The following is a 140,915-nucleotide window of genomic DNA, read 5'->3' as shown; positions in this document are numbered from 1 at the left end:
CACGCAACGTGTGAACCACCGAGCGCGGGTGCAGCACACACCTAGGTCTTCGCTGTCGGCCTGAGAACACCCACGGCACAGGGCTTCTTTGGTGCACACACGTGGTAGCGGTCGGTGATGCATTCTGCTCCGTGAAACCTTCTCGGGGACACAGAGCGTGAGCGCACGTAGATTAGCCCTACACCTCATCCCTCTTTCCTGAGTGAGTTGTACTGCTACAAGGCAAAACTCCCTGCTGGAATCTCGGTGTGGCTTAAGTATCCTCCGGGAAGCGATCGCTGCTGGAGACACTGTGCTGCTGCTCTCTAGGATAATGGTCTGTGCCTCCACTGCGCTGCTGTTGTCTCCAAGTCGCTTGCGAAGGCCTTTTCGAAGAGGTTGCTCACAGTGTCGTTTCTTTAGAGTAACCCACAGGCCTACGAGGATGCCGGTTCTGTGAAGGAAAATGCTCCCTGCCTCAGCCACTTGGGCGCCGTTTTGTACAGGGAAGGACACTCCGCCTTGAAGGTTCTTCCTTGCGGATTGCCACTCGCACTGGCGATGTCTCCTGGACCTCGCGGGGTTACAGTGCCGTCACAAGGTCCCTATCTCAGGCCTAGAACGGCAGAGCGTCCGGCAGCTTTGAAAGAGACCTTCGGCATTCCTCTGGCCTTCGGGGACGCTCCATGAGGAGCAAGCTCCTCAGCAGCGTGCGTCTTTAGATCTTTCATGGCAGAACCTCTGTGGGCGACCTCATTCCTCCCCCCACGTGAGAGACACACACAACCTGCCATTAGGGGGTGGAAGGCTTTAGAGTCCAGAAGCGAGGCTGGCGCTCCCACTCAGCATTCCTACACGGAACTGAGCCCGGGTGCGTGAGACCGTGAGAGGGGCCGAAGACAGGCGTGCCAGCGAGCTGTTCACAGTGCACGCTGACGCGTCACCCTTCAAGCTCACGTTCATTTCATGGAGAGAACACGAGGCCCTGATGGCGCTTTCCTGTGGTACGTAAACTTTGGTCGCGTCCCCTGGTGGGCACATCGGCTCAGGACTGCCCTGTCCCAAAGGCTCCAGGTGTGGAGCCCGACTGTTGGAGATCAGCCTCACGTGGCTCTTTCACGGACGAGACCGGCTCGCAATGGGACCGTTCACGAGCTGGGGACCGTGCTGGCTGTTAGGGGTCGGCACACCAAGAGCCCTCCGAGGGAGAGGAGCTGCTGACGTTGGCCAGCACAGTCTCCAATTCCGAACTGCAACCATTCCCTGTAAGAGGCTCCCGAAAGCTTCGACGCCGTTTCTCAGTTAGCTATAAATGGAGGCCAGTCACTTGGCAGACTCCCCCAACGCCCGGCCTCCCAGGCTGCGATACAGACACGCCGACTGCTTCAGCCAACAGGGACAGCTTGGAGTAAAAGTGAGAATCCTACGTGTCAAAGTACTTGCGTGACGCTGGCCAGAAGCTCAAACATTTAGGGCAGGGCATCAAGGCACTTGGCCGCGCGCGGAGCAAGTTTGCTCTCACCTCGCCTCCGAATGCCGAGTTTAACCAGCTAGGAAGCAAACTTCGGGAAAGGTACTCAGGGTGCCGCCGATTCAAAATTCTTTCGCCAGACAGCCCAAATCGTGTAGGCCTCTTTGTATTTTCCATGGGCAGGACAAAATGGTGTCAAGCCGCACGCCTCCAGCTGGGGGTGGGTTGGGGTGGGGAGGGGTGGGGGTGGGGGTTGGGCGACGTACACTTTCTCCATGGGAAACAGGCCCACGCCTTCCGTGTGAAAGGCCTCTACGCCTCTCTGCTTTCGCAGCCCAGGCGTAGCCTCAGCTCTGAAAAGCTTCCAGAGCAGGAAGGTGAGAAAACCTTCGAACCACCCAGCAGGTGCAGCACAGAACAAGGGCTTCTCTCTTGGCCTTGAGAACACCCACTGCCCAGCGCTCCTTTGGGTACACACGTGGTGGAGGAAGGGTGCTGGATTCGGCTCCGTGAGAACTTCTCCGGGCCACGTAGTGTGAACGCAAGTAGATGAGCCCTACGTCTCATGCCAGTCTCCTGTGCGAGTTGGACAAGGCGAACTCCCTGCTTGAATCCCTGGGTGGGTTAAGTACCCTCCGGGGAAGGATCGTTGCTTGGGACCCCGGGGCTGGTATCGAGGTGACTGTTCTGTGCATCCACTTCGCAGCTGTTCTCTCTCCGCGGGTTCTCTCCGCCTGCGGCCGCCGAAAGGGACAGCTTAGGGTAAAGATAAAAACCCAGTGTGTAAACGTTCTTGCCTAGCCCTCGCCCCAAGCACAAGCGTATATGCCTCTGGTCAAAGGCTTTCGCCACAAGCTGAACACGTTTGGTCCCATCTAAGCCTCTGAAGCCCGAGTTTACCCAGCTACGAATCAAACTTCAGGAAAGGTGCTCAGGGTGATGCGGACTGCCAAGCGTTTCACCAGGCAGCCCAGATCGAGTACAAACACTTGTGCTTTAAACGGGCAGAGGAAACGGTGTCAGGAGCGCGCCTCCGTCTCCCGGGCGACGTACACATTTTCTCCATGAGATGCAAGCCCTTCCTCCAGTGTGAAAGGCCTCTACACTCTACACCTCTTGCGCTCGCAGCACGCAGGTGCCACCCGCTCTGAACATCTTCCAAAGGCACAGGGTCACGCAACGTGTGAACCACCGAGCGCGGGTGCAGCACACACCTAGGTCTTCGCTGTCGGCCTGAGAACACCCACGGCACAGGGCTTCTTTGGTGCACACACGTGGTAGCGGTCGGTGATGCATTCTGCTCCGTGAAACCTTCTCGGGGACACAGAGCGTGAGCGCACGTAGATTAGCCCTACACCTCATCCCTCTTTCCTGAGTGAGTTGTACTGCTACAAGGCAAAGCTCCCTGCTGGAATCTCGGTGTGGCTTAAGTATCCTCCGGGAAGCGATCGCTGCTGGAGACACTGTGCTGCTGCTCTCTAGGATAATGGTCTGTGCCTCCACTGCGCTGCTGTTGTCTCCAAGTCGCTTGCGAAGGCCTTTTCGAAGAGGTTGCTCACAGTGTCGTTTCTTTAGAGTAACCCACAGGCCTACGAGGATGCCGGTTCTGTGAAGGAAAATGCTCCCTGCCTCAGCCACTTGGGCGCCGTTTTGTACAGGGAAGGACACTCCGCCTTGAAGGTTCTTCCTTGCGGATTGCCACTCGCACTGGCGATGTCTCCTGGACCTCGCGGGGTTACAGTGCCGTCACAAGGTCCCTATCTCAGGCCTAGAACGGCAGAGCGTCCGGCAGCTTTGAAAGAGACCTTCGGCATTCCTCTGGCCTTCGGGGACGCTCCATGAGGAGCAAGCTCCTCAGCAGCGTGCGTCTTTAGATCTTTCATGGCAGAACCTCTGTGGGCGACCTCATTCCTCCCCCCACGTGAGAGACACACACAACCTGCCATTAGGGGGTGGAAGGCTTTAGAGTCCAGAAGCGAGGCTGGCGCTCCCACTCAGCATTCCTACACGGAACTGAGCCCGGGTGCGTGAGACCGTGAGAGGGGCCGAAGACAGGCGTGCCAGCGAGCTGTTCACAGTGCACGCTGACGCGTCACCCTTCAAGCTCACGTTCATTTCATGGAGAGAACACGAGGCCCTGATGGCGCTTTCCTGTGGTACGTAAACTTTGGTCGCGTCCCCTGGTGGGCACATCGGCTCAGGACTGCCCTGTCCCAAAGGCTCCAGGTGTGGAGCCCGACTGTTGGAGATCAGCCTCACGTGGCTCTTTCACGGACGAGACCGGCTCGCAATGGGACCGTTCACGAGCTGGGGACCGTGCTGGCTGTTAGGGGTCGGCACACCAAGAGCCCTCCGAGGGAGAGGAGCTGCTGACGTTGGCCAGCACAGTCTCCAATTCCGAACTGCAACCATTCCCTGTAAGAGGCTCCCGAAAGCTTCGACGCCGTTTCTCAGTTAGCTATAAATGGAGGCCAGTCACTTGGCAGACTCCCCCAACGCCCGGCCTCCCAGGCTGCGATACAGACACGCCGACTGCTTCAGCCAACAGGGACAGCTTGGAGTAAAAGTGAGAATCCTACGTGTCAAAGTACTTGCGTGACGCTGGCCAGAAGCTCAAACATTTAGGGCAGGGCATCAAGGCACTTGGCCGCGCGCGGAGCAAGTTTGCTCTCACCTCGCCTCCGAATGCCGAGTTTAACCAGCTAGGAAGCAAACTTCGGGAAAGGTACTCAGGGTGCCGCCGATTCAAAATTCTTTCGCCAGACAGCCCAAATCGTGTAGGCCTCTTTGTATTTTCCATGGGCAGGACAAAATGGTGTCAAGCCGCACGCCTCCAGCTGGGGGTGGGTTGGGGTGGGGAGGGGTGGGGGTGGGGGTTGGGCGACGTACACTTTCTCCATGGGAAACAGGCCCACGCCTTCCGTGTGAAAGGCCTCTACGCCTCTCTGCTTTCGCAGCCCAGGCGTAGCCTCAGCTCTGAAAAGCTTCCAGAGCAGGAAGGTGAGAAAACCTTCGAACCACCCAGCAGGTGCAGCACAGAACAAGGGCTTCTCTCTTGGCCTTGAGAACACCCACTGCCCAGCGCTCCTTTGGGTACACACGTGGTGGAGGAAGGGTGCTGGATTCGGCTCCGTGAGAACTTCTCCGGGCCACGTAGTGTGAACGCAAGTAGATGAGCCCTACGTCTCATGCCAGTCTCCTGTGCGAGTTGGACAAGGCGAACTCCCTGCTTGAATCCCTGGGTGGGTTAAGTACCCTCCGGGGAAGGATCGTTGCTTGGGACCCCGGGGCTGGTATCGAGGTGACTGTTCTGTGCATCCACTTCGCAGCTGTTCTCTCTCCGCGGGTTCTCTCCGCCTGCGGCCGCCGAAAGGGACAGCTTAGGGTAAAGATAAAAACCCAGTGTGTAAACGTTCTTGCCTAGCCCTCGCCCCAAGCACAAGCGTATATGCCTCTGGTCAAAGGCTTTCGCCACAAGCTGAACACGTTTGGTCCCATCTAAGCCTCTGAAGCCCGAGTTTACCCAGCTACGAATCAAACTTCAGGAAAGGTGCTCAGGGTGATGCGGACTGCCAAGCGTTTCACCAGGCAGCCCAGATCGAGTACAAACACTTGTGCTTTAAACGGGCAGAGGAAACGGTGTCAGGAGCGCGCCTCCGTCTCCCGGGCGACGTACACATTTTCTCCATGAGATGCAAGCCCTTCCTCCAGTGTGAAAGGCCTCTACACTCTACACCTCTTGCGCTCGCAGCACGCAGGTGCCACCCGCTCTGAACATCTTCCAAAGGCACAGGGTCACGCAACGTGTGAACCACCGAGCGCGGGTGCAGCACACACCTAGGTCTTCGCTGTCGGCCTGAGAACACCCACGGCACAGGGCTTCTTTGGTGCACACACGTGGTAGCGGTCGGTGATGCATTCTGCTCCGTGAAACCTTCTCGGGGACACAGAGCGTGAGCGCACGTAGATTAGCCCTACACCTCATCCCTCTTTCCTGAGTGAGTTGTACTGCTACAAGGCAAAACTCCCTGCTGGAATCTCGGTGTGGCTTAAGTATCCTCCGGGAAGCGATCGCTGCTGGAGACACTGTGCTGCTGCTCTCTAGGATAATGGTCTGTGCCTCCACTGCGCTGCTGTTGTCTCCAAGTCGCTTGCGAAGGCCTTTTCGAAGAGGTTGCTCACAGTGTCGTTTCTTTAGAGTAACCCACAGGCCTACGAGGATGCCGGTTCTGTGAAGGAAAATGCTCCCTGCCTCAGCCACTTGGGCGCCGTTTTGTACAGGGAAGGACACTCCGCCTTGAAGGTTCTTCCTTGCGGATTGCCACTCGCACTGGCGATGTCTCCTGGACCTCGCGGGGTTACAGTGCCGTCACAAGGTCCCTATCTCAGGCCTAGAACGGCAGAGCGTCCGGCAGCTTTGAAAGAGACCTTCGGCATTCCTCTGGCCTTCGGGGACGCTCCATGAGGAGCAAGCTCCTCAGCAGCGTGCGTCTTTAGATCTTTCATGGCAGAACCTCTGTGGGCGACCTCATTCCTCCCCCCACGTGAGAGACACACACAACCTGCCATTAGGGGGTGGAAGGCTTTAGAGTCCAGAAGCGAGGCTGGCGCTCCCACTCAGCATTCCTACACGGAACTGAGCCCGGGTGCGTGAGACCGTGAGAGGGGCCGAAGACAGGCGTGCCAGCGAGCTGTTCACAGTGCACGCTGACGCGTCACCCTTCAAGCTCACGTTCATTTCATGGAGAGAACACGAGGCCCTGATGGCGCTTTCCTGTGGTACGTAAACTTTGGTCGCGTCCCCTGGTGGGCACATCGGCTCAGGACTGCCCTGTCCCAAAGGCTCCAGGTGTGGAGCCCGACTGTTGGAGATCAGCCTCACGTGGCTCTTTCACGGACGAGACCGGCTCGCACTGGGACCGTTCACGAGCTGGGGACCGTGCTGGCTGTTAGGGGTCGGCACACCAAGAGCCCTCCGAGGGAGAGGAGCTGCTGACGTTGGCCAGCACAGTCTCCAATTCCGAACTGCAACCATTCCCTGTAAGAGGCTCCCGAAAGCTTCGACGCCGTTTCTCAGTTAGCTATAAATGGAGGCCAGTCACTTGGCAGACTCCCCCAACGCCCGGCCTCCCAGGCTGCGATACAGACACGCCGACTGCTTCAGCCAACAGGGACAGCTTGGAGTAAAAGTGAGAATCCTACGTGTCAAAGTACTTGCGTGACGCTGGCCAGAAGCTCAAACATTTAGGGCAGGGCATCAAGGCACTTGGCCGCGCGCGGAGCAAGTTTGCTCTCACCTCGCCTCCGAATGCCGAGTTTAACCAGCTAGGAAGCAAACTTCGGGAAAGGTACTCAGGGTGCCGCCGATTCAAAATTCTTTCGCCAGACAGCCCAAATCGTGTAGGCCTCTTTGTATTTTCCATGGGCAGGACAAAATGGTGTCAAGCCGCACGCCTCCAGCTGGGGGTGGGTTGGGGTGGGGAGGGGTGGGGGTGGGGGTTGGGCGACGTACACTTTCTCCATGGGAAACAGGCCCACGCCTTCCGTGTGAAAGGCCTCTACGCCTCTCTGCTTTCGCAGCCCAGGCGTAGCCTCAGCTCTGAAAAGCTTCCAGAGCAGGAAGGTGAGAAAACCTTCGAACCACCCAGCAGGTGCAGCACAGAACAAGGGCTTCTCTCTTGGCCTTGAGAACACCCACTGCCCAGCGCTCCTTTGGGTACACACGTGGTGGAGGAAGGGTGCTGGATTCGGCTCCGTGAGAACTTCTCCGGGCCACGTAGTGTGAACGCAAGTAGATGAGCCCTACGTCTCATGCCAGTCTCCTGTGCGAGTTGGACAAGGCGAACTCCCTGCTTGAATCCCTGGGTGGGTTAAGTACCCTCCGGGGAAGGATCGTTGCTTGGGACCCCGGGGCTGGTATCGAGGTGACTGTTCTGTGCATCCACTTCGCAGCTGTTCTCTCTCCGCGGGTTCTCTCCGCCTGCGGCCGCCGAAAGGGACAGCTTAGGGTAAAGATAAAAACCCAGTGTGTAAACGTTCTTGCCTAGCCCTCGCCCCAAGCACAAGCGTATATGCCTCTGGTCAAAGGCTTTCGCCACAAGCTGAACACGTTTGGTCCCATCTAAGCCTCTGAAGCCCGAGTTTACCCAGCTACGAATCAAACTTCAGGAAAGGTGCTCAGGGTGATGCGGACTGCCAAGCGTTTCACCAGGCAGCCCAGATCGAGTACAAACACTTGTGCTTTAAACGGGCAGAGGAAACGGTGTCAGGAGCGCGCCTCCGTCTCCCGGGCGACGTACACATTTTCTCCATGAGATGCAAGCCCTTCCTCCAGTGTGAAAGGCCTCTACACTCTACACCTCTTGCGCTCGCAGCACGCAGGTGCCACCCGCTCTGAACATCTTCCAAAGGCACAGGGTCACGCAACGTGTGAACCACCGAGCGCGGGTGCAGCACACACCTAGGTCTTCGCTGTCGGCCTGAGAACACCCACGGCACAGGGCTTCTTTGGTGCACACACGTGGTAGCGGTCGGTGATGCATTCTGCTCCGTGAAACCTTCTCGGGGACACAGAGCGTGAGCGCACGTAGATTAGCCCTACACCTCATCCCTCTTTCCTGAGTGAGTTGTACTGCTACAAGGCAAAACTCCCTGCTGGAATCTCGGTGTGGCTTAAGTATCCTCCGGGAAGCGATCGCTGCTGGAGACACTGTGCTGCTGCTCTCTAGGATAATGGTCTGTGCCTCCACTGCGCTGCTGTTGTCTCCAAGTCGCTTGCGAAGGCCTTTTCGAAGAGGTTGCTCACAGTGTCGTTTCTTTAGAGTAACCCACAGGCCTACGAGGATGCCGGTTCTGTGAAGGAAAATGCTCCCTGCCTCAGCCACTTGGGCGCCGTTTTGTACAGGGAAGGACACTCCGCCTTGAAGGTTCTTCCTTGCGGATTGCCACTCGCACTGGCGATGTCTCCTGGACCTCGCGGGGTTACAGTGCCGTCACAAGGTCCCTATCTCAGGCCTAGAACGGCAGAGCGTCCGGCAGCTTTGAAAGAGACCTTCGGCATTCCTCTGGCCTTCGGGGACGCTCCATGAGGAGCAAGCTCCTCAGCAGCGTGCGTCTTTAGATCTTTCATGGCAGAACCTCTGTGGGCGACCTCATTCCTCCCCCCACGTGAGAGACACACACAACCTGCCATTAGGGGGTGGAAGGCTTTAGAGTCCAGAAGCGAGGCTGGCGCTCCCACTCAGCATTCCTACACGGAACTGAGCCCGGGTGCGTGAGACCGTGAGAGGGGCCGAAGACAGGCGTGCCAGCGAGCTGTTCACAGTGCACGCTGACGCGTCACCCTTCAAGCTCACGTTCATTTCATGGAGAGAACACGAGGCCCTGATGGCGCTTTCCTGTGGTACGTAAACTTTGGTCGCGTCCCCTGGTGGGCACATCGGCTCAGGACTGCCCTGTCCCAAAGGCTCCAGGTGTGGAGCCCGACTGTTGGAGATCAGCCTCACGTGGCTCTTTCACGGACGAGACCGGCTCGCACTGGGACCGTTCACGAGCTGGGGACCGTGCTGGCTGTTAGGGGTCGGCACACCAAGAGCCCTCCGAGGGAGAGGAGCTGCTGACGTTGGCCAGCACAGTCTCCAATTCCGAACTGCAACCATTCCCTGTAAGAGGCTCCCGAAAGCTTCGACGCCGTTTCTCAGTTAGCTATAAATGGAGGCCAGTCACTTGGCAGACTCCCCCAACGCCCGGCCTCCCAGGCTGCGATACAGACACGCCGACTGCTTCAGCCAACAGGGACAGCTTGGAGTAAAAGTGAGAATCCTACGTGTCAAAGTACTTGCGTGACGCTGGCCAGAAGCTCAAACATTTAGGGCAGGGCATCAAGGCACTTGGCCGCGCGCGGAGCAAGTTTGCTCTCACCTCGCCTCCGAATGCCGAGTTTAACCAGCTAGGAAGCAAACTTCGGGAAAGGTACTCAGGGTGCCGCCGATTCAAAATTCTTTCGCCAGACAGCCCAAATCGTGTAGGCCTCTTTGTATTTTCCATGGGCAGGACAAAATGGTGTCAAGCCGCACGCCTCCAGCTGGGGGTGGGTTGGGGTGGGGAGGGGTGGGGGTGGGGGTTGGGCGACGTACACTTTCTCCATGGGAAACAGGCCCACGCCTTCCGTGTGAAAGGCCTCTACGCCTCTCTGCTTTCGCAGCCCAGGCGTAGCCTCAGCTCTGAAAAGCTTCCAGAGCAGGAAGGTGAGAAAACCTTCGAACCACCCAGCAGGTGCAGCACAGAACAAGGGCTTCTCTCTTGGCCTTGAGAACACCCACTGCCCAGCGCTCCTTTGGGTACACACGTGGTGGAGGAAGGGTGCTGGATTCGGCTCCGTGAGAACTTCTCCGGGCCACGTAGTGTGAACGCAAGTAGATGAGCCCTACGTCTCATGCCAGTCTCCTGTGCGAGTTGGACAAGGCGAACTCCCTGCTTGAATCCCTGGGTGGGTTAAGTACCCTCCGGGGAAGGATCGTTGCTTGGGACCCCGGGGCTGGTATCGAGGTGACTGTTCTGTGCATCCACTTCGCAGCTGTTCTCTCTCCGCGGGTTCTCTCCGCCTGCGGCCGCCGAAAGGGACAGCTTAGGGTAAAGATAAAAACCCAGTGTGTAAACGTTCTTGCCTAGCCCTCGCCCCAAGCACAAGCGTATATGCCTCTGGTCAAAGGCTTTCGCCACAAGCTGAACACGTTTGGTCCCATCTAAGCCTCTGAAGCCCGAGTTTACCCAGCTACGAATCAAACTTCAGGAAAGGTGCTCAGGGTGATGCGGACTGCCAAGCGTTTCACCAGGCAGCCCAGATCGAGTACAAACACTTGTGCTTTAAACGGGCAGAGGAAACGGTGTCAGGAGCGCGCCTCCGTCTCCCGGGCGACGTACACATTTTCTCCATGAGATGCAAGCCCTTCCTCCAGTGTGAAAGGCCTCTACACTCTACACCTCTTGCGCTCGCAGCACGCAGGTGCCACCCGCTCTGAACATCTTCCAAAGGCACAGGGTCACGCAACGTGTGAACCACCGAGCGCGGGTGCAGCACACACCTAGGTCTTCGCTGTCGGCCTGAGAACACCCACGGCACAGGGCTTCTTTGGTGCACACACGTGGTAGCGGTCGGTGATGCATTCTGCTCCGTGAAACCTTCTCGGGGACACAGAGCGTGAGCGCACGTAGATTAGCCCTACACCTCATCCCTCTTTCCTGAGTGAGTTGTACTGCTACAAGGCAAAACTCCCTGCTGGAATCTCGGTGTGGCTTAAGTATCCTCCGGGAAGCGATCGCTGCTGGAGACACTGTGCTGCTGCTCTCTAGGATAATGGTCTGTGCCTCCACTGCGCTGCTGTTGTCTCCAAGTCGCTTGCGAAGGCCTTTTCGAAGAGGTTGCTCACAGTGTCGTTTCTTTAGAGTAACCCACAGGCCTACGAGGATGCCGGTTCTGTGAAGGAAAATGCTCCCTGCCTCAGCCACTTGGGCGCCGTTTTGTACAGGGAAGGACACTCCGCCTTGAAGGTTCTTCCTTGCGGATTGCCACTCGCACTGGCGATGTCTCCTGGACCTCGCGGGGTTACAGTGCCGTCACAAGGTCCCTATCTCAGGCCTAGAACGGCAGAGCGTCCGGCAGCTTTGAAAGAGACCTTCGGCATTCCTCTGGCCTTCGGGGACGCTCCATGAGGAGCAAGCTCCTCAGCAGCGTGCGTCTTTAGATCTTTCATGGCAGAACCTCTGTGGGCGACCTCATTCCTCCCCCCACGTGAGAGACACACACAACCTGCCATTAGGGGGTGGAAGGCTTTAGAGTCCAGAAGCGAGGCTGGCGCTCCCACTCAGCATTCCTACACGGAACTGAGCCCGGGTGCGTGAGACCGTGAGAGGGGCCGAAGACAGGCGTGCCAGCGAGCTGTTCACAGTGCACGCTGACGCGTCACCCTTCAAGCTCACGTTCATTTCATGGAGAGAACACGAGGCCCTGATGGCGCTTTCCTGTGGTACGTAAACTTTGGTCGCGTCCCCTGGTGGGCACATCGGCTCAGGACTGCCCTGTCCCAAAGGCTCCAGGTGTGGAGCCCGACTGTTGGAGATCAGCCTCACGTGGCTCTTTCACGGACGAGACCGGCTCGCAATGGGACCGTTCACGAGCTGGGGACCGTGCTGGCTGTTAGGGGTCGGCACACCAAGAGCCCTCCGAGGGAGAGGAGCTGCTGACGTTGGCCAGCACAGTCTCCAATTCCGAACTGCAACCATTCCCTGTAAGAGGCTCCCGAAAGCTTCGACGCCGTTTCTCAGTTAGCTATAAATGGAGGCCAGTCACTTGGCAGACTCCCCCAACGCCCGGCCTCCCAGGCTGCGATACAGACACGCCGACTGCTTCAGCCAACAGGGACAGCTTGGAGTAAAAGTGAGAATCCTACGTGTCAAAGTACTTGCGTGACGCTGGCCAGAAGCTCAAACATTTAGGGCAGGGCATCAAGGCACTTGGCCGCGCGCGGAGCAAGTTTGCTCTCACCTCGCCTCCGAATGCCGAGTTTAACCAGCTAGGAAGCAAACTTCGGGAAAGGTACTCAGGGTGCCGCCGATTCAAAATTCTTTCGCCAGACAGCCCAAATCGTGTAGGCCTCTTTGTATTTTCCATGGGCAGGACAAAATGGTGTCAAGCCGCACGCCTCCAGCTGGGGGTGGGTTGGGGTGGGGAGGGGTGGGGGTGGGGGTTGGGCGACGTACACTTTCTCCATGGGAAACAGGCCCACGCCTTCCGTGTGAAAGGCCTCTACGCCTCTCTGCTTTCGCAGCCCAGGCGTAGCCTCAGCTCTGAAAAGCTTCCAGAGCAGGAAGGTGAGAAAACCTTCGAACCACCCAGCAGGTGCAGCACAGAACAAGGGCTTCTCTCTTGGCCTTGAGAACACCCACTGCCCAGCGCTCCTTTGGGTACACACGTGGTGGAGGAAGGGTGCTGGATTCGGCTCCGTGAGAACTTCTCCGGGCCACGTAGTGTGAACGCAAGTAGATGAGCCCTACGTCTCATGCCAGTCTCCTGTGCGAGTTGGACAAGGCGAACTCCCTGCTTGAATCCCTGGGTGGGTTAAGTACCCTCCGGGGAAGGATCGTTGCTTGGGACCCCGGGGCTGGTATCGAGGTGACTGTTCTGTGCATCCACTTCGCAGCTGTTCTCTCTCCGCGGGTTCTCTCCGCCTGCGGCCGCCGAAAGGGACAGCTTAGGGTAAAGATAAAAACCCAGTGTGTAAACGTTCTTGCCTAGCCCTCGCCCCAAGCACAAGCGTATATGCCTCTGGTCAAAGGCTTTCGCCACAAGCTGAACACGTTTGGTCCCATCTAAGCCTCTGAAGCCCGAGTTTACCCAGCTACGAATCAAACTTCAGGAAAGGTGCTCAGGGTGATGCGGACTGCCAAGCGTTTCACCAGGCAGCCCAGATCGAGTACAAACACTTGTGCTTTAAACGGGCAGAGGAAACGGTGTCAGGAGCGCGCCTCCGTCTCCCGGGCGACGTACACATTTTCTCCATGAGATGCAAGCCCTTCCTCCAGTGTGAAAGGCCTCTACACTCTACACCTCTTGCGCTCGCAGCACGCAGGTGCCACCCGCTCTGAACATCTTCCAAAGGCACAGGGTCACGCAACGTGTGAACCACCGAGCGCGGGTGCAGCACACACCTAGGTCTTCGCTGTCGGCCTGAGAACACCCACGGCACAGGGCTTCTTTGGTGCACACACGTGGTAGCGGTCGGTGATGCATTCTGCTCCGTGAAACCTTCTCGGGGACACAGAGCGTGAGCGCACGTAGATTAGCCCTACACCTCATCCCTCTTTCCTGAGTGAGTTGTACTGCTACAAGGCAAAACTCCCTGCTGGAATCTCGGTGTGGCTTAAGTATCCTCCGGGAAGCGATCGCTGCTGGAGACACTGTGCTGCTGCTCTCTAGGATAATGGTCTGTGCCTCCACTGCGCTGCTGTTGTCTCCAAGTCGCTTGCGAAGGCCTTTTCGAAGAGGTTGCTCACAGTGTCGTTTCTTTAGAGTAACCCACAGGCCTACGAGGATGCCGGTTCTGTGAAGGAAAATGCTCCCTGCCTCAGCCACTTGGGCGCCGTTTTGTACAGGGAAGGACACTCCGCCTTGAAGGTTCTTCCTTGCGGATTGCCACTCGCACTGGCGATGTCTCCTGGACCTCGCGGGGTTACAGTGCCGTCACAAGGTCCCTATCTCAGGCCTAGAACGGCAGAGCGTCCGGCAGCTTTGAAAGAGACCTTCGGCATTCCTCTGGCCTTCGGGGACGCTCCATGAGGAGCAAGCTCCTCAGCAGCGTGCGTCTTTAGATCTTTCATGGCAGAACCTCTGTGGGCGACCTCATTCCTCCCCCCACGTGAGAGACACACACAACCTGCCATTAGGGGGTGGAAGGCTTTAGAGTCCAGAAGCGAGGCTGGCGCTCCCACTCAGCATTCCTACACGGAACTGAGCCCGGGTGCGTGAGACCGTGAGAGGGGCCGAAGACAGGCGTGCCAGCGAGCTGTTCACAGTGCACGCTGACGCGTCACCCTTCAAGCTCACGTTCATTTCATGGAGAGAACACGAGGCCCTGATGGCGCTTTCCTGTGGTACGTAAACTTTGGTCGCGTCCCCTGGTGGGCACATCGGCTCAGGACTGCCCTGTCCCAAAGGCTCCAGGTGTGGAGCCCGACTGTTGGAGATCAGCCTCACGTGGCTCTTTCACGGACGAGACCGGCTCGCACTGGGACCGTTCACGAGCTGGGGACCGTGCTGGCTGTTAGGGGTCGGCACACCAAGAGCCCTCCGAGGGAGAGGAGCTGCTGACGTTGGCCAGCACAGTCTCCAATTCCGAACTGCAACCATTCCCTGTAAGAGGCTCCCGAAAGCTTCGACGCCGTTTCTCAGTTAGCTATAAATGGAGGCCAGTCACTTGGCAGACTCCCCCAACGCCCGGCCTCCCAGGCTGCGATACAGACACGCCGACTGCTTCAGCCAACAGGGACAGCTTGGAGTAAAAGTGAGAATCCTACGTGTCAAAGTACTTGCGTGACGCTGGCCAGAAGCTCAAACATTTAGGGCAGGGCATCAAGGCACTTGGCCGCGCGCGGAGCAAGTTTGCTCTCACCTCGCCTCCGAATGCCGAGTTTAACCAGCTAGGAAGCAAACTTCGGGAAAGGTACTCAGGGTGCCGCCGATTCAAAATTCTTTCGCCAGACAGCCCAAATCGTGTAGGCCTCTTTGTATTTTCCATGGGCAGGACAAAATGGTGTCAAGCCGCACGCCTCCAGCTGGGGGTGGGTTGGGGTGGGGAGGGGTGGGGGTGGGGGTTGGGCGACGTACACTTTCTCCATGGGAAACAGGCCCACGCCTTCCGTGTGAAAGGCCTCTACGCCTCTCTGCTTTCGCAGCCCAGGCGTAGCCTCAGCTCTGAAAAGCTTCCAGAGCAGGAAGGTGAGAAAACCTTCGAACCACCCAGCAGGTGCAGCACAGAACAAGGGCTTCTCTCTTGGCCTTGAGAACACCCACTGCCCAGCGCTCCTTTGGGTACACACGTGGTGGAGGAAGGGTGCTGGATTCGGCTCCGTGAGAACTTCTCCGGGCCACGTAGTGTGAACGCAAGTAGATGAGCCCTACGTCTCATGCCAGTCTCCTGTGCGAGTTGGACAAGGCGAACTCCCTGCTTGAATCCCTGGGTGGGTTAAGTACCCTCCGGGGAAGGATCGTTGCTTGGGACCCCGGGGCTGGTATCGAGGTGACTGTTCTGTGCATCCACTTCGCAGCTGTTCTCTCTCCGCGGGTTCTCTCCGCCTGCGGCCGCCGAAAGGGACAGCTTAGGGTAAAGATAAAAACCCAGTGTGTAAACGTTCTTGCCTAGCCCTCGCCCCAAGCACAAGCGTATATGCCTCTGGTCAAAGGCTTTCGCCACAAGCTGAACACGTTTGGTCCCATCTAAGCCTCTGAAGCCCGAGTTTACCCAGCTACGAATCAAACTTCAGGAAAGGTGCTCAGGGTGATGCGGACTGCCAAGCGTTTCACCAGGCAGCCCAGATCGAGTACAAACACTTGTGCTTTAAACGGGCAGAGGAAACGGTGTCAGGAGCGCGCCTCCGTCTCCCGGGCGACGTACACATTTTCTCCATGAGATGCAAGCCCTTCCTCCAGTGTGAAAGGCCTCTACACTCTACACCTCTTGCGCTCGCAGCACGCAGGTGCCACCCGCTCTGAACATCTTCCAAAGGCACAGGGTCACGCAACGTGTGAACCACCGAGCGCGGGTGCAGCACACACCTAGGTCTTCGCTGTCGGCCTGAGAACACCCACGGCACAGGGCTTCTTTGGTGCACACACGTGGTAGCGGTCGGTGATGCATTCTGCTCCGTGAAACCTTCTCGGGGACACAGAGCGTGAGCGCACGTAGATTAGCCCTACACCTCATCCCTCTTTCCTGAGTGAGTTGTACTGCTACAAGGCAAAACTCCCTGCTGGAATCTCGGTGTGGCTTAAGTATCCTCCGGGAAGCGATCGCTGCTGGAGACACTGTGCTGCTGCTCTCTAGGATAATGGTCTGTGCCTCCACTGCGCTGCTGTTGTCTCCAAGTCGCTTGCGAAGGCCTTTTCGAAGAGGTTGCTCACAGTGTCGTTTCTTTAGAGTAACCCACAGGCCTACGAGGATGCCGGTTCTGTGAAGGAAAATGCTCCCTGCCTCAGCCACTTGGGCGCCGTTTTGTACAGGGAAGGACACTCCGCCTTGAAGGTTCTTCCTTGCGGATTGCCACTCGCACTGGCGATGTCTCCTGGACCTCGCGGGGTTACAGTGCCGTCACAAGGTCCCTATCTCAGGCCTAGAACGGCAGAGCGTCCGGCAGCTTTGAAAGAGACCTTCGGCATTCCTCTGGCCTTCGGGGACGCTCCATGAGGAGCAAGCTCCTCAGCAGCGTGCGTCTTTAGATCTTTCATGGCAGAACCTCTGTGGGCGACCTCATTCCTCCCCCCACGTGAGAGACACACACAACCTGCCATTAGGGGGTGGAAGGCTTTAGAGTCCAGAAGCGAGGCTGGCGCTCCCACTCAGCATTCCTACACGGAACTGAGCCCGGGTGCGTGAGACCGTGAGAGGGGCCGAAGACAGGCGTGCCAGCGAGCTGTTCACAGTGCACGCTGACGCGTCACCCTTCAAGCTCACGTTCATTTCATGGAGAGAACACGAGGCCCTGATGGCGCTTTCCTGTGGTACGTAAACTTTGGTCGCGTCCCCTGGTGGGCACATCGGCTCAGGACTGCCCTGTCCCAAAGGCTCCAGGTGTGGAGCCCGACTGTTGGAGATCAGCCTCACGTGGCTCTTTCACGGACGAGACCGGCTCGCACTGGGACCGTTCACGAGCTGGGGACCGTGCTGGCTGTTAGGGGTCGGCACACCAAGAGCCCTCCGAGGGAGAGGAGCTGCTGACGTTGGCCAGCACAGTCTCCAATTCCGAACTGCAACCATTCCCTGTAAGAGGCTCCCGAAAGCTTCGACGCCGTTTCTCAGTTAGCTATAAATGGAGGCCAGTCACTTGGCAGACTCCCCCAATGCCCGGCCTCCCAGGCTGCGATACAGACACGCCGACTGCTTCAGCCAACAGGGACAGCTTGGAGTAAAAGTGAGAATCCTACGTGTCAAAGTACTTGCGTGACGCTGGCCAGAAGCTCAAACATTTAGGGCAGGGCATCAAGGCACTTGGCCGCGCGCGGAGCAAGTTTGCTCTCACCTCGCCTCCGAATGCCGAGTTTAACCAGCTAGGAAGCAAACTTCGGGAAAGGTACTCAGGGTGCCGCCGATTCAAAATTCTTTCGCCAGACAGCCCAAATCGTGTAGGCCTCTTTGTATTTTCCATGGGCAGGACAAAATGGTGTCAAGCCGCACGCCTCCAGCTGGGGGTGGGTTGGGGTGGGGAGGGGTGGGGGTGGGGGTTGGGCGACGTACACTTTCTCCATGGGAAACAGGCCCACGCCTTCCGTGTGAAAGGCCTCTACGCCTCTCTGCTTTCGCAGCCCAGGCGTAGCCTCAGCTCTGAAAAGCTTCCAGAGCAGGAAGGTGAGAAAACCTTCGAACCACCCAGCAGGTGCAGCACAGAACAAGGGCTTCTCTCTTGGCCTTGAGAACACCCACTGCCCAGCGCTCCTTTGGGTACACACGTGGTGGAGGAAGGGTGCTGGATTCGGCTCCGTGAGAACTTCTCCGGGCCACGTAGTGTGAACGCAAGTAGATGAGCCCTACGTCTCATGCCAGTCTCCTGTGCGAGTTGGACAAGGCGAACTCCCTGCTTGAATCCCTGGGTGGGTTAAGTACCCTCCGGGGAAGGATCGTTGCTTGGGACCCCGGGGCTGGTATCGAGGTGACTGTTCTGTGCATCCACTTCGCAGCTGTTCTCTCTCCGCGGGTTCTCTCCGCCTGCGGCCGCCGAAAGGGACAGCTTAGGGTAAAGATAAAAACCCAGTGTGTAAACGTTCTTGCCTAGCCCTCGCCCCAAGCACAAGCGTATATGCCTCTGGTCAAAGGCTTTCGCCACAAGCTGAACACGTTTGGTCCCATCTAAGCCTCTGAAGCCCGAGTTTACCCAGCTACGAATCAAACTTCAGGAAAGGTGCTCAGGGTGATGCGGACTGCCAAGCGTTTCACCAGGCAGCCCAGATCGAGTACAAACACTTGTGCTTTAAACGGGCAGAGGAAACGGTGTCAGGAGCGCGCCTCCGTCTCCCGGGCGACGTACACATTCTCTCCATGAGATGCAAGCCCTTCCTCCAGTGTGAAAGGCCTCTACACTCTACACCTCTTGCGCTCGCAGCACGCAGGTGCCACCCGCTCTGAACATCTTCCAAAGGCACAGGGTCACGCAACGTGTGAACCACCGAGCGCGGGTGCAGCACACACCTAGGTCTTCGCTGTCGGCCTGAGAACACCCACGGCACAGGGCTTCTTTGGTGCACACACGTGGTAGCGGTCGGTGATGCATTCTGCTCCGTGAAACCTTCTCGGGGACACAGAGCGTGAGCGCACGTAGATTAGCCCTACACCTCATCCCTCTTTCCTGAGTGAGTTGTACTGCTACAAGGCAAAACTCCCTGCTGGAATCTCGGTGTGGCTTAAGTATCCTCCGGGAAGCGATCGCTGCTGGAGACACTGTGCTGCTGCTCTCTAGGATAATGGTCTGTGCCTCCACTGCGCTGCTGTTGTCTCCAAGTCGCTTGCGAAGGCCTTTTCGAAGAGGTTGCTCACAGTGTCGTTTCTTTAGAGTAACCCACAGGCCTACGAGGATGCCGGTTCTGTGAAGGAAAATGCTCCCTGCCTCAGCCACTTGGGCGCCGTTTTGTACAGGGAAGGACACTCCGCCTTGAAGGTTCTTCCTTGCGGATTGCCACTCGCACTGGCGATGTCTCCTGGACCTCGCGGGGTTACAGTGCCGTCACAAGGTCCCTATCTCAGGCCTAGAACGGCAGAGCGTCCGGCAGCTTTGAAAGAGACCTTCGGCATTCCTCTGGCCTTCGGGGACGCTCCATGAGGAGCAAGCTCCTCAGCAGCGTGCGTCTTTAGATCTTTCATGGCAGAACCTCTGTGGGCGACCTCATTCCTCCCCCCACGTGAGAGACACACACAACCTGCCATTAGGGGGTGGAAGGCTTTAGAGTCCAGAAGCGAGGCTGGCGCTCCCACTCAGCATTCCTACACGGAACTGAGCCCGGGTGCGTGAGACCGTGAGAGGGGCCGAAGACAGGCGTGCCAGCGAGCTGTTCACAGTGCACGCTGACGCGTCACCCTTCAAGCTCACGTTCATTTCATGGAGAGAACACGAGGCCCTGATGGCGCTTTCCTGTGGTACGTAAACTTTGGTCGCGTCCCCTGGTGGGCACATCGGCTCAGGACTGCCCTGTCCCAAAGGCTCCAGGTGTGGAGCCCGACTGTTGGAGATCAGCCTCACGTGGCTCTTTCACGGACGAGACCGGCTCGCACTGGGACCGTTCACGAGCTGGGGACCGTGCTGGCTGTTAGGGGTCGGCACACCAAGAGCCCTCCGAGGGAGAGGAGCTGCTGACGTTGGCCAGCACAGTCTCCAATTCCGAACTGCAACCATTCCCTGTAAGAGGCTCCCGAAAGCTTCGACGCCGTTTCTCAGTTAGCTATAAATGGAGGCCAGTCACTTGGCAGACTCCCCCAACGCCCGGCCTCCCAGGCTGCGATACAGACACGCCGACTGCTTCAGCCAACAGGGACAGCTTGGAGTAAAAGTGAGAATCCTACGTGTCAAAGTACTTGCGTGACGCTGGCCAGAAGCTCAAACATTTAGGGCAGGGCATCAAGGCACTTGGCCGCGCGCGGAGCAAGTTTGCTCTCACCTCGCCTCCGAATGCCGAGTTTAACCAGCTAGGAAGCAAACTTCGGGAAAGGTACTCAGGGTGCCGCCGATTCAAAATTCTTTCGCCAGACAGCCCAAATCGTGTAGGCCTCTTTGTATTTTCCATGGGCAGGACAAAATGGTGTCAAGCCGCACGCCTCCAGCTGGGGGTGGGTTGGGGTGGGGAGGGGTGGGGGTGGGGGTTGGGCGACGTACACTTTCTCCATGGGAAACAGGCCCACGCCTTCCGTGTGAAAGGCCTCTACGCCTCTCTGCTTTCGCAGCCCAGGCGTAGCCTCAGCTCTGAAAAGCTTCCAGAGCAGGAAGGTGAGAAAACCTTCGAACCACCCAGCAGGTGCAGCACAGAACAAGGGCTTCTCTCTTGGCCTTGAGAACACCCACTGCCCAGCGCTCCTTTGGGTACACACGTGGTGGAGGAAGGGTGCTGGATTCGGCTCCGTGAGAACTTCTCCGGGCCACGTAGTGTGAACGCAAGTAGATGAGCCCTACGTCTCATGCCAGTCTCCTGTGCGAGTTGGACAAGGCGAACTCCCTGCTTGAATCCCTGGGTGGGTTAAGTACCCTCCGGGGAAGGATCGTTGCTTGGGACCCCGGGGCTGGTATCGAGGTGACTGTTCTGTGCATCCACTTCGCAGCTGTTCTCTCTCCGCGGGTTCTCTCCGCCTGCGGCCGCCGAAAGGGACAGCTTAGGGTAAAGATAAAAACCCAGTGTGTAAACGTTCTTGCCTAGCCCTCGCCCCAAGCACAAGCGTATATGCCTCTGGTCAAAGGCTTTCGCCACAAGCTGAACACGTTTGGTCCCATCTAAGCCTCTGAAGCCCGAGTTTACCCAGCTACGAATCAAACTTCAGGAAAGGTGCTCAGGGTGATGCGGACTGCCAAGCGTTTCACCAGGCAGCCCAGATCGAGTACAAACACTTGTGCTTTAAACGGGCAGAGGAAACGGTGTCAGGAGCGCGCCTCCGTCTCCCGGGCGACGTACACATTTTCTCCATGAGATGCAAGCCCTTCCTCCAGTGTGAAAGGCCTCTACACTCTACACCTCTTGCGCTCGCAGCACGCAGGTGCCACCCGCTCTGAACATCTTCCAAAGGCACAGGGTCACGCAACGTGTGAACCACCGAGCGCGGGTGCAGCACACACCTAGGTCTTCGCTGTCGGCCTGAGAACACCCACGGCACAGGGCTTCTTTGGTGCACACACGTGGTAGCGGTCGGTGATGCATTCTGCTCCGTGAAACCTTCTCGGGGACACAGAGCGTGAGCGCACGTAGATTAGCCCTACACCTCATCCCTCTTTCCTGAGTGAGTTGTACTGCTACAAGGCAAAACTCCCTGCTGGAATCTCGGTGTGGCTTAAGTATCCTCCGGGAAGCGATCGCTGCTGGAGACACTGTGCTGCTGCTCTCTAGGATAATGGTCTGTGCCTCCACTGCGCTGCTGTTGTCTCCAAGTCGCTTGCGAAGGCCTTTTCGAAGAGGTTGCTCACAGTGTCGTTTCTTTAGAGTAACCCACAGGCCTACGAGGATGCCGGTTCTGTGAAGGAAAATGCTCCCTGCCTCAGCCACTTGGGCGCCGTTTTGTACAGGGAAGGACACTCCGCCTTGAAGGTTCTTCCTTGCGGATTGCCACTCGCACTGGCGATGTCTCCTGGACCTCGCGGGGTTACAGTGCCGTCACAAGGTCCCTATCTCAGGCCTAGAACGGCAGAGCGTCCGGCAGCTTTGAAAGAGACCTTCGGCATTCCTCTGGCCTTCGGGGACGCTCCATGAGGAGCAAGCTCCTCAGCAGCGTGCGTCTTTAGATCTTTCATGGCAGAACCTCTGTGGGCGACCTCATTCCTCCCCCCACGTGAGAGACACACACAACCTGCCATTAGGGGGTGGAAGGCTTTAGAGTCCAGAAGCGAGGCTGGCGCTCCCACTCAGCATTCCTACACGGAACTGAGCCCGGGTGCGTGAGACCGTGAGAGGGGCCGAAGACAGGCGTGCCAGCGAGCTGTTCACAGTGCACGCTGACGCGTCACCCTTCAAGCTCACGTTCATTTCATGGAGAGAACACGAGGCCCTGATGGCGCTTTCCTGTGGTACGTAAACTTTGGTCGCGTCCCCTGGTGGGCACATCGGCTCAGGACTGCCCTGTCCCAAAGGCTCCAGGTGTGGAGCCCGACTGTTGGAGATCAGCCTCACGTGGCTCTTTCACGGACGAGACCGGCTCGCACTGGGACCGTTCACGAGCTGGGGACCGTGCTGGCTGTTAGGGGTCGGCACACCAAGAGCCCTCCGAGGGAGAGGAGCTGCTGACGTTGGCCAGCACAGTCTCCAATTCCGAACTGCAACCATTCCCTGTAAGAGGCTCCCGAAAGCTTCGACGCCGTTTCTCAGTTAGCTATAAATGGAGGCCAGTCACTTGGCAGACTCCCCCAACGCCCGGCCTCCCAGGCTGCGATACAGACACGCCGACTGCTTCAGCCAACAGGGACAGCTTGGAGTAAAAGTGAGAATCCTACGTGTCAAAGTACTTGCGTGACGCTGGCCAGAAGCTCAAACATTTAGGGCAGGGCATCAAGGCACTTGGCCGCGCGCGGAGCAAGTTTGCTCTCACCTCGCCTCCGAATGCCGAGTTTAACCAGCTAGGAAGCAAACTTCGGGAAAGGTACTCAGGGTGCCGCCGATTCAAAATTCTTTCGCCAGACAGCCCAAATCGTGTAGGCCTCTTTGTATTTTCCATGGGCAGGACAAAATGGTGTCAAGCCGCACGCCTCCAGCTGGGGGTGGGTTGGGGTGGGGAGGGGTGGGGGTGGGGGTTGGGCGACGTACACTTTCTCCATGGGAAACAGGCCCACGCCTTCCGTGTGAAAGGCCTCTACGCCTCTCTGCTTTCGCAGCCCAGGCGTAGCCTCAGCTCTGAAAAGCTTCCAGAGCAGGAAGGTGAGAAAACCTTCGAACCACCCAGCAGGTGCAGCACAGAACAAGGGCTTCTCTCTTGGCCTTGAGAACACCCACTGCCCAGCGCTCCTTTGGGTACACACGTGGTGGAGGAAGGGTGCTGGATTCGGCTCCGTGAGAACTTCTCCGGGCCACGTAGTGTGAACGCAAGTAGATGAGCCCTACGTCTCATGCCAGTCTCCTGTGCGAGTTGGACAAGGCGAACTCCCTGCTTGAATCCCTGGGTGGGTTAAGTACCCTCCGGGGAAGGATCGTTGCTTGGGACCCCGGGGCTGGTATCGAGGTGACTGTTCTGTGCATCCACTTCGCAGCTGTTCTCTCTCCGCGGGTTCTCTCCGCCTGCGGCCGCCGAAAGGGACAGCTTAGGGTAAAGATAAAAACCCAGTGTGTAAACGTTCTTGCCTAGCCCTCGCCCCAAGCACAAGCGTATATGCCTCTGGTCAAAGGCTTTCGCCACAAGCTGAACACGTTTGGTCCCATCTAAGCCTCTGAAGCCCGAGTTTACCCAGCTACGAATCAAACTTCAGGAAAGGTGCTCAGGGTGATGCGGACTGCCAAGCGTTTCACCAGGCAGCCCAGATCGAGTACAAACACTTGTGCTTTAAACGGGCAGAGGAAACGGTGTCAGGAGCGCGCCTCCGTCTCCCGGGCGACGTACACATTTTCTCCATGAGATGCAAGCCCTTCCTCCAGTGTGAAAGGCCTCTACACTCTACACCTCTTGCGCTCGCAGCACGCAGGTGCCACCCGCTCTGAACATCTTCCAAAGGCACAGGGTCACGCAACGTGTGAACCACCGAGCGCGGGTGCAGCACACACCTAGGTCTTCGCTGTCGGCCTGAGAACACCCACGGCACAGGGCTTCTTTGGTGCACACACGTGGTAGCGGTCGGTGATGCATTCTGCTCCGTGAAACCTTCTCGGGGACACAGAGCGTGAGCGCACGTAGATTAGCCCTACACCTCATCCCTCTTTCCTGAGTGAGTTGTACTGCTACAAGGCAAAACTCCCTGCTGGAATCTCGGTGTGGCTTAAGTATCCTCCGGGAAGCGATCGCTGCTGGAGACACTGTGCTGCTGCTCTCTAGGATAATGGTCTGTGCCTCCACTGCGCTGCTGTTGTCTCCAAGTCGCTTGCGAAGGCCTTTTCGAAGAGGTTGCTCACAGTGTCGTTTCTTTAGAGTAACCCACAGGCCTACGAGGATGCCGGTTCTGTGAAGGAAAATGCTCCCTGCCTCAGCCACTTGGGCGCCGTTTTGTACAGGGAAGGACACTCCGCCTTGAAGGTTCTTCCTTGCGGATTGCCACTCGCACTGGCGATGTCTCCTGGACCTCGCGGGGTTACAGTGCCGTCACAAGGTCCCTATCTCAGGCCTAGAACGGCAGAGCGTCCGGCAGCTTTGAAAGAGACCTTCGGCATTCCTCTGGCCTTCGGGGACGCTCCATGAGGAGCAAGCTCCTCAGCAGCGTGCGTCTTTAGATCTTTCATGGCAGAACCTCTGTGGGCGACCTCATTCCTCCCCCCACGTGAGAGACACACACAACCTGCCATTAGGGGGTGGAAGGCTTTAGAGTCCAGAAGCGAGGCTGGCGCTCCCACTCAGCATTCCTACACGGAACTGAGCCCGGGTGCGTGAGACCGTGAGAGGGGCCGAAGACAGGCGTGCCAGCGAGCTGTTCACAGTGCACGCTGACGCGTCACCCTTCAAGCTCACGTTCATTTCATGGAGAGAACACGAGGCCCTGATGGCGCTTTCCTGTGGTACGTAAACTTTGGTCGCGTCCCCTGGTGGGCACATCGGCTCAGGACTGCCCTGTCCCAAAGGCTCCAGGTGTGGAGCCCGACTGTTGGAGATCAGCCTCACGTGGCTCTTTCACGGACGAGACCGGCTCGCACTGGGACCGTTCACGAGCTGGGGACCGTGCTGGCTGTTAGGGGTCGGCACACCAAGAGCCCTCCGAGGGAGAGGAGCTGCTGACGTTGGCCAGCACAGTCTCCAGTTCCGAACTGCAACCATTCCCTGTAAGAGGCTCCCGAAAGCTTCGACGCCGTTTCTCAGTTAGCTATAAATGGAGGCCAGTCACTTGGCAGACTCCCCCAACGCCCGGCCTCCCAGGCTGCGATACAGACACGCCGACTGCTTCAGCCAACAGGGACAGCTTGGAGTAAAAGTGAGAATCCTACGTGTCAAAGTACTTGCGTGACGCTGGCCAGAAGCTCAAACATTTAGGGCAGGGCATCAAGGCACTTGGCCGCGCGCGGAGCAAGTTTGCTCTCACCTCGCCTCCGAATGCCGAGTTTAACCAGCTAGGAAGCAAACTTCGGGAAAGGTACTCAGGGTGCCGCCGATTCAAAATTCTTTCGCCAGACAGCCCAAATCGTGTAGGCCTCTTTGTATTTTCCATGGGCAGGACAAAATGGTGTCAAGCCGCACGCCTCCAGCTGGGGGTGGGTTGGGGTGGGGAGGGGTGGGGGTGGGGGTTGGGCGACGTACACTTTCTCCATGGGAAACAGGCCCACGCCTTCCGTGTGAAAGGCCTCTACGCCTCTCTGCTTTCGCAGCCCAGGCGTAGCCTCAGCTCTGAAAAGCTTCCAGAGCAGGAAGGTGAGAAAACCTTCGAACCACCCAGCAGGTGCAGCACAGAACAAGGGCTTCTCTCTTGGCCTTGAGAACACCCACTGCCCAGCACTCCTTTGGGTACACACGTGGTGGAGGAAGGGTGCTGGATTCGGCTCCGTGAGAACTTCTCCGGGCCACGTAGTGTGAACGCAAGTAGATGAGCCCTACGTCTCATGCCAGTCTCCTGTGCGAGTTGGACAAGGCGAACTCCCTGCTTGAATCCCTGGGTGGGTTAAGTACCCTCCGGGGAAGGATCGTTGCTTGGGACCCCGGGGCTGGTATCGAGGTGACTGTTCTGTGCATCCACTTCGCAGCTGTTCTCTCTCCGCGGGTTCTCTCCGCCTGCGGCCGCCGAAAGGGACAGCTTAGGGTAAAGATAAAAACCCAGTGTGTAAACGTTCTTGCCTAGCCCTCGCCCCAAGCACAAGCGTATATGCCTCTGGTCAAAGGCTTTCGCCACAAGCTGAACACGTTTGGTCCCATCTAAGCCTCTGAAGCCCGAGTTTACCCAGCTACGAATCAAACTTCAGGAAAGGTGCTCAGGGTGATGCGGACTGCCAAGCGTTTCACCAGGCAGCCCAGATCGAGTACAAACACTTGTGCTTTAAACGGGCAGAGGAAACGGTGTCAGGAGCGCGCCTCCGTCTCCCGGGCGACGTACACATTTTCTCCATGAGATGCAAGCCCTTCCTCCAGTGTGAAAGGCCTCTACACTCTACACCTCTTGCGCTCGCAGCACGCAGGTGCCACCCGCTCTGAACATCTTCCAAAGGCACAGGGTCACGCAACGTGTGAACCACCGAGCGCGGGTGCAGCACACACCTAGGTCTTCGCTGTCGGCCTGAGAACACCCACGGCACAGGGCTTCTTTGGTGCACACACGTGGTAGCGGTCGGTGATGCATTCTGCTCCGTGAAACCTTCTCGGGGACACAGAGCGTGAGCGCACGTAGATTAGCCCTACACCTCATCCCTCTTTCCTGAGTGAGTTGTACTGCTACAAGGCAAAACTCCCTGCTGGAATCTCGGTGTGGCTTAAGTATCCTCCGGGAAGCGATCGCTGCTGGAGACACTGTGCTGCTGCTCTCTAGGATAATGGTCTGTGCCTCCACTGCGCTGCTGTTGTCTCCAAGTCGCTTGCGAAGGCCTTTTCGAAGAGGTTGCTCACAGTGTCGTTTCTTTAGAGTAACCCACAGGCCTACGAGGATGCCGGTTCTGTGAAGGAAAATGCTCCCTGCCTCAGCCACTTGGGCGCCGTTTTGTACAGGGAAGGACACTCCGCCTTGAAGGTTCTTCCTTGCGGATTGCCACTCGCACTGGCGATGTCTCCTGGACCTCGCGGGGTTACAGTGCCGTCACAAGGTCCCTATCTCAGGCCTAGAACGGCAGAGCGTCCGGCAGCTTTGAAAGAGACCTTCGGCATTCCTCTGGCCTTCGGGGACGCTCCATGAGGAGCAAGCTCCTCAGCAGCGTGCGTCTTTAGATCTTTCATGGCAGAACCTCTGTGGGCGACCTCATTCCTCCCCCCACGTGAGAGACACACACAACCTGCCATTAGGGGGTGGAAGGCTTTAGAGTCCAGAAGCGAGGCTGGCGCTCCCACTCAGCATTCCTACACGGAACTGAGCCCGGGTGCGTGAGACCGTGAGAGGGGCCGAAGACAGGCGTGCCAGCGAGCTGTTCACAGTGCACGCTGACGCGTCACCCTTCAAGCTCACGTTCATTTCATGGAGAGAACACGAGGCCCTGATGGCGCTTTCCTGTGGTACGTAAACTTTGGTCGCGTCCCCTGGTGGGCACATCGGCTCAGGACTGCCCTGTCCCAAAGGCTCCAGGTGTGGAGCCCGACTGTTGGAGATCAGCCTCACGTGGCTCTTTCACGGACGAGACCGGCTCGCAATGGGACCGTTCACGAGCTGGGGACCGTGCTGGCTGTTAGGGGTCGGCACACCAAGAGCCCTCCGAGGGAGAGGAGCTGCTGACGTTGGCCAGCACAGTCTCCAGTTCCGAACTGCAACCATTCCCTGTAAGAGGCTCCCGAAAGCTTCGACGCCGTTTCTCAGTTAGCTATAAATGGAGGCCAGTCACTTGGCAGACTCCCCCAACGCCCGGCCTCCCAGGCTGCGATACAGACACGCCGACTGCTTCAGCCAACAGGGACAGCTTGGAGTAAAAGTGAGAATCCTACGTGTCAAAGTACTTGCGTGACGCTGGCCAGAAGCTCAAACATTTAGGGCAGGGCATCAAGGCACTTGGCCGCGCGCGGAGCAAGTTTGCTCTCACCTCGCCTCCGAATGCCGAGTTTAACCAGCTAGGAAGCAAACTTCGGGAAAGGTACTCAGGGTGCCGCCGATTCAAAATTCTTTCGCCAGACAGCCCAAATCGTGTAGGCCTCTTTGTATTTTCCATGGGCAGGACAAAATGGTGTCAAGCCGCACGCCTCCAGCTGGGGGTGGGTTGGGGTGGGGAGGGGTGGGGGTGGGGGTTGGGCGACGTACACTTTCTCCATGGGAAACAGGCCCACGCCTTCCGTGTGAAAGGCCTCTACGCCTCTCTGCTTTCGCAGCCCAGGCGTAGCCTCAGCTCTGAAAAGCTTCCAGAGCAGGAAGGTGAGAAAACCTTCGAACCACCCAGCAGGTGCAGCACAGAACAAGGGCTTCTCTCTTGGCCTTGAGAACACCCACTGCCCAGCGCTCCTTTGGGTACACACGTGGTGGAGGAAGGGTGCTGGATTCGGCTCCGTGAGAACTTCTCCGGGCCACGTAGTGTGAACGCAAGTAGATGAGCCCTACGTCTCATGCCAGTCTCCTGTGCGAGTTGGACAAGGCGAACTCCCTGCTTGAATCCCTGGGTGGGTTAAGTACCCTCCGGGGAAGGATCGTTGCTTGGGACCCCGGGGCTGGTATCGAGGTGACTGTTCTGTGCATCCACTTCGCAGCTGTTCTCTCTCCGCGGGTTCTCTCCGCCTGCGGCCGCCGAAAGGGACAGCTTAGGGTAAAGATAAAAACCCAGTGTGTAAACGTTCTTGCCTAGCCCTCGCCCCAAGCACAAGCGTATATGCCTCTGGTCAAAGGCTTTCGCCACAAGCTGAACACGTTTGGTCCCATCTAAGCCTCTGAAGCCCGAGTTTACCCAGCTACGAATCAAACTTCAGGAAAGGTGCTCAGGGTGATGCGGACTGCCAAGCGTTTCACCAGGCAGCCCAGATCGAGTACAAACACTTGTGCTTTAAACGGGCAGAGGAAACGGTGTCAGGAGCGCGCCTCCGTCTCCCGGGCGACGTACACATTTTCTCCATGAGATGCAAGCCCTTCCTCCAGTGTGAAAGGCCTCTACACTCTACACCTCTTGCGCTCGCAGCACGCAGGTGCCACCCGCTCTGAACATCTTCCAAAGGCACAGGGTCACGCAACGTGTGAACCACCGAGCGCGGGTGCAGCACACACCTAGGTCTTCGCTGTCGGCCTGAGAACACCCACGGCACAGGGCTTCTTTGGTGCACACACGTGGTAGCGGTCGGTGATGCATTCTGCTCCGTGAAACCTTCTCGGGGACACAGAGCGTGAGCGCACGTAGATTAGCCCTACACCTCATCCCTCTTTCCTGAGTGAGTTGTACTGCTACAAGGCAAAACTCCCTGCTGGAATCTCGGTGTGGCTTAAGTATCCTCCGGGAAGCGATCGCTGCTGGAGACACTGTGCTGCTGCTCTCTAGGATAATGGTCTGTGCCTCCACTGCGCTGCTGTTGTCTCCAAGTCGCTTGCGAAGGCCTTTTCGAAGAGGTTGCTCACAGTGTCGTTTCTTTAGAGTAACCCACAGGCCTACGAGGATGCCGGTTCTGTGAAGGAAAATGCTCCCTGCCTCAGCCACTTGGGCGCCGTTTTGTACAGGGAAGGACACTCCGCCTTGAAGGTTCTTCCTTGCGGATTGCCACTCGCACTGGCGATGTCTCCTGGACCTCGCGGGGTTACAGTGCCGTCACAAGGTCCCTATCTCAGGCCTAGAACGGCAGAGCGTCCGGCAGCTTTGAAAGAGACCTTCGGCATTCCTCTGGCCTTCGGGGACGCTCCATGAGGAGCAAGCTCCTCAGCAGCGTGCGTCTTTAGATCTTTCATGGCAGAACCTCTGTGGGCGACCTCATTCCTCCCCCCACGTGAGAGACACACACAACCTGCCATTAGGGGGTGGAAGGCTTTAGAGTCCAGAAGCGAGGCTGGCGCTCCCACTCAGCATTCCTACACGGAACTGAGCCCGGGTGCGTGAGACCGTGAGAGGGGCCGAAGACAGGCGTGCCAGCGAGCTGTTCACAGTGCACGCTGACGCGTCACCCTTCAAGCTCACGTTCATTTCATGGAGAGAACACGAGGCCCTGATGGCGCTTTCCTGTGGTACGTAAACTTTGGTCGCGTCCCCTGGTGGGCACATCGGCTCAGGACTGCCCTGTCCCAAAGGCTCCAGGTGTGGAGCCCGACTGTTGGAGATCAGCCTCACGTGGCTCTTTCACGGACGAGACCGGCTCGCAATGGGACCGTTCACGAGCTGGGGACCGTGCTGGCTGTTAGGGGTCGGCACACCAAGAGCCCTCCGAGGGAGAGGAGCTGCTGACGTTGGCCAGCACAGTCTCCAATTCCGAACTGCAACCATTCCCTGTAAGAGGCTCCCGAAAGCTTCGACGCCGTTTCTCAGTTAGCTATAAATGGAGGCCAGTCACTTGGCAGACTCCCCCAACGCCCGGCCTCCCAGGCTGCGATACAGACACGCCGACTGCTTCAGCCAACAGGGACAGCTTGGAGTAAAAGTGAGAATCCTACGTGTCAAAGTACTTGCGTGACGCTGGCCAGAAGCTCAAACATTTAGGGCAGGGCATCAAGGCACTTGGCCGCGCGCGGAGCAAGTTTGCTCTCACCTCGCCTCCGAATGCCGAGTTTAACCAGCTAGGAAGCAAACTTCGGGAAAGGTACTCAGGGTGCCGCCGATTCAAAATTCTTTCGCCAGACAGCCCAAATCGTGTAGGCCTCTTTGTATTTTCCATGGGCAGGACAAAATGGTGTCAAGCCGCACGCCTCCAGCTGGGGGTGGGTTGGGGTGGGGAGGGGTGGGGGTGGGGGTTGGGCGACGTACACTTTCTCCATGGGAAACAGGCCCACGCCTTCCGTGTGAAAGGCCTCTACGCCTCTCTGCTTTCGCAGCCCAGGCGTAGCCTCAGCTCTGAAAAGCTTCCAGAGCAGGAAGGTGAGAAAACCTTCGAACCACCCAGCAGGTGCAGCACAGAACAAGGGCTTCTCTCTTGGCCTTGAGAACACCCACTGCCCAGCGCTCCTTTGGGTACACACGTGGTGGAGGAAGGGTGCTGGATTCGGCTCCGTGAGAACTTCTCCGGGCCACGTAGTGTGAACGCAAGTAGATGAGCCCTACGTCTCATGCCAGTCTCCTGTGCGAGTTGGACAAGGCGAACTCCCTGCTTGAATCCCTGGGTGGGTTAAGTACCCTCCGGGGAAGGATCGTTGCTTGGGACCCCGGGGCTGGTATCGAGGTGACTGTTCTGTGCATCCACTTCGCAGCTGTTCTCTCTCCGCGGGTTCTCTCCGCCTGCGGCCGCCGAAAGGGACAGCTTAGGGTAAAGATAAAAACCCAGTGTGTAAACGTTCTTGCCTAGCCCTCGCCCCAAGCACAAGCGTATATGCCTCTGGTCAAAGGCTTTCGCCACAAGCTGAACACGTTTGGTCCCATCTAAGCCTCTGAAGCCCGAGTTTACCCAGCTACGAATCAAACTTCAGGAAAGGTGCTCAGGGTGATGCGGACTGCCAAGCGTTTCACCAGGCAGCCCAGATCGAGTACAAACACTTGTGCTTTAAACGGGCAGAGGAAACGGTGTCAGGAGCGCGCCTCCGTCTCCCGGGCGACGTACACATTTTCTCCATGAGATGCAAGCCCTTCCTCCAGTGTGAAAGGCCTCTACACTCTACACCTCTTGCGCTCGCAGCACGCAGGTGCCACCCGCTCTGAACATCTTCCAAAGGCACAGGGTCACGCAACGTGTGAACCACCGAGCGCGGGTGCAGCACACACCTAGGTCTTCGCTGTCGGCCTGAGAACACCCACGGCACAGGGCTTCTTTGGTGCACACACGTGGTAGCGGTCGGTGATGCATTCTGCTCCGTGAAACCTTCTCGGGGACACAGAGCGTGAGCGCACGTAGATTAGCCCTACACCTCATCCCTCTTTCCTGAGTGAGTTGTACTGCTACAAGGCAAAACTCCCTGCTGGAATCTCGGTGTGGCTTAAGTATCCTCCGGGAAGCGATCGCTGCTGGAGACACTGTGCTGCTGCTCTCTAGGATAATGGTCTGTGCCTCCACTGCGCTGCTGTTGTCTCCAAGTCGCTTGCGAAGGCCTTTTCGAAGAGGTTGCTCACAGTGTCGTTTCTTTAGAGTAACCCACAGGCCTACGAGGATGCCGGTTCTGTGAAGGAAAATGCTCCCTGCCTCAGCCACTTGGGCGCCGTTTTGTACAGGGAAGGACACTCCGCCTTGAAGGTTCTTCCTTGCGGATTGCCACTCGCACTGGCGATGTCTCCTGGACCTCGCGGGGTTACAGTGCCGTCACAAGGTCCCTATCTCAGGCCTAGAACGGCAGAGCGTCCGGCAGCTTTGAAAGAGACCTTCGGCATTCCTCTGGCCTTCGGGGACGCTCCATGAGGAGCAAGCTCCTCAGCAGCGTGCGTCTTTAGATCTTTCATGGCAGAACCTCTGTGGGCGACCTCATTCCTCCCCCCACGTGAGAGACACACACAACCTGCCATTAGGGGGTGGAAGGCTTTAGAGTCCAGAAGCGAGGCTGGCGCTCCCACTCAGCATTCCTACACGGAACTGAGCCCGGGTGCGTGAGACCGTGAGAGGGGCCGAAGACAGGCGTGCCAGCGAGCTGTTCACAGTGCACGCTGACGCGTCACCCTTCAAGCTCACGTTCATTTCATGGAGAGAACACGAGGCCCTGATGGCGCTTTCCTGTGGTACGTAAACTTTGGTCGCGTCCCCTGGTGGGCACATCGGCTCAGGACTGCCCTGTCCCAAAGGCTCCAGGTGTGGAGCCCGACTGTTGGAGATCAGCCTCACGTGGCTCTTTCACGGACGAGACCGGCTCGCAATGGGACCGTTCACGAGCTGGGGACCGTGCTGGCTGTTAGGGGTCGGCACACCAAGAGCCCTCCGAGGGAGAGGAGCTGCTGACGTTGGCCAGCACAGTCTCCAATTCCGAACTGCAACCATTCCCTGTAAGAGGCTCCCGAAAGCTTCGACGCCGTTTCTCAGTTAGCTATAAATGGAGGCCAGTCACTTGGCAGACTCCCCCAACGCCCGGCCTCCCAGGCTGCGATACAGACACGCCGACTGCTTCAGCCAACAGGGACAGCTTGGAGTAAAAGTGAGAATCCTACGTGTCAAAGTACTTGCGTGACGCTGGCCAGAAGCTCAAACATTTAGGGCAGGGCATCAAGGCACTTGGCCGCGCGCGGAGCAAGTTTGCTCTCACCTCGCCTCCGAATGCCGAGTTTAACCAGCTAGGAAGCAAACTTCGGGAAACGTACTCAGGGTGCCGCCGATTCAAAATTCTTTCGCCAGACAGCCCAAATCGTGTAGGCCTCTTTGTATTTTCCATGGGCAGGACAAAATGGTGTCAAGCCGCACGCCTCCAGCTGGGGGTGGGTTGGGGTGGGGAGGGGTGGGGGTGGGGGTTGGGCGACGTACACTTTCTCCATGGGAAACAGGCCCACGCCTTCCGTGTGAAAGGCCTCTACGCCTCTCTGCTTTCGCAGCCCAGGCGTAGCCTCAGCTCTGAAAAGCTTCCAGAGCAGGAAGGTGAGAAAACCTTCGAACCACCCAGCAGGTGCAGCACAGAACAAGGGCTTCTCTCTTGGCCTTGAGAACACCCACTGCCCAGCGCTCCTTTGGGTACACACGTGGTGGAGGAAGGGTGCTGGATTCGGCTCCGTGAGAACTTCTCCGGGCCACGTAGTGTGAACGCAAGTAGATGAGCCCTACGTCTCATGCCAGTCTCCTGTGCGAGTTGGACAAGGCGAACTCCCTGCTTGAATCCCTGGGTGGGTTAAGTACCCTCCGGGGAAGGATCGTTGCTTGGGACCCCGGGGCTGGTATCGAGGTGACTGTTCTGTGCATCCACTTCGCAGCTGTTCTCTCTCCGCGGGTTCTCTCCGCCTGCGGCCGCCGAAAGGGACAGCTTAGGGTAAAGATAAAAACCCAGTGTGTAAACGTTCTTGCCTAGCCCTCGCCCCAAGCACAAGCGTATATGCCTCTGGTCAAAGGCTTTCGCCACAAGCTGAACACGTTTGGTCCCATCTAAGCCTCTGAAGCCCGAGTTTACCCAGCTACGAATCAAACTTCAGGAAAGGTGCTCAGGGTGATGCGGACTGCCAAGCGTTTCACCAGGCAGCCCAGATCGAGTACAAACACTTGTGCTTTAAACGGGCAGAGGAAACGGTGTCAGGAGCGCGCCTCCGTCTCCCGGGCGACGTACACATTTTCTCCATGAGATGCAAGCCCTTCCTCCAGTGTGAAAGGCCTCTACACTCTACACCTCTTGCGCTCGCAGCACGCAGGTGCCACCCGCTCTGAACATCTTCCAAAGGCACAGGGTCACGCAACGTGTGAACCACCGAGCGCGGGTGCAGCACACACCTAGGTCTTCGCTGTCGGCCTGAGAACACCCACGGCACAGGGCTTCTTTGGTGCACACACGTGGTAGCGGTCGGTGATGCATTCTGCTCCGTGAAACCTTCTCGGGGACACAGAGCGTGAGCGCACGTAGATTAGCCCTACACCTCATCCCTCTTTCCTGAGTGAGTTGTACTGCTACAAGGCAAAACTCCCTGCTGGAATCTCGGTGTGGCTTAAGTATCCTCCGGGAAGCGATCGCTGCTGGAGACACTGTGCTGCTGCTCTCTAGGATAATGGTCTGTGCCTCCACTGCGCTGCTGTTGTCTCCAAGTCGCTTGCGAAGGCCTTTTCGAAGAGGTTGCTCACAGTGTCGTTTCTTTAGAGTAACCCACAGGCCTACGAGGATGCCGGTTCTGTGAAGGAAAATGCTCCCTGCCTCAGCCACTTGGGCGCCGTTTTGTACAGGGAAGGACACTCCGCCTTGAAGGTTCTTCCTTGCGGATTGCCACTCGCACTGGCGATGTCTCCTGGACCTCGCGGGGTTACAGTGCCGTCACAAGGTCCCTATCTCAGGCCTAGAACGGCAGAGCGTCCGGCAGCTTTGAAAGAGACCTTCGGCATTCCTCTGGCCTTCGGGGACGCTCCATGAGGAGCAAGCTCCTCAGCAGCGTGCGTCTTTAGATCTTTCATGGCAGAACCTCTGTGGGCGACCTCATTCCTCCCCCCACGTGAGAGACACACACAACCTGCCATTAGGGGGTGGAAGGCTTTAGAGTCCAGAAGCGAGGCTGGCGCTCCCACTCAGCATTCCTACACGGAACTGAGCCCGGGTGCGTGAGACCGTGAGAGGGGCCGAAGACAGGCGTGCCAGCGAGCTGTTCACAGTGCACGCTGACGCGTCACCCTTCAAGCTCACGTTCATTTCATGGAGAGAACACGAGGCCCTGATGGCGCTTTCCTGTGGTACGTAAACTTTGGTCGCGTCCCCTGGTGGGCACATCGGCTCAGGACTGCCCTGTCCCAAAGGCTCCAGGTGTGGAGCCCGACTGTTGGAGATCAGCCTCACGTGGCTCTTTCACGGACGAGACCGGCTCGCAATGGGACCGTTCACGAGCTGGGGACCGTGCTGGCTGTTAGGGGTCGGCACACCAAGAGCCCTCCGAGGGAGAGGAGCTGCTGACGTTGGCCAGCACAGTCTCCAGTTCCGAACTGCAACCATTCCCTGTAAGAGGCTCCCGAAAGCTTCGACGCCGTTTCTCAGTTAGCTATAAATGGAGGCCAGTCACTTGGCAGACTCCCCCAACGCCCGGCCTCCCAGGCTGCGATACAGACACGCCGACTGCTTCAGCCAACAGGGACAGCTTGGAGTAAAAGTGAGAATCCTACGTGTCAAAGTACTTGCGTGACGCTGGCCAGAAGCTCAAACATTTAGGGCAGGGCATCAAGGCACTTGGCCGCGCGCGGAGCAAGTTTGCTCTCACCTCGCCTCCGAATGCCGAGTTTAACCAGCTAGGAAGCAAACTTCGGGAAAGGTACTCAGGGTGCCGCCGATTCAAAATTCTTTCGCCAGACAGCCCAAATCGTGTAGGCCTCTTTGTATTTTCCATGGGCAGGACAAAATGGTGTCAAGCCGCACGCCTCCAGCTGGGGGTGGGTTGGGGTGGGGAGGGGTGGGGGTGGGGGTTGGGCGACGTACACTTTCTCCATGGGAAACAGGCCCACGCCTTCCGTGTGAAAGGCCTCTACGCCTCTCTGCTTTCGCAGCCCAGGCGTAGCCTCAGCTCTGAAAAGCTTCCAGAGCAGGAAGGTGAGAAAACCTTCGAACCACCCAGCAGGTGCAGCACAGAACAAGGGCTTCTCTCTTGGCCTTGAGAACACCCACTGCCCAGCGCTCCTTTGGGTACACACGTGGTGGAGGAAGGGTGCTGGATTCGGCTCCGTGAGAACTTCTCCGGGCCACGTAGTGTGAACGCAAGTAGATGAGCCCTACGTCTCATGCCAGTCTCCTGTGCGAGTTGGACAAGGCGAACTCCCTGCTTGAATCCCTGGGTGGGTTAAGTACCCTCCGGGGAAGGATCGTTGCTTGGGACCCCGGGGCTGGTATCGAGGTGACTGTTCTGTGCATCCACTTCGCAGCTGTTCTCTCTCCGCGGGTTCTCTCCGCCTGCGGCCGCCGAAAGGGACAGCTTAGGGTAAAGATAAAAACCCAGTGTGTAAACGTTCTTGCCTAGCCCTCGCCCCAAGCACAAGCGTATATGCCTCTGGTCAAAGGCTTTCGCCACAAGCTGAACACGTTTGGTCCCATCTAAGCCTCTGAAGCCCGAGTTTACCCAGCTACGAATCAAACTTCAGGAAAGGTGCTCAGGGTGATGCGGACTGCCAAGCGTTTCACCAGGCAGCCCAGATCGAGTACAAACACTTGTGCTTTAAACGGGCAGAGGAAACGGTGTCAGGAGCGCGCCTCCGTCTCCCGGGCGACGTACACATTTTCTCCATGAGATGCAAGCCCTTCCTCCAGTGTGAAAGGCCTCTACACTCTACACCTCTTGCGCTCGCAGCACGCAGGTGCCACCCGCTCTGAACATCTTCCAAAGGCACAGGGTCACGCAACGTGTGAACCACCGAGCGCGGGTGCAGCACACACCTAGGTCTTCGCTGTCGGCCTGAGAACACCCACGGCACAGGGCTTCTTTGGTGCACACACGTGGTAGCGGTCGGTGATGCATTCTGCTCCGTGAAACCTTCTCGGGGACACAGAGCGTGAGCGCACGTAGATTAGCCCTACACCTCATCCCTCTTTCCTGAGTGAGTTGTACTGCTACAAGGCAAAACTCCCTGCTGGAATCTCGGTGTGGCTTAAGTATCCTCCGGGAAGCGATCGCTGCTGGAGACACTGTGCTGCTGCTCTCTAGGATAATGGTCTGTGCCTCCACTGCGCTGCTGTTGTCTCCAAGTCGCTTGCGAAGGCCTTTTCGAAGAGGTTGCTCACAGTGTCGTTTCTTTAGAGTAACCCACAGGCCTACGAGGATGCCGGTTCTGTGAAGGAAAATGCTCCCTGCCTCAGCCACTTGGGCGCCGTTTTGTACAGGGAAGGACACTCCGCCTTGAAGGTTCTTCCTTGCGGATTGCCACTCGCACTGGCGATGTCTCCTGGACCTCGCGGGGTTACAGTGCCGTCACAAGGTCCCTATCTCAGGCCTAGAACGGCAGAGCGTCCGGCAGCTTTGAAAGAGACCTTCGGCATTCCTCTGGCCTTCGGGGACGCTCCATGAGGAGCAAGCTCCTCAGCAGCGTGCGTCTTTAGATCTTTCATGGCAGAACCTCTGTGGGCGACCTCATTCCTCCCCCCACGTGAGAGACACACACAACCTGCCATTAGGGGGTGGAAGGCTTTAGAGTCCAGAAGCGAGGCTGGCGCTCCCACTCAGCATTCCTACACGGAACTGAGCCCGGGTGCGTGAGACCGTGAGAGGGGCCGAAGACAGGCGTGCCAGCGAGCTGTTCACAGTGCACGCTGACGCGTCACCCTTCAAGCTTACGTTCATTTCATGGAGAGAACACGAGGCCCTGATGGCGCTTTCCTGTGGTACGTAAACTTTGGTCGCGTCCCCTGGTGGGCACATCGGCTCAGGACTGCCCTGTCCCAAAGGCTCCAGGTGTGGAGCCCGACTGTTGGAGATCAGCCTCACGTGGCTCTTTCACGGACGAGACCGGCTCGCAATGGGACCGTTCACGAGCTGGGGACCGTGCTGGCTGTTAGGGGTCGGCACACCAAGAGCCCTCCGAGGGAGAGGAGCTGCTGACGTTGGCCAGCACAGTCTCCAATTCCGAACTGCAACCATTCCCTGTAAGAGGCTCCCGAAAGCTTCGACGCCGTTTCTCAGTTAGCTATAAATGGAGGCCAGTCACTTGGCAGACTCCCCCAACGCCCGGCCTCCCAGGCTGCGATACAGACACGCCGACTGCTTCAGCCAACAGGGACAGCTTGGAGTAAAAGTGAGAATCCTACGTGTCAAAGTACTTGCGTGACGCTGGCCAGAAGCTCAAACATTTAGGGCAGGGCATCAAGGCACTTGGCCGCGCGCGGAGCAAGTTTGCTCTCACCTCGCCTCCGAATGCCGAGTTTAACCAGCTAGGAAGCAAACTTCGGGAAAGGTACTCAGGGTGCCGCCGATTCAAAATTCTTTCGCCAGACAGCCCAAATCGTGTAGGCCTCTTTGTATTTTCCATGGGCAGGACAAAATGGTGTCAAGCCGCACGCCTCCAGCTGGGGGTGGGTTGGGGTGGGGAGGGGTGGGGGTGGGGGTTGGGCGACGTACACTTTCTCCATGGGAAACAGGCCCACGCCTTCCGTGTGAAAGGCCTCTACGCCTCTCTGCTTTCGCAGCCCAGGCGTAGCCTCAGCTCTGAAAAGCTTCCAGAGCAGGAAGGTGAGAAAACCTTCGAACCACCCAGCAGGTGCAGCACAGAACAAGGGCTTCTCTCTTGGCCTTGAGAACACCCACTGCCCAGCGCTCCTTTGGGTACACACGTGGTGGAGGAAGGGTGCTGGATTCGGCTCCGTGAGAACTTCTCCGGGCCACGTAGTGTGAACGCAAGTAGATGAGCCCTACGTCTCATGCCAGTCTCCTGTGCGAGTTGGACAAGGCGAACTCCCTGCTTGAATCCCTGGGTGGGTTAAGTACCCTCCGGGGAAGGATCGTTGCTTGGGACCCCGGGGCTGGTATCGAGGTGACTGTTCTGTGCATCCACTTCGCAGCTGTTCTCTCTCCGCGGGTTCTCTCCGCCTGCGGCCGCCGAAAGGGACAGCTTAGGGTAAAGATAAAAACCCAGTGTGTAAACGTTCTTGCCTAGCCCTCGCCCCAAGCACAAGCGTATATGCCTCTGGTCAAAGGCTTTCGCCACAAGCTGAACACGTTTGGTCCCATCTAAGCCTCTGAAGCCCGAGTTTACCCAGCTACGAATCAAACTTCAGGAAAGGTGCTCAGGGTGATGCGGACTGCCAAGCGTTTCACCAGGCAGCCCAGATCGAGTACAAACACTTGTGCTTTAAACGGGCAGAGGAAACGGTGTCAGGAGCGCGCCTCCGTCTCCCGGGCGACGTACACATTTTCTCCATGAGATGCAAGCCCTTCCTCCAGTGTGAAAGGCCTCTACACTCTACACCTCTTGCGCTCGCAGCACGCAGGTGCCACCCGCTCTGAACATCTTCCAAAGGCACAGGGTCACGCAACGTGTGAACCACCGAGCGCGGGTGCAGCACACACCTAGGTCTTCGCTGTCGGCCTGAGAACACCCACGGCACAGGGCTTCTTTGGTGCACACACGTGGTAGCGGTCGGTGATGCATTCTGCTCCGTGAAACCTTCTCGGGGACACAGAGCGTGAGCGCACGTAGATTAGCCCTACACCTCATCCCTCTTTCCTGAGTGAGTTGTACTGCTACAAGGCAAAACTCCCTGCTGGAATCTCGGTGTGGCTTAAGTATCCTCCGGGAAGCGATCGCTGCTGGAGACACTGTGCTGCTGCTCTCTAGGATAATGGTCTGTGCCTCCACTGCGCTGCTGTTGTCTCCAAGTCGCTTGCGAAGGCCTTTTCGAAGAGGTTGCTCACAGTGTCGTTTCTTTAGAGTAACCCACAGGCCTACGAGGATGCCGGTTCTGTGAAGGAAAATGCTCCCTGCCTCAGCCACTTGGGCGCCGTTTTGTACAGGGAAGGACACTCCGCCTTGAAGGTTCTTCCTTGCGGATTGCCACTCGCACTGGCGATGTCTCCTGGACCTCGCGGGGTTACAGTGCCGTCACAAGGTCCCTATCTCAGGCCTAGAACGGCAGAGCGTCCGGCAGCTTTGAAAGAGACCTTCGGCATTCCTCTGGCCTTCGGGGACGCTCCATGAGGAGCAAGCTCCTCAGCAGCGTGCGTCTTTAGATCTTTCATGGCAGAACCTCTGTGGGCGACCTCATTCCTCCCCCCACGTGAGAGACACACACAACCTGCCATTAGGGGGTGGAAGGCTTTAGAGTCCAGAAGCGAGGCTGGCGCTCCCACTCAGCATTCCTACACGGAACTGAGCCCGGGTGCGTGAGACCGTGAGAGGGGCCGAAGACAGGCGTGCCAGCGAGCTGTTCACAGTGCACGCTGACGCGTCACCCTTCAAGCTCACGTTCATTTCATGGAGAGAACACGAGGCCCTGATGGCGCTTTCCTGTGGTACGTAAACTTTGGTCGCGTCCCCTGGTGGGCACATCGGCTCAGGACTGCCCTGTCCCAAAGGCTCCAGGTGTGGAGCCCGACTGTTGGAGATCAGCCTCACGTGGCTCTTTCACGGACGAGACCGGCTCGCAATGGGACCGTTCACGAGCTGGGGACCGTGCTGGCTGTTAGGGGTCGGCACACCAAGAGCCCTCCGAGGGAGAGGAGCTGCTGACGTTGGCCAGCACAGTCTCCAATTCCGAACTGCAACCATTCCCTGTAAGAGGCTCCCGAAAGCTTCGACGCCGTTTCTCAGTTAGCTATAAATGGAGGCCAGTCACTTGGCAGACTCCCCCAACGCCCGGCCTCCCAGGCTGCGATACAGACACGCCGACTGCTTCAGCCAACAGGGACAGCTTGGAGTAAAAGTGAGAATCCTACGTGTCAAAGTACTTGCGTGACGCTGGCCAGAAGCTCAAACATTTAGGGCAGGGCATCAAGGCACTTGGCCGCGCGCGGAGCAAGTTTGCTCTCACCTCGCCTCCGAATGCCGAGTTTAACCAGCTAGGAAGCAAACTTCGGGAAAGGTACTCAGGGTGCCGCCGATTCAAAATTCTTTCGCCAGACAGCCCAAATCGTGTAGGCCTCTTTGTATTTTCCATGGGCAGGACAAAATGGTGTCAAGCCGCACGCCTCCAGCTGGGGGTGGGTTGGGGTGGGGAGGGGTGGGGGTGGGGGTTGGGCGACGTACACTTTCTCCATGGGAAACAGGCCCACGCCTTCCGTGTGAAAGGCCTCTACGCCTCTCTGCTTTCGCAGCCCAGGCGTAGCCTCAGCTCTGAAAAGCTTCCAGAGCAGGAAGGTGAGAAAACCTTCGAACCACCCAGCAGGTGCAGCACAGAACAAGGGCTTCTCTCTTGGCCTTGAGAACACCCACTGCCCAGCGCTCCTTTGGGTACACACGTGGTGGAGGAAGGGTGCTGGATTCGGCTCCGTGAGAACTTCTCCGGGCCACGTAGTGTGAACGCAAGTAGATGAGCCCTACGTCTCATGCCAGTCTCCTGTGCGAGTTGGACAAGGCGAACTCCCTGCTTGAATCCCTGGGTGGGTTAAGTACCCTCCGGGGAAGGATCGTTGCTTGGGACCCCGGGGCTGGTATCGAGGTGACTGTTCTGTGCATCCACTTCGCAGCTGTTCTCTCTCCGCGGGTTCTCTCCGCCTGCGGCCGCCGAAAGGGACAGCTTAGGGTAAAGATAAAAACCCAGTGTGTAAACGTTCTTGCCTAGCCCTCGCCCCAAGCACAAGCGTATATGCCTCTGGTCAAAGGCTTTCGCCACAAGCTGAACACGTTTGGTCCCATCTAAGCCTCTGAAGCCCGAGTTTACCCAGCTACGAATCAAACTTCAGGAAAGGTGCTCAGGGTGATGCGGACTGCCAAGCGTTTCACCAGGCAGCCCAGATCGAGTACAAACACTTGTGCTTTAAACGGGCAGAGGAAACGGTGTCAGGAGCGCGCCTCCGTCTCCCGGGCGACGTACACATTTTCTCCATGAGATGCAAGCCCTTCCTCCAGTGTGAAAGGCCTCTACACTCTACACCTCTTGCGCTCGCAGCACGCAGGTGCCACCCGCTCTGAACATCTTCCAAAGGCACAGGGTCACGCAACGTGTGAACCACCGAGCGCGGGTGCAGCACACACCTAGGTCTTCGCTGTCGGCCTGAGAACACCCACGGCACAGGGCTTCTTTGGTGCACACACGTGGTAGCGGTCGGTGATGCATTCTGCTCCGTGAAACCTTCTCGGGGACACAGAGCGTGAGCGCACGTAGATTAGCCCTACACCTCATCCCTCTTTCCTGAGTGAGTTGTACTGCTACAAGGCAAAACTCCCTGCTGGAATCTCGGTGTGGCTTAAGTATCCTCCGGGAAGCGATCGCTGCTGGAGACACTGTGCTGCTGCTCTCTAGGATAATGGTCTGTGCCTCCACTGCGCTGCTGTTGTCTCCAAGTCGCTTGCGAAGGCCTTTTCGAAGAGGTTGCTCACAGTGTCGTTTCTTTAGAGTAACCCACAGGCCTACGAGGATGCCGGTTCTGTGAAGGAAAATGCTCCCTGCCTCAGCCACTTGGGCGCCGTTTTGTACAGGGAAGGACACTCCGCCTTGAAGGTTCTTCCTTGCGGATTGCCACTCGCACTGGCGATGTCTCCTGGACCTCGCGGGGTTACAGTGCCGTCACAAGGTCCCTATCTCAGGCCTAGAACGGCAGAGCGTCCGGCAGCTTTGAAAGAGACCTTCGGCATTCCTCTGGCCTTCGGGGACGCTCCATGAGGAGCAAGCTCCTCAGCAGCGTGCGTCTTTAGATCTTTCATGGCAGAACCTCTGTGGGCGACCTCATTCCTCCCCCCACGTGAGAGACACACACAACCTGCCATTAGGGGGTGGAAGGCTTTAGAGTCCAGAAGCGAGGCTGGCGCTCCCACTCAGCATTCCTACACGGAACTGAGCCCGGGTGCGTGAGACCGTGAGAGGGGCCGAAGACAGGCGTGCCAGCGAGCTGTTCACAGTGCACGCTGACGCGTCACCCTTCAAGCTCACGTTCATTTCATGGAGAGAACACGAGGCCCTGATGGCGCTTTCCTGTGGTACGTAAACTTTGGTCGCGTCCCCTGGTGGGCACATCGGCTCAGGACTGCCCTGTCCCAAAGGCTCCAGGTGTGGAGCCCGACTGTTGGAGATCAGCCTCACGTGGCTCTTTCACGGACGAGACCGGCTCGCAATGGGACCGTTCACGAGCTGGGGACCGTGCTGGCTGTTAGGGGTCGGCACACCAAGAGCCCTCCGAGGGAGAGGAGCTGCTGACGTTGGCCAGCACAGTCTCCAATTCCGAACTGCAACCATTCCCTGTAAGAGGCTCCCGAAAGCTTCGACGCCGTTTCTCAGTTAGCTATAAATGGAGGCCAGTCACTTGGCAGACTCCCCCAACGCCCGGCCTCCCAGGCTGCGATACAGACACGCCGACTGCTTCAGCCAACAGGGACAGCTTGGAGTAAAAGTGAGAATCCTACGTGTCAAAGTACTTGCGTGACGCTGGCCAGAAGCTCAAACATTTAGGGCAGGGCATCAAGGCACTTGGCCGCGCGCGGAGCAAGTTTGCTCTCACCTCGCCTCCGAATGCCGAGTTTAACCAGCTAGGAAGCAAACTTCGGGAAAGGTACTCAGGGTGCCGCCGATTCAAAATTCTTTCGCCAGACAGCCCAAATCGTGTAGGCCTCTTTGTATTTTCCATGGGCAGGACAAAATGGTGTCAAGCCGCACGCCTCCAGCTGGGGGTGGGTTGGGGTGGGGAGGGGTGGGGGTGGGGGTTGGGCGACGTACACTTTCTCCATGGGAAACAGGCCCACGCCTTCCGTGTGAAAGGCCTCTACGCCTCTCTGCTTTCGCAGCCCAGGCGTAGCCTCAGCTCTGAAAAGCTTCCAGAGCAGGAAGGTGAGAAAACCTTCGAACCACCCAGCAGGTGCAGCACAGAACAAGGGCTTCTCTCTTGGCCTTGAGAACACCCACTGCCCAGCGCTCCTTTGGGTACACACGTGGTGGAGGAAGGGTGCTGGATTCGGCTCCGTGAGAACTTCTCCGGGCCACGTAGTGTGAACGCAAGTAGATGAGCCCTACGTCTCATGCCAGTCTCCTGTGCGAGTTGGACAAGGCGAACTCCCTGCTTGAATCCCTGGGTGGGTTAAGTACCCTCCGGGGAAGGATCGTTGCTTGGGACCCCGGGGCTGGTATCGAGGTGACTGTTCTGTGCATCCACTTCGCAGCTGTTCTCTCTCCGCGGGTTCTCTCCGCCTGCGGCCGCCGAAAGGGACAGCTTAGGGTAAAGATAAAAACCCAGTGTGTAAACGTTCTTGCCTAGCCCTCGCCCCAAGCACAAGCGTATATGCCTCTGGTCAAAGGCTTTCGCCACAAGCTGAACACGTTTGGTCCCATCTAAGCCTCTGAAGCCCGAGTTTACCCAGCTACGAATCAAACTTCAGGAAAGGTGCTCAGGGTGATGCGGACTGCCAAGCGTTTCACCAGGCAGCCCAGATCGAGTACAAACACTTGTGCTTTAAACGGGCAGAGGAAACGGTGTCAGGAGCGCGCCTCCGTCTCCCGGGCGACGTACACATTTTCTCCATGAGATGCAAGCCCTTCCTCCAGTGTGAAAGGCCTCTACACTCTACACCTCTTGCGCTCGCAGCACGCAGGTGCCACCCGCTCTGAACATCTTCCAAAGGCACAGGGTCACGCAACGTGTGAACCACCGAGCGCGGGTGCAGCACACACCTAGGTCTTCGCTGTCGGCCTGAGAACACCCACGGCACAGGGCTTCTTTGGTGCACACACGTGGTAGCGGTCGGTGATGCATTCTGCTCCGTGAAACCTTCTCGGGGACACAGAGCGTGAGCGCACGTAGATTAGCCCTACACCTCATCCCTCTTTCCTGAGTGAGTTGTACTGCTACAAGGCAAAACTCCCTGCTGGAATCTCGGTGTGGCTTAAGTATCCTCCGGGAAGCGATCGCTGCTGGAGACACTGTGCTGCTGCTCTCTAGGATAATGGTCTGTGCCTCCACTGCGCTGCTGTTGTCTCCAAGTCGCTTGCGAAGGCCTTTTCGAAGAGGTTGCTCACAGTGTCGTTTCTTTAGAGTAACCCACAGGCCTACGAGGATGCCGGTTCTGTGAAGGAAAATGCTCCCTGCCTCAGCCACTTGGGCGCCGTTTTGTACAGGGAAGGACACTCCGCCTTGAAGGTTCTTCCTTGCGGATTGCCACTCGCACTGGCGATGTCTCCTGGACCTCGCGGGGTTACAGTGCCGTCACAAGGTCCCTATCTCAGGCCTAGAACGGCAGAGCGTCCGGCAGCTTTGAAAGAGACCTTCGGCATTCCTCTGGCCTTCGGGGACGCTCCATGAGGAGCAAGCTCCTCAGCAGCGTGCGTCTTTAGATCTTTCATGGCAGAACCTCTGTGGGCGACCTCATTCCTCCCCCCACGTGAGAGACACACACAACCTGCCATTAGGGGGTGGAAGGCTTTAGAGTCCAGAAGCGAGGCTGGCGCTCCCACTCAGCATTCCTACACGGAACTGAGCCCGGGTGCGTGAGACCGTGAGAGGGGCCGAAGACAGGCGTGCCAGCGAGCTGTTCACAGTGCACGCTGACGCGTCACCCTTCAAGCTCACGTTCATTTCATGGAGAGAACACGAGGCCCTGATGGCGCTTTCCTGTGGTACGTAAACTTTGGTCGCGTCCCCTGGTGGGCACATCGGCTCAGGACTGCCCTGTCCCAAAGGCTCCAGGTGTGGAGCCCGACTGTTGGAGATCAGCCTCACGTGGCTCTTTCACGGACGAGACCGGCTCGCAATGGGACGGTTCACGAGCTGGGGACCGTGCTGGCTGTTAGGGGTCGGCACACCAAGAGCCCTCCGAGGGAGAGGAGCTGCTGACGTTGGCCAGCACAGTCTCCAATTCCGAACTGCAACCATTCCCTGTAAGAGGCTCCCGAAAGCTTCGACGCCGTTTCTCAGTTAGCTATAAATGGAGGCCAGTCACTTGGCAGACTCCCCCAACGCCCGGCCTCCCAGGCTGCGATACAGACACGCCGACTGCTTCAGCCAACAGGGACAGCTTGGAGTAAAAGTGAGAATCCTACGTGTCAAAGTACTTGCGTGACGCTGGCCAGAAGCTCAAACATTTAGGGCAGGGCATCAAGGCACTTGGCCGCGCGCGGAGCAAGTTTGCTCTCACCTCGCCTCCGAATGCCGAGTTTAACCAGCTAGGAAGCAAACTTCGGGAAAGGTACTCAGGGTGCCGCCGATTCAAAATTCTTTCGCCAGACAGCCCAAATCGTGTAGGCCTCTTTGTATTTTCCATGGGCAGGACAAAATGGTGTCAAGCCGCACGCCTCCAGCTGGGGGTGGGTTGGGGTGGGGAGGGGTGGGGGTGGGGGTTGGGCGACGTACACTTTCTCCATGGGAAACAGGCCCACGCCTTCCGTGTGAAAGGCCTCTACGCCTCTCTGCTTTCGCAGCCCAGGCGTAGCCTCAGCTCTGAAAAGCTTCCAGAGCAGGAAGGTGAGAAAACCTTCGAACCACCCAGCAGGTGCAGCACAGAACAAGGGCTTCTCTCTTGGCCTTGAGAACACCCACTGCCCAGCGCTCCTTTGGGTACACACGTGGTGGAGGAAGGGTGCTGGATTCGGCTCCGTGAGAACTTCTCCGGGCCACGTAGTGTGAACGCAAGTAGATGAGCCCTACGTCTCATGCCAGTCTCCTGTGCGAGTTGGACAAGGCGAACTCCCTGCTTGAATCCCTGGGTGGGTTAAGTACCCTCCGGGGAAGGATCGTTGCTTGGGACCCCGGGGCTGGTATCGAGGTGACTGTTCTGTGCATCCACTTCGCAGCTGTTCTCTCTCCGCGGGTTCTCTCCGCCTGCGGCCGCCGAAAGGGACAGCTTAGGGTAAAGATAAAAACCCAGTGTGTAAACGTTCTTGCCTAGCCCTCGCCCCAAGCACAAGCGTATATGCCTCTGGTCAAAGGCTTTCGCCACAAGCTGAACACGTTTGGTCCCATCTAAGCCTCTGAAGCCCGAGTTTACCCAGCTACGAATCAAACTTCAGGAAAGGTGCTCAGGGTGATGCGGACTGCCAAGCGTTTCACCAGGCAGCCCAGATCGAGTACAAACACTTGTGCTTTAAACGGGCAGAGGAAACGGTGTCAGGAGCGCGCCTCCGTCTCCCGGGCGACGTACACATTTTCTCCATGAGATGCAAGCCCTTCCTCCAGTGTGAAAGGCCTCTACACTCTACACCTCTTGCGCTCGCAGCACGCAGGTGCCACCCGCTCTGAACATCTTCCAAAGGCACAGGGTCACGCAACGTGTGAACCACCGAGCGCGGGTGCAGCACACACCTAGGTCTTCGCTGTCGGCCTGAGAACACCCACGGCACAGGGCTTCTTTGGTGCACACACGTGGTAGCGGTCGGTGATGCATTCTGCTCCGTGAAACCTTCTCGGGGACACAGAGCGTGAGCGCACGTAGATTAGCCCTACACCTCATCCCTCTTTCCTGAGTGAGTTGTACTGCTACAAGGCAAAACTCCCTGCTGGAATCTCGGTGTGGCTTAAGTATCCTCCGGGAAGCGATCGCTGCTGGAGACACTGTGCTGCTGCTCTCTAGGATAATGGTCTGTGCCTCCACTGCGCTGCTGTTGTCTCCAAGTCGCTTGCGAAGGCCTTTTCGAAGAGGTTGCTCACAGTGTCGTTTCTTTAGAGTAACCCACAGGCCTACGAGGATGCCGGTTCTGTGAAGGAAAATGCTCCCTGCCTCAGCCACTTGGGCGCCGTTTTGTACAGGGAAGGACACTCCGCCTTGAAGGTTCTTCCTTGCGGATTGCCACTCGCACTGGCGATGTCTCCTGGACCTCGCGGGGTTACAGTGCCGTCACAAGGTCCCTATCTCAGGCCTAGAACGGCAGAGCGTCCGGCAGCTTTGAAAGAGACCTTCGGCATTCCTCTGGCCTTCGGGGACGCTCCATGAGGAGCAAGCTCCTCAGCAGCGTGCGTCTTTAGATCTTTCATGGCAGAACCTCTGTGGGCGACCTCATTCCTCCCCCCACGTGAGAGACACACACAACCTGCCATTAGGGGGTGGAAGGCTTTAGAGTCCAGAAGCGAGGCTGGCGCTCCCACTCAGCATTCCTACACGGAACTGAGCCCGGGTGCGTGAGACCGTGAGAGGGGCCGAAGACAGGCGTGCCAGCGAGCTGTTCACAGTGCACGCTGACGCGTCACCCTTCAAGCTCACGTTCATTTCATGGAGAGAACACGAGGCCCTGATGGCGCTTTCCTGTGGTACGTAAACTTTGGTCGCGTCCCCTGGTGGGCACATCGGCTCAGGACTGCCCTGTCCCAAAGGCTCCAGGTGTGGAGCCCGACTGTTGGAGATCAGCCTCACGTGGCTCTTTCACGGACGAGACCGGCTCGCAATGGGACGGTTCACGAGCTGGGGACCGTGCTGGCTGTTAGGGGTCGGCACACCAAGAGCCCTCCGAGGGAGAGGAGCTGCTGACGTTGGCCAGCACAGTCTCCAATTCCGAACTGCAACCATTCCCTGTAAGAGGCTCCCGAAAGCTTCGACGCCGTTTCTCAGTTAGCTATAAATGGAGGCCAGTCACTTGGCAGACTCCCCCAACGCCCGGCCTCCCAGGCTGCGATACAGACACGCCGACTGCTTCAGCCAACAGGGACAGCTTGGAGTAAAAGTGAGAATCCTACGTGTCAAAGTACTTGCGTGACGCTGGCCAGAAGCTCAAACATTTAGGGCAGGGCATCAAGGCACTTGGCCGCGCGCGGAGCAAGTTTGCTCTCACCTCGCCTCCGAATGCCGAGTTTAACCAGCTAGGAAGCAAACTTCGGGAAAGGTACTCAGGGTGCCGCCGATTCAAAATTCTTTCGCCAGACAGCCCAAATCGTGTAGGCCTCTTTGTATTTTCCATGGGCAGGACAAAATGGTGTCAAGCCGCACGCCTCCAGCTGGGGGTGGGTTGGGGTGGGGAGGGGTGGGGGTGGGGGTTGGGCGACGTACACTTTCTCCATGGGAAACAGGCCCACGCCTTCCGTGTGAAAGGCCTCTACGCCTCTCTGCTTTCGCAGCCCAGGCGTAGCCTCAGCTCTGAAAAGCTTCCAGAGCAGGAAGGTGAGAAAACCTTCGAACCACCCAGCAGGTGCAGCACAGAACAAGGGCTTCTCTCTTGGCCTTGAGAACACCCACTGCCCAGCGCTCCTTTGGGTACACACGTGGTGGAGGAAGGGTGCTGGATTCGGCTCCGTGAGAACTTCTCCGGGCCACGTAGTGTGAACGCAAGTAGATGAGCCCTACGTCTCATGCCAGTCTCCTGTGCGAGTTGGACAAGGCGAACTCCCTGCTTGAATCCCTGGGTGGGTTAAGTACCCTCCGGGGAAGGATCGTTGCTTGGGACCCCGGGGCTGGTATCGAGGTGACTGTTCTGTGCATCCACTTCGCAGCTGTTCTCTCTCCGCGGGTTCTCTCCGCCTGCGGCCGCCGAAAGGGACAGCTTAGGGTAAAGATAAAAACCCAGTGTGTAAACGTTCTTGCCTAGCCCTCGCCCCAAGCACAAGCGTATATGCCTCTGGTCAAAGGCTTTCGCCACAAGCTGAACACGTTTGGTCCCATCTAAGCCTCTGAAGCCCGAGTTTACCCAGCTACGAATCAAACTTCAGGAAAGGTGCTCAGGGTGATGCGGACTGCCAAGCGTTTCACCAGGCAGCCCAGATCGAGTACAAACACTTGTGCTTTAAACGGGCAAGGAAACGGTGTCAGGAGCGCGCCTCCGTCTCCCGGGCGACGTACACATTTTCTCCATGAGATGCAAGCCCTTCCTCCAGTGTGAAAGGCCTCTACACTCTACACCTCTTGCGCTCGCAGCACGCAGGTGCCACCCGCTCTGAACATCTTCCAAAGGCACAGGGTCACGCAACGTGTGAACCACCGAGCGCGGGTGCAGCACACACCTAGGTCTTCGCTGTCGGCCTGAGAACACCCACGGCACAGGGCTTCTTTGGTGCACACACGTGGTAGCGGTCGGTGATGCATTCTGCTCCGTGAAACCTTCTCGGGGACACAGAGCGTGAGCGCACGTAGATTAGCCCTACACCTCATCCCTCTTTCCTGAGTGAGTTGTACTGCTACAAGGCAAAACTCCCTGCTGGAATCTCGGTGTGGCTTAAGTATCCTCCGGGAAGCGATCGCTGCTGGAGACACTGTGCTGCTGCTCTCTAGGATAATGGTCTGTGCCTCCACTGCGCTGCTGTTGTCTCCAAGTCGCTTGCGAAGGCCTTTTCGAAGAGGTTGCTCACAGTGTCGTTTCTTTAGAGTAACCCACAGGCCTACGAGGATGCCGGTTCTGTGAAGGAAAATGCTCCCTGCCTCAGCCACTTGGGCGCCGTTTTGTACAGGGAAGGACACTCCGCCTTGAAGGTTCTTCCTTGCGGATTGCCACTCGCACTGGCGATGTCTCCTGGACCTCGCGGGGTTACAGTGCCGTCACAAGGTCCCTATCTCAGGCCTAGAACGGCAGAGCGTCCGGCAGCTTTGAAAGAGACCTTCGGCATTCCTCTGGCCTTCGGGGACGCTCCATGAGGAGCAAGCTCCTCAGCAGCGTGCGTCTTTAGATCTTTCATGGCAGAACCTCTGTGGGCGACCTCATTCCTCCCCCCACGTGAGAGACACACACAACCTGCCATTAGGGGGTGGAAGGCTTTAGAGTCCAGAAGCGAGGCTGGCGCTCCCACTCAGCATTCCTACACGGAACTGAGCCCGGGTGCGTGAGACCGTGAGAGGGGCCGAAGACAGGCGTGCCAGCGAGCTGTTCACAGTGCACGCTGACGCGTCACCCTTCAAGCTCACGTTCATTTCATGGAGAGAACACGAGGCCCTGATGGCGCTTTCCTGTGGTACGTAAACTTTGGTCGCGTCCCCTGGTGGGCACATCGGCTCAGGACTGCCCTGTCCCAAAGGCTCCAGGTGTGGAGCCCGACTGTTGGAGATCAGCCTCACGTGGCTCTTTCACGGACGAGACCGGCTCGCAATGGGACCGTTCACGAGCTGGGGACCGTGCTGGCTGTTAGGGGTCGGCACACCAAGAGCCCTCCGAGGGAGAGGAGCTGCTGACGTTGGCCAGCACAGTCTCCAATTCCGAACTGCAACCATTCCCTGTAAGAGGCTCCCGAAAGCTTCGACGCCGTTTCTCAGTTAGCTATAAATGGAGGCCAGTCACTTGGCAGACTCCCCCAACGCCCGGCCTCCCAGGCTGCGATACAGACACGCCGACTGCTTCAGCCAACAGGGACAGCTTGGAGTAAAAGTGAGAATCCTACGTGTCAAAGTACTTGCGTGACGCTGGCCAGAAGCTCAAACATTTAGGGCAGGGCATCAAGGCACTTGGCCGCGCGCGGAGCAAGTTTGCTCTCACCTCGCCTCCGAATGCCGAGTTTAACCAGCTAGGAAGCAAACTTCGGGAAAGGTACTCAGGGTGCCGCCGATTCAAAATTCTTTCGCCAGACAGCCCAAATCGTGTAGGCCTCTTTGTATTTTCCATGGGCAGGACAAAATGGTGTCAAGCCGCACGCCTCCAGCTGGGGGTGGGTTGGGGTGGGGAGGGGTGGGGGTGGGGGTTGGGCGACGTACACTTTCTCCATGGGAAACAGGCCCACGCCTTCCGTGTGAAAGGCCTCTACGCCTCTCTGCTTTCGCAGCCCAGGCGTAGCCTCAGCTCTGAAAAGCTTCCAGAGCAGGAAGGTGAGAAAACCTTCGAACCACCCAGCAGGTGCAGCACAGAACAAGGGCTTCTCTCTTGGCCTTGAGAACACCCACTGCCCAGCGCTCCTTTGGGTACACACGTGGTGGAGGAAGGGTGCTGGATTCGGCTCCGTGAGAACTTCTCCGGGCCACGTAGTGTGAACGCAAGTAGATGAGCCCTACGTCTCATGCCAGTCTCCTGTGCGAGTTGGACAAGGCGAACTCCCTGCTTGAATCCCTGGGTGGGTTAAGTACCCTCCGGGGAAGGATCGTTGCTTGGGACCCCGGGGCTGGTATCGAGGTGACTGTTCTGTGCATCCACTTCGCAGCTGTTCTCTCTCCGCGGGTTCTCTCCGCCTGCGGCCGCCGAAAGGGACAGCTTAGGGTAAAGATAAAAACCCAGTGTGTAAACGTTCTTGCCTAGCCCTCGCCCCAAGCACAAGCGTATATGCCTCTGGTCAAAGGCTTTCGCCACAAGCTGAACACGTTTGGTCCCATCTAAGCCTCTGAAGCCCGAGTTTACCCAGCTACGAATCAAACTTCAGGAAAGGTGCTCAGGGTGATGCGGACTGCCAAGCGTTTCACCAGGCAGCCCAGATCGAGTACAAACACTTGTGCTTTAAACGGGCAGAGGAAACGGTGTCAGGAGCGCGCCTCCGTCTCCCGGGCGACGTACACATTTTCTCCATGAGATGCAAGCCCTTTCTCCAGTGTGAAAGGCCTCTACACTCTACACCTCTTGCGCTCGCAGCACGCAGGTGCCACCCGCTCTGAACATCTTCCAAAGGCACAGCGTCACGCAACGTGTGAACCACCGAGCGCGGGTGCAGCACACACCTAGGTCTTCGCTGTCGGCCTGAGAACACCCACGGCACAGGGCTTCTTTGGTGCACACACGTGGTAGCGGTCGGTGATGCATTCTGCTCCGTGAAACCTTCTCGGGGACACAGAGCGTGAGCGCACGTAGATTAGCCCTACACCTCATCCCTCTTTCCTGAGTGAGTTGTACTGCTACAAGGCAAAACTCCCTGCTGGAATCTCGGTGTGGCTTAAGTATCCTCCGGGAAGCGATCGCTGCTGGAGACACTGTGCTGCTGCTCTCTAGGATAATGGTCTGTGCCTCCACTGCGCTGCTGTTGTCTCCAAGTCGCTTGCGAAGGCCTTTTCGAAGAGGTTGCTCACAGTGTCGTTTCTTTAGAGTAACCCACAGGCCTACGAGGATGCCGGTTCTGTGAAGGAAAATGCTCCCTGCCTCAGCCACTTGGGCGCCGTTTTGTACAGGGAAGGACACTCCGCCTTGAAGGTTCTTCCTTGCGGATTGCCACTCGCACTGGCGATGTCTCCTGGACCTCGCGGGGTTACAGTGCCGTCACAAGGTCCCTATCTCAGGCCTAGAACGGCAGAGCGTCCGGCAGCTTTGAAAGAGACCTTCGGCATTCCTCTGGCCTTCGGGGACGCTCCATGAGGAGCAAGCTCCTCAGCAGCGTGCGTCTTTAGATCTTTCATGGCAGAACCTCTGTGGGCGACCTCATTCCTCCCCCCACATGAGAGACACACACAACCTGCCATTAGGGGGTGGAAGGCTTTAGAGTCCAGAAGCGAGGCTGGCGCTCCCACTCAGCATTCCTACACGGAACTGAGCCCGGGTGCGTGAGACCGTGAGAGGGGCCGAAGACAGGCGTGCCAGCGAGCTGTTCACAGTGCACGCTGACGCGTCACCCTTCAAGCTCACGTTCATTTCATGGAGAGAACACGAGGCCCTGATGGCGCTTTCCTGTGGTACGTAAACTTTGGTCGCGTCCCCTGGTGGGCACATCGGCTCAGGACTGCCCTGTCCCAAAGGCTCCAGGTGTGGAGCCCGACTGTTGGAGATCAGCCTCACGTGGCTCTTTCACGGACGAGACCGGCTCGCAATGGGACCGTTCACGAGCTGGGGACCGTGCTGGCTGTTAGGGGTCGGCACACCAAGAGCCCTCCGAGGGAGAGGAGCTGCTGACGTTGGCCAGCACAGTCTCCAATTCCGAACTGCAACCATTCCCTGTAAGAGGCTCCCGAAAGCTTCGACGCCGTTTCTCAGTTAGCTATAAATGGAGGCCAGTCACTTGGCAGACTCCCCCAACGCCCGGCCTCCCAGGCTGCGATACAGACACGCCGACTGCTTCAGCCAACAGGGACAGCTTGGAGTAAAAGTGAGAATCCTACGTGTCAAAGTACTTGCGTGACGCTGGCCAGAAGCTCAAACATTTAGGGCAGGGCATCAAGGCACTTGGCCGCGCGCGGAGCAAGTTTGCTCTCACCTCGCCTCCGAATGCCGAGTTTAACCAGCTAGGAAGCAAACTTCGGGAAAGGTACTCAGGGTGCCGCCGATTCAAAATTCTTTCGCCAGACAGCCCAAATCGTGTAGGCCTCTTTGTATTTTCCATGGGCAGGACAAAATGGTGTCAAGCCGCACGCCTCCAGCTGGGGGTGGGTTGGGGTGGGGAGGGGTGGGGGTGGGGGTTGGGCGACGTACACTTTCTCCATGGGAAACAGGCCCACGCCTTCCGTGTGAAAGGCCTCTACGCCTCTCTGCTTTCGCAGCCCAGGCGTAGCCTCAGCTCTGAAAAGCTTCCAGAGCAGGAAGGTGAGAAAACCTTCGAACCACCCAGCAGGTGCAGCACAGAACAAGGGCTTCTCTCTTGGCCTTGAGAACACCCACTGCCCAGCGCTCCTTTGGGTACACACGTGGTGGAGGAAGGGTGCTGGATTCGGCTCCGTGAGAACTTCTCCGGGCCACGTAGTGTGAACGCAAGTAGATGAGCCCTACGTCTCATGCCAGTCTCCTGTGCGAGTTGGACAAGGCGAACTCCCTGCTTGAATCCCTGGGTGGGTTAAGTACCCTCCGGGGAAGGATCGTTGCTTGGGACCCCGGGGCTGGTATCGAGGTGACTGTTCTGTGCATCCACTTCGCAGCTGTTCTCTCTCCGCGGGTTCTCTCCGCCTGCGGCCGCCGAAAGGGACAGCTTAGGGTAAAGATAAAAACCCAGTGTGTAAACGTTCTTGCCTAGCCCTCGCCCCAAGCACAAGCGTATATGCCTCTGGTCAAAGGCTTTCGCCACAAGCTGAACACGTTTGGTCCCATCTAAGCCTCTGAAGCCCGAGTTTACCCAGCTACGAATCAAACTTCAGGAAAGGTGCTCAGGGTGATGCGGACTGCCAAGCGTTTCACCAGGCAGCCCAGATCGAGTACAAACACTTGTGCTTTAAACGGGCAGAGGAAACGGTGTCAGGAGCGCGCCTCCGTCTCCCGGGCGACGTACACATTTTCTCCATGAGATGCAAGCCCTTCCTCCAGTGTGAAAGGCCTCTACACTCTACACCTCTTGCGCTCGCAGCACGCAGGTGCCACCCGCTCTGAACATCTTCCAAAGGCACAGGGTCACGCAACGTGTGAACCACCGAGCGCGGGTGCAGCACACACCTAGGTCTTCGCTGTCGGCCTGAGAACACCCACGGCACAGGGCTTCTTTGGTGCACACACGTGGTAGCGGTCGGTGATGCATTCTGCTCCGTGAAACCTTCTCGGGGACACAGAGCGTGAGCGCACGTAGATTAGCCCTACACCTCATCCCTCTTTCCTGAGTGAGTTGTACTGCTACAAGGCAAAACTCCCTGCTGGAATCTCGGTGTGGCTTAAGTATCCTCCGGGAAGCGATCGCTGCTGGAGACACTGTGCTGCTGCTCTCTAGGATAATGGTCTGTGCCTCCACTGCGCTGCTGTTGTCTCCAAGTCGCTTGCGAAGGCCTTTTCGAAGAGGTTGCTCACAGTGTCGTTTCTTTAGAGTAACCCACAGGCCTACGAGGATGCCGGTTCTGTGAAGGAAAATGCTCCCTGCCTCAGCCACTTGGGCGCCGTTTTGTACAGGGAAGGACACTCCGCCTTGAAGGTTCTTCCTTGCGGATTGCCACTCGCACTGGCGATGTCTCCTGGACCTCGCGGGGTTACAGTGCCGTCACAAGGTCCCTATCTCAGGCCTAGAACGGCAGAGCGTCCGGCAGCTTTGAAAGAGACCTTCGGCATTCCTCTGGCCTTCGGGGACGCTCCATGAGGAGCAAGCTCCTCAGCAGCGTGCGTCTTTAGATCTTTCATGGCAGAACCTCTGTGGGCGACCTCATTCCTCCCCCCACGTGAGAGACACACACAACCTGCCATTAGGGGGTGGAAGGCTTTAGAGTCCAGAAGCGAGGCTGGCGCTCCCACTCAGCATTCCTACACGGAACTGAGCCCGGGTGCGTGAGACCGTGAGAGGGGCCGAAGACAGGCGTGCCAGCGAGCTGTTCACAGTGCACGCTGACGCGTCACCCTTCAAGCTCACGTTCATTTCATGGAGAGAACACGAGGCCCTGATGGCGCTTTCCTGTGGTACGTAAACTTTGGTCGCGTCCCCTGGTGGGCACATCGGCTCAGGACTGCCCTGTCCCAAAGGCTCCAGGTGTGGAGCCCGACTGTTGGAGATCAGCCTCACGTGGCTCTTTCACGGACGAGACCGGCTCGCAATGGGACCGTTCACGAGCTGGGGACCGTGCTGGCTGTTAGGGGTCGGCACACCAAGAGCCCTCCGAGGGAGAGGAGCTGCTGACGTTGGCCAGCACAGTCTCCAATTCCGAACTGCAACCATTCCCTGTAAGAGGCTCCCGAAAGCTTCGACGCCGTTTCTCAGTTAGCTATAAATGGAGGCCAGTCACTTGGCAGACTCCCCCAACGCCCGGCCTCCCAGGCTGCGATACAGACACGCCGACTGCTTCAGCCAACAGGGACAGCTTGGAGTAAAAGTGAGAATCCTACGTGTCAAAGTACTTGCGTGACGCTGGCCAGAAGCTCAAACATTTAGGGCAGGGCATCAAGGCACTTGGCCGCGCGCGGAGCAAGTTTGCTCTCACCTCGCCTCCGAATGCCGAGTTTAACCAGCTAGGAAGCAAACTTCGGGAAAGGTACTCAGGGTGCCGCCGATTCAAAATTCTTTCGCCAGACAGCCCAAATCGTGTAGGCCTCTTTGTATTTTCCATGGGCAGGACAAAATGGTGTCAAGCCGCACGCCTCCAGCTGGGGGTGGGTTGGGGTGGGGAGGGGTGGGGGTGGGGGTTGGGCGACGTACACTTTCTCCATGGGAAACAGGCCCACGCCTTCCGTGTGAAAGGCCTCTACGCCTCTCTGCTTTCGCAGCCCAGGCGTAGCCTCAGCTCTGAAAAGCTTCCAGAGCAGGAAGGTGAGAAAACCTTCGAACCACCCAGCAGGTGCAGCACAGAACAAGGGCTTCTCTCTTGGCCTTGAGAACACCCACTGCCCAGCGCTCCTTTGGGTACACACGTGGTGGAGGAAGGGTGCTGGATTCGGCTCCGTGAGAACTTCTCCGGGCCACGTAGTGTGAACGCAAGTAGATGAGCCCTACGTCTCATGCCAGTCTCCTGTGCGAGTTGGACAAGGCGAACTCCCTGCTTGAATCCCTGGGTGGGTTAAGTACCCTCCGGGGAAGGATCGTTGCTTGGGACCCCGGGGCTGGTATCGAGGTGACTGTTCTGTGCATCCACTTCGCAGCTGTTCTCTCTCCGCGGGTTCTCTCCGCCTGCGGCCGCCGAAAGGGACAGCTTAGGGTAAAGATAAAAACCCAGTGTGTAAACGTTCTTGCCTAGCCCTCGCCCCAAGCACAAGCGTATATGCCTCTGGTCAAAGGCTTTCGCCACAAGCTGAACACGTTTGGTCCCATCTAAGCCTCTGAAGCCCGAGTTTACCCAGCTACGAATCAAACTTCAGGAAAGGTGCTCAGGGTGATGCGGACTGCCAAGCGTTTCACCAGGCAGCCCAGATCGAGTACAAACACTTGTGCTTTAAACGGGCAGAGGAAACGGTGTCAGGAGCGCGCCTCCGTCTCCCGGGCGACGTACACATTTTCTCCATGAGATGCAAGCCCTTCCTCCAGTGTGAAAGGCCTCTACACTCTACACCTCTTGCGCTCGCAGCACGCAGGTGCCACCCGCTCTGAACATCTTCCAAAGGCACAGGGTCACGCAACGTGTGAACCACCGAGCGCGGGTGCAGCACACACCTAGGTCTTCGCTGTCGGCCTGAGAACACCCACGGCACAGGGCTTCTTTGGTGCACACACGTGGTAGCGGTCAGTGATGCATTCTGCTCCGTGAAACCTTCTCGGGGACACAGAGCGTGAGCGCACGTAGATTAGCCCTACACCTCATCCCTCTTTCCTGAGTGAGTTGTACTGCTACAAGGCAAAACTCCCTGCTGGAATCTCGGTGTGGCTTAAGTATCCTCCGGGAAGCGATCGCTGCTGGAGACACTGTGCTGCTGCTCTCTAGGATAATGGTCTGTGCCTCCACTGCGCTGCTGTTGTCTCCAAGTCGCTTGCGAAGGCCTTTTCGAAGAGGTTGCTCACAGTGTCGTTTCTTTAGAGTAACCCACAGGCCTACGAGGATGCCGGTTCTGTGAAGGAAAATGCTCCCTGCCTCAGCCACTTGGGCGCCGTTTTGTACAGGGAAGGACACTCCGCCTTGAAGGTTCTTCCTTGCGGATTGCCACTCGCACTGGCGATGTCTCCTGGACCTCGCGGGGTTACAGTGCCGTCACAAGGTCCCTATCTCAGGCCTAGAACGGCAGAGCGTCCGGCAGCTTTGAAAGAGACCTTCGGCATTCCTCTGGCCTTCGGGGACGCTCCATGAGGAGCAAGCTCCTCAGCAGCGTGCGTCTTTAGATCTTTCATGGCAGAACCTCTGTGGGCGACCTCATTCCTCCCCCCACGTGAGAGACACACACAACCTGCCATTAGGGGGTGGAAGGCTTTAGAGTCCAGAAGCGAGGCTGGCGCTCCCACTCAGCATTCCTACACGGAACTGAGCCCGGGTGCGTGAGACCGTGAGAGGGGCCGAAGACAGGCGTGCCAGCGAGCTGTTCACAGTGCACGCTGACGCGTCACCCTTCAAGCTCACGTTCATTTCATGGAGAGAACACGAGGCCCTGATGGCGCTTTCCTGTGGTACGTAAACTTTGGTCGCGTCCCCTGGTGGGCACATCGGCTCAGGACTGCCCTGTCCCAAAGGCTCCAGGTGTGGAGCCCGACTGTTGGAGATCAGCCTCACGTGGCTCTTTCACGGACGAGACCGGCTCGCAATGGGACCGTTCACGAGCTGGGGACCGTGCTGGCTGTTAGGGGTCGGCACACCAAGAGCCCTCCGAGGGAGAGGAGCTGCTGACGTTGGCCAGCACAGTCTCCAATTCCGAACTGCAACCATTCCCTGTAAGAGGCTCCCGAAAGCTTCGACGCCGTTTCTCAGTTAGCTATAAATGGAGGCCAGTCACTTGGCAGACTCCCCCAACGCCCGGCCTCCCAGGCTGCGATACAGACACGCCGACTGCTTCAGCCAACAGGGACAGCTTGGAGTAAAAGTGAGAATCCTACGTGTCAAAGTACTTGCGTGACGCTGGCCAGAAGCTCAAACATTTAGGGCAGGGCATCAAGGCACTTGGCCGCGCGCGGAGCAAGTTTGCTCTCACCTCGCCTCCGAATGCCGAGTTTAACCAGCTAGGAAGCAAACTTCGGGAAAGGTACTCAGGGTGCCGCCGATTCAAAATTCTTTCGCCAGACAGCCCAAATCGTGTAGGCCTCTTTGTATTTTCCATGGGCAGGACAAAATGGTGTCAAGCCGCACGCCTCCAGCTGGGGGTGGGTTGGGGTGGGGAGGGGTGGGGGTGGGGGTTGGGCGACGTACACTTTCTCCATGGGAAACAGGCCCACGCCTTCCGTGTGAAAGGCCTCTACGCCTCTCTGCTTTCGCAGCCCAGGCGTAGCCTCAGCTCTGAAAAGCTTCCAGAGCAGGAAGGTGAGAAAACCTTCGAACCACCCAGCAGGTGCAGCACAGAACAAGGGCTTCTCTCTTGGCCTTGAGAACACCCACTGCCCAGCGCTCCTTTGGGTACACACGTGGTGGAGGAAGGGTGCTGGATTCGGCTCCGTGAGAACTTCTCCGGGCCACGTAGTGTGAACGCAAGTAGATGAGCCCTACGTCTCATGCCAGTCTCCTGTGCGAGTTGGACAAGGCGAACTCCCTGCTTGAATCCCTGGGTGGGTTAAGTACCCTCCGGGGAAGGATCGTTGCTTGGGACCCCGGGGCTGGTATCGAGGTGACTGTTCTGTGCATCCACTTCGCAGCTGTTCTCTCTCCGCGGGTTCTCTCCGCCTGCGGCCGCCGAAAGGGACAGCTTAGGGTAAAGATAAAAACCCAGTGTGTAAACGTTCTTGCCTAGCCCTCGCCCCAAGCACAAGCGTATATGCCTCTGGTCAAAGGCTTTCGCCACAAGCTGAACACGTTTGGTCCCATCTAAGCCTCTGAAGCCCGAGTTTACCCAGCTACGAATCAAACTTCAGGAAAGGTGCTCAGGGTGATGCGGACTGCCAAGCGTTTCACCAGGCAGCCCAGATCGAGTACAAACACTTGTGCTTTAAACGGGCAGAGGAAACGGTGTCAGGAGCGCGCCTCCGTCTCCCGGGCGACGTACACATTTTCTCCATGAGATGCAAGCCCTTCCTCCAGTGTGAAAGGCCTCTACACTCTACACCTCTTGCGCTCGCAGCACGCAGGTGCCACCCGCTCTGAACATCTTCCAAAGGCACAGGGTCACGCAACGTGTGAACCACCGAGCGCGGGTGCAGCACACACCTAGGTCTTCGCTGTCGGCCTGAGAACACCCACGGCACAGGGCTTCTTTGGTGCACACACGTGGTAGCGGTCGGTGATGCATTCTGCTCCGTGAAACCTTCTCGGGGACACAGAGCGTGAGCGCACGTAGATTAGCCCTACACCTCATCCCTCTTTCCTGAGTGAGTTGTACTGCTACAAGGCAAAACTCCCTGCTGGAATCTCGGTGTGGCTTAAGTATCCTCCGGGAAGCGATCGCTGCTGGAGACACTGTGCTGCTGCTCTCTAGGATAATGGTCTGTGCCTCCACTGCGCTGCTGTTGTCTCCAAGTCGCTTGCGAAGGCCTTTTCGAAGAGGTTGCTCACAGTGTCGTTTCTTTAGAGTAACCCACAGGCCTACGAGGATGCCGGTTCTGTGAAGGAAAATGCTCCCTGCCTCAGCCACTTGGGCGCCGTTTTGTACAGGGAAGGACACTCCGCCTTGAAGGTTCTTCCTTGCGGATTGCCACTCGCACTGGCGATGTCTCCTGGACCTCGCGGGGTTACAGTGCCGTCACAAGGTCCCTATCTCAGGCCTAGAACGGCAGAGCGTCCGGCAGCTTTGAAAGAGACCTTCGGCATTCCTCTGGCCTTCGGGGACGCTCCATGAGGAGCAAGCTCCTCAGCAGCGTGCGTCTTTAGATCTTTCATGGCAGAACCTCTGTGGGCGACCTCATTCCTCCCCCCACGTGAGAGACACACACAACCTGCCATTAGGGGGTGGAAGGCTTTAGAGTCCAGAAGCGAGGCTGGCGCTCCCACTCAGCATTCCTACACGGAACTGAGCCCGGGTGCGTGAGACCGTGAGAGGGGCCGAAGACAGGCGTGCCAGCGAGCTGTTCACAGTGCACGCTGACGCGTCACCCTTCAAGCTCACGTTCATTTCATGGAGAGAACACGAGGCCCTGATGGCGCTTTCCTGTGGTACGTAAACTTTGGTCGCGTCCCCTGGTGGGCACATCGGCTCAGGACTGCCCTGTCCCAAAGGCTCCAGGTGTGGAGCCCGACTGTTGGAGATCAGCCTCACGTGGCTCTTTCACGGACGAGACCGGCTCGCAATGGGACCGTTCACGAGCTGGGGACCGTGCTGGCTGTTAGGGGTCGGCACACCAAGAGCCCTCCGAGGGAGAGGAGCTGCTGACGTTGGCCAGCACAGTCTCCAATTCCGAACTGCAACCATTCCCTGTAAGAGGCTCCCGAAAGCTTCGACGCCGTTTCTCAGTTAGCTATAAATGGAGGCCAGTCACTTGGCAGACTCCCCCAACGCCCGGCCTCCCAGGCTGCGATACAGACACGCCGACTGCTTCAGCCAACAGGGACAGCTTGGAGTAAAAGTGAGAATCCTACGTGTCAAAGTACTTGCGTGACGCTGGCCAGAAGCTCAAACATTTAGGGCAGGGCATCAAGGCACTTGGCCGCGCGCGGAGCAAGTTTGCTCTCACCTCGCCTCCGAATGCCGAGTTTAACCAGCTAGGAAGCAAACTTCGGGAAAGGTACTCAGGGTGCCGCCGATTCAAAATTCTTTCGCCAGACAGCCCAAATCGTGTAGGCCTCTTTGTATTTTCCATGGGCAGGACAAAATGGTGTCAAGCCGCACGCCTCCAGCTGGGGGTGGGTTGGGGTGGGGAGGGGTGGGGGTGGGGGTTGGGCGACGTACACTTTCTCCATGGGAAACAGGCCCACGCCTTCCGTGTGAAAGGCCTCTACGCCTCTCTGCTTTCGCAGCCCAGGCGTAGCCTCAGCTCTGAAAAGCTTCCAGAGCAGGAAGGTGAGAAAACCTTCGAACCACCCAGCAGGTGCAGCACAGAACAAGGGCTTCTCTCTTGGCCTTGAGAACACCCACTGCCCAGCGCTCCTTTGGGTACACACGTGGTGGAGGAAGGGTGCTGGATTCGGCTCCGTGAGAACTTCTCCGGGCCACGTAGTGTGAACGCAAGTAGATGAGCCCTACGTCTCATGCCAGTCTCCTGTGCGAGTTGGACAAGGCGAACTCCCTGCTTGAATCCCTGGGTGGGTTAAGTACCCTCCGGGGAAGGATCGTTGCTTGGGACCCCGGGGCTGGTATCGAGGTGACTGTTCTGTGCATCCACTTCGCAGCTGTTCTCTCTCCGCGGGTTCTCTCCGCCTGCGGCCGCCGAAAGGGACAGCTTAGGGTAAAGATAAAAACCCAGTGTGTAAACGTTCTTGCCTAGCCCTCGCCCCAAGCACAAGCGTATATGCCTCTGGTCAAAGGCTTTCGCCACAAGCTGAACACGTTTGGTCCCATCTAAGCCTCTGAAGCCCGAGTTTACCCAGCTACGAATCAAACTTCAGGAAAGGTGCTCAGGGTGATGCGGACTGCCAAGCGTTTCACCAGGCAGCCCAGATCGAGTACAAACACTTGTGCTTTAAACGGGCAGAGGAAACGGTGTCAGGAGCGCGCCTCCGTCTCCCGGGCGACGTACACATTTTCTCCATGAGATGCAAGCCCTTCCTCCAGTGTGAAAGGCCTCTACACTCTACACCTCTTGCGCTCGCAGCACGCAGGTGCCACCCGCTCTGAACATCTTCCAAAGGCACAGGGTCACGCAACGTGTGAACCACCGAGCGCGGGTGCAGCACACACCTAGGTCTTCGCTGTCGGCCTGAGAACACCCACGGCACAGGGCTTCTTTGGTGCACACACGTGGTAGCGGTCGGTGATGCATTCTGCTCCGTGAAACCTTCTCGGGGACACAGAGCGTGAGCGCACGTAGATTAGCCCTACACCTCATCCCTCTTTCCTGAGTGAGTTGTACTGCTACAAGGCAAAACTCCCTGCTGGAATCTCGGTGTGGCTTAAGTATCCTCCGGGAAGCGATCGCTGCTGGAGACACTGTGCTGCTGCTCTCTAGGATAATGGTCTGTGCCTCCACTGCGCTGCTGTTGTCTCCAAGTCGCTTGCGAAGGCCTTTTCGAAGAGGTTGCTCACAGTGTCGTTTCTTTAGAGTAACCCACAGGCCTACGAGGATGCCGGTTCTGTGAAGGAAAATGCTCCCTGCCTCAGCCACTTGGGCGCCGTTTTGTACAGGGAAGGACACTCCGCCTTGAAGGTTCTTCCTTGCGGATTGCCACTCGCACTGGCGATGTCTCCTGGACCTCGCGGGGTTACAGTGCCGTCACAAGGTCCCTATCTCAGGCCTAGAACGGCAGAGCGTCCGGCAGCTTTGAAAGAGACCTTCGGCATTCCTCTGGCCTTCGGGGACGCTCCATGAGGAGCAAGCTCCTCAGCAGCGTGCGTCTTTAGATCTTTCATGGCAGAACCTCTGTGGGCGACCTCATTCCTCCCCCCACGTGAGAGACACACACAACCTGCCATTAGGGGGTGGAAGGCTTTAGAGTCCAGAAGCGAGGCTGGCGCTCCCACTCAGCATTCCTACACGGAACTGAGCCCGGGTGCGTGAGACCGTGAGAGGGGCCGAAGACAGGCGTGCCAGCGAGCTGTTCACAGTGCACGCTGACGCGTTACCCTTCAAGCTCACGTTCATTTCATGGAGAGAACACGAGGCCCTGATGGCGCTTTCCTGTGGTACGTAAACTTTGGTCGCGTCCCCTGGTGGGCACATCGGCTCAGGACTGCCCTGTCCCAAAGGCTCCAGGTGTGGAGCCCGACTGTTGGAGATCAGCCTCACGTGGCTCTTTCACGGACGAGACCGGCTCGCAATGGGACCGTTCACGAGCTGGGGACCGTGCTGGCTGTTAGGGGTCGGCACACCAAGAGCCCTCCGAGGGAGAGGAGCTGCTGACGTTGGCCAGCACAGTCTCCAATTCCGAACTGCAACCATTCCCTGTAAGAGGCTCCCGAAAGCTTCGACGCCGTTTCTCAGTTAGCTATAAATGGAGGCCAGTCACTTGGCAGACTCCCCCAACGCCCGGCCTCCCAGGCTGCGATACAGACACGCCGACTGCTTCAGCCAACAGGGACAGCTTGGAGTAAAAGTGAGAATCCTACGTGTCAAAGTACTTGCGTGACGCTGGCCAGAAGCTCAAACATTTAGGGCAGGGCATCAAGGCACTTGGCCGCGCGCGGAGCAAGTTTGCTCTCACCTCGCCTCCGAATGCCGAGTTTAACCAGCTAGGAAGCAAACTTCGGGAAAGGTACTCAGGGTGCCGCCGATTCAAAATTCTTTCGCCAGACAGCCCAAATCGTGTAGGCCTCTTTGTATTTTCCATGGGCAGGACAAAATGGTGTCAAGCCGCACGCCTCCAGCTGGGGGTGGGTTGGGGTGGGGAGGGGTGGGGGTGGGGGTTGGGCGACGTACACTTTCTCCATGGGAAACAGGCCCACGCCTTCCGTGTGAAAGGCCTCTACGCCTCTCTGCTTTCGCAGCCCAGGCGTAGCCTCAGCTCTGAAAAGCTTCCAGAGCAGGAAGGTGAGAAAACCTTCGAACCACCCAGCAGGTGCAGCACAGAACAAGGGCTTCTCTCTTGGCCTTGAGAACACCCACTGCCCAGCGCTCCTTTGGGTACACACGTGGTGGAGGAAGGGTGCTGGATTCGGCTCCGTGAGAACTTCTCCGGGCCACGTAGTGTGAACGCAAGTAGATGAGCCCTACGTCTCATGCCAGTCTCCTGTGCGAGTTGGACAAGGCGAACTCCCTGCTTGAATCCCTGGGTGGGTTAAGTACCCTCCGGGGAAGGATCGTTGCTTGGGACCCCGGGGCTGGTATCGAGGTGACTGTTCTGTGCATCCACTTCGCAGCTGTTCTCTCTCCGCGGGTTCTCTCCGCCTGCGGCCGCCGAAAGGGACAGCTTAGGGTAAAGATAAAAACCCAGTGTGTAAACGTTCTTGCCTAGCCCTCGCCCCAAGCACAAGCGTATATGCCTCTGGTCAAAGGCTTTCGCCACAAGCTGAACACGTTTGGTCCCATCTAAGCCTCTGAAGCCCGAGTTTACCCAGCTACGAATCAAACTTCAGGAAAGGTGCTCAGGGTGATGCGGACTGCCAAGCGTTTCACCAGGCAGCCCAGATCGAGTACAAACACTTGTGCTTTAAACGGGCAGAGGAAACGGTGTCAGGAGCGCGCCTCCGTCTCCCGGGCGACGTACACATTTTCTCCATGAGATGCAAGCCCTTCCTCCAGTGTGAAAGGCCTCTACACTCTACACCTCTTGCGCTCGCAGCACGCAGGTGCCACCCGCTCTGAACATCTTCCAAAGGCACAGGGTCACGCAACGTGTGAACCACCGAGCGCGGGTGCAGCACACACCTAGGTCTTCGCTGTCGGCCTGAGAACACCCACGGCACAGGGCTTCTTTGGTGCACACACGTGGTAGCGGTCGGTGATGCATTCTGCTCCGTGAAACCTTCTCGGGGACACAGAGCGTGAGCGCACGTAGATTAGCCCTACACCTCATCCCTCTTTCCTGAGTGAGTTGTACTGCTACAAGGCAAAACTCCCTGCTGGAATCTCGGTGTGGCTTAAGTATCCTCCGGGAAGCGATCGCTGCTGGAGACACTGTGCTGCTGCTCTCTAGGATAATGGTCTGTGCCTCCACTGCGCTGCTGTTGTCTCCAAGTCGCTTGCGAAGGCCTTTTCGAAGAGGTTGCTCACAGTGTCGTTTCTTTAGAGTAACCCACAGGCCTACGAGGATGCCGGTTCTGTGAAGGAAAATGCTCCCTGCCTCAGCCACTTGGGCGCCGTTTTGTACAGGGAAGGACACTCCGCCTTGAAGGTTCTTCCTTGCGGATTGCCACTCGCACTGGCGATGTCTCCTGGACCTCGCGGGGTTACAGTGCCGTCACAAGGTCCCTATCTCAGGCCTAGAACGGCAGAGCGTCCGGCAGCTTTGAAAGAGACCTTCGGCATTCCTCTGGCCTTCGGGGACGCTCCATGAGGAGCAAGCTCCTCAGCAGCGTGCGTCTTTAGATCTTTCATGGCAGAACCTCTGTGGGCGACCTCATTCCTCCCCCCGCGTGAGAGACACACACAACCTGCCATTAGGGGGTGGAAGGCTTTAGAGTCCAGAAGCGAGGCTGGCGCTCCCACTCAGCATTCCTACACGGAACTGAGCCCGGGTGCGTGAGACCGTGAGAGGGGCCGAAGACAGGCGTGCCAGCGAGCTGTTCACAGTGCACGCTGACGCGTCACCCTTCAAGCTCACGTTCATTTCATGGAGAGAACACGAGGCCCTGATGGCGCTTTCCTGTGGTACGTAAACTTTGGTCGCGTCCCCTGGTGGGCACATCGGCTCAGGACTGCCCTGTCCCAAAGGCTCCAGGTGTGGAGCCCGACTGTTGGAGATCAGCCTCACGTGGCTCTTTCACGGACGAGACCGGCTCGCAATGGGACCGTTCACGAGCTGGGGACCGTGCTGGCTGTTAGGGGTCGGCACACCAAGAGCCCTCCGAGGGAGAGGAGCTGCTGACGTTGGCCAGCACAGTCTCCAATTCCGAACTGCAACCATTCCCTGTAAGAGGCTCCCGAAAGCTTCGACGCCGTTTCTCAGTTAGCTATAAATGGAGGCCAGTCACTTGGCAGACTCCCCCAACGCCCGGCCTCCCAGGCTGCGATACAGACACGCCGACTGCTTCAGCCAACAGGGACAGCTTGGAGTAAAAGTGAGAATCCTACGTGTCAAAGTACTTGCGTGACGCTGGCCAGAAGCTCAAACATTTAGGGCAGGGCATCAAGGCACTTGGCCGCGCGCGGAGCAAGTTTGCTCTCACCTCGCCTCCGAATGCCGAGTTTAACCAGCTAGGAAGCAAACTTCGGGAAAGGTACTCAGGGTGCCGCCGATTCAAAATTCTTTCGCCAGACAGCCCAAATCGTGTAGGCCTCTTTGTATTTTCCATGGGCAGGACAAAATGGTGTCAAGCCGCACGCCTCCAGCTGGGGGTGGGTTGGGGTGGGGAGGGGTGGGGGTGGGGGTTGGGCGACGTACACTTTCTCCATGGGAAACAGGCCCACGCCTTCCGTGTGAAAGGCCTCTACGCCTCTCTGCTTTCGCAGCCCAGGCGTAGCCTCAGCTCTGAAAAGCTTCCAGAGCAGGAAGGTGAGAAAACCTTCGAACCACCCAGCAGGTGCAGCACAGAACAAGGGCTTCTCTCTTGGCCTTGAGAACACCCACTGCCCAGCGCTCCTTTGGGTACACACGTGGTGGAGGAAGGGTGCTGGATTCGGCTCCGTGAGAACTTCTCCGGGCCACGTAGTGTGAACGCAAGTAGATGAGCCCTACGTCTCATGCCAGTCTCCTGTGCGAGTTGGACAAGGCGAACTCCCTGCTTGAATCCCTGGGTGGGTTAAGTACCCTCCGGGGAAGGATCGTTGCTTGGGACCCCGGGGCTGGTATCGAGGTGACTGTTCTGTGCATCCACTTCGCAGCTGTTCTCTCTCCGCGGGTTCTCTCCGCCTGCGGCCGCCGAAAGGGACAGCTTAGGGTAAAGATAAAAACCCAGTGTGTAAACGTTCTTGCCTAGCCCTCGCCCCAAGCACAAGCGTATATGCCTCTGGTCAAAGGCTTTCGCCACAAGCTGAACACGTTTGGTCCCATCTAAGCCTCTGAAGCCCGAGTTTACCCAGCTACGAATCAAACTTCAGGAAAGGTGCTCAGGGTGATGCGGACTGCCAAGCGTTTCACCAGGCAGCCCAGATCGAGTACAAACACTTGTGCTTTAAACGGGCAGAGGAAACGGTGTCAGGAGCGCGCCTCCGTCTCCCGGGCGACGTACACATTTTCTCCATGAGATGCAAGCCCTTCCTCCAGTGTGAAAGGCCTCTACACTCTACACCTCTTGCGCTCGCAGCACGCAGGTGCCACCCGCTCTGAACATCTTCCAAAGGCACAGGGTCACGCAACGTGTGAACCACCGAGCGCGGGTGCAGCACACACCTAGGTCTTCGCTGTCGGCCTGAGAACACCCACGGCACAGGGCTTCTTTGGTGCACACACGTGGTAGCGGTCGGTGATGCATTCTGCTCCGTGAAACCTTCTCGGGGACACAGAGCGTGAGCGCACGTAGATTAGCCCTACACCTCATCCCTCTTTCCTGAGTGAGTTGTACTGCTACAAGGCAAAACTCCCTGCTGGAATCTCGGTGTGGCTTAAGTATCCTCCGGGAAGCGATCGCTGCTGGAGACACTGTGCTGCTGCTCTCTAGGATAATGGTCTGTGCCTCCACTGCGCTGCTGTTGTCTCCAAGTCGCTTGCGAAGGCCTTTTCGAAGAGGTTGCTCACAGTGTCGTTTCTTTAGAGTAACCCACAGGCCTACGAGGATGCCGGTTCTGTGAAGGAAAATGCTCCCTGCCTCAGCCACTTGGGCGCCGTTTTGTACAGGGAAGGACACTCCGCCTTGAAGGTTCTTCCTTGCGGATTGCCACTCGCACTGGCGATGTCTCCTGGACCTCGCGGGGTTACAGTGCCGTCACAAGGTCCCTATCTCAGGCCTAGAACGGCAGAGCGTCCGGCAGCTTTGAAAGAGACCTTCGGCATTCCTCTGGCCTTCGGGGACGCTCCATGAGGAGCAAGCTCCTCAGCAGCGTGCGTCTTTAGATCTTTCATGGCAGAACCTCTGTGGGCGACCTCATTCCTCCCCCCACGTGAGAGACACACACAACCTGCCATTAGGGGGTGGAAGGCTTTAGAGTCCAGAAGCGAGGCTGGCGCTCCCACTCAGCATTCCTACACGGAACTGAGCCCGGGTGCGTGAGACCGTGAGAGGGGCCGAAGACAGGCGTGCCAGCGAGCTGTTCACAGTGCACGCTGACGCGTCACCCTTCAAGCTCACGTTCATTTCATGGAGAGAACACGAGGCCCTGATGGCGCTTTCCTGTGGTACGTAAACTTTGGTCGCGTCCCCTGGTGGGCACATCGGCTCAGGACTGCCCTGTCCCAAAGGCTCCAGGTGTGGAGCCCGACTGTTGGAGATCAGCCTCACGTGGCTCTTTCACGGACGAGACCGGCTCGCAATGGGACCGTTCACGAGCTGGGGACCGTGCTGGCTGTTAGGGGTCGGCACACCAAGAGCCCTCCGAGGGAGAGGAGCTGCTGACGTTGGCCAGCACAGTCTCCAATTCCGAACTGCAACCATTCCCTGTAAGAGGCTCCCGAAAGCTTCGACGCCGTTTCTCAGTTAGCTATAAATGGAGGCCAGTCACTTGGCAGACTCCCCCAACGCCCGGCCTCCCAGGCTGCGATACAGACACGCCGACTGCTTCAGCCAACAGGGACAGCTTGGAGTAAAAGTGAGAATCCTACGTGTCAAAGTACTTGCGTGACGCTGGCCAGAAGCTCAAACATTTAGGGCAGGGCATCAAGGCACTTGGCCGCGCGCGGAGCAAGTTTGCTCTCACCTCGCCTCCGAATGCCGAGTTTAACCAGCTAGGAAGCAAACTTCGGGAAAGGTACTCAGGGTGCCGCCGATTCAAAATTCTTTCGCCAGACAGCCCAAATCGTGTAGGCCTCTTTGTATTTTCCATGGGCAGGACAAAATGGTGTCAAGCCGCACGCCTCCAGCTGGGGGTGGGTTGGGGTGGGGAGGGGTGGGGGTGGGGGTTGGGCGACGTACACTTTCTCCATGGGAAACAGGCCCACGCCTTCCGTGTGAAAGGCCTCTACGCCTCTCTGCTTTCGCAGCCCAGGCGTAGCCTCAGCTCTGAAAAGCTTCCAGAGCAGGAAGGTGAGAAAACCTTCGAACCACCCAGCAGGTGCAGCACAGAACAAGGGCTTCTCTCTTGGCCTTGAGAACACCCACTGCCCAGCGCTCCTTTGGGTACACACGTGGTGGAGGAAGGGTGCTGGATTCGGCTCCGTGAGAACTTCTCCGGGCCACGTAGTGTGAACGCAAGTAGATGAGCCCTACGTCTCATGCCAGTCTCCTGTGCGAGTTGGACAAGGCGAACTCCCTGCTTGAATCCCTGGGTGGGTTAAGTACCCTCCGGGGAAGGATCGTTGCTTGGGACCCCGGGGCTGGTATCGAGGTGACTGTTCTGTGCATCCACTTCGCAGCTGTTCTCTCTCCGCGGGTTCTCTCCGCCTGCGGCCGCCGAAAGGGACAGCTTAGGGTAAAGATAAAAACCCAGTGTGTAAACGTTCTTGCCTAGCCCTCGCCCCAAGCACAAGCGTATATGCCTCTGGTCAAAGGCTTTCGCCACAAGCTGAACACGTTTGGTCCCATCTAAGCCTCTGAAGCCCGAGTTTACCCAGCTACGAATCAAACTTCAGGAAAGGTGCTCAGGGTGATGCGGACTGCCAAGCGTTTCACCAGGCAGCCCAGATCGAGTACAAACACTTGTGCTTTAAACGGGCAGAGGAAACGGTGTCAGGAGCGCGCCTCCGTCTCCCGGGCGACGTACACATTTTCTCCATGAGATGCAAGCCCTTCCTCCAGTGTGAAAGGCCTCTACACTCTACACCTCTTGCGCTCGCAGCACGCAGGTGCCACCCGCTCTGAACATCTTCCAAAGGCACAGGGTCACGCAACGTGTGAACCACCGAGCGCGGGTGCAGCACACACCTAGGTCTTCGCTGTCGGCCTGAGAACACCCACGGCACAGGGCTTCTTTGGTGCACACACGTGGTAGCGGTCGGTGATGCATTCTGCTCCGTGAAACCTTCTCGGGGACACAGAGCGTGAGCGCACGTAGATTAGCCCTACACCTCATCCCTCTTTCCTGAGTGAGTTGTACTGCTACAAGGCAAAACTCCCTGCTGGAATCTCGGTGTGGCTTAAGTATCCTCCGGGAAGCGATCGCTGCTGGAGACACTGTGCTGCTGCTCTCTAGGATAATGGTCTGTGCCTCCACTGCGCTGCTGTTGTCTCCAAGTCGCTTGCGAAGGCCTTTTCGAAGAGGTTGCTCACAGTGTCGTTTCTTTAGAGTAACCCACAGGCCTACGAGGATGCCGGTTCTGTGAAGGAAAATGCTCCCTGCCTCAGCCACTTGGGCGCCGTTTTGTACAGGGAAGGACACTCCGCCTTGAAGGTTCTTCCTTGCGGATTGCCACTCGCACTGGCGATGTCTCCTGGACCTCGCGGGGTTACAGTGCCGTCACAAGGTCCCTATCTCAGGCCTAGAACGGCAGAGCGTCCGGCAGCTTTGAAAGAGACCTTCGGCATTCCTCTGGCCTTCGGGGACGCTCCATGAGGAGCAAGCTCCTCAGCAGCGTGCGTCTTTAGATCTTTCATGGCAGAACCTCTGTGGGCGACCTCATTCCTCCCCCCGCGTGAGAGACACACACAACCTGCCATTAGGGGGTGGAAGGCTTTAGAGTCCAGAAGCGAGGCTGGCGCTCCCACTCAGCATTCCTACACGGAACTGAGCCCGGGTGCGTGAGACCGTGAGAGGGGCCGAAGACAGGCGTGCCAGCGAGCTGTTCACAGTGCACGCTGACGCGTCACCCTTCAAGCTCACGTTCATTTCATGGAGAGAACACGAGGCCCTGATGGCGCTTTCCTGTGGTACGTAAACTTTGGTCGCGTCCCCTGGTGGGCACATCGGCTCAGGACTGCCCTGTCCCAAAGGCTCCAGGTGTGGAGCCCGACTGTTGGAGATCAGCCTCACGTGGCTCTTTCACGGACGAGACCGGCTCGCAATGGGACCGTTCACGAGCTGGGGACCGTGCTGGCTGTTAGGGGTCGGCACACCAAGAGCCCTCCGAGGGAGAGGAGCTGCTGACGTTGGCCAGCACAGTCTCCAATTCCGAACTGCAACCATTCCCTGTAAGAGGCTCCCGAAAGCTTCGACGCCGTTTCTCAGTTAGCTATAAATGGAGGCCAGTCACTTGGCAGACTCCCCCAACGCCCGGCCTCCCAGGCTGCGATACAGACACGCCGACTGCTTCAGCCAACAGGGACAGCTTGGAGTAAAAGTGAGAATCCTACGTGTCAAAGTACTTGCGTGACGCTGGCCAGAAGCTCAAACATTTAGGGCAGGGCATCAAGGCACTTGGCCGCGCGCGGAGCAAGTTTGCTCTCACCTCGCCTCCGAATGCCGAGTTTAACCAGCTAGGAAGCAAACTTCGGGAAAGGTACTCAGGGTGCCGCCGATTCAAAATTCTTTCGCCAGACAGCCCAAATCGTGTAGGCCTCTTTGTATTTTCCATGGGCAGGACAAAATGGTGTCAAGCCGCACGCCTCCAGCTGGGGGTGGGTTGGGGTGGGGAGGGGTGGGGGTGGGGGTTGGGCGACGTACACTTTCTCCATGGGAAACAGGCCCACGCCTTCCGTGTGAAAGGCCTCTACGCCTCTCTGCTTTCGCAGCCCAGGCGTAGCCTCAGCTCTGAAAAGCTTCCAGAGCAGGAAGGTGAGAAAACCTTCGAACCACCCAGCAGGTGCAGCACAGAACAAGGGCTTCTCTCTTGGCCTTGAGAACACCCACTGCCCAGCGCTCCTTTGGGTACACACGTGGTGGAGGAAGGGTGCTGGATTCGGCTCCGTGAGAACTTCTCCGGGCCACGTAGTGTGAACGCAAGTAGATGAGCCCTACGTCTCATGCCAGTCTCCTGTGCGAGTTGGACAAGGCGAACTCCCTGCTTGAATCCCTGGGTGGGTTAAGTACCCTCCGGGGAAGGATCGTTGCTTGGGACCCCGGGGCTGGTATCGAGGTGACTGTTCTGTGCATCCACTTCGCAGCTGTTCTCTCTCCGCGGGTTCTCTCCGCCTGCGGCCGCCGAAAGGGACAGCTTAGGGTAAAGATAAAAACCCAGTGTGTAAACGTTCTTGCCTAGCCCTCGCCCCAAGCACAAGCGTATATGCCTCTGGTCAAAGGCTTTCGCCACAAGCTGAACACGTTTGGTCCCATCTAAGCCTCTGAAGCCCGAGTTTACCCAGCTACGAATCAAACTTCAGGAAAGGTGCTCAGGGTGATGCGGACTGCCAAGCGTTTCACCAGGCAGCCCAGATCGAGTACAAACACTTGTGCTTTAAACGGGCAGAGGAAACGGTGTCAGGAGCGCGCCTCCGTCTCCCGGGCGACGTACACATTTTCTCCATGAGATGCAAGCCCTTCCTCCAGTGTGAAAGGCCTCTACACTCTACACCTCTTGCGCTCGCAGCACGCAGGTGCCACCCGCTCTGAACATCTTCCAAAGGCACAGGGTCACGCAACGTGTGAACCACCGAGCGCGGGTGCAGCACACACCTAGGTCTTCGCTGTCAGCCTGAGAACACCCACGGCACAGGGCTTCTTTGGTGCACACACGTGGTAGCGGTCGGTGATGCATTCTGCTCCGTGAAACCTTCTCGGGGACACAGAGCGTGAGCGCACGTAGATTAGCCCTACACCTCATCCCTCTTTCCTGAGTGAGTTGTACTGCTACAAGGCAAAACTCCCTGCTGGAATCTCGGTGTGGCTTAAGTATCCTCCGGGAAGCGATCGCTGCTGGAGACACTGTGCTGCTGCTCTCTAGGATAATGGTCTGTGCCTCCACTGCGCTGCTGTTGTCTCCAAGTCGCTTGCGAAGGCCTTTTCGAAGAGGTTGCTCACAGTGTCGTTTCTTTAGAGTAACCCACAGGCCTACGAGGATGCCGGTTCTGTGAAGGAAAATGCTCCCTGCCTCAGCCACTTGGGCGCCGTTTTGTACAGGGAAGGACACTCCGCCTTGAAGGTTCTTCCTTGCGGATTGCCACTCGCACTGGCGATGTCTCCTGGACCTCGCGGGGTTACAGTGCCGTCACAAGGTCCCTATCTCAGGCCTAGAACGGCAGAGCGTCCGGCAGCTTTGAAAGAGACCTTCGGCATTCCTCTGGCCTTCGGGGACGCTCCATGAGGAGCAAGCTCCTCAGCAGCGTGCGTCTTTAGATCTTTCATGGCAGAACCTCTGTGGGCGACCTCATTCCTCCCCCCACGTGAGAGACACACACAACCTGCCATTAGGGGGTGGAAGGCTTTAGAGTCCAGAAGCGAGGCTGGCGCTCCCACTCAGCATTCCTACACGGAACTGAGCCCGGGTGCGTGAGACCGTGAGAGGGGCCGAAGACAGGCGTGCCAGCGAGCTGTTCACAGTGCACGCTGACGCGTCACCCTTCAAGCTCACGTTCATTTCATGGAGAGAACACGAGGCCCTGATGGCGCTTTCCTGTGGTACGTAAACTTTGGTCGCGTCCCCTGGTGGGCACATCGGCTCAGGACTGCCCTGTCCCAAAGGCTCCAGGTGTGGAGCCCGACTGTTGGAGATCAGCCTCACGTGGCTCTTTCACGGACGAGACCGGCTCGCAATGGGACCGTTCACGAGCTGGGGACCGTGCTGGCTGTTAGGGGTCGGCACACCAAGAGCCCTCCGAGGGAGAGGAGCTGCTGACGTTGGCCAGCACAGTCTCCAATTCCGAACTGCAACCATTCCCTGTAAGAGGCTCCCGAAAGCTTCGACGCCGTTTCTCAGTTAGCTATAAATGGAGGCCAGTCACTTGGCAGACTCCCCCAACGCCCGGCCTCCCAGGCTGCGATACAGACACGCCGACTGCTTCAGCCAACAGGGACAGCTTGGAGTAAAAGTGAGAATCCTACGTGTCAAAGTACTTGCGTGACGCTGGCCAGAAGCTCAAACATTTAGGGCAGGGCATCAAGGCACTTGGCCGCGCGCGGAGCAAGTTTGCTCTCACCTCGCCTCCGAATGCCGAGTTTAACCAGCTAGGAAGCAAACTTCGGGAAAGGTACTCAGGGTGCCGCCGATTCAAAATTCTTTCGCCAGACAGCCCAAATCGTGTAGGCCTCTTTGTATTTTCCATGGGCAGGACAAAATGGTGTCAAGCCGCACGCCTCCAGCTGGGGGTGGGTTGGGGTGGGGAGGGGTGGGGGTGGGGGTTGGGCGACGTACACTTTCTCCATGGGAAACAGGCCCACGCCTTCCGTGTGAAAGGCCTCTACGCCTCTCTGCTTTCGCAGCCCAGGCGTAGCCTCAGCTCTGAAAAGCTTCCAGAGCAGGAAGGTGAGAAAACCTTCGAACCACCCAGCAGGTGCAGCACAGAACAAGGGCTTCTCTCTTGGCCTTGAGAACACCCACTGCCCAGCGCTCCTTTGGGTACACACGTGGTGGAGGAAGGGTGCTGGATTCGGCTCCGTGAGAACTTCTCCGGGCCACGTAGTGTGAACGCAAGTAGATGAGCCCTACGTCTCATGCCAGTCTCCTGTGCGAGTTGGACAAGGCGAACTCCCTGCTTGAATCCCTGGGTGGGTTAAGTACCCTCCGGGGAAGGATCGTTGCTTGGGACCCCGGGGCTGGTATCGAGGTGACTGTTCTGTGCATCCACTTCGCAGCTGTTCTCTCTCCGCGGGTTCTCTCCGCCTGCGGCCGCCGAAAGGGACAGCTTAGGGTAAAGATAAAAACCCAGTGTGTAAACGTTCTTGCCTAGCCCTCGCCCCAAGCACAAGCGTATATGCCTCTGGTCAAAGGCTTTCGCCACAAGCTGAACACGTTTGGTCCCATCTAAGCCTCTGAAGCCCGAGTTTACCCAGCTACGAATCAAACTTCAGGAAAGGTGCTCAGGGTGATGCGGACTGCCAAGCGTTTCACCAGGCAGCCCAGATCGAGTACAAACACTTGTGCTTTAAACGGGCAGAGGAAACGGTGTCAGGAGCGCGCCTCCGTCTCCCGGGCGACGTACACATTTTCTCCATGAGATGCAAGCCCTTCCTCCAGTGTGAAAGGCCTCTACACTCTACACCTCTTGCGCTCGCAGCACGCAGGTGCCACCCGCTCTGAACATCTTCCAAAGGCACAGGGTCACGCAACGTGTGAACCACCGAGCGCGGGTGCAGCACACACCTAGGTCTTCGCTGTCGGCCTGAGAACACCCACGGCACAGGGCTTCTTTGGTGCACACACGTGGTAGCGGTCGGTGATGCATTCTGCTCCGTGAAACCTTCTCGGGGACACAGAGCGTGAGCGCACGTAGATTAGCCCTACACCTCATCCCTCTTTCCTGAGTGAGTTGTACTGCTACAAGGCAAAACTCCCTGCTGGAATCTCGGTGTGGCTTAAGTATCCTCCGGGAAGCGATCGCTGCTGGAGACACTGTGCTGCTGCTCTCTAGGATAATGGTCTGTGCCTCCACTGCGCTGCTGTTGTCTCCAAGTCGCTTGCGAAGGCCTTTTCGAAGAGGTTGCTCACAGTGTCGTTTCTTTAGAGTAACCCACAGGCCTACGAGGATGCCGGTTCTGTGAAGGAAAATGCTCCCTGCCTCAGCCACTTGGGCGCCGTTTTGTACAGGGAAGGACACTCCGCCTTGAAGGTTCTTCCTTGCGGATTGCCACTCGCACTGGCGATGTCTCCTGGACCTCGCGGGGTTACAGTGCCGTCACAAGGTCCCTATCTCAGGCCTAGAACGGCAGAGCGTCCGGCAGCTTTGAAAGAGACCTTCGGCATTCCTCTGGCCTTCGGGGACGCTCCATGAGGAGCAAGCTCCTCAGCAGCGTGCGTCTTTAGATCTTTCATGGCAGAACCTCTGTGGGCGACCTCATTCCTCCCCCCACGTGAGAGACACACACAACCTGCCATTAGGGGGTGGAAGGCTTTAGAGTCCAGAAGCGAGGCTGGCGCTCCCACTCAGCATTCCTACACGGAACTGAGCCCGGGTGCGTGAGACCGTGAGAGGGGCCGAAGACAGGCGTGCCAGCGAGCTGTTCACAGTGCACGCTGACGCGTCACCCTTCAAGCTCACGTTCATTTCATGGAGAGAACACGAGGCCCTGATGGCGCTTTCCTGTGGTACGTAAACTTTGGTCGCGTCCCCTGGTGGGCACATCGGCTCAGGACTGCCCTGTCCCAAAGGCTCCAGGTGTGGAGCCCGACTGTTGGAGATCAGCCTCACGTGGCTCTTTCACGGACGAGACCGGCTCGCAATGGGACCGTTCACGAGCTGGGGACCGTGCTGGCTGTTAGGGGTCGGCACACCAAGAGCCCTCCGAGGGAGAGGAGCTGCTGACGTTGGCCAGCACAGTCTCCAATTCCGAACTGCAACCATTCCCTGTAAGAGGCTCCCGAAAGCTTCGACGCCGTTTCTCAGTTAGCTATAAATGGAGGCCAGTCACTTGGCAGACTCCCCCAACGCCCGGCCTCCCAGGCTGCGATACAGACACGCCGACTGCTTCAGCCAACAGGGACAGCTTGGAGTAAAAGTGAGAATCCTACGTGTCAAAGTACTTGCGTGACGCTGGCCAGAAGCTCAAACATTTAGGGCAGGGCATCAAGGCACTTGGCCGCGCGCCGAGCAAGTTTGCTCTCACCTCGCCTCCGAATGCCGAGTTTAACCAGCTAGGAAGCAAACTTCGGGAAAGGTACTCAGGGTGCCGCCGATTCAAAATTCTTTCGCCAGACAGCCCAAATCGTGTAGGCCTCTTTGTATTTTCCATGGGCAGGACAAAATGGTGTCAAGCCGCACGCCTCCAGCTGGGGGTGGGTTGGGGTGGGGAGGGGTGGGGGTGGGGGTTGGGCGACGTACACTTTCTCCATGGGAAACAGGCCCACGCCTTCCGTGTGAAAGGCCTCTACGCCTCTCTGCTTTCGCAGCCCAGGCGTAGCCTCAGCTCTGAAAAGCTTCCAGAGCAGGAAGGTGAGAAAACCTTCGAACCACCCAGCAGGTGCAGCACAGAACAAGGGCTTCTCTCTTGGCCTTGAGAACACCCACTGCCCAGCGCTCCTTTGGGTACACACGTGGTGGAGGAAGGGTGCTGGATTCGGCTCCGTGAGAACTTCTCCGGGCCACGTAGTGTGAACGCAAGTAGGTGAGCCCTACGTCTCATGCCAGTCTCCTGTGCGAGTTGGACAAGGCGAACTCCCTGCTTGAATCCCTGGGTGGGTTAAGTACCCTCCGGGGAAGGATCGTTGCTTGGGACCCCGGGGCTGGTATCGAGGTGACTGTTCTGTGCATCCACTTCGCAGCTGTTCTCTCTCCGCGGGTTCTCTCCGCCTGCGGCCGCCGAAAGGGACAGCTTAGGGTAAAGATAAAAACCCAGTGTGTAAACGTTCTTGCCTAGCCCTCGCCCCAAGCACAAGCGTATATGCCTCTGGTCAAAGGCTTTCGCCACAAGCTGAACACGTTTGGTCCCATCTAAGCCTCTGAAGCCCGAGTTTACCCAGCTACGAATCAAACTTCAGGAAAGGTGCTCAGGGTGATGCGGACTGCCAAGCGTTTCACCAGGCAGCCCAGATCGAGTACAAACACTTGTGCTTTAAACGGGCAGAGGAAACGGTGTCAGGAGCGCGCCTCCGTCTCCCGGGCGACGTACACATTTTCTCCATGAGATGCAAGCCCTTCCTCCAGTGTGAAAGGCCTCTACACTCTACACCTCTTGCGCTCGCAGCACGCAGGTGCCACCCGCTCTGAACATCTTCCAAAGGCACAGGGTCACGCAACGTGTGAACCACCGAGCGCGGGTGCAGCACACACCTAGGTCTTCGCTGTCGGCCTGAGAACACCCACGGCACAGGGCTTCTTTGGTGCACACACGTGGTAGCGGTCGGTGATGCATTCTGCTCCGTGAAACCTTCTCGGGGACACAGAGCGTGAGCGCACGTAGATTAGCCCTACACCTCATCCCTCTTTCCTGAGTGAGTTGTACTGCTACAAGGCAAAACTCCCTGCTGGAATCTCGGTGTGGCTTAAGTATCCTCCGGGAAGCGATCGCTGCTGGAGACACTGTGCTGCTGCTCTCTAGGATAATGGTCTGTGCCTCCACTGCGCTGCTGTTGTCTCCAAGTCGCTTGCGAAGGCCTTTTCGAAGAGGTTGCTCACAGTGTCGTTTCTTTAGAGTAACCCACAGGCCTACGAGGATGCCGGTTCTGTGAAGGAAAATGCTCCCTGCCTCAGCCACTTGGGCGCCGTTTTGTACAGGGAAGGACACTCCGCCTTGAAGGTTCTTCCTTGCGGATTGCCACTCGCACTGGCGATGTCTCCTGGACCTCGCGGGGTTACAGTGCCGTCACAAGGTCCCTATCTCAGGCCTAGAACGGCAGAGCGTCCGGCAGCTTTGAAAGAGACCTTCGGCATTCCTCTGGCCTTCGGGGACGCTCCATGAGGAGCAAGCTCCTCAGCAGCGTGCGTCTTTAGATCTTTCATGGCAGAACCTCTGTGGGCGACCTCATTCCTCCCCCCACGTGAGAGACACACACAACCTGCCATTAGGGGGTGGAAGGCTTTAGAGTCCAGAAGCGAGGCTGGCGCTCCCACTCAGCATTCCTACACGGAACTGAGCCCGGGTGCGTGAGACCGTGAGAGGGGCCGAAGACAGGCGTGCCAGCGAGCTGTTCACAGTGCACGCTGACGCGTCACCCTTCAAGCTCACGTTCATTTCATGGAGAGAACACGAGGCCCTGATGGCGCTTTCCTGTGGTACGTAAACTTTGGTCGCGTCCCCTGGTGGGCACATCGGCTCAGGACTGCCCTGTCCCAAAGGCTCCAGGTGTGGAGCCCGACTGTTGGAGATCAGCCTCACGTGGCTCTTTCACGGACGAGACCGGCTCGCAATGGGACCGTTCACGAGCTGGGGACCGTGCTGGCTGTTAGGGGTCGGCACACCAAGAGCCCTCCGAGGGAGAGGAGCTGCTGACGTTGGCCAGCACAGTCTCCAATTCCGAACTGCAACCATTCCCTGTAAGAGGCTCCCGAAAGCTTCGACGCCGTTTCTCAGTTAGCTATAAATGGAGGCCAGTCACTTGGCAGACTCCCCCAACGCCCGGCCTCCCAGGCTGCGATACAGACACGCCGACTGCTTCAGCCAACAGGGACAGCTTGGAGTAAAAGTGAGAATCCTACGTGTCAAAGTACTTGCGTGACGCTGGCCAGAAGCTCAAACATTTAGGGCAGGGCATCAAGGCACTTGGCCGCGCGCGGAGCAAGTTTGCTCTCACCTCGCCTCCGAATGCCGAGTTTAACCAGCTAGGAAGCAAACTTCGGGAAAGGTACTCAGGGTGCCGCCGATTCAAAATTCTTTCGCCAGACAGCCCAAATCGTGTAGGCCTCTTTGTATTTTCCATGGGCAGGACAAAATGGTGTCAAGCCGCACGCCTCCAGCTGGGGGTGGGTTGGGGTGGGGAGGGGTGGGGGTGGGGGTTGGGCGACGTACACTTTCTCCATGGGAAACAGGCCCACGCCTTCCGTGTGAAAGGCCTCTACGCCTCTCTGCTTTCGCAGCCCAGGCGTAGCCTCAGCTCTGAAAAGCTTCCAGAGCAGGAAGGTGAGAAAACCTTCGAACCACCCAGCAGGTGCAGCACAGAACAAGGGCTTCTCTCTTGGCCTTGAGAACACCCACTGCCCAGCGCTCCTTTGGGTACACACGTGGTGGAGGAAGGGTGCTGGATTCGGCTCCGTGAGAACTTCTCCGGGCCACGTAGTGTGAACGCAAGTAGATGAGCCCTACGTCTCATGCCAGTCTCCTGTGCGAGTTGGACAAGGCGAACTCCCTGCTTGAATCCCTGGGTGGGTTAAGTACCCTCCGGGGAAGGATCGTTGCTTGGGACCCCGGGGCTGGTATCGAGGTGACTGTTCTGTGCATCCACTTCGCAGCTGTTCTCTCTCCGCGGGTTCTCTCCGCCTGCGGCCGCCGAAAGGGACAGCTTAGGGTAAAGATAAAAACCCAGTGTGTAAACGTTCTTGCCTAGCCCTCGCCCCAAGCACAAGCGTATATGCCTCTGGTCAAAGGCTTTCGCCACAAGCTGAACACGTTTGGTCCCATCTAAGCCTCTGAAGCCCGAGTTTACCCAGCTACGAATCAAACTTCAGGAAAGGTGCTCAGGGTGATGCGGACTGCCAAGCGTTTCACCAGGCAGCCCAGATCGAGTACAAACACTTGTGCTTTAAACGGGCAGAGGAAACGGTGTCAGGAGCGCGCCTCCGTCTCCCGGGCGACGTACACATTTTCTCCATGAGATGCAAGCCCTTCCTCCAGTGTGAAAGGCCTCTACACTCTACACCTCTTGCGCTCGCAGCACGCAGGTGCCACCCGCTCTGAACATCTTCCAAAGGCACAGGGTCACGCAACGTGTGAACCACCGAGCGCGGGTGCAGCACACACCTAGGTCTTCGCTGTCGGCCTGAGAACACCCACGGCACAGGGCTTCTTTGGTGCACACACGTGGTAGCGGTCGGTGATGCATTCTGCTCCGTGAAACCTTCTCGGGGACACAGAGCGTGAGCGCACGTAGATTAGCCCTACACCTCATCCCTCTTTCCTGAGTGAGTTGTACTGCTACAAGGCAAAACTCCCTGCTGGAATCTCGGTGTGGCTTAAGTATCCTCCGGGAAGCGATCGCTGCTGGAGACACTGTGCTGCTGCTCTCTAGGATAATGGTCTGTGCCTCCACTGCGCTGCTGTTGTCTCCAAGTCGCTTGCGAAGGCCTTTTCGAAGAGGTTGCTCACAGTGTCGTTTCTTTAGAGTAACCCACAGGCCTACGAGGATGCCGGTTCTGTGAAGGAAAATGCTCCCTGCCTCAGCCACTTGGGCGCCGTTTTGTACAGGGAAGGACACTCCGCCTTGAAGGTTCTTCCTTGCGGATTGCCACTCGCACTGGCGATGTCTCCTGGACCTCGCGGGGTTACAGTGCCGTCACAAGGTCCCTATCTCAGGCCTAGAACGGCAGAGCGTCCGGCAGCTTTGAAAGAGACCTTCGGCATTCCTCTGGCCTTCGGGGACGCTCCATGAGGAGCAAGCTCCTCAGCAGCGTGCGTCTTTAGATCTTTCATGGCAGAACCTCTGTGGGCGACCTCATTCCTCCCCCCACGTGAGAGACACACACAACCTGCCATTAGGGGGTGGAAGGCTTTAGAGTCCAGAAGCGAGGCTGGCGCTCCCACTCAGCATTCCTACACGGAACTGAGCCCGGGTGCGTGAGACCGTGAGAGGGGCCGAAGACAGGCGTGCCAGCGAGCTGTTCACAGTGCACGCTGACGCGTCACCCTTCAAGCTCACGTTCATTTCATGGAGAGAACACGAGGCCCTGATGGCGCTTTCCTGTGGTACGTAAACTTTGGTCGCGTCCCCTGGTGGGCACATCGGCTCAGGACTGCCCTGTCCCAAAGGCTCCAGGTGTGGAGCCCGACTGTTGGAGATCAGCCTCACGTGGCTCTTTCACGGACGAGACCGGCTCGCAATGGGACCGTTCACGAGCTGGGGACCGTGCTGGCTGTTAGGGGTCGGCACACCAAGAGCCCTCCGAGGGAGAGGAGCTGCTGACGTTGGCCAGCACAGTCTCCAATTCCGAACTGCAACCATTCCCTGTAAGAGGCTCCCGAAAGCTTCGACGCCGTTTCTCAGTTAGCTATAAATGGAGGCCAGTCACTTGGCAGACTCCCCCAACGCCCGGCCTCCCAGGCTGCGATACAGACACGCCGACTGCTTCAGCCAACAGGGACAGCTTGGAGTAAAAGTGAGAATCCTACGTGTCAAAGTACTTGCGTGACGCTGGCCAGAAGCTCAAACATTTAGGGCAGGGCATCAAGGCACTTGGCCGCGCGCCGAGCAAGTTTGCTCTCACCTCGCCTCCGAATGCCGAGTTTAACCAGCTAGGAAGCAAACTTCGGGAAAGGTACTCAGGGTGCCGCCGATTCAAAATTCTTTCGCCAGACAGCCCAAATCGTGTAGGCCTCTTTGTATTTTCCATGGGCAGGACAAAATGGTGTCAAGCCGCACGCCTCCAGCTGGGGGTGGGTTGGGGTGGGGAGGGGTGGGGGTGGGGGTTGGGCGACGTACACTTTCTCCATGGGAAACAGGCCCACGCCTTCCGTGTGAAAGGCCTCTACGCCTCTCTGCTTTCGCAGCCCAGGCGTAGCCTCAGCTCTGAAAAGCTTCCAGAGCAGGAAGGTGAGAAAACCTTCGAACCACCCAGCAGGTGCAGCACAGAACAAGGGCTTCTCTCTTGGCCTTGAGAACACCCACTGCCCAGCGCTCCTTTGGGTACACACGTGGTGGAGGAAGGGTGCTGGATTCGGCTCCGTGAGAACTTCTCCGGGCCACGTAGTGTGAACGCAAGTAGGTGAGCCCTACGTCTCATGCCAGTCTCCTGTGCGAGTTGGACAAGGCGAACTCCCTGCTTGAATCCCTGGGTGGGTTAAGTACCCTCCGGGGAAGGATCGTTGCTTGGGACCCCGGGGCTGGTATCGAGGTGACTGTTCTGTGCATCCACTTCGCAGCTGTTCTCTCTCCGCGGGTTCTCTCCGCCTGCGGCCGCCGAAAGGGACAGCTTAGGGTAAAGATAAAAACCCAGTGTGTAAACGTTCTTGCCTAGCCCTCGCCCCAAGCACAAGCGTATATGCCTCTGGTCAAAGGCTTTCGCCACAAGCTGAACACGTTTGGTCCCATCTAAGCCTCTGAAGCCCGAGTTTACCCAGCTACGAATCAAACTTCAGGAAAGGTGCTCAGGGTGATGCGGACTGCCAAGCGTTTCACCAGGCAGCCCAGATCGAGTACAAACACTTGTGCTTTAAACGGGCAGAGGAAACGGTGTCAGGAGCGCGCCTCCGTCTCCCGGGCGACGTACACATTTTCTCCATGAGATGCAAGCCCTTCCTCCAGTGTGAAAGGCCTCTACACTCTACACCTCTTGCGCTCGCAGCACGCAGGTGCCACCCGCTCTGAACATCTTCCAAAGGCACAGGGTCACGCAACGTGTGAACCACCGAGCGCGGGTGCAGCACACACCTAGGTCTTCGCTGTCGGCCTGAGAACACCCACGGCACAGGGCTTCTTTGGTGCACACACGTGGTAGCGGTCGGTGATGCATTCTGCTCCGTGAAACCTTCTCGGGGACACAGAGCGTGAGCGCACGTAGATTAGCCCTACACCTCATCCCTCTTTCCTGAGTGAGTTGTACTGCTACAAGGCAAAACTCCCTGCTGGAATCTCGGTGTGGCTTAAGTATCCTCCGGGAAGCGATCGCTGCTGGAGACACTGTGCTGCTGCTCTCTAGGATAATGGTCTGTGCCTCCACTGCGCTGCTGTTGTCTCCAAGTCGCTTGCGAAGGCCTTTTCGAAGAGGTTGCTCACAGTGTCGTTTCTTTAGAGTAACCCACAGGCCTACGAGGATGCCGGTTCTGTGAAGGAAAATGCTCCCTGCCTCAGCCACTTGGGCGCCGTTTTGTACAGGGAAGGACACTCCGCCTTGAAGGTTCTTCCTTGCGGATTGCCACTCGCACTGGCGATGTCTCCTGGACCTCGCGGGGTTACAGTGCCGTCACAAGGTCCCTATCTCAGGCCTAGAACGGCAGAGCGTCCGGCAGCTTTGAAAGAGACCTTCGGCATTCCTCTGGCCTTCGGGGACGCTCCATGAGGAGCAAGCTCCTCAGCAGCGTGCGTCTTTAGATCTTTCATGGCAGAACCTCTGTGGGCGACCTCATTCCTCCCCCCACGTGAGAGACACACACAACCTGCCATTAGGGGGTGGAAGGCTTTAGAGTCCAGAAGCGAGGCTGGCGCTCCCACTCAGCATTCCTACACGGAACTGAGCCCGGGTGCGTGAGACCGTGAGAGGGGCCGAAGACAGGCGTGCCAGCGAGCTGTTCACAGTGCACGCTGACGCGTCACCCTTCAAGCTCACGTTCATTTCATGGAGAGAACACGAGGCCCTGATGGCGCTTTCCTGTGGTACGTAAACTTTGGTCGCGTCCCCTGGTGGGCACATCGGCTCAGGACTGCCCTGTCCCAAAGGCTCCAGGTGTGGAGCCCGACTGTTGGAGATCAGCCTCACGTGGCTCTTTCACGGACGAGACCGGCTCGCAATGGGACCGTTCACGAGCTGGGGACCGTGCTGGCTGTTAGGGGTCGGCACACCAAGAGCCCTCCGAGGGAGAGGAGCTGCTGACGTTGGCCAGCACAGTCTCCAATTCCGAACTGCAACCATTCCCTGTAAGAGGCTCCCGAAAGCTTCGACGCCGTTTCTCAGTTAGCTATAAATGGAGGCCAGTCACTTGGCAGACTCCCCCAACGCCCGGCCTCCCAGGCTGCGATACAGACACGCCGACTGCTTCAGCCAACAGGGACAGCTTGGAGTAAAAGTGAGAATCCTACGTGTCAAAGTACTTGCGTGACGCTGGCCAGAAGCTCAAACATTTAGGGCAGGGCATCAAGGCACTTGGCCGCGCGCCGAGCAAGTTTGCTCTCACCTCGCCTCCGAATGCCGAGTTTAACCAGCTAGGAAGCAAACTTCGGGAAAGGTACTCAGGGTGCCGCCGATTCAAAATTCTTTCGCCAGACAGCCCAAATCGTGTAGGCCTCTTTGTATTTTCCATGGGCAGGACAAAATGGTGTCAAGCCGCACGCCTCCAGCTGGGGGTGGGTTGGGGTGGGGAGGGGTGGGGGTGGGGGTTGGGCGACGTACACTTTCTCCATGGGAAACAGGCCCACGCCTTCCGTGTGAAAGGCCTCTACGCCTCTCTGCTTTCGCAGCCCAGGCGTAGCCTCAGCTCTGAAAAGCTTCCAGAGCAGGAAGGTGAGAAAACCTTCGAACCACCCAGCAGGTGCAGCACAGAACAAGGGCTTCTCTCTTGGCCTTGAGAACACCCACTGCCCAGCGCTCCTTTGGGTACACACGTGGTGGAGGAAGGGTGCTGGATTCGGCTCCGTGAGAACTTCTCCGGGCCACGTAGTGTGAACGCAAGTAGGTGAGCCCTACGTCTCATGCCAGTCTCCTGTGCGAGTTGGACAAGGCGAACTCCCTGCTTGAATCCCTGGGTGGGTTAAGTACCCTCCGGGGAAGGATCGTTGCTTGGGACCCCGGGGCTGGTATCGAGGTGACTGTTCTGTGCATCCACTTCGCAGCTGTTCTCTCTCCGCGGGTTCTCTCCGCCTGCGGCCGCCGAAAGGGACAGCTTAGGGTAAAGATAAAAACCCAGTGTGTAAACGTTCTTGCCTAGCCCTCGCCCCAAGCACAAGCGTATATGCCTCTGGTCAAAGGCTTTCGCCACAAGCTGAACACGTTTGGTCCCATCTAAGCCTCTGAAGCCCGAGTTTACCCAGCTACGAATCAAACTTCAGGAAAGGTGCTCAGGGTGATGCGGACTGCCAAGCATTTCACCAGGCAGCCCAGATCGAGTACAAACACTTGTGCTTTAAACGGGCAGAGGAAACGGTGTCAGGAGCGCGCCTCCGTCTCCCGGGCGACGTACACATTTTCTCCATGAGATGCAAGCCCTTCCTCCAGTGTGAAAGGCCTCTACACTCTACACCTCTTGCGCTCGCAGCACGCAGGTGCCACCCGCTCTGAACATCTTCCAAAGGCACAGGGTCACGCAACGTGTGAACCACCGAGCGCGGGTGCAGCACACACCTAGGTCTTCGCTGTCGGCCTGAGAACACCCACGGCACAGGGCTTCTTTGGTGCACACACGTGGTAGCGGTCGGTGATGCATTCTGCTCCGTGAAACCTTCTCGGGGACACAGAGCGTGAGCGCACGTAGATTAGCCCTACACCTCATCCCTCTTTCCTGAGTGAGTTGTACTGCTACAAGGCAAAACTCCCTGCTGGAATCTCGGTGTGGCTTAAGTATCCTCCGGGAAGCGATCGCTGCTGGAGACACTGTGCTGCTGCTCTCTAGGATAATGGTCTGTGCCTCCACTGCGCTGCTGTTGTCTCCAAGTCGCTTGCGAAGGCCTTTTCGAAGAGGTTGCTCACAGTGTCGTTTCTTTAGAGTAACCCACAGGCCTACGAGGATGCCGGTTCTGTGAAGGAAAATGCTCCCTGCCTCAGCCACTTGGGCGCCGTTTTGTACAGGGAAGGACACTCCGCCTTGAAGGTTCTTCCTTGCGGATTGCCACTCGCACTGGCGATGTCTCCTGGACCTCGCGGGGTTACAGTGCCGTCACAAGGTCCCTATCTCAGGCCTAGAACGGCAGAGCGTCCGGCAGCTTTGAAAGAGACCTTCGGCATTCCTCTGGCCTTCGGGGACGCTCCATGAGGAGCAAGCTCCTCAGCAGCGTGCGTCTTTAGATCTTTCATGGCAGAACCTCTGTGGGCGACCTCATTCCTCCCCCCACGTGAGAGACACACACAACCTGCCATTAGGGGGTGGAAGGCTTTAGAGTCCAGAAGCGAGGCTGGCGCTCCCACTCAGCATTCCTACACGGAACTGAGCCCGGGTGCGTGAGACCGTGAGAGGGGCCGAAGACAGGCGTGCCAGCGAGCTGTTCACAGTGCACGCTGACGCGTCACCCTTCAAGCTCACGTTCATTTCATGGAGAGAACACGAGGCCCTGATGGCGCTTTCCTGTGGTACGTAAACTTTGGTCGCGTCCCCTGGTGGGCACATCGGCTCAGGACTGCCCTGTCCCAAAGGCTCCAGGTGTGGAGCCCGACTGTTGGAGATCAGCCTCACGTGGCTCTTTCACGGACGAGACCGGCTCGCAATGGGACCGTTCACGAGCTGGGGACCGTGCTGGCTGTTAGGGGTCGGCACACCAAGAGCCCTCCGAGGGAGAGGAGCTGCTGACGTTGGCCAGCACAGTCTCCAATTCCGAACTGCAACCATTCCCTGTAAGAGGCTCCCGAAAGCTTCGACGCCGTTTCTCAGTTAGCTATAAATGGAGGCCAGTCACTTGGCAGACTCCCCCAACGCCCGGCCTCCCAGGCTGCGATACAGACACGCCGACTGCTTCAGCCAACAGGGACAGCTTGGAGTAAAAGTGAGAATCCTACGTGTCAAAGTACTTGCGTGACGCTGGCCAGAAGCTCAAACATTTAGGGCAGGGCATCAAGGCACTTGGCCGCGCGCGGAGCAAGTTTGCTCTCACCTCGCCTCCGAATGCCGAGTTTAACCAGCTAGGAAGCAAACTTCGGGAAAGGTACTCAGGGTGCCGCCGATTCAAAATTCTTTCGCCAGACAGCCCAAATCGTGTAGGCCTCTTTGTATTTTCCATGGGCAGGACAAAATGGTGTCAAGCCGCACGCCTCCAGCTGGGGGTGGGTTGGGGTGGGGAGGGGTGGGGGTGGGGGTTGGGCGACGTACACTTTCTCCATGGGAAACAGGCCCACGCCTTCCGTGTGAAAGGCCTCTACGCCTCTCTGCTTTCGCAGCCCAGGCGTAGCCTCAGCTCTGAAAAGCTTCCAGAGCAGGAAGGTGAGAAAACCTTCGAACCACCCAGCAGGTGCAGCACAGAACAAGGGCTTCTCTCTTGGCCTTGAGAACACCCACTGCCCAGCGCTCCTTTGGGTACACACGTGGTGGAGGAAGGGTGCTGGATTCGGCTCCGTGAGAACTTCTCCGGGCCACGTAGTGTGAACGCAAGTAGATGAGCCCTACGTCTCATGCCAGTCTCCTGTGCGAGTTGGACAAGGCGAACTCCCTGCTTGAATCCCTGGGTGGGTTAAGTACCCTCCGGGGAAGGATCGTTGCTTGGGACCCCGGGGCTGGTATCGAGGTGACTGTTCTGTGCATCCACTTCGCAGCTGTTCTCTCTCCGCGGGTTCTCTCCGCCTGCGGCCGCCGAAAGGGACAGCTTAGGGTAAAGATAAAAACCCAGTGTGTAAACGTTCTTGCCTAGCCCTCGCCCCAAGCACAAGCGTATATGCCTCTGGTCAAAGGCTTTCGCCACAAGCTGAACACGTTTGGTCCCATCTAAGCCTCTGAAGCCCGAGTTTACCCAGCTACGAATCAAACTTCAGGAAAGGTGCTCAGGGTGATGCGGACTGCCAAGCGTTTCACCAGGCAGCCCAGATCGAGTACAAACACTTGTGCTTTAAACGGGCAGAGGAAACGGTGTCAGGAGCGCGCCTCCGTCTCCCGGGCGACGTACACATTTTCTCCATGAGATGCAAGCCCTTCCTCCAGTGTGAAAGGCCTCTACACTCTACACCTCTTGCGCTCGCAGCACGCAGGTGCCACCCGCTCTGAACATCTTCCAAAGGCACAGGGTCACGCAACGTGTGAACCACCGAGCGCGGGTGCAGCACACACCTAGGTCTTCGCTGTCGGCCTGAGAACACCCACGGCACAGGGCTTCTTTGGTGCACACACGTGGTAGCGGTCGGTGATGCATTCTGCTCCGTGAAACCTTCTCGGGGACACAGAGCGTGAGCGCACGTAGATTAGCCCTACACCTCATCCCTCTTTCCTGAGTGAGTTGTACTGCTACAAGGCAAAACTCCCTGCTGGAATCTCGGTGTGGCTTAAGTATCCTCCGGGAAGCGATCGCTGCTGGAGACACTGTGCTGCTGCTCTCTAGGATAATGGTCTGTGCCTCCACTGCGCTGCTGTTGTCTCCAAGTCGCTTGCGAAGGCCTTTTCGAAGAGGTTGCTCACAGTGTCGTTTCTTTAGAGTAACCCACAGGCCTACGAGGATGCCGGTTCTGTGAAGGAAAATGCTCCCTGCCTCAGCCACTTGGGCGCCGTTTTGTACAGGGAAGGACACTCCGCCTTGAAGGTTCTTCCTTGCGGATTGCCACTCGCACTGGCGATGTCTCCTGGACCTCGCGGGGTTACAGTGCCGTCACAAGGTCCCTATCTCAGGCCTAGAACGGCAGAGCGTCCGGCAGCTTTGAAAGAGACCTTCGGCATTCCTCTGGCCTTCGGGGACGCTCCATGAGGAGCAAGCTCCTCAGCAGCGTGCGTCTTTAGATCTTTCATGGCAGAACCTCTGTGGGCGACCTCATTCCTCCCCCCACGTGAGAGACACACACAACCTGCCATTAGGGGGTGGAAGGCTTTAGAGTCCAGAAGCGAGGCTGGCGCTCCCACTCAGCATTCCTACACGGAACTGAGCCCGGGTGCGTGAGACCGTGAGAGGGGCCGAAGACAGGCGTGCCAGCGAGCTGTTCACAGTGCACGCTGACGCGTCACCCTTCAAGCTCACGTTCATTTCATGGAGAGAACACGAGGCCCTGATGGCGCTTTCCTGTGGTACGTAAACTTTGGTCGCGTCCCCTGGTGGGCACATCGGCTCAGGACTGCCCTGTCCCAAAGGCTCCAGGTGTGGAGCCCGACTGTTGGAGATCAGCCTCACGTGGCTCTTTCACGGACGAGACCGGCTCGCAATGGGACCGTTCACGAGCTGGGGACCGTGCTGGCTGTTAGGGGTCGGCACACCAAGAGCCCTCCGAGGGAGAGGAGCTGCTGACGTTGGCCAGCACAGTCTCCAATTCCGAACTGCAACCATTCCCTGTAAGAGGCTCCCGAAAGCTTCGACGCCGTTTCTCAGTTAGCTATAAATGGAGGCCAGTCACTTGGCAGACTCCCCCAACGCCCGGCCTCCCAGGCTGCGATACAGACACGCCGACTGCTTCAGCCAACAGGGACAGCTTGGAGTAAAAGTGAGAATCCTACGTGTCAAAGTACTTGCGTGACGCTGGCCAGAAGCTCAAACATTTAGGGCAGGGCATCAAGGCACTTGGCCGCGCGCGGAGCAAGTTTGCTCTCACCTCGCCTCCGAATGCCGAGTTTAACCAGCTAGGAAGCAAACTTCGGGAAAGGTACTCAGGGTGCCGCCGATTCAAAATTCTTTCGCCAGACAGCCCAAATCGTGTAGGCCTCTTTGTATTTTCCATGGGCAGGACAAAATGGTGTCAAGCCGCACGCCTCCAGCTGGGGGTGGGTTGGGGTGGGGAGGGGTGGGGGTGGGGGTTGGGCGACGTACACTTTCTCCATGGGAAACAGGCCCACGCCTTCCGTGTGAAAGGCCTCTACGCCTCTCTGCTTTCGCAGCCCAGGCGTAGCCTCAGCTCTGAAAAGCTTCCAGAGCAGGAAGGTGAGAAAACCTTCGAACCACCCAGCAGGTGCAGCACAGAACAAGGGCTTCTCTCTTGGCCTTGAGAACACCCACTGCCCAGCGCTCCTTTGGGTACACACGTGGTGGAGGAAGGGTGCTGGATTCGGCTCCGTGAGAACTTCTCCGGGCCACGTAGTGTGAACGCAAGTAGATGAGCCCTACGTCTCATGCCAGTCTCCTGTGCGAGTTGGACAAGGCGAACTCCCTGCTTGAATCCCTGGGTGGGTTAAGTACCCTCCGGGGAAGGATCGTTGCTTGGGACCCCGGGGCTGGTATCGAGGTGACTGTTCTGTGCATCCACTTCGCAGCTGTTCTCTCTCCGCGGGTTCTCTCCGCCTGCGGCCGCCGAAAGGGACAGCTTAGGGTAAAGATAAAAACCCAGTGTGTAAACGTTCTTGCCTAGCCCTCGCCCCAAGCACAAGCGTATATGCCTCTGGTCAAAGGCTTTCGCCACAAGCTGAACACGTTTGGTCCCATCTAAGCCTCTGAAGCCCGAGTTTACCCAGCTACGAATCAAACTTCAGGAAAGGTGCTCAGGGTGATGCGGACTGCCAAGCGTTTCACCAGGCAGCCCAGATCGAGTACAAACACTTGTGCTTTAAACGGGCAGAGGAAACGGTGTCAGGAGCGCGCCTCCGTCTCCCGGGCGACGTACACATTTTCTCCATGAGATGCAAGCCCTTCCTCCAGTGTGAAAGGCCTCTACACTCTACACCTCTTGCGCTCGCAGCACGCAGGTGCCACCCGCTCTGAACATCTTCCAAAGGCACAGGGTCACGCAACGTGTGAACCACCGAGCGCGGGTGCAGCACACACCTAGGTCTTCGCTGTCGGCCTGAGAACACCCACGGCACAGGGCTTCTTTGGTGCACACACGTGGTAGCGGTCGGTGATGCATTCTGCTCCGTGAAACCTTCTCGGGGACACAGAGCGTGAGCGCACGTAGATTAGCCCTACACCTCATCCCTCTTTCCTGAGTGAGTTGTACTGCTACAAGGCAAAACTCCCTGCTGGAATCTCGGTGTGGCTTAAGTATCCTCCGGGAAGCGATCGCTGCTGGAGACACTGTGCTGCTGCTCTCTAGGATAATGGTCTGTGCCTCCACTGCGCTGCTGTTGTCTCCAAGTCGCTTGCGAAGGCCTTTTCGAAGAGGTTGCTCACAGTGTCGTTTCTTTAGAGTAACCCACAGGCCTACGAGGATGCCGGTTCTGTGAAGGAAAATGCTCCCTGCCTCAGCCACTTGGGCGCCGTTTTGTACAGGGAAGGACACTCCGCCTTGAAGGTTCTTCCTTGCGGATTGCCACTCGCACTGGCGATGTCTCCTGGACCTCGCGGGGTTACAGTGCCGTCACAAGGTCCCTATCTCAGGCCTAGAACGGCAGAGCGTCCGGCAGCTTTGAAAGAGACCTTCGGCATTCCTCTGGCCTTCGGGGACGCTCCATGAGGAGCAAGCTCCTCAGCAGCGTGCGTCTTTAGATCTTTCATGGCAGAACCTCTGTGGGCGACCTCATTCCTCCCCCCACGTGAGAGACACACACAACCTGCCATTAGGGGGTGGAAGGCTTTAGAGTCCAGAAGCGAGGCTGGCGCTCCCACTCAGCATTCCTACACGGAACTGAGCCCGGGTGCGTGAGACCGTGAGAGGGGCCGAAGACAGGCGTGCCAGCGAGCTGTTCACAGTGCACGCTGACGCGTCACCCTTCAAGCTCACGTTCATTTCATGGAGAGAACACGAGGCCCTGATGGCGCTTTCCTGTGGTACGTAAACTTTGGTCGCGTCCCCTGGTGGGCACATCGGCTCAGGACTGCCCTGTCCCAAAGGCTCCAGGTGTGGAGCCCGACTGTTGGAGATCAGCCTCACGTGGCTCTTTCACGGACGAGACCGGCTCGCAATGGGACCGTTCACGAGCTGGGGACCGTGCTGGCTGTTAGGGGTCGGCACACCAAGAGCCCTCCGAGGGAGAGGAGCTGCTGACGTTGGCCAGCACAGTCTCCAATTCCGAACTGCAACCATTCCCTGTAAGAGGCTCCCGAAAGCTTCGACGCCGTTTCTCAGTTAGCTATAAATGGAGGCCAGTCACTTGGCAGACTCCCCCAACGCCCGGCCTCCCAGGCTGCGATACAGACACGCCGACTGCTTCAGCCAACAGGGACAGCTTGGAGTAAAAGTGAGAATCCTACGTGTCAAAGTACTTGCGTGACGCTGGCCAGAAGCTCAAACATTTAGGGCAGGGCATCAAGGCACTTGGCCGCGCGCGGAGCAAGTTTGCTCTCACCTCGCCTCCGAATGCCGAGTTTAACCAGCTAGGAAGCAAACTTCGGGAAAGGTACTCAGGGTGCCGCCGATTCAAAATTCTTTCGCCAGACAGCCCAAATCGTGTAGGCCTCTTTGTATTTTCCATGGGCAGGACAAAATGGTGTCAAGCCGCACGCCTCCAGCTGGGGGTGGGTTGGGGTGGGGAGGGGTGGGGGTGGGGGTTGGGCGACGTACACTTTCTCCATGGGAAACAGGCCCACGCCTTCCGTGTGAAAGGCCTCTACGCCTCTCTGCTTTCGCAGCCCAGGCGTAGCCTCAGCTCTGAAAAGCTTCCAGAGCAGGAAGGTGAGAAAACCTTCGAACCACCCAGCAGGTGCAGCACAGAACAAGGGCTTCTCTCTTGGCCTTGAGAACACCCACTGCCCAGCGCTCCTTTGGGTACACACGTGGTGGAGGAAGGGTGCTGGATTCGGCTCCGTGAGAACTTCTCCGGGCCACGTAGTGTGAACGCAAGTAGATGAGCCCTACGTCTCATGCCAGTCTCCTGTGCGAGTTGGACAAGGCGAACTCCCTGCTTGAATCCCTGGGTGGGTTAAGTACCCTCCGGGGAAGGATCGTTGCTTGGGACCCCGGGGCTGGTATCGAGGTGACTGTTCTGTGCATCCACTTCGCAGCTGTTCTCTCTCCGCGGGTTCTCTCCGCCTGCGGCCGCCGAAAGGGACAGCTTAGGGTAAAGATAAAAACCCAGTGTGTAAACGTTCTTGCCTAGCCCTCGCCCCAAGCACAAGCGTATATGCCTCTGGTCAAAGGCTTTCGCCACAAGCTGAACACGTTTGGTCCCATCTAAGCCTCTGAAGCCCGAGTTTACCCAGCTACGAATCAAACTTCAGGAAAGGTGCTCAGGGTGATGCGGACTGCCAAGCGTTTCACCAGGCAGCCCAGATCGAGTACAAACACTTGTGCTTTAAACGGGCAGAGGAAACGGTGTCAGGAGCGCGCCTCCGTCTCCCGGGCGACGTACACATTTTCTCCATGAGATGCAAGCCCTTCCTCCAGTGTGAAAGGCCTCTACACTCTACACCTCTTGCGCTCGCAGCACGCAGGTGCCACCCGCTCTGAACATCTTCCAAAGGCACAGGGTCACGCAACGTGTGAACCACCGAGCGCGGGTGCAGCACACACCTAGGTCTTCGCTGTCGGCCTGAGAACACCCACGGCACAGGGCTTCTTTGGTGCACACACGTGGTAGCGGTCGGTGATGCATTCTGCTCCGTGAAACCTTCTCGGGGACACAGAGCGTGAGCGCACGTAGATTAGCCCTACACCTCATCCCTCTTTCCTGAGTGAGTTGTACTGCTACAAGGCAAAACTCCCTGCTGGAATCTCGGTGTGGCTTAAGTATCCTCCGGGAAGCGATCGCTGCTGGAGACACTGTGCTGCTGCTCTCTAGGATAATGGTCTGTGCCTCCACTGCGCTGCTGTTGTCTCCAAGTCGCTTGCGAAGGCCTTTTCGAAGAGGTTGCTCACAGTGTCGTTTCTTTAGAGTAACCCACAGGCCTACGAGGATGCCGGTTCTGTGAAGGAAAATGCTCCCTGCCTCAGCCACTTGGGCGCCGTTTTGTACAGGGAAGGACACTCCGCCTTGAAGGTTCTTCCTTGCGGATTGCCACTCGCACTGGCGATGTCTCCTGGACCTCGCGGGGTTACAGTGCCGTCACAAGGTCCCTATCTCAGGCCTAGAACGGCAGAGCGTCCGGCAGCTTTGAAAGAGACCTTCGGCATTCCTCTGGCCTTCGGGGACGCTCCATGAGGAGCAAGCTCCTCAGCAGCGTGCGTCTTTAGATCTTTCATGGCAGAACCTCTGTGGGCGACCTCATTCCTCCCCCCACGTGAGAGACACACACAACCTGCCATTAGGGGGTGGAAGGCTTTAGAGTCCAGAAGCGAGGCTGGCGCTCCCACTCAGCATTCCTACACGGAACTGAGCCCGGGTGCGTGAGACCGTGAGAGGGGCCGAAGACAGGCGTGCCAGCGAGCTGTTCACAGTGCACGCTGACGCGTCACCCTTCAAGCTCACGTTCATTTCATGGAGAGAACACGAGGCCCTGATGGCGCTTTCCTGTGGTACGTAAACTTTGGTCGCGTCCCCTGGTGGGCACATCGGCTCAGGACTGCCCTGTCCCAAAGGCTCCAGGTGTGGAGCCCGACTGTTGGAGATCAGCCTCACGTGGCTCTTTCACGGACGAGACCGGCTCGCAATGGGACCGTTCACGAGCTGGGGACCGTGCTGGCTGTTAGGGGTCGGCACACCAAGAGCCCTCCGAGGGAGAGGAGCTGCTGACGTTGGCCAGCACAGTCTCCAATTCCGAACTGCAACCATTCCCTGTAAGAGGCTCCCGAAAGCTTCGACGCCGTTTCTCAGTTAGCTATAAATGGAGGCCAGTCACTTGGCAGACTCCCCCAACGCCCGGCCTCCCAGGCTGCGATACAGACACGCCGACTGCTTCAGCCAACAGGGACAGCTTGGAGTAAAAGTGAGAATCCTACGTGTCAAAGTACTTGCGTGACGCTGGCCAGAAGCTCAAACATTTAGGGCAGGGCATCAAGGCACTTGGCCGCGCGCGGAGCAAGTTTGCTCTCACCTCGCCTCCGAATGCCGAGTTTAACCAGCTAGGAAGCAAACTTCGGGAAAGGTACTCAGGGTGCCGCCGATTCAAAATTCTTTCGCCAGACAGCCCAAATCGTGTAGGCCTCTTTGTATTTTCCATGGGCAGGACAAAATGGTGTCAAGCCGCACGCCTCCAGCTGGGGGTGGGTTGGGGTGGGGAGGGGTGGGGGTGGGGGTTGGGCGACGTACACTTTCTCCATGGGAAACAGGCCCACGCCTTCCGTGTGAAAGGCCTCTACGCCTCTCTGCTTTCGCAGCCCAGGCGTAGCCTCAGCTCTGAAAAGCTTCCAGAGCAGGAAGGTGAGAAAACCTTCGAACCACCCAGCAGGTGCAGCACAGAACAAGGGCTTCTCTCTTGGCCTTGAGAACACCCACTGCCCAGCGCTCCTTTGGGTACACACGTGGTGGAGGAAGGGTGCTGGATTCGGCTCCGTGAGAACTTCTCCGGGCCACGTAGTGTGAACGCAAGTAGATGAGCCCTACGTCTCATGCCAGTCTCCTGTGCGAGTTGGACAAGGCGAACTCCCTGCTTGAATCCCTGGGTGGGTTAAGTACCCTCCGGGGAAGGATCGTTGCTTGGGACCCCGGGGCTGGTATCGAGGTGACTGTTCTGTGCATCCACTTCGCAGCTGTTCTCTCTCCGCGGGTTCTCTCCGCCTGCGGCCGCCGAAAGGGACAGCTTAGGGTAAAGATAAAAACCCAGTGTGTAAACGTTCTTGCCTAGCCCTCGCCCCAAGCACAAGCGTATATGCCTCTGGTCAAAGGCTTTCGCCACAAGCTGAACACGTTTGGTCCCATCTAAGCCTCTGAAGCCCGAGTTTACCCAGCTACGAATCAAACTTCAGGAAAGGTGCTCAGGGTGATGCGGACTGCCAAGCGTTTCACCAGGCAGCCCAGATCGAGTACAAACACTTGTGCTTTAAACGGGCAGAGGAAACGGTGTCAGGAGCGCGCCTCCGTCTCCCGGGCGACGTACACATTTTCTCCATGAGATGCAAGCCCTTCCTCCAGTGTGAAAGGCCTCTACACTCTACACCTCTTGCGCTCGCAGCACGCAGGTGCCACCCGCTCTGAACATCTTCCAAAGGCACAGGGTCACGCAACGTGTGAACCACCGAGCGCGGGTGCAGCACACACCTAGGTCTTCGCTGTCGGCCTGAGAACACCCACGGCACAGGGCTTCTTTGGTGCACACACGTGGTAGCGGTCGGTGATGCATTCTGCTCCGTGAAACCTTCTCGGGGACACAGAGCGTGAGCGCACGTAGATTAGCCCTACACCTCATCCCTCTTTCCTGAGTGAGTTGTACTGCTACAAGGCAAAACTCCCTGCTGGAATCTCGGTGTGGCTTAAGTATCCTCCGGGAAGCGATCGCTGCTGGAGACACTGTGCTGCTGCTCTCTAGGATAATGGTCTGTGCCTCCACTGCGCTGCTGTTGTCTCCAAGTCGCTTGCGAAGGCCTTTTCGAAGAGGTTGCTCACAGTGTCGTTTCTTTAGAGTAACCCACAGGCCTACGAGGATGCCGGTTCTGTGAAGGAAAATGCTCCCTGCCTCAGCCACTTGGGCGCCGTTTTGTACAGGGAAGGACACTCCGCCTTGAAGGTTCTTCCTTGCGGATTGCCACTCGCACTGGCGATGTCTCCTGGACCTCGCGGGGTTACAGTGCCGTCACAAGGTCCCTATCTCAGGCCTAGAACGGCAGAGCGTCCGGCAGCTTTGAAAGAGACCTTCGGCATTCCTCTGGCCTTCGGGGACGCTCCATGAGGAGCAAGCTCCTCAGCAGCGTGCGTCTTTAGATCTTTCATGGCAGAACCTCTGTGGGCGACCTCATTCCTCCCCCCACGTGAGAGACACACACAACCTGCCATTAGGGGGTGGAAGGCTTTAGAGTCCAGAAGCGAGGCTGGCGCTCCCACTCAGCATTCCTACACGGAACTGAGCCCGGGTGCGTGAGACCGTGAGAGGGGCCGAAGACAGGCGTGCCAGCGAGCTGTTCACAGTGCACGCTGACGCGTCACCCTTCAAGCTCACGTTCATTTCATGGAGAGAACACGAGGCCCTGATGGCGCTTTCCTGTGGTACGTAAACTTTGGTCGCGTCCCCTGGTGGGCACATCGGCTCAGGACTGCCCTGTCCCAAAGGCTCCAGGTGTGGAGCCCGACTGTTGGAGATCAGCCTCACGTGGCTCTTTCACGGACGAGACCGGCTCGCAATGGGACCGTTCACGAGCTGGGGACCGTGCTGGCTGTTAGGGGTCGGCACACCAAGAGCCCTCCGAGGGAGAGGAGCTGCTGACGTTGGCCAGCACAGTCTCCAATTCCGAACTGCAACCATTCCCTGTAAGAGGCTCCCGAAAGCTTCGACGCCGTTTCTCAGTTAGCTATAAATGGAGGCCAGTCACTTGGCAGACTCCCCCAACGCCCGGCCTCCCAGGCTGCGATACAGACACGCCGACTGCTTCAGCCAACAGGGACAGCTTGGAGTAAAAGTGAGAATCCTACGTGTCAAAGTACTTGCGTGACGCTGGCCAGAAGCTCAAACATTTAGGGCAGGGCATCAAGGCACTTGGCCGCGCGCGGAGCAAGTTTGCTCTCACCTCGCCTCCGAATGCCGAGTTTAACCAGCTAGGAAGCAAACTTCGGGAAAGGTACTCAGGGTGCCGCCGATTCAAAATTCTTTCGCCAGACAGCCCAAATCGTGTAGGCCTCTTTGTATTTTCCATGGGCAGGACAAAATGGTGTCAAGCCGCACGCCTCCAGCTGGGGGTGGGTTGGGGTGGGGAGGGGTGGGGGTGGGGGTTGGGCGACGTACACTTTCTCCATGGGAAACAGGCCCACGCCTTCCGTGTGAAAGGCCTCTACGCCTCTCTGCTTTCGCAGCCCAGGCGTAGCCTCAGCTCTGAAAAGCTTCCAGAGCAGGAAGGTGAGAAAACCTTCGAACCACCCAGCAGGTGCAGCACAGAACAAGGGCTTCTCTCTTGGCCTTGAGAACACCCACTGCCCAGCGCTCCTTTGGGTACACACGTGGTGGAGGAAGGGTGCTGGATTCGGCTCCGTGAGAACTTCTCCGGGCCACGTAGTGTGAACGCAAGTAGATGAGCCCTACGTCTCATGCCAGTCTCCTGTGCGAGTTGGACAAGGCGAACTCCCTGCTTGAATCCCTGGGTGGGTTAAGTACCCTCCGGGGAAGGATCGTTGCTTGGGACCCCGGGGCTGGTATCGAGGTGACTGTTCTGTGCATCCACTTCGCAGCTGTTCTCTCTCCGCGGGTTCTCTCCGCCTGCGGCCGCCGAAAGGGACAGCTTAGGGTAAAGATAAAAACCCAGTGTGTAAACGTTCTTGCCTAGCCCTCGCCCCAAGCACAAGCGTATATGCCTCTGGTCAAAGGCTTTCGCCACAAGCTGAACACGTTTGGTCCCATCTAAGCCTCTGAAGCCCGAGTTTACCCAGCTACGAATCAAACTTCAGGAAAGGTGCTCAGGGTGATGCGGACTGCCAAGCGTTTCACCAGGCAGCCCAGATCGAGTACAAACACTTGTGCTTTAAACGGGCAGAGGAAACGGTGTCAGGAGCGCGCCTCCGTCTCCCGGGCGACGTACACATTTTCTCCATGAGATGCAAGCCCTTCCTCCAGTGTGAAAGGCCTCTACACTCTACACCTCTTGCGCTCGCAGCACGCAGGTGCCACCCGCTCTGAACATCTTCCAAAGGCACAGGGTCACGCAACGTGTGAACCACCGAGCGCGGGTGCAGCACACACCTAGGTCTTCGCTGTCGGCCTGAGAACACCCACGGCACAGGGCTTCTTTGGTGCACACACGTGGTAGCGGTCGGTGATGCATTCTGCTCCGTGAAACCTTCTCGGGGACACAGAGCGTGAGCGCACGTAGATTAGCCCTACACCTCATCCCTCTTTCCTGAGTGAGTTGTACTGCTACAAGGCAAAACTCCCTGCTGGAATCTCGGTGTGGCTTAAGTATCCTCCGGGAAGCGATCGCTGCTGGAGACACTGTGCTGCTGCTCTCTAGGATAATGGTCTGTGCCTCCACTGCGCTGCTGTTGTCTCCAAGTCGCTTGCGAAGGCCTTTTCGAAGAGGTTGCTCACAGTGTCGTTTCTTTAGAGTAACCCACAGGCCTACGAGGATGCCGGTTCTGTGAAGGAAAATGCTCCCTGCCTCAGCCACTTGGGCGCCGTTTTGTACAGGGAAGGACACTCCGCCTTGAAGGTTCTTCCTTGCGGATTGCCACTCGCACTGGCGATGTCTCCTGGACCTCGCGGGGTTACAGTGCCGTCACAAGGTCCCTATCTCAGGCCTAGAACGGCAGAGCGTCCGGCAGCTTTGAAAGAGACCTTCGGCATTCCTCTGGCCTTCGGGGACGCTCCATGAGGAGCAAGCTCCTCAGCAGCGTGCGTCTTTAGATCTTTCATGGCAGAACCTCTGTGGGCGACCTCATTCCTCCCCCCACGTGAGAGACACACACAACCTGCCATTAGGGGGTGGAAGGCTTTAGAGTCCAGAAGCGAGGCTGGCGCTCCCACTCAGCATTCCTACACGGAACTGAGCCCGGGTGCGTGAGACCGTGAGAGGGGCCGAAGACAGGCGTGCCAGCGAGCTGTTCACAGTGCACGCTGACGCGTCACCCTTCAAGCTCACGTTCATTTCATGGAGAGAACACGAGGCCCTGATGGCGCTTTCCTGTGGTACGTAAACTTTGGTCGCGTCCCCTGGTGGGCACATCGGCTCAGGACTGCCCTGTCCCAAAGGCTCCAGGTGTGGAGCCCGACTGTTGGAGATCAGCCTCACGTGGCTCTTTCACGGACGAGACCGGCTCGCAATGGGACCGTTCACGAGCTGGGGACCGTGCTGGCTGTTAGGGGTCGGCACACCAAGAGCCCTCCGAGGGAGAGGAGCTGCTGACGTTGGCCAGCACAGTCTCCAATTCCGAACTGCAACCATTCCCTGTAAGAGGCTCCCGAAAGCTTCGACGCCGTTTCTCAGTTAGCTATAAATGGAGGCCAGTCACTTGGCAGACTCCCCCAACGCCCGGCCTCCCAGGCTGCGATACAGACACGCCGACTGCTTCAGCCAACAGGGACAGCTTGGAGTAAAAGTGAGAATCCTACGTGTCAAAGTACTTGCGTGACGCTGGCCAGAAGCTCAAACATTTAGGGCAGGGCATCAAGGCACTTGGCCGCGCGCGGAGCAAGTTTGCTCTCACCTCGCCTCCGAATGCCGAGTTTAACCAGCTAGGAAGCAAACTTCGGGAAAGGTACTCAGGGTGCCGCCGATTCAAAATTCTTTCGCCAGACAGCCCAAATCGTGTAGGCCTCTTTGTATTTTCCATGGGCAGGACAAAATGGTGTCAAGCCGCACGCCTCCAGCTGGGGGTGGGTTGGGGTGGGTTGGGGTGGGGGTGGGGGTTGGGCGACGTACACTTTCTCCATGGGAAACAGGCCCACGCCTTCCGTGTGAAAGGCCTCTACGCCTCTCTGCTTTCGCAGCCCAGGCGTAGCCTCAGCTCTGAAAAGCTTCCAGAGCAGGAAGGTGAGAAAACCTTCGAACCACCCAGCAGGTGCAGCACAGAACAAGGGCTTCTCTCTTGGCCTTGAGAACACCCACTGCCCAGCGCTCCTTTGGGTACACACGTGGTGGAGGAAGGGTGCTGGATTCGGCTCCGTGAGAACTTCTCCGGGCCACGTAGTGTGAACGCAAGTAGATGAGCCCTACGTCTCATGCCAGTCTCCTGTGCGAGTTGGACAAGGCGAACTCCCTGCTTGAATCCCTGGGTGGGTTAAGTACCCTCCGGGGAAGGATCGTTGCTTGGGACCCCGGGGCTGGTATCGAGGTGACTGTTCTGTGCATCCACTTCGCAGCTGTTCTCTCTCCGCGGGTTCTCTCCGCCTGCGGCCGCCGAAAGGGACAGCTTAGGGTAAAGATAAAAACCCAGTGTGTAAACGTTCTTGCCTAGCCCTCGCCCCAAGCACAAGCGTATATGCCTCTGGTCAAAGGCTTTCGCCACAAGCTGAACACGTTTGGTCCCATCTAAGCCTCTGAAGCCCGAGTTTACCCAGCTACGAATCAAACTTCAGGAAAGGTGCTCAGGGTGATGCGGACTGCCAAGCGTTTCACCAGGCAGCCCAGATCGAGTACAAACACTTGTGCTTTAAACGGGCAGAGGAAACGGTGTCAGGAGCGCGCCTCCGTCTCCCGGGCGACGTACACATTTTCTCCATGAGATGCAAGCCCTTCCTCCAGTGTGAAAGGCCTCTACACTCTACACCTCTTGCGCTCGCAGCACGCAGGTGCCACCCGCTCTGAACATCTTCCAAAGGCACAGGGTCACGCAACGTGTGAACCACCGAGCGCGGGTGCAGCACACACCTAGGTCTTCGCTGTCGGCCTGAGAACACCCACGGCACAGGGCTTCTTTGGTGCACACACGTGGTAGCGGTCGGTGATGCATTCTGCTCCGTGAAACCTTCTCGGGGACACAGAGCGTGAGCGCACGTAGATTAGCCCTACACCTCATCCCTCTTTCCTGAGTGAGTTGTACTGCTACAAGGCAAAACTCCCTGCTGGAATCTCGGTGTGGCTTAAGTATCCTCCGGGAAGCGATCGCTGCTGGAGACACTGTGCTGCTGCTCTCTAGGATAATGGTCTGTGCCTCCACTGCGCTGCTGTTGTCTCCAAGTCGCTTGCGAAGGCCTTTTCGAAGAGGTTGCTCACAGTGTCGTTTCTTTAGAGTAACCCACAGGCCTACGAGGATGCCGGTTCTGTGAAGGAAAATGCTCCCTGCCTCAGCCACTTGGGCGCCGTTTTGTACAGGGAAGGACACTCCGCCTTGAAGGTTCTTCCTTGCGGATTGCCACTCGCACTGGCGATGTCTCCTGGACCTCGCGGGGTTACAGTGCCGTCACAAGGTCCCTATCTCAGGCCTAGAACGGCAGAGCGTCCGGCAGCTTTGAAAGAGACCTTCGGCATTCCTCTGGCCTTCGGGGACGCTCCATGAGGAGCAAGCTCCTCAGCAGCGTGCGTCTTTAGATCTTTCATGGCAGAACCTCTGTGGGCGACCTCATTCCTCCCCCCACGTGAGAGACACACACAACCTGCCATTAGGGGGTGGAAGGCTTTAGAGTCCAGAAGCGAGGCTGGCGCTCCCACTCAGCATTCCTACACGGAACTGAGCCCGGGTGCGTGAGACCGTGAGAGGGGCCGAAGACAGGCGTGCCAGCGAGCTGTTCACAGTGCACGCTGACGCGTCACCCTTCAAGCTCACGTTCATTTCATGGAGAGAACACGAGGCCCTGATGGCGCTTTCCTGTGGTACGTAAACTTTGGTCGCGTCCCCTGGTGGGCACATCGGCTCAGGACTGCCCTGTCCCAAAGGCTCCAGGTGTGGAGCCCGACTGTTGGAGATCAGCCTCACGTGGCTCTTTCACGGACGAGACCGGCTCGCAATGGGACCGTTCACGAGCTGGGGACCGTGCTGGCTGTTAGGGGTCGGCACACCAAGAGCCCTCCGAGGGAGAGGAGCTGCTGACGTTGGCCAGCACAGTCTCCAATTCCGAACTGCAACCATTCCCTGTAAGAGGCTCCCGAAAGCTTCGACGCCGTTTCTCAGTTAGCTATAAATGGAGGCCAGTCACTTGGCAGACTCCCCCAACGCCCGGCCTCCCAGGCTGCGATACAGACACGCCGACTGCTTCCGCCAACAGGGACAGCTTGGAGTAAAAGTGAGAATCCTACGTGTCAAAGTACTTGCGTGACGCTGGCCAGAAGCTCAAACATTTAGGGCAGGGCATCAAGGCACTTGGCCGCGCGCCGAGCAAGTTTGCTCTCACCTCGCCTCCGAATGCCGAGTTTAACCAGCTAGGAAGCAAACTTCGGGAAAGGTACTCAGGGTGCCGCCGATTCAAAATTCTTTCGCCAGACAGCCCAAATCGTGTAGGCCTCTTTGTATTTTCCATGGGCAGGACAAAATGGTGTCAAGCCGCACGCCTCCAGCTGGGGGTGGGTTGGGGTGGGGAGGGGTGGGGGTGGGGGTTGGGCGACGTACACTTTCTCCATGGGAAACAGGCCCACGCCTTCCGTGTGAAAGGCCTCTACGCCTCTCTGCTTTCGCAGCCCAGGCGTAGCCTCAGCTCTGAAAAGCTTCCAGAGCAGGAAGGTGAGAAAACCTTCGAACCACCCAGCAGGTGCAGCACAGAACAAGGGCTTCTCTCTTGGCCTTGAGAACACCCACTGCCCAGCGCTCCTTTGGGTACACACGTGGTGGAGGAAGGGTGCTGGATTCGGCTCCGTGAGAACTTCTCCGGGCCACGTAGTGTGAACGCAAGTAGATGAGCCCTACGTCTCATGCCAGTCTCCTGTGCGAGTTGGACAAGGCGAACTCCCTGCTTGAATCCCTGGGTGGGTTAAGTACCCTCCGGGGAAGGATCGTTGCTTGGGACCCCGGGGCTGGTATCGAGGTGACTGTTCTGTGCATCCACTTCGCAGCTGTTCTCTCTCCGCGGGTTCTCTCCGCCTGCGGCCGCCGAAACGGACAGCTTAGGGTAAAGATAAAAACCCAGTGTGTAAACGTTCTTGCCTAGCCCTCGCCCCAAGCACAAGCGTATATGCCTCTGGTCAAAGGCTTTCGCCACAAGCTGAACACGTTTGGTCCCATCTAAGCCTCTGAAGCCCGAGTTTACCCAGCTACGAATCAAACTTCAGGAAAGGTGCTCAGGGTGATGCGGACTGCCAAGCGTTTCACCAGGCAGCCCAGATCGAGTACAAACACTTGTGCTTTAAACGGGCAGAGGAAACGGTGTCAGGAGCGCGCCTCCGTCTCCCGGGCGACGTACACATTTTCTCCATGAGATGCAAGCCCTTCCTCCAGTGTGAAAGGCCTCTACACTCTACACCTCTTGCGCTCGCAGCACGCAGGTGCCACCCGCTCTGAACATCTTCCAAAGGCACAGGGTCACGCAACGTGTGAACCACCGAGCGCGGGTGCAGCACACACCTAGGTCTTCGCTGTCGGCCTGAGAACACCCACGGCACAGGGCTTCTTTGGTGCACACACGTGGTAGCGGTCGGTGATGCATTCTGCTCCGTGAAACCTTCTCGGGGACACAGAGCGTGAGCGCACGTAGATTAGCCCTACACCTCATCCCTCTTTCCTGAGTGAGTTGTACTGCTACAAGGCAAAACTCCCTGCTGGAATCTCGGTGTGGCTTAAGTATCCTCCGGGAAGCGATCGCTGCTGGAGACACTGTGCTGCTGCTCTCTAGGATAATGGTCTGTGCCTCCACTGCGCTGCTGTTGTCTCCAAGTCGCTTGCGAAGGCCTTTTCGAAGAGGTTGCTCACAGTGTCGTTTCTTTAGAGTAACCCACAGGCCTACGAGGATGCCGGTTCTGTGAAGGAAAATGCTCCCTGCCTCAGCCACTTGGGCGCCGTTTTGTACAGGGAAGGACACTCCGCCTTGAAGGTTCTTCCTTGCGGATTGCCACTCGCACTGGCGATGTCTCCTGGACCTCGCGGGGTTACAGTGCCGTCACAAGGTCCCTATCTCAGGCCTAGAACGGCAGAGCGTCCGGCAGCTTTGAAAGAGACCTTCGGCATTCCTCTGGCCTTCGGGGACGCTCCATGAGGAGCAAGCTCCTCAGCAGCGTGCGTCTTTAGATCTTTCATGGCAGAACCTCTGTGGGCGACCTCATTCCTCCCCCCGCGTGAGAGACACACACAACCTGCCATTAGGGGGTGGAAGGCTTTAGAGTCCAGAAGCGAGGCTGGCGCTCCCACTCAGCATTCCTACACGGAACTGAGCCCGGGTGCGTGAGACCGTGAGAGGGGCCGAAGACAGGCGTGCCAGCGAGCTGTTCACAGTGCACGCTGACGCGTCACCCTTCAAGCTCACGTTCATTTCATGGAGAGAACACGAGGCCCTGATGGCGCTTTCCTGTGGTACGTAAACTTTGGTCGCGTCCCCTGGTGGGCACATCGGCTCAGGACTGCCCTGTCCCAAAGGCTCCAGGTGTGGAGCCCGACTGTTGGAGATCAGCCTCACGTGGCTCTTTCACGGACGAGACCGGCTCGCAATGGGACCGTTCACGAGCTGGGGACCGTGCTGGCTGTTAGGGGTCGGCACACCAAGAGCCCTCCGAGGGAGAGGAGCTGCTGACGTTGGCCAGCACAGTCTCCAATTCCGAACTGCAACCATTCCCTGTAAGAGGCTCCCGAAAGCTTCGACGCCGTTTCTCAGTTAGCTATAAATGGAGGCCAGTCACTTGGCAGACTCCCCCAACGCCCGGCCTCCCAGGCTGCGATACAGACACGCCGACTGCTTCCGCCAACAGGGACAGCTTGGAGTAAAAGTGAGAATCCTACGTGTCAAAGTACTTGCGTGACGCTGGCCAGAAGCTCAAACATTTAGGGCAGGGCATCAAGGCACTTGGCCGCGCGCGGAGCAAGTTTGCTCTCACCTCGCCTCCGAATGCCGAGTTTAACCAGCTAGGAAGCAAACTTCGGGAAAGGTACTCAGGGTGCCGCCGATTCAAAATTCTTTCGCCAGACAGCCCAAATCGTGTAGGCCTCTTTGTATTTTCCATGGGCAGGACAAAATGGTGTCAAGCCGCACGCCTCCAGCTGGGGGTGGGTTGGGGTGGGGAGGGGTGGGGGTGGGGGTTGGGCGACGTACACTTTCTCCATGGGAAACAGGCCCACGCCTTCCGTGTGAAAGGCCTCTACGCCTCTCTGCTTTCGCAGCCCAGGCGTAGCCTCAGCTCTGAAAAGCTTCCAGAGCAGGAAGGTGAGAAAACCTTCGAACCACCCAGCAGGTGCAGCACAGAACAAGGGCTTCTCTCTTGGCCTTGAGAACACCCACTGCCCAGCGCTCCTTTGGGTACACACGTGGTGGAGGAAGGGTGCTGGATTCGGCTCCGTGAGAACTTCTCCGGGCCACGTAGTGTGAACGCAAGTAGATGAGCCCTACGTCTCATGCCAGTCTCCTGTGCGAGTTGGACAAGGCGAACTCCCTGCTTGAATCCCTGGGTGGGTTAAGTACCCTCCGGGGAAGGATCGTTGCTTGGGACCCCGGGGCTGGTATCGAGGTGACTGTTCTGTGCATCCACTTCGCAGCTGTTCTCTCTCCGCGGGTTCTCTCCGCCTGCGGCCGCCGAAAGGGACAGCTTAGGGTAAAGATAAAAACCCAGTGTGTAAACGTTCTTGCCTAGCCCTCGCCCCAAGCACAAGCGTATATGCCTCTGGTCAAAGGCTTTCGCCACAAGCTGAACACGTTTGGTCCCATCTAAGCCTCTGAAGCCCGAGTTTACCCAGCTACGAATCAAACTTCAGGAAAGGTGCTCAGGGTGATGCGGACTGCCAAGCGTTTCACCAGGCAGCCCAGATCGAGTACAAACACTTGTGCTTTAAACGGGCAGAGGAAACGGTGTCAGGAGCGCGCCTCCGTCTCCCGGGCGACGTACACATTTTCTCCATGAGATGCAAGCCCTTCCTCCAGTGTGAAAGGCCTCTACACTCTACACCTCTTGCGCTCGCAGCACGCAGGTGCCACCCGCTCTGAACATCTTCCAAAGGCACAGGGTCACGCAACGTGTGAACCACCGAGCGCGGGTGCAGCACACACCTAGGTCTTCGCTGTCGGCCTGAGAACACCCACGGCACAGGGCTTCTTTGGTGCACACACGTGGTAGCGGTCGGTGATGCATTCTGCTCCGTGAAACCTTCTCGGGGACACAGAGCGTGAGCGCACGTAGATTAGCCCTACACCTCATCCCTCTTTCCTGAGTGAGTTGTACTGCTACAAGGCAAAACTCCCTGCTGGAATCTCGGTGTGGCTTAAGTATCCTCCGGGAAGCGATCGCTGCTGGAGACACTGTGCTGCTGCTCTCTAGGATAATGGTCTGTGCCTCCACTGCGCTGCTGTTGTCTCCAAGTCGCTTGCGAAGGCCTTTTCGAAGAGGTTGCTCACAGTGTCGTTTCTTTAGAGTAACCCACAGGCCTACGAGGATGCCGGTTCTGTGAAGGAAAATGCTCCCTGCCTCAGCCACTTGGGCGCCGTTTTGTACAGGGAAGGACACTCCGCCTTGAAGGTTCTTCCTTGCGGATTGCCACTCGCACTGGCGATGTCTCCTGGACCTCGCGGGGTTACAGTGCCGTCACAAGGTCCCTATCTCAGGCCTAGAACGGCAGAGCGTCCGGCAGCTTTGAAAGAGACCTTCGGCATTCCTCTGGCCTTCGGGGACGCTCCATGAGGAGCAAGCTCCTCAGCAGCGTGCGTCTTTAGATCTTTCATGGCAGAACCTCTGTGGGCGACCTCATTCCTCCCCCCGCGTGAGAGACACACACAACCTGCCATTAGGGGGTGGAAGGCTTTAGAGTCCAGAAGCGAGGCTGGCGCTCCCACTCAGCATTCCTACACGGAACTGAGCCCGGGTGCGTGAGACCGTGAGAGGGGCCGAAGACAGGCGTGCCAGCGAGCTGTTCACAGTGCACGCTGACGCGTCACCCTTCAAGCTCACGTTCATTTCATGGAGAGAACACGAGGCCCTGATGGCGCTTTCCTGTGGTACGTAAACTTTGGTCGCGTCCCCTGGTGGGCACATCGGCTCAGGACTGCCCTGTCCCAAAGGCTCCAGGTGTGGAGCCCGACTGTTGGAGATCAGCCTCACGTGGCTCTTTCACGGACGAGACCGGCTCGCAATGGGACCGTTCACGAGCTGGGGACCGTGCTGGCTGTTAGGGGTCGGCACACCAAGAGCCCTCCGAGGGAGAGGAGCTGCTGACGTTGGCCAGCACAGTCTCCAATTCCGAACTGCAACCATTCCCTGTAAGAGGCTCCCGAAAGCTTCGACGCCGTTTCTCAGTTAGCTATAAATGGAGGCCAGTCACTTGGCAGACTCCCCCAACGCCCGGCCTCCCAGGCTGCGATACAGACACGCCGACTGCTTCAGCCAACAGGGACAGCTTGGAGTAAAAGTGAGAATCCTACGTGTCAAAGTACTTGCGTGACGCTGGCCAGAAGCTCAAACATTTAGGGCAGGGCATCAAGGCACTTGGCCGCGCGCGGAGCAAGTTTGCTCTCACCTCGCCTCCGAATGCCGAGTTTAACCAGCTAGGAAGCAAACTTCGGGAAAGGTACTCAGGGTGCCGCCGATTCAAAATTCTTTCGCCAGACAGCCCAAATCGTGTAGGCCTCTTTGTATTTTCCATGGGCAGGACAAAATGGTGTCAAGCCGCACGCCTCCAGCTGGGGGTGGGTTGGGGTGGGGGTGGGGGTTGGGCGACGTACACTTTCTCCATGGGAAACAGGCCCACGCCTTCCGTGTGAAAGGCCTCTACGCCTCTCTGCTTTCGCAGCCCAGGCGTAGCCTCAGCTCTGAAAAGCTTCCAGAGCAGGAAGGTGAGAAAACCTTCGAACCACCCAGCAGGTGCAGCACAGAACAAGGGCTTCTCTCTTGGCCTTGAGAACACCCACTGCCCAGCGCTCCTTTGGGTACACACGTGGTGGAGGAAGGGTGCTGGATTCGGCTCCGTGAGAACTTCTCCGGGCCACGTAGTGTGAACGCAAGTAGATGAGCCCTACGTCTCATGCCAGTCTCCTGTGCGAGTTGGACAAGGCGAACTCCCTGCTTGAATCCCTGGGTGGGTTAAGTACCCTCCGGGGAAGGATCGTTGCTTGGGACCCCGGGGCTGGTATCGAGGTGACTGTTCTGTGCATCCACTTCGCAGCTGTTCTCTCTCCGCGGGTTCTCTCCGCCTGCGGCCGCCGAAAGGGACAGCTTAGGGTAAAGATAAAAACCCAGTGTGTAAACGTTCTTGCCTAGCCCTCGCCCCAAGCACAAGCGTATATGCCTCTGGTCAAAGGCTTTCGCCACAAGCTGAACACGTTTGGTCCCATCTAAGCCTCTGAAGCCCGAGTTTACCCAGCTACGAATCAAACTTCAGGAAAGGTGCTCAGGGTGATGCGGACTGCCAAGCGTTTCACCAGGCAGCCCAGATCGAGTACAAACACTTGTGCTTTAAACGGGCAGAGGAAACGGTGTCAGGAGCGCGCCTCCGTCTCCCGGGCGACGTACACATTTTCTCCATGAGATGCAAGCCCTTCCTCCAGTGTGAAAGGCCTCTACACTCTACACCTCTTGCGCTCGCAGCACGCAGGTGCCACCCGCTCTGAACATCTTCCAAAGGCACAGGGTCACGCAACGTGTGAACCACCGAGCGCGGGTGCAGCACACACCTAGGTCTTCGCTGTCGGCCTGAGAACACCCACGGCACAGGGCTTCTTTGGTGCACACACGTGGTAGCGGTCGGTGATGCATTCTGCTCCGTGAAACCTTCTCGGGGACACAGAGCGTGAGCGCACGTAGATTAGCCCTACACCTCATCCCTCTTTCCTGAGTGAGTTGTACTGCTACAAGGCAAAACTCCCTGCTGGAATCTCGGTGTGGCTTAAGTATCCTCCGGGAAGCGATCGCTGCTGGAGACACTGTGCTGCTGCTCTCTAGGATAATGGTCTGTGCCTCCACTGCGCTGCTGTTGTCTCCAAGTCGCTTGCGAAGGCCTTTTCGAAGAGGTTGCTCACAGTGTCGTTTCTTTAGAGTAACCCACAGGCCTACGAGGATGCCGGTTCTGTGAAGGAAAATGCTCCCTGCCTCAGCCACTTGGGCGCCGTTTTGTACAGGGAAGGACACTCCGCCTTGAAGGTTCTTCCTTGCGGATTGCCACTCGCACTGGCGATGTCTCCTGGACCTCGCGGGGTTACAGTGCCGTCACAAGGTCCCTATCTCAGGCCTAGAACGGCAGAGCGTCCGGCAGCTTTGAAAGAGACCTTCGGCATTCCTCTGGCCTTCGGGGACGCTCCATGAGGAGCAAGCTCCTCAGCAGCGTGCGTCTTTAGATCTTTCATGGCAGAACCTCTGTGGGCGACCTCATTCCTCCCCCCACGTGAGAGACACACACAACCTGCCATTAGGGGGTGGAAGGCTTTAGAGTCCAGAAGCGAGGCTGGCGCTCCCACTCAGCATTCCTACACGGAACTGAGCCCAGGTGCGTGAGACTGTGAGAGGGGCCGAAGACAGGCGTGCCAGCGAGCTGTTCACAGTGCACGCTGACGCGTCACCCTTCAAGCTCACGTTCATTTCATGGAGAGAACACGAGGCCCTGATGGCGCTTTCCTGTGGTACGTAAACTTTGGTCGCGTCCCCTGGTGGGCACATCGGCTCAGGACTGCCCTGTCCCAAAGGCTCCAGGTGTGGAGCCCGACTGTTGGAGATCAGCCTCACGTGGCTCTTTCACGGACGAGACCGGCTCGCAATGGGACCGTTCACGAGCTGGGGACCGTGCTGGCTGTTAGGGGTCGGCACACCAAGAGCCCTCCGAGGGAGAGGAGCTGCTGACGTTGGCCAGCACAGTCTCCAATTCCGAACTGCAACCATTCCCTGTAAGAGGCTCCCGAAAGCTTCGACGCCGTTTCTCAGTTAGCTATAAATGGAGGCCAGTCACTTGGCAGACTCCCCCAACGCCCGGCCTCCCAGGCTGCGATACAGACACGCCGACTGCTTCAGCCAACAGGGACAGCTTGGAGTAAAAGTGAGAATCCTACGTGTCAAAGTACTTGCGTGACGCTGGCCAGAAGCTCAAACATTTAGGGCAGGGCATCAAGGCACTTGGCCGCGCGCGGAGCAAGTTTGCTCTCACCTCGCCTCCGAATGCCGAGTTTAACCAGCTAGGAAGCAAACTTCGGGAAAGGTACTCAGGGTGCCGCCGATTCAAAATTCTTTCGCCAGACAGCCCAAATCGTGTAGGCCTCTTTGTATTTTCCATGGGCAGGACAAAATGGTGTCAAGCCGCACGCCTCCAGCTGGGGGTGGGTTGGGGTGGGGGTGGGGGTTGGGCGACGTACACTTTCTCCATGGGAAACAGGCCCACGCCTTCCGTGTGAAAGGCCTCTACGCCTCTCTGCTTTCGCAGCCCAGGCGTAGCCTCAGCTCTGAAAAGCTTCCAGAGCAGGAAGGTGAGAAAACCTTCGAACCACCCAGCAGGTGCAGCACAGAACAAGGGCTTCTCTCTTGGCCTTGAGAACACCCACTGCCCAGCGCTCCTTTGGGTACACACGTGGTGGAGGAAGGGTGCTGGATTCGGCTCCGTGAGAACTTCTCCGGGCCACGTAGTGTGAACGCAAGTAGATGAGCCCTACGTCTCATGCCAGTCTCCTGTGCGAGTTGGACAAGGCGAACTCCCTGCTTGAATCCCTGGGTGGGTTAAGTACCCTCCGGGGAAGGATCGTTGCTTGGGACCCCGGGGCTGGTATCGAGGTGACTGTTCTGTGCATCCACTTCGCAGCTGTTCTCTCTCCGCGGGTTCTCTCCGCCTGCGGCCGCCGAAAGGGACAGCTTAGGGTAAAGATAAAAACCCAAAGTGTGTAAACGTTCTTGCCTAGCCCTCGCCCCAAGCACAAGCGTATATGCCTCTGGTCAAAGGCTTTCGCCACAAGCTGAACACGTTTGGTCCCATCTAAGCCTCTGAAGCCCGAGTTTACCCAGCTACGAATCAAACTTCAGGAAAGGTGCTCAGGGTGATGCGGACTGCCAAGCGTTTCACCAGGCAGCCCAGATCGAGTACAAACACTTGTGCTTTAAACGGGCAGAGGAAACGGTGTCAGGAGCGCGCCTCCGTCTCCCGGGCGACGTACACATTTTCTCCATGAGATGCAAGCCCTTCCTCCAGTGTGAAAGGCCTCTACACTCTACACCTCTTGCGCTCGCAGCACGCAGGTGCCACCCGCTCTGAACATCTTCCAAAGGCACAGGGTCACGCAACGTGTGAACCACCGAGCGCGGGTGCAGCACACACCTAGGTCTTCGCTGTCGGCCTGAGAACACCCACGGCACAGGGCTTCTTTGGTGCACACACGTGGTAGCGGTCGGTGATGCATTCTGCTCCGTGAAACCTTCTCGGGGACACAGAGCGTGAGCGCACGTAGATTAGCCCTACACCTCATCCCTCTTTCCTGAGTGAGTTGTACTGCTACAAGGCAAAACTCCCTGCTGGAATCTCGGTGTGGCTTAAGTATCCTCCGGGAAGCGATCGCTGCTGGAGACACTGTGCTGCTGCTCTCTAGGATAATGGTCTGTGCCTCCACTGCGCTGCTGTTGTCTCCAAGTCGCTTGCGAAGGCCTTTTCGAAGAGGTTGCTCACAGTGTCGTTTCTTTAGAGTAACCCACAGGCCTACGAGGATGCCGGTTCTGTGAAGGAAAATGCTCCCTGCCTCAGCCACTTGGGCGCCGTTTTGTACAGGGAAGGACACTCCGCCTTGAAGGTTCTTCCTTGCGGATTGCCACTCGCACTGGCGATGTCTCCTGGACCTCGCGGGGTTACAGTGCCGTCACAAGGTCCCTATCTCAGGCCTAGAACGGCAGAGCGTCCGGCAGCTTTGAAAGAGACCTTCGGCATTCCTCTGGCCTTCGGGGACGCTCCATGAGGAGCAAGCTCCTCAGCAGCGTGCGTCTTTAGATCTTTCATGGCAGAACCTCTGTGGGCGACCTCATTCCTCCCCCCACGTGAGAGACACACACAACCTGCCATTAGGGGGTGGAAGGCTTTAGAGTCCAGAAGCGAGGCTGGCGCTCCCACTCAGCATTCCTACACGGAACTGAGCCCGGGTGCGTGAGACCGTGAGAGGGGCCGAAGACAGGCGTGCCAGCGAGCTGTTCACAGTGCACGCTGACGCGTCACCCTTCAAGCTCACGTTCATTTCATGGAGAGAACACGAGGCCCTGATGGCGCTTTCCTGTGGTACGTAAACTTTGGTCGCGTCCCCTGGTGGGCACATCGGCTCAGGACTGCCCTGTCCCAAAGGCTCCAGGTGTGGAGCCCGACTGTTGGAGATCAGCCTCACGTGGCTCTTTCACGGACGAGACCGGCTCGCAATGGGACCGTTCACGAGCTGGGGACCGTGCTGGCTGTTAGGGGTCGGCACACCAAGAGCCCTCCGAGGGAGAGGAGCTGCTGACGTTGGCCAGCACAGTCTCCAATTCCGAACTGCAACCATTCCCTGTAAGAGGCTCCCGAAAGCTTCGACGCCGTTTCTCAGTTAGCTATAAATGGAGGCCAGTCACTTGGCAGACTCCCCCAACGCCCGGCCTCCCAGGCTGCGATACAGACACGCCGACTGCTTCAGCCAACAGGGACAGCTTGGAGTAAAAGTGAGAATCCTACGTGTCAAAGTACTTGCGTGACGCTGGCCAGAAGCTCAAACATTTAGGGCAGGGCATCAAGGCACTTGGCCGCGCGCGGAGCAAGTTTGCTCTCACCTCGCCTCCGAATGCCGAGTTTAACCAGCTAGGAAGCAAACTTCGGGAAAGGTACTCAGGGTGCCGCCGATTCAAAATTCTTTCGCCAGACAGCCCAAATCGTGTAGGCCTCTTTGTATTTTCCATGGGCAGGACAAAATGGTGTCAAGCCGCACGCCTCCAGCTGGGGGTGGGTTGGGGTGGGGAGGGGTGGGGGTGGGGGTTGGGCGACGTACACTTTCTCCATGGGAAACAGGCCCACGCCTTCCGTGTGAAAGGCCTCTACGCCTCTCTGCTTTCGCAGCCCAGGCGTAGCCTCAGCTCTGAAAAGCTTCCAGAGCAGGAAGGTGAGAAAACCTTCGAACCACCCAGCAGGTGCAGCACAGAACAAGGGCTTCTCTCTTGGCCTTGAGAACACCCACTGCCCAGCGCTCCTTTGGGTACACACGTGGTGGAGGAAGGGTGCTGGATTCGGCTCCGTGAGAACTTCTCCGGGCCACGTAGTGTGAACGCAAGTAGATGAGCCCTACGTCTCATGCCAGTCTCCTGTGCGAGTTGGACAAGGCGAACTCCCTGCTTGAATCCCTGGGTGGGTTAAGTACCCTCCGGGGAAGGATCGTTGCTTGGGACCCCGGGGCTGGTATCGAGGTGACTGTTCTGTGCATCCACTTCGCAGCTGTTCTCTCTCCGCGGGTTCTCTCCGCCTGCGGCCGCCGAAAGGGACAGCTTAGGGTAAAGATAAAAACCCAAAGTGTGTAAACGTTCTTGCCTAGCCCTCGCCCCAAGCACAAGCGTATATGCCTCTGGTCAAAGGCTTTCGCCACAAGCTGAACACGTTTGGTCCCATCTAAGCCTCTGAAGCCCGAGTTTACCCAGCTACGAATCAAACTTCAGGAAAGGTGCTCAGGGTGATGCGGACTGCCAAGCGTTTCACCAGGCAGCCCAGATCGAGTACAAACACTTGTGCTTTAAACGGGCAGAGGAAACGGTGTCAGGAGCGCGCCTCCGTCTCCCGGGCGACGTACACATTTTCTCCATGAGATGCAAGCCCTTCCTCCAGTGTGAAAGGCCTCTACACTCTACACCTCTTGCGCTCGCAGCACGCAGGTGCCACCCGCTCTGAACATCTTCCAAAGGCACAGGGTCACGCAACGTGTGAACCACCGAGCGCGGGTGCAGCACACACCTAGGTCTTCGCTGTCGGCCTGAGAACACCCACGGCACAGGGCTTCTTTGGTGCACACACGTGGTAGCGGTCGGTGATGCATTCTGCTCCGTGAAACCTTCTCGGGGACACAGAGCGTGAGCGCACGTAGATTAGCCCTACACCTCATCCCTCTTTCCTGAGTGAGTTGTACTGCTACAAGGCAAAACTCCCTGCTGGAATCTCGGTGTGGCTTAAGTATCCTCCGGGAAGCGATCGCTGCTGGAGACACTGTGCTGCTGCTCTCTAGGATAATGGTCTGTGCCTCCACTGCGCTGCTGTTGTCTCCAAGTCGCTTGCGAAGGCCTTTTCGAAGAGGTTGCTCACAGTGTCTTTTCTTTAGAGTAACCCACAGGCCTACGAGGATGCCGGTTCTGTGAAGGAAAATGCTCCCTGCCTCAGCCACTTGGGCGCCGTTTTGTACAGGGAAGGACACTCCGCCTTGAAGGTTCTTCCTTGCGGATTGCCACTCGCACTGGCGATGTCTCCTGGACCTCGCGGGGTTACAGTGCCGTCACAAGGTCCCTATCTCAGGCCTAGAACGGCAGAGCGTCCGGCAGCTTTGAAAGAGACCTTCGGCATTCCTCTGGCCTTCGGGGACGCTCCATGAGGAGCAAGCTCCTCAGCAGCGTGCGTCTTTAGATCTTTCATGGCAGAACCTCTGTGGGCGACCTCATTCCTCCCCCCACGTGAGAGACACACACAACCTGCCATTAGGGGGTGGAAGGCTTTAGAGTCCAGAAGCGAGGCTGGCGCTCCCACTCAGCATTCCTACACGGAACTGAGCCCGGGTGCGTGAGACCGTGAGAGGGGCCGAAGACAGGCGTGCCAGCGAGCTGTTCACAGTGCACGCTGACGCGTCACCCTTCAAGCTCACGTTCATTTCATGGAGAGAACACGAGGCCCTGATGGCGCTTTCCTGTGGTACGTAAACTTTGGTCGCGTCCCCTGGTGGGCACATCGGCTCAGGACTGCCCTGTCCCAAAGGCTCCAGGTGTGGAGCCCGACTGTTGGAGATCAGCCTCACGTGGCTCTTTCACGGACGAGACCGGCTCGCAATGGGACCGTTCACGAGCTGGGGACCGTGCTGGCTGTTAGGGGTCGGCACACCAAGAGCCCTCCGAGGGAGAGGAGCTGCTGACATTGGCCAGCACAGTCTCCAATTCCGAACTGCAACCATTCCCTGTAAGAGGCTCCCGAAAGCTTCGACGCCGTTTCTCAGTTAGCTATAAATGGAGGCCAGTCACTTGGCAGACTCCCCCAACGCCCGGCCTCCCAGGCTGCGATACAGACACGCCGACTGCTTCAGCCAACAGGGACAGCTTGGAGTAAAAGTGAGAATCCTACGTGTCAAAGTACTTGCGTGACGCTGGCCAGAAGCTCAAACATTTAGGGCAGGGCATCAAGGCACTTGGCCGCGCGCGGAGCAAGTTTGCTCTCACCTCGCCTCCGAATGCCGAGTTTAACCAGCTAGGAAGCAAACTTCGGGAAAGGTACTCAGGGTGCCGCCGATTCAAAATTCTTTCGCCAGACAGCCCAAATCGTGTAGGCCTCTTTGTATTTTCCATGGGCAGGACAAAATGGTGTCAAGCCGCACGCCTCCAGCTGGGGGTGGGTTGGGGTGGGGAGGGGTGGGGGTGGGGGTTGGGCGACGTACACTTTCTCCATGGGAAACAGGCCCACGCCTTCCGTGTGAAAGGCCTCTACGCCTCTCTGCTTTCGCAGCCCAGGCGTAGCCTCAGCTCTGAAAAGCTTCCAGAGCAGGAAGGTGAGAAAACCTTCGAACCACCCAGCAGGTGCAGCACAGAACAAGGGCTTCTCTCTTGGCCTTGAGAACACCCACTGCCCAGCGCTCCTTTGGGTACACACGTGGTGGAGGAAGGGTGCTGGATTCGGCTCCGTGAGAACTTCTCCGGGCCACGTAGTGTGAACGCAAGTAGATGAGCCCTACGTCTCATGCCAGTCTCCTGTGTGAGTTGGACAAGGCGAACTCCCTGCTTGAATCCCTGGGTGGGTTAAGTACCCTCCGGGGAAGGATCGTTGCTTGGGACCCCGGGGCTGGTATCGAGGTGACTGTTCTGTGCATCCACTTCGCAGCTGTTCTCTCTCCGCGGGTTCTCTCTGCCTGCGGCCGCCGAAAGGGACAGCTTAGGGTAAAGATAAAAACCCAAAGTGTGTAAACGTTCTTGCCTAGCCCTCGCCCCAAGCACAAGCGTATATGCCTCTGGTCAAAGGCTTTCGCCACAAGCTGAACACGTTTGGTCCCATCTAAGCCTCTGAAGCCCGAGTTTACCCAGCTACGAATCAAACTTCAGGAAAGGTGCTCAGGGTGATGCGGACTGCCAAGCGTTTCACCAGGCAGCCCAGATCGAGTACAAACACTTGTGCTTTAAACGGGCAGAGGAAACGGTGTCAGGAGCGCGCCTCCGTCTCCCGGGCGACGTACACATTTTCTCCATGAGATGCAAGCCCTTCCTCCAGTGTGAAAGGCCTCTACACTCTACACCTCTTGCGCTCGCAGCACGCAGGTGCCACCCGCTCTGAACATCTTCCAAAGGCACAGGGTCACGCAACGTGTGAACCACCGAGCGCGGGTGCAGCACACACCTAGGTCTTCGCTGTCGGCCTGAGAACACCCACGGCACAGGGCTTCTTTGGTGCACACACGTGGTAGCGGTCGGTGATGCATTCTGCTCCGTGAAACCTTCTCGGGGACACAGAGCGTGAGCGCACGTAGATTAGCCCTACACCTCATCCCTCTTTCCTGAGTGAGTTGTACTGCTACAAGGCAAAACTCCCTGCTGGAATCTCGGTGTGGCTTAAGTATCCTCCGGGAAGCGATCGCTGCTGGAGACACTGTGCTGCTGCTCTCTAGGATAATGGTCTGTGCCTCCACTGCGCTGCTGTTGTCTCCAAGTCGCTTGCGAAGGCCTTTTCGAAGAGGTTGCTCACAGTGTCGTTTCTTTAGAGTAACCCACAGGCCTACGAGGATGCCGGTTCTGTGAAGGAAAATGCTCCCTGCCTCAGCCACTTGGGCGCCGTTTTGTACAGGGAAGGACACTCCGCCTTGAAGGTTCTTCCTTGCGGATTGCCACTCGCACTGGCGATGTCTCCTGGACCTCGCGGGGTTACAGTGCCGTCACAAGGTCCCTATCTCAGGCCTAGAACGGCAGAGCGTCCGGCAGCTTTGAAAGAGACCTTCGGCATTCCTCTGGCCTTCGGGGACGCTCCATGAGGAGCAAGCTCCTCAGCAGCGTGCGTCTTTAGATCTTTCATGGCAGAACCTCTGTGGGCGACCTCATTCCTCCCCCCACGTGAGAGACACACACAACCTGCCATTAGGGGGTGGAAGGCTTTAGAGTCCAGAAGCGAGGCTGGCGCTCCCACTCAGCATTCCTACACGGAACTGAGCCCGGGTGCGTGAGACCGTGAGAGGGGCCGAAGACAGGCGTGCCAGCGAGCTGTTCACAGTGCACGCTGACGCGTCACCCTTCAAGCTCACGTTCATTTCATGGAGAGAACACGAGGCCCTGATGGCGCTTTCCTGTGGTACGTAAACTTTGGTCGCGTCCCCTGGTGGGCACATCGGCTCAGGACTGCCCTGTCCCAAAGGCTCCAGGTGTGGAGCCCGACTGTTGGAGATCAGCCTCACGTGGCTCTTTCACGGACGAGACCGGCTCGCAATGGGACCGTTCACGAGCTGGGGACCGTGCTGGCTGTTAGGGGTCGGCACACCAAGAGCCCTCCGAGGGAGAGGAGCTGCTGACGTTGGCCAGCACAGTCTCCAATTCCGAACTGCAACCATTCCCTGTAAGAGGCTCCCGAAAGCTTCGACGCCGTTTCTCAGTTAGCTATAAATGGAGGCCAGTCACTTGGCAGACTCCCCCAACGCCCGGCCTCCCAGGCTGCGATACAGACACGCCGACTGCTTCAGCCAACAGGGACAGCTTGGAGTAAAAGTGAGAATCCTACGTGTCAAAGTACTTGCGTGACGCTGGCCAGAAGCTCAAACATTTAGGGCAGGGCATCAAGGCACTTGGCCGCGCGCGGAGCAAGTTTGCTCTCACCTCGCCTCCGAATGCCGAGTTTAACCAGCTAGGAAGCAAACTTCGGGAAAGGTACTCAGGGTGCCGCCGATTCAAAATTCTTTCGCCAGACAGCCCAAATCGTGTAGGCCTCTTTGTATTTTCCATGGGCAGGACAAAATGGTGTCAAGCCGCACGCCTCCAGCTGGGGGTGGGTTGGGGTGGGGAGGGGTGGGGGTGGGGGTTGGGCGACGTACACTTTCTCCATGGGAAACAGGCCCACGCCTTCCGTGTGAAAGGCCTCTACGCCTCTCTGCTTTCGCAGCCCAGGCGTAGCCTCAGCTCTGAAAAGCTTCCAGAGCAGGAAGGTGAGAAAACCTTCGAACCACCCAGCAGGTGCAGCACAGAACAAGGGCTTCTCTCTTGGCCTTGAGAACACCCACTGCCCAGCGCTCCTTTGGGTACACACGTGGTGGAGGAAGGGTGCTGGATTCGGCTCCGTGAGAACTTCTCCGGGCCACGTAGTGTGAACGCAAGTAGATGAGCCCTACGTCTCATGCCAGTCTCCTGTGCGAGTTGGACAAGGCGAACTCCCTGCTTGAATCCCTGGGTGGGTTAAGTACCCTCCGGGGAAGGATCGTTGCTTGGGACCCCGGGGCTGGTATCGAGGTGACTGTTCTGTGCATCCACTTCGCAGCTGTTCTCTCTCCGCGGGTTCTCTCCGCCTGCGGCCGCCGAAAGGGACAGCTTAGGGTAAAGATAAAAACCCAAAGTGTGTAAACGTTCTTGCCTAGCCCTCGCCCCAAGCACAAGCGTATATGCCTCTGGTCAAAGGCTTTCGCCACAAGCTGAACACGTTTGGTCCCATCTAAGCCTCTGAAGCCCGAGTTTACCCAGCTACGAATCAAACTTCAGGAAAGGTGCTCAGGGTGATGCGGACTGCCAAGCGTTTCACCAGGCAGCCCAGATCGAGTACAAACACTTGTGCTTTAAACGGGCAGAGGAAACGGTGTCAGGAGCGCGCCTCCGTCTCCCGGGCGACGTACACATTTTCTCCATGAGATGCAAGCCCTTCCTCCAGTGTGAAAGGCCTCTACACTCTACACCTCTTGCGCTCGCAGCACGCAGGTGCCACCCGCTCTGAACATCTTCCAAAGGCACAGGGTCACGCAACGTGTGAACCACCGAGCGCGGGTGCAGCACACACCTAGGTCTTCGCTGTCGGCCTGAGAACACCCACGGCACAGGGCTTCTTTGGTGCACACACGTGGTAGCGGTCGGTGATGCATTCTGCTCCGTGAAACCTTCTCGGGGACACAGAGCGTGAGCGCACGTAGATTAGCCCTACACCTCATCCCTCTTTCCTGAGTGAGTTGTACTGCTACAAGGCAAAACTCCCTGCTGGAATCTCGGTGTGGCTTAAGTATCCTCCGGGAAGCGATCGCTGCTGGAGACACTGTGCTGCTGCTCTCTAGGATAATGGTCTGTGCCTCCACTGCGCTGCTGTTGTCTCCAAGTCGCTTGCGAAGGCCTTTTCGAAGAGGTTGCTCACAGTGTCGTTTCTTTAGAGTAACCCACAGGCCTACGAGGATGCCGGTTCTGTGAAGGAAAATGCTCCCTGCCTCAGCCACTTGGGCGCCGTTTTGTACAGGGAAGGACACTCCGCCTTGAAGGTTCTTCCTTGCGGATTGCCACTCGCACTGGCGATGTCTCCTGGACCTCGCGGGGTTACAGTGCCGTCACAAGGTCCCTATCTCAGGCCTAGAACGGCAGAGCGTCCGGCAGCTTTGAAAGAGACCTTCGGCATTCCTCTGGCCTTCGGGGACGCTCCATGAGGAGCAAGCTCCTCAGCAGCGTGCGTCTTTAGATCTTTCATGGCAGAACCTCTGTGGGCGACCTCATTCCTCCCCCCACGTGAGAGACACACACAACCTGCCATTAGGGGGTGGAAGGCTTTAGAGTCCAGAAGCGAGGCTGGCGCTCCCACTCAGCATTCCTACACGGAACTGAGCCCGGGTGCGTGAGACCGTGAGAGGGGCCGAAGACAGGCGTGCCAGCGAGCTGTTCACAGTGCACGCTGACGCGTCACCCTTCAAGCTCACGTTCATTTCATGGAGAGAACACGAGGCCCTGATGGCGCTTTCCTGTGGTACGTAAACTTTGGTCGCGTCCCCTGGTGGGCACATCGGCTCAGGACTGCCCTGTCCCAAAGGCTCCAGGTGTGGAGCCCGACTGTTGGAGATCAGCCTCACGTGGCTCTTTCACGGACGAGACCGGCTCGCAATGGGACCGTTCACGAGCTGGGGACCGTGCTGGCTGTTAGGGGTCGGCACACCAAGAGCCCTCCGAGGGAGAGGAGCTGCTGACGTTGGCCAGCACAGTCTCCAATTCCGAACTGCAACCATTCCCTGTAAGAGGCTCCCGAAAGCTTCGACGCCGTTTCTCAGTTAGCTATAAATGGAGGCCAGTCACTTGGCAGACTCCCCCAACGCCCGGCCTCCCAGGCTGCGATACAGACACGCCGACTGCTTCAGCCAACAGGGACAGCTTGGAGTAAAAGTGAGAATCCTACGTGTCAAAGTACTTGCGTGACGCTGGCCAGAAGCTCAAACATTTAGGGCAGGGCATCAAGGCACTTGGCCGCGCGCGGAGCAAGTTTGCTCTCACCTCACCTCCGAATGCCGAGTTTAACCAGCTAGGAAGCAAACTTCGGGAAAGGTACTCAGGGTGCCGCTGATTCAAAATTCTTTCGCCAGACAGCCCAAATCGTGTAGGCCTCTTTGTATTTTCCATGGGCAGGACAAAATGGTGTCAAGCCGCACGCCTCCAGCTGGGGGTGGGTTGGGGTGGGGAGGGGTGGGGGTGGGGGTTGGGCGACGTACACTTTCTCCATGGGAAACAGGCCCACGCCTTCCGTGTGAAAGGCCTCTACGCCTCTCTGCTTTCGCAGCCCAGGCGTAGCCTCAGCTCTGAAAAGCTTCCAGAGCAGGAAGGTGAGAAAACCTTCGAACCACCCAGCAGGTGCAGCACAGAACAAGGGCTTCTCTCTTGGCCTTGAGAACACCCACTGCCCAGCGCTCCTTTGGGTACACACGTGGTGGAGGAAGGGTGCTGGATTCGGCTCCGTGAGAACTTCTCCGGGCCACGTAGTGTGAACGCAAGTAGATGAGCCCTACGTCTCATGCCAGTCTCCTGTGCGAGTTGGACAAGGCGAACTCCCTGCTTGAATCCCTGGGTGGGTTAAGTACCCTCCGGGGAAGGATCGTTGCTTGGGACCCCGGGGCTGGTATCGAGGTGACTGTTCTGTGCATCCACTTCGCAGCTGTTCTCTCTCCGCGGGTTCTCTCCGCCTGCGGCCGCCGAAAGGGACAGCTTAGGGTAAAGATAAAAACCCAAAGTGTGTAAACGTTCTTGCCTAGCCCTCGCCCCAAGCACAAGCGTATATGCCTCTGGTCAAAGGCTTTCGCCACAAGCTGAACACGTTTGGTCCCATCTAAGCCTCTGAAGCCCGAGTTTACCCAGCTACGAATCAAACTTCAGGAAAGGTGCTCAGGGTGATGCGGACTGCCAAGCGTTTCACCAGGCAGCCCAGATCGAGTACAAACACTTGTGCTTTAAACGGGCAGAGGAAACGGTGTCAGGAGCGCGCCTCCGTCTCCCGGGCGACGTACACATTTTCTCCATGAGATGCAAGCCCTTCCTCCAGTGTGAAAGGCCTCTACACTCTACACCTCTTGCGCTCGCAGCACGCAGGTGCCACCCGCTCTGAACATCTTCCAAAGGCACAGGGTCACGCAACGTGTGAACCACCGAGCGCGGGTGCAGCACACACCTAGGTCTTCGCTGTCGGCCTGAGAACACCCACGGCACAGGGCTTCTTTGGTGCACACACGTGGTAGCGGTCGGTGATGCATTCTGCTCCGTGAAACCTTCTCGGGGACACAGAGCGTGAGCGCACGTAGATTAGCCCTACACCTCATCCCTCTTTCCTGAGTGAGTTGTACTGCTACAAGGCAAAACTCCCTGCTGGAATCTCGGTGTGGCTTAAGTATCCTCCGGGAAGCGATCGCTGCTGGAGACACTGTGCTGCTGCTCTCTAGGATAATGGTCTGTGCCTCCACTGCGCTGCTGTTGTCTCCAAGTCGCTTGCGAAGGCCTTTTCGAAGAGGTTGCTCACAGTGTCGTTTCTTTAGAGTAACCCACAGGCCTACGAGGATGCCGGTTCTGTGAAGGAAAATGCTCCCTGCCTCAGCCACTTGGGCGCCGTTTTGTACAGGGAAGGACACTCCGCCTTGAAGGTTCTTCCTTGCGGATTGCCACTCGCACTGGCGATGTCTCCTGGACCTCGCGGGGTTACAGTGCCGTCACAAGGTCCCTATCTCAGGCCTAGAACGGCAGAGCGTCCGGCAGCTTTGAAAGAGACCTTCGGCATTCCTCTGGCCTTCGGGGACGCTCCATGAGGAGCAAGCTCCTCAGCAGCGTGCGTCTTTAGATCTTTCATGGCAGAACCTCTGTGGGTGACCTCATTCCTCCCCCCACGTGAGAGACACACACAACCTGCCATTAGGGGGTGGAAGGCTTTAGAGTCCAGAAGCGAGGCTGGCGCTCCCACTCAGCATTCCTACACGGAACTGAGCCCGGGTGCGTGAGACCGTGAGAGGGGCCGAAGACAGGCGTGCCAGCGAGCTGTTCACAGTGCACGCTGACGCGTCACCCTTCAAGCTCACGTTCATTTCATGGAGAGAACACGAGGCCCTGATGGCGCTTTCCTGTGGTACGTAAACTTTGGTCGCGTCCCCTGGTGGGCACATCGGCTCAGGACTGCCCTGTCCCAAAGGCTCCAGGTGTGGAGCCCGACTGTTGGAGATCAGCCTCACGTGGCTCTTTCACGGACGAGACCGGCTCGCAATGGGACCGTTCACGAGCTGGGGACCGTGCTGGCTGTTAGGGGTCGGCACACCAAGAGCCCTCCGAGGGAGAGGAGCTGCTGACGTTGGCCAGCACAGTCTCCAATTCCGAACTGCAACCATTCCCTGTAAGAGGCTCCCGAAAGCTTCGACGCCGTTTCTCAGTTAGCTATAAATGGAGGCCAGTCACTTGGCAGACTCCCCCAACGCCCGGCCTCCCAGGCTGCGATACAGACACGCCGACTGCTTCAGCCAACAGGGACAGCTTGGAGTAAAAGTGAGAATCCTACGTGTCAAAGTACTTGCGTGACGCTGGCCAGAAGCTCAAACATTTAGGGCAGGGCATCAAGGCACTTGGCCGCGCGCGGAGCAAGTTTGCTCTCACCTCGCCTCCGAATGCCGAGTTTAACCAGCTAGGAAGCAAACTTCGGGAAAGGTACTCAGGGTGCCGCCGATTCAAAATTCTTTCGCCAGACAGCCCAAATCGTGTAGGCCTCTTTGTATTTTCCATGGGCAGGACAAAATGGTGTCAAGCCGCACGCCTCCAGCTGGGGGTGGGTTGGGGTGGGGAGGGGTGGGGGTGGGGGTTGGGCGACGTACACTTTCTCCATGGGAAACAGGCCCACGCCTTCCGTGTGAAAGGCCTCTACGCCTCTCTGCTTTCGCAGCCCAGGCGTAGCCTCAGCTCTGAAAAGCTTCCAGAGCAGGAAGGTGAGAAAACCTTCGAACCACCCAGCAGGTGCAGCACAGAACAAGGGCTTCTCTCTTGGCCTTGAGAACACCCACTGCCCAGCGCTCCTTTGGGTACACACGTGGTGGAGGAAGGGTGCTGGATTCGGCTCCGTGAGAACTTCTCCGGGCCACGTAGTGTGAACGCAAGTAGATGAGCCCTACGTCTCATGCCAGTCTCCTGTGCGAGTTGGACAAGGCGAACTCCCTGCTTGAATCCCTGGGTGGGTTAAGTACCCTCCGGGGAAGGATCGTTGCTTGGGACCCCGGGGCTGGTATCGAGGTGACTGTTCTGTGCATCCACTTCGCAGCTGTTCTCTCTCCGCGGGTTCTCTCCGCCTGCGGCCGCCGAAAGGGACAGCTTAGGGTAAAGATAAAAACCCAAAGTGTGTAAACGTTCTTGCCTAGCCCTCGCCCCAAGCACAAGCGTATATGCCTCTGGTCAAAGGCTTTCGCCACAAGCTGAACACGTTTGGTCCCATCTAAGCCTCTGAAGCCCGAGTTTACCCAGCTACGAATCAAACTTCAGGAAAGGTGCTCAGGGTGATGCGGACTGCCAAGCGTTTCACCAGGCAGCCCAGATCGAGTACAAACACTTGTGCTTTAAACGGGCAGAGGAAACGGTGTCAGGAGCGCGCCTCCGTCTCCCGGGCGACGTACACATTTTCTCCATGAGATGCAAGCCCTTCCTCCAGTGTGAAAGGCCTCTACACTCTACACCTCTTGCGCTCGCAGCACGCAGGTGCCACCCGCTCTGAACATCTTCCAAAGGCACAGGGTCACGCAACGTGTGAACCACCGAGCGCGGGTGCAGCACACACCTAGGTCTTCGCTGTCGGCCTGAGAACACCCACGGCACAGGGCTTCTTTGGTGCACACACGTGGTAGCGGTCGGTGATGCATTCTGCTCCGTGAAACCTTCTCGGGGACACAGAGCGTGAGCGCACGTAGATTAGCCCTACACCTCATCCCTCTTTCCTGAGTGAGTTGTACTGCTACAAGGCAAAACTCCCTGCTGGAATCTCGGTGTGGCTTAAGTATCCTCCGGGAAGCGATCGCTGCTGGAGACACTGTGCTGCTGCTCTCTAGGATAATGGTCTGTGCCTCCACTGCGCTGCTGTTGTCTCCAAGTCGCTTGCGAAGGCCTTTTCGAAGAGGTTGCTCACAGTGTCGTTTCTTTAGAGTAACCCACAGGCCTACGAGGATGCCGGTTCTGTGAAGGAAAATGCTCCCTGCCTCAGCCACTTGGGCGCCGTTTTGTACAGGGAAGGACACTCCGCCTTGAAGGTTCTTCCTTGCGGATTGCCACTCGCACTGGCGATGTCTCCTGGACCTCGCGGGGTTACAGTGCCGTCACAAGGTCCCTATCTCAGGCCTAGAACGGCAGAGCGTCCGGCAGCTTTGAAAGAGACCTTCGGCATTCCTCTGGCCTTCGGGGACGCTCCATGAGGAGCAAGCTCCTCAGCAGCGTGCGTCTTTAGATCTTTCATGGCAGAACCTCTGTGGGCGACCTCATTCCTCCCCCCACGTGAGAGACACACACAACCTGCCATTAGGGGGTGGAAGGCTTTAGAGTCCAGAAGCGAGGCTGGCGCTCCCACTCAGCATTCCTACACGGAACTGAGCCCGGGTGCGTGAGACCGTGAGAGGGGCCGAAGACAGGCGTGCCAGCGAGCTGTTCACAGTGCACGCTGACGCGTCACCCTTCAAGCTCACGTTCATTTCATGGAGAGAACACGAGGCCCTGATGGCGCTTTCCTGTGGTACGTAAACTTTGGTCGCGTCCCCTGGTGGGCACATCGGCTCAGGACTGCCCTGTCCCAAAGGCTCCAGGTGTGGAGCCCGACTGTTGGAGATCAGCCTCACGTGGCTCTTTCACGGACGAGACCGGCTCGCAATGGGACCGTTCACGAGCTGGGGACCGTGCTGGCTGTTAGGGGTCGGCACACCAAGAGCCCTCCGAGGGAGAGGAGCTGCTGACGTTGGCCAGCACAGTCTCCAATTCCGAACTGCAACCATTCCCTGTAAGAGGCTCCCGAAAGCTTCGACGCCGTTTCTCAGTTAGCTATAAATGGAGGCCAGTCACTTGGCAGACTCCCCCAACGTCCGGCCTCCCAGGCTGCGATACAGACACGCCGACTGCTTCAGCCAACAGGGACAGCTTGGAGTAAAAGTGAGAATCCTACGTGTCAAAGTACTTGCGTGACGCTGGCCAGAAGCTCAAACATTTAGGGCAGGGCATCAAGGCACTTGGCCGCGCGCGGAGCAAGTTTGCTCTCACCTCGCCTCCGAATGCCGAGTTTAACCAGCTAGGAAGCAAACTTCGGGAAAGGTACTCAGGGTGCCGCCGATTCAAAATTCTTTCGCCAGACAGCCCAAATCGTGTAGGCCTCTTTGTATTTTCCATGGGCAGGACAAAATGGTGTCAAGCCGCACGCCTCCAGCTGGGGGTGGGTTGGGGTGGGGAGGGGTGGGGGTGGGGGTTGGGCGACGTACACTTTCTCCATGGGAAACAGGCCCACGCCTTCCGTGTGAAAGGCCTCTACGCCTCTCTGCTTTCGCAGCCCAGGCGTAGCCTCAGCTCTGAAAAGCTTCCAGAGCAGGAAGGTGAGAAAACCTTCGAACCACCCAGCAGGTGCAGCACAGAACAAGGGCTTCTCTCTTGGCCTTGAGAACACCCACTGCCCAGTGCTCCTTTGGGTACACACGTGGTGGAGGAAGGGTGCTGGATTCGGCTCCGTGAGAACTTCTCCGGGCCACGTAGTGTGAACGCAAGTAGATGAGCCCTACGTCTCATGCCAGTCTCCTGTGCGAGTTGGACAAGGCGAACTCCCTGCTTGAATCCCTGGGTGGGTTAAGTACCCTCCGGGGAAGGATCGTTGCTTGGGACCCCGGGGCTGGTATCGAGGTGACTGTTCTGTGCATCCACTTCGCAGCTGTTCTCTCTCCGCGGGTTCTCTCCGCCTGCGGCCGCCGAAAGGGACAGCTTAGGGTAAAGATAAAAACCCAAAGTGTGTAAACGTTCTTGCCTAGCCCTCGCCCCAAGCACAAGCGTATATGCCTCTGGTCAAAGGCTTTCGCCACAAGCTGAACACGTTTGGTCCCATCTAAGCCTCTGAAGCCCGAGTTTACCCAGCTACGAATCAAACTTCAGGAAAGGTGCTCAGGGTGATGCGGACTGCCAAGCGTTTCACCAGGCAGCCCAGATCGAGTACAAACACTTGTGCTTTAAACGGGCAGAGGAAACGGTGTCAGGAGCGCGCCTCCGTCTCCCGGGCGACGTACACATTTTCTCCATGAGATGCAAGCCCTTCCTCCAGTGTGAAAGGCCTCTACACTCTACACCTCTTGCGCTCGCAGCACGCAGGTGCCACCCGCTCTGAACATCTTCCAAAGGCACAGGGTCACGCAACGTGTGAACCACCGAGCGCGGGTGCAGCACACACCTAGGTCTTCGCTGTCGGCCTGAGAACACCCACGGCACAGGGCTTCTTTGGTGCACACACGTGGTAGCGGTCGGTGATGCATTCTGCTCCGTGAAACCTTCTCGGGGACACAGAGCGTGAGCGCACGTAGATTAGCCCTACACCTCATCCCTCTTTCCTGAGTGAGTTGTACTGCTACAAGGCAAAACTCCCTGCTGGAATCTCGGTGTGGCTTAAGTATCCTCCGGGAAGCGATCGCTGCTGGAGACACTGTGCTGCTGCTCTCTAGGATAATGGTCTGTGCCTCCACTGCGCTGCTGTTGTCTCCAAGTCGCTTGCGAAGGCCTTTTCGAAGAGGTTGCTCACAGTGTCGTTTCTTTAGAGTAACCCACAGGCCTACGAGGATGCCGGTTCTGTGAAGGAAAATGCTCCCTGCCTCAGCCACTTGGGCGCCGTTTTGTACAGGGAAGGACACTCCGCCTTGAAGGTTCTTCCTTGCGGATTGCCACTCGCACTGGCGATGTCTCCTGGACCTCGCGGGGTTACAGTGCCGTCACAAGGTCCCTATCTCAGGCCTAGAACGGCAGAGCGTCCGGCAGCTTTGAAAGAGACCTTCGGCATTCCTCTGGCCTTCGGGGACGCTCCATGAGGAGCAAGCTCCTCAGCAGCGTGCGTCTTTAGATCTTTCATGGCAGAACCTCTGTGGGCGACCTCATTCCTCCCCCCACGTGAGAGACACACACAACCTGCCATTAGGGGGTGGAAGGCTTTAGAGTCCAGAAGCGAGGCTGGCGCTCCCACTCAGCATTCCTACACGGAACTGAGCCCGGGTGCGTGAGACCGTGAGAGGGGCCGAAGACAGGCGTGCCAGCGAGCTGTTCACAGTGCACGCTGACGCGTCACCCTTCAAGCTCACGTTCATTTCATGGAGAGAACACGAGGCCCTGATGGCGCTTTCCTGTGGTACGTAAACTTTGGTCGCGTCCCCTGGTGGGCACATCGGCTCAGGACTGCCCTGTCCCAAAGGCTCCAGGTGTGGAGCCCGACTGTTGGAGATCAGCCTCACGTGGCTCTTTCACGGACGAGACCGGCTCGCAATGGGACCGTTCACGAGCTGGGGACCGTGCTGGCTGTTAGGGGTCGGCACACCAAGAGCCCTCCGAGGGAGAGGAGCTGCTGACGTTGGCCAGCACAGTCTCCAATTCCGAACTGCAACCATTCCCTGTAAGAGGCTCCCGAAAGCTTCGACGCCGTTTCTCAGTTAGCTATAAATGGAGGCCAGTCACTTGGCAGACTCCCCCAACGCCCGGCCTCCCAGGCTGCGATACAGACACGCCGACTGCTTCAGCCAACAGGGACAGCTTGGAGTAAAAGTGAGAATCCTACGTGTCAAAGTACTTGCGTGACGCTGGCCAGAAGCTCAAACATTTAGGGCAGGGCATCAAGGCACTTGGCCGCGCGCGGAGCAAGTTTGCTCTCACCTCGCCTCCGAATGCCGAGTTTAACCAGCTAGGAAGCAAACTTCGGGAAAGGTACTCAGGGTGCCGCCGATTCAAAATTCTTTCGCCAGACAGCCCAAATCGTGTAGGCCTCTTTGTATTTTCCATGGGCAGGACAAAATGGTGTCAAGCCGCACGCCTCCAGCTGGGGGTGGGTTGGGGTGGGGAGGGGTGGGGGTGGGGGTTGGGCGACGTACACTTTCTCCATGGGAAACAGGCCCACGCCTTCCGTGTGAAAGGCCTCTACGCCTCTCTGCTTTCGCAGCCCAGGCGTAGCCTCAGCTCTGAAAAGCTTCCAGAGCAGGAAGGTGAGAAAACCTTCGAACCACCCAGCAGGTGCAGCACAGAACAAGGGCTTCTCTCTTGGCCTTGAGAACACCCACTGCCCAGCGCTCCTTTGGGTACACACGTGGTGGAGGAAGGGTGCTGGATTCGGCTCCGTGAGAACTTCTCCGGGCCACGTAGTGTGAACGCAAGTAGATGAGCCCTACGTCTCATGCCAGTCTCCTGTGCGAGTTGGACAAGGCGAACTCCCTGCTTGAATCCCTGGGTGGGTTAAGTACCCTCCGGGGAAGGATCGTTGCTTGGGACCCCGGGGCTGGTATCGAGGTGACTGTTCTGTGCATCCACTTCGCAGCTGTTCTCTCTCCGCGGGTTCTCTCCGCCTGCGGCCGCCGAAAGGGACAGCTTAGGGTAAAGATAAAAACCCAAAGTGTGTAAACGTTCTTGCCTAGCCCTCGCCCCAAGCACAAGCGTATATGCCTCTGGTCAAAGGCTTTCGCCACAAGCTGAACACGTTTGGTCCCATCTAAGCCTCTGAAGCCCGAGTTTACCCAGCTACGAATCAAACTTCAGGAAAGGTGCTCAGGGTGATGCGGACTGCCAAGCGTTTCACCAGGCAGCCCAGATCGAGTACAAACACTTGTGCTTTAAACGGGCAGAGGAAACGGTGTCAGGAGCGCGCCTCCGTCTCCCGGGCGACGTACACATTTTCTCCATGAGATGCAAGCCCTTCCTCCAGTGTGAAAGGCCTCTACACTCTACACCTCTTGCGCTCGCAGCACGCAGGTGCCACCCGCTCTGAACATCTTCCAAAGGCACAGGGTCACGCAACGTGTGAACCACCGAGCGCGGGTGCAGCACACACCTAGGTCTTCGCTGTCGGCCTGAGAACACCCACGGCACAGGGCTTCTTTGGTGCACACACGTGGTAGCGGTCGGTGATGCATTCTGCTCCGTGAAACCTTCTCGGGGACACAGAGCGTGAGCGCACGTAGATTAGCCCTACACCTCATCCCTCTTTCCTGAGTGAGTTGTACTGCTACAAGGCAAAACTCCCTGCTGGAATCTCGGTGTGGCTTAAGTATCCTCCGGGAAGCGATCGCTGCTGGAGACACTGTGCTGCTGCTCTCTAGGATAATGGTCTGTGCCTCCACTGCGCTGCTGTTGTCTCCAAGTCGCTTGCGAAGGCCTTTTCGAAGAGGTTGCTCACAGTGTCGTTTCTTTAGAGTAACCCACAGGCCTACGAGGATGCCGGTTCTGTGAAGGAAAATGCTCCCTGCCTCAGCCACTTGGGCGCCGTTTTGTACAGGGAAGGACACTCCGCCTTGAAGGTTCTTCCTTGCGGATTGCCACTCGCACTGGCGATGTCTCCTGGACCTCGCGGGGTTACAGTGCCGTCACAAGGTCCCTATCTCAGGCCTAGAACGGCAGAGCGTCCGGCAGCTTTGAAAGAGACCTTCGGCATTCCTCTGGCCTTCGGGGACGCTCCATGAGGAGCAAGCTCCTCAGCAGCGTGCGTCTTTAGATCTTTCATGGCAGAACCTCTGTGGGCGACCTCATTCCTCCCCCCACGTGAGAGACACACACAACCTGCCATTAGGGGGTGGAAGGCTTTAGAGTCCAGAAGCGAGGCTGGCGCTCCCACTCAGCATTCCTACACGGAACTGAGCCCGGGTGCGTGAGACCGTGAGAGGGGCCGAAGACAGGCGTGCCAGCGAGCTGTTCACAGTGCACGCTGACGCGTCACCCTTCAAGCTCACGTTCATTTCATGGAGAGAACACGAGGCCCTGATGGCGCTTTCCTGTGGTACGTAAACTTTGGTCGCGTCCCCTGGTGGGCACATCGGCTCAGGACTGCCCTGTCCCAAAGGCTCCAGGTGTGGAGCCCGACTGTTGGAGATCAGCCTCACGTGGCTCTTTCACGGACGAGACCGGCTCGCAATGGGACCGTTCACGAGCTGGGGACCGTGCTGGCTGTTAGGGGTCGGCACACCAAGAGCCCTCCGAGGGAGAGGAGCTGCTGACGTTGGCCAGCACAGTCTCCAATTCCGAACTGCAACCATTCCCTGTAAGAGGCTCCCGAAAGCTTCGACGCCGTTTCTCAGTTAGCTATAAATGGAGGCCAGTCACTTGGCAGACTCCCCCAACGCCCGGCCTCCCAGGCTGCGATACAGACACGCCGACTGCTTCAGCCAACAGGGACAGCTTGGAGTAAAAGTGAGAATCCTACGTGTCAAAGTACTTGCGTGACGCTGGCCAGAAGCTCAAACATTTAGGGCAGGGCATCAAGGCACTTGGCCGCGCGCGGAGCAAGTTTGCTCTCACCTCGCCTCCGAATGCCGAGTTTAACCAGCTAGGAAGCAAACTTCGGGAAAGGTACTCAGGGTGCCGCCGATTCAAAATTCTTTCGCCAGACAGCCCAAATCGTGTAGGCCTCTTTGTATTTTCCATGGGCAGGACAAAATGGTGTCAAGCCGCACGCCTCCAGCTGGGGGTGGGTTGGGGTGGGGAGGGGTGGGGGTGGGGGTTGGGCGACGTACACTTTCTCCATGGGAAACAGGCCCACGCCTTCCGTGTGAAAGGCCTCTACGCCTCTCTGCTTTCGCAGCCCAGGCGTAGCCTCAGCTCTGAAAAGCTTCCAGAGCAGGAAGGTGAGAAAACCTTCGAACCACCCAGCAGGTGCAGCACAGAACAAGGGCTTCTCTCTTGGCCTTGAGAACACCCACTGCCCAGCGCTCCTTTGGGTACACACGTGGTGGAGGAAGGGTGCTGGATTCGGCTCCGTGAGAACTTCTCCGGGCCACGTAGTGTGAACGCAAGTAGATGAGCCCTACGTCTCATGCCAGTCTCCTGTGCGAGTTGGACAAGGCGAACTCCCTGCTTGAATCCCTGGGTGGGTTAAGTACCCTCCGGGGAAGGATCGTTGCTTGGGACCCCGGGGCTGGTATCGAGGTGACTGTTCTGTGCATCCACTTCGCAGCTGTTCTCTCTCCGCGGGTTCTCTCCGCCTGCGGCCGCCGAAAGGGACAGCTTAGGGTAAAGATAAAAACCCAAAGTGTGTAAACGTTCTTGCCTAGCCCTCGCCCCAAGCACAAGCGTATATGCCTCTGGTCAAAGGCTTTCGCCACAAGCTGAACACGTTTGGTCCCATCTAAGCCTCTGAAGCCCGAGTTTACCCAGCTACGAATCAAACTTCAGGAAAGGTGCTCAGGGTGATGCGGACTGCCAAGCGTTTCACCAGGCAGCCCAGATCGAGTACAAACACTTGTGCTTTAAACGGGCAGAGGAAACGGTGTCAGGAGCGCGCCTCCGTCTCCCGGGCGACGTACACATTTTCTCCATGAGATGCAAGCCCTTCCTCCAGTGTGAAAGGCCTCTACACTCTACACCTCTTGCGCTCGCAGCACGCAGGTGCCACCCGCTCTGAACATCTTCCAAAGGCACAGGGTCACGCAACGTGTGAACCACCGAGCGCGGGTGCAGCACACACCTAGGTCTTCGCTGTCGGCCTGAGAACACCCACGGCACAGGGCTTCTTTGGTGCACACACGTGGTAGCGGTCGGTGATGCATTCTGCTCCGTGAAACCTTCTCGGGGACACAGAGCGTGAGCGCACGTAGATTAGCCCTACACCTCATCCCTCTTTCCTGAGTGAGTTGTACTGCTACAAGGCAAAACTCCCTGCTGGAATCTCGGTGTGGCTTAAGTATCCTCCGGGAAGCGATCGCTGCTGGAGACACTGTGCTGCTGCTCTCTAGGATAATGGTCTGTGCCTCCACTGCGCTGCTGTTGTCTCCAAGTCGCTTGCGAAGGCCTTTTCGAAGAGGTTGCTCACAGTGTCGTTTCTTTAGAGTAACCCACAGGCCTACGAGGATGCCGGTTCTGTGAAGGAAAATGCTCCCTGCCTCAGCCACTTGGGCGCCGTTTTGTACAGGGAAGGACACTCCGCCTTGAAGGTTCTTCCTTGCGGATTGCCACTCGCACTGGCGATGTCTCCTGGACCTCGCGGGGTTACAGTGCCGTCACAAGGTCCCTATCTCAGGCCTAGAACGGCAGAGCGTCCGGCAGCTTTGAAAGAGACCTTCGGCATTCCTCTGGCCTTCGGGGACGCTCCATGAGGAGCAAGCTCCTCAGCAGCGTGCGTCTTTAGATCTTTCATGGCAGAACCTCTGTGGGCGACCTCATTCCTCCCCCCACGTGAGAGACACACACAACCTGCCATTAGGGGGTGGAAGGCTTTAGAGTCCAGAAGCGAGGCTGGCGCTCCCACTCAGCATTCCTACACGGAACTGAGCCCGGGTGCGTGAGACCGTGAGAGGGGCCGAAGACAGGCGTGCCAGCGAGCTGTTCACAGTGCACGCTGACGCGTCACCCTTCAAGCTCACGTTCATTTCATGGAGAGAACACGAGGCCCTGATGGCGCTTTCCTGTGGTACGTAAACTTTGGTCGCGTCCCCTGGTGGGCAGATCGGCTCAGGACTGCCCTGTCCCAAAGGCTCCAGGTGTGGAGCCCGACTGTTGGAGATCAGCCTCACGTGGCTCTTTCACGGACGAGACCGGCTCGCAATGGGACCGTTCACGAGCTGGGGACCGTGCTGGCTGTTAGGGGTCGGCACACCAAGAGCCCTCCGAGGGAGAGGAGCTGCTGACGTTGGCCAGCACAGTCTCCAGTTCCGAACTGCAACCATTCCCTGTAAGAGGCTCCCGAAAGCTTCGACGCCGTTTCTCAGTTAGCTATAAATGGAGGCCAGTCACTTGGCAGACTCCCCCAACGCCCGGCCTCCCAGGCTGCGATACAGACACGCCGACTGCTTCAGCCAACAGGGACAGCTTGGAGTAAAAGTGAGAATCCTACGTGTCAAAGTACTTGCGTGACGCTGGCCAGAAGCTCAAACATTTAGGGCAGGGCATCAAGGCACTTGGCCGCGCGCGGAGCAAGTTTGCTCTCACCTCGCCTCCGAATGCCGAGTTTAACCAGCTAGGAAGCAAACTTCGGGAAAGGTACTCAGGGTGCCGCCGATTCAAAATTCTTTCGCCAGACAGCCCAAATCGTGTAGGCCTCTTTGTATTTTCCATGGGCAGGACAAAATGGTGTCAAGCCGCACGCCTCCAGCTGGGGGTGGGTTGGGGTGGGGAGGGGTGGGGGTGGGGGTTGGGCGACGTACACTTTCTCCATGGGAAACAGGCCCACGCCTTCCGTGTGAAAGGCCTCTACGCCTCTCTGCTTTCGCAGCCCAGGCGTAGCCTCAGCTCTGAAAAGCTTCCAGAGCAGGAAGGTGAGAAAACCTTCGAACCACCCAGCAGGTGCAGCACAGAACAAGGGCTTCTCTCTTGGCCTTGAGAACACCCACTGCCCAGCGCTCCTTTGGGTACACACGTGGTGGAGGAAGGGTGCTGGATTCGGCTCCGTGAGAACTTCTCCGGTCCACGTAGTGTGAACGCAAGTAGATGAGCCCTACGTCTCATGCCAGTCTCCTGTGCGAGTTGGACAAGGCGAACTCCCTGCTTGAATCCCTGGGTGGGTTAAGTACCCTCCGGGGAAGGATCGTTGCTTGGGACCCCGGGGCTGGTATCGAGGTGACTGTTCTGTGCATCCACTTCGCAGCTGTTCTCTCTCCGCGGGTTCTCTCCGCCTGCGGCCGCCGAAAGGGACAGCTTAGGGTAAAGATAAAAACCCAAAGTGTGTAAACGTTCTTGCCTAGCCCTCGCCCCAAGCACAAGCGTATATGCCTCTGGTCAAAGGCTTTCGCCACAAGCTGAACACGTTTGGTCCCATCTAAGCCTCTGAAGCCCGAGTTTACCCAGCTACGAATCAAACTTCAGGAAAGGTGCTCAGGGTGATGCGGACTGCCAAGCGTTTCACCAGGCAGCCCAGATCGAGTACAAACACTTGTGCTTTAAACGGGCAGAGGAAACGGTGTCAGGAGCGCGCCTCCGTCTCCCGGGCGACGTACACATTTTCTCCATGAGATGCAAGCCCTTCCTCCAGTGTGAAAGGCCTCTACACTCTACACCTCTTGCGCTCGCAGCACGCAGGTGCCACCCGCTCTGAACATCTTCCAAAGGCACAGGGTCACGCAACGTGTGAACCACCGAGCGCGGGTGCAGCACACACCTAGGTCTTCGCTGTCGGCCTGAGAACACCCACGGCACAGGGCTTCTTTGGTGCACACACGTGGTAGCGGTCGGTGATGCATTCTGCTCCGTGAAACCTTCTCGGGGACACAGAGCGTGAGCGCACGTAGATTAGCCCTACACCTCATCCCTCTTTCCTGAGTGAGTTGTACTGCTACAAGGCAAAACTCCCTGCTGGAATCTCGGTGTGGCTTAAGTATCCTCCGGGAAGCGATCGCTGCTGGAGACACTGTGCTGCTGCTCTCTAGGATAATGGTCTGTGCCTCCACTGCGCTGCTGTTGTCTCCAAGTCGCTTGCGAAGGCCTTTTCGAAGAGGTTGCTCACAGTGTCGTTTCTTTAGAGTAACCCACAGGCCTACGAGGATGCCGGTTCTGTGAAGGAAAATGCTCCCTGCCTCAGCCACTTGGGCGCCGTTTTGTACAGGGAAGGACACTCCGCCTTGAAGGTTCTTCCTTGCGGATTGCCACTCGCACTGGCGATGTCTCCTGGACCTCGCGGGGTTACAGTGCCGTCACAAGGTCCCTATCTCAGGCCTAGAACGGCAGAGCGTCCGGCAGCTTTGAAAGAGACCTTCGGCATTCCTCTGGCCTTCGGGGACGCTCCATGAGGAGCAAGCTCCTCAGCAGCGTGCGTCTTTAGATCTTTCATGGCAGAACCTCTGTGGGCGACCTCATTCCTCCCCCCACGTGAGAGACACACACAACCTGCCATTAGGGGGTGGAAGGCTTTAGAGTCCAGAAGCGAGGCTGGCGCTCCCACTCAGCATTCCTACACGGAACTGAGCCCGGGTGCGTGAGACCGTGAGAGGGGCCGAAGACAGGCGTGCCAGCGAGCTGTTCACAGTGCACGCTGACGCGTCACCCTTCAAGCTCACGTTCATTTCATGGAGAGAACACGAGGCCCTGATGGCGCTTTCCTGTGGTACGTAAACTTTGGTCGCGTCCCCTGGTGGGCACATCGGCTCAGGACTGCCCTGTCCCAAAGGCTCCAGGTGTGGAGCCCGACTGTTGGAGATCAGCCTCACGTGGCTCTTTCACGGACGAGACCGGCTCGCAATGGGACCGTTCACGAGCTGGGGACCGTGCTGGCTGTTAGGGGTCGGCACACCAAGAGCCCTCCGAGGGAGAGGAGCTGCTGACGTTGGCCAGCACAGTCTCCAATTCCGAACTGCAACCATTCCCTGTAAGAGGCTCCCGAAAGCTTCGACGCCGTTTCTCAGTTAGCTATAAATGGAGGCCAGTCACTTGGCAGACTCCCCCAACGCCCGGCCTCCCAGGCTGCGATACAGACACGCCGACTGCTTCAGCCAACAGGGACAGCTTGGAGTAAAAGTGAGAATCCTACGTGTCAAAGTACTTGCGTGACGCTGGCCAGAAGCTCAAACATTTAGGGCAGGGCATCAAGGCACTTGGCCGCGCGCGGAGCAAGTTTGCTCTCACCTCGCCTCCGAATGCCGAGTTTAACCAGCTAGGAAGCAAACTTCGGGAAAGGTACTCAGGGTGCCGCCGATTCAAAATTCTTTCGCCAGACAGCCCAAATCGTGTAGGCCTCTTTGTATTTTCCATGGGCAGGACAAAATGGTGTCAAGCCGCACGCCTCCAGCTGGGGGTGGGTTGGGGTGGGGAGGGGTGGGGGTGGGGGTTGGGCGACGTACACTTTCTCCATGGGAAACAGGCCCACGCCTTCCGTGTGAAAGGCCTCTACGCCTCTCTGCTTTCGCAGCCCAGGCGTAGCCTCAGCTCTGAAAAGCTTCCAGAGCAGGAAGGTGAGAAAACCTTCGAACCACCCAGCAGGTGCAGCACAGAACAAGGGCTTCTCTCTTGGCCTTGAGAACACCCACTGCCCAGCGCTCCTTTGGGTACACACGTGGTGGAGGAAGGGTGCTGGATTCGGCTCCGTGAGAACTTCTCCGGGCCACGTAGTGTGAACGCAAGTAGATGAGCCCTACGTCTCATGCCAGTCTCCTGTGCGAGTTGGACAAGGCGAACTCCCTGCTTGAATCCCTGGGTGGGTTAAGTACCCTCCGGGGAAGGATCGTTGCTTGGGACCCCGGGGCTGGTATCGAGGTGACTGTTCTGTGCATCCACTTCGCAGCTGTTCTCTCTCCGCGGGTTCTCTCCGCCTGCGGCCGCCGAAAGGGACAGCTTAGGGTAAAGATAAAAACCCAAAGTGTGTAAACGTTCTTGCCTAGCCCTCGCCCCAAGCACAAGCGTATATGCCTCTGGTCAAAGGCTTTCGCCACAAGCTGAACACGTTTGGTCCCATCTAAGCCTCTGAAGCCCGAGTTTACCCAGCTACGAATCAAACTTCAGGAAAGGTGCTCAGGGTGATGCGGACTGCCAAGCGTTTCACCAGGCAGCCCAGATCGAGTACAAACACTTGTGCTTTAAACGGGCAGAGGAAACGGTGTCAGGAGCGCGCCTCCGTCTCCCGGGCGACGTACACATTTTCTCCATGAGATGCAAGCCCTTCCTCCAGTGTGAAAGGCCTCTACACTCTACACCTCTTGCGCTCGCAGCACGCAGGTGCCACCCGCTCTGAACATCTTCCAAAGGCACAGGGTCACGCAACGTGTGAACCACCGAGCGCGGGTGCAGCACACACCTAGGTCTTCGCTGTCGGCCTGAGAACACCCACGGCACAGGGCTTCTTTGGTGCACACACGTGGTAGCGGTCGGTGATGCATTCTGCTCCGTGAAACCTTCTCGGGGACACAGAGCGTGAGCGCACGTAGATTAGCCCTACACCTCATCCCTCTTTCCTGAGTGAGTTGTACTGCTACAAGGCAAAACTCCCTGCTGGAATCTCGGTGTGGCTTAAGTATCCTCCGGGAAGCGATCGCTGCTGGAGACACTGTGCTGCTGCTCTCTAGGATAATGGTCTGTGCCTCCACTGCGCTGCTGTTGTCTCCAAGTCGCTTGCGAAGGCCTTTTCGAAGAGGTTGCTCACAGTGTCGTTTCTTTAGAGTAACCCACAGGCCTACGAGGATGCCGGTTCTGTGAAGGAAAATGCTCCCTGCCTCAGCCACTTGGGCGCCGTTTTGTACAGGGAAGGACACTCCGCCTTGAAGGTTCTTCCTTGCGGATTGCCACTCGCACTGGCGATGTCTCCTGGACCTCGCGGGGTTACAGTGCCGTCACAAGGTCCCTATCTCAGGCCTAGAACGGCAGAGCGTCCGGCAGCTTTGAAAGAGACCTTCGGCATTCCTCTGGCCTTCGGGGACGCTCCATGAGGAGCAAGCTCCTCAGCAGCGTGCGTCTTTAGATCTTTCATGGCAGAACCTCTGTGGGCGACCTCATTCCTCCCCCCACGTGAGAGACACACACAACCTGCCATTAGGGGGTGGAAGGCTTTAGAGTCCAGAAGCGAGGCTGGCGCTCCCACTCAGCATTCCTACACGGAACTGAGCCCGGGTGCGTGAGACCGTGAGAGGGGCCGAAGACAGGCGTGCCAGCGAGCTGTTCACAGTGCACGCTGACGCGTCACCCTTCAAGCTCACGTTCATTTCATGGAGAGAACACGAGGCCCTGATGGCGCTTTCCTGTGGTACGTAAACTTTGGTCGCGTCCCCTGGTGGGCACATCGGCTCAGGACTGCCCTGTCCCAAAGGCTCCAGGTGTGGAGCCCGACTGTTGGAGATCAGCCTCACGTGGCTCTTTCACGGACGAGACCGGCTCGCAATGGGACCGTTCACGAGCTGGGGACCGTGCTGGCTGTTAGGGGTCGGCACACCAAGAGCCCTCCGAGGGAGAGGAGCTGCTGACGTTGGCCAGCACAGTCTCCAATTCCGAACTGCAACCATTCCCTGTAAGAGGCTCCCGAAAGCTTCGACGCCGTTTCTCAGTTAGCTATAAATGGAGGCCAGTCACTTGGCAGACTCCCCCAACGCCCGGCCTCCCAGGCTGCGATACAGACACGCCGACTGCTTCAGCCAACAGGGACAGCTTGGAGTAAAAGTGAGAATCCTACGTGTCAAAGTACTTGCGTGACGCTGGCCAGAAGCTCAAACATTTAGGGCAGGGCATCAAGGCACTTGGCCGCGCGCGGAGCAAGTTTGCTCTCACCTCGCCTCCGAATGCCGAGTTTAACCAGCTAGGAAGCAAACTTCGGGAAAGGTACTCAGGGTGCCGCCGATTCAAAATTCTTTCGCCAGACAGCCCAAATCGTGTAGGCCTCTTTGTATTTTCCATGGGCAGGACAAAATGGTGTCAAGCCGCACGCCTCCAGCTGGGGGTGGGTTGGGGTGGGGAGGGGTGGGGGTGGGGGTTGGGCGACGTACACTTTCTCCATGGGAAACAGGCCCACGCCTTCCGTGTGAAAGGCCTCTACGCCTCTCTGCTTTCGCAGCCCAGGCGTAGCCTCAGCTCTGAAAAGCTTCCAGAGCAGGAAGGTGAGAAAACCTTCGAACCACCCAGCAGGTGCAGCACAGAACAAGGGCTTCTCTCTTGGCCTTGAGAA

This window comes from Pseudorca crassidens, chromosome 21 (genome assembly GCF_039906515.1).
Source record: "Pseudorca crassidens isolate mPseCra1 chromosome 21, mPseCra1.hap1, whole genome shotgun sequence".
NCBI classification, from domain to species: domain Eukaryota; kingdom Metazoa; phylum Chordata; class Mammalia; order Artiodactyla; family Delphinidae; genus Pseudorca; species Pseudorca crassidens.
Note: the sequence above shows the minus strand (reverse complement) of the source record.